General features: G+C 45.2%; 5 protein-coding genes and 1 long non-coding RNA gene across 6 annotated transcripts; 1 reads left to right on the top strand and 5 right to left on the bottom strand.

Annotated features, from left to right (window-relative positions):
• Positions 1-6762: 6762 nt before the first annotated feature.
• On the bottom strand, positions 6763-7904 carry LOC135367268 (uncharacterized). Its single transcript, XR_010414407.1, has 3 exons — positions 7551-7904; positions 6996-7061; positions 6763-6929 (listed from the first exon to the last, which is right to left on the bottom strand). It is a non-coding gene; the product is annotated as an uncharacterized LOC135367268 (long non-coding RNA).
• Positions 7905-20817: 12913 nt separating this feature from the next.
• Positions 20818-23208, bottom strand: LOC135381211 (uncharacterized). Its single transcript, XM_064612536.1, has one exon. The coding sequence runs from the start codon at positions 23206-23208 to the stop codon at positions 20818-20820; it is 2391 nt and encodes a 796-aa protein (XP_064468606.1).
• A 16735-nt stretch (positions 23209-39943) lies between these two features.
• On the bottom strand, positions 39944-99785 carry LOC135378530 (nucleoside hydrolase-like). The gene is made up of 6 exons (XM_064611579.1): positions 99653-99785; positions 83446-83513; positions 52667-52902; positions 52080-52383; positions 47446-47582; positions 39944-40333 (listed from the first exon to the last, which is right to left on the bottom strand). Exons 2-6 carry the CDS (start codon positions 83492-83494, stop codon positions 40004-40006), a joined length of 1056 nt encoding a protein of 351 aa, XP_064467649.1. The 5' UTR covers positions 83495-83513; positions 99653-99785; the 3' UTR covers positions 39944-40003.
• Positions 68806-72794, bottom strand: LOC135378689 (uncharacterized). Its single transcript, XM_064611782.1, has 8 exons — positions 72725-72794; positions 72518-72645; positions 72014-72103; positions 71413-71557; positions 71009-71086; positions 70710-70927; positions 69686-69845; positions 68806-69006 (listed from the first exon to the last, which is right to left on the bottom strand). The coding sequence occupies exons 1-8, from the start codon at positions 72792-72794 to the stop codon at positions 68855-68857; spliced, it is 1041 nt and encodes a 346-aa protein (XP_064467852.1). The 3' UTR covers positions 68806-68854.
• Positions 68855-75820, bottom strand: LOC135378678 (uncharacterized). The gene is made up of 13 exons (XM_064611758.1): positions 75388-75820; positions 72725-72922; positions 72430-72645; positions 72205-72300; positions 72014-72103; positions 71847-71954; positions 71674-71760; positions 71477-71581; positions 71269-71412; positions 71009-71086; positions 70710-70927; positions 69686-69860; positions 68855-69006 (listed from the first exon to the last, which is right to left on the bottom strand). The coding sequence occupies exons 1-13, from the start codon at positions 75398-75400 to the stop codon at positions 68855-68857; spliced, it is 1680 nt and encodes a 559-aa protein (XP_064467828.1). The 5' UTR covers positions 75401-75820.
• A 15165-nt stretch (positions 99786-114950) lies between the features above and the next one.
• Positions 114951-123307, top strand: LOC135381195 (uncharacterized). Its single transcript, XM_064612535.1, has 6 exons — positions 114951-114990; positions 115914-116041; positions 116094-116178; positions 116249-116361; positions 116450-116585; positions 117876-123307. The coding sequence occupies exons 1-6, from the start codon at positions 114951-114953 to the stop codon at positions 123305-123307; spliced, it is 5934 nt and encodes a 1977-aa protein (XP_064468605.1).
• The last annotated feature ends 20872 nt before the right edge of the window (positions 123308-144179 follow it).

The following is a 144179-nucleotide window of genomic DNA, read 5'->3' as shown; positions in this document are numbered from 1 at the left end:
CGCCTTTTTGCTCGCAGGTGTAGCCTCAGACAATGAGCATACGAGCATAGAAAGGGTCGTGTATTACATAAGCCTGGTGATGATGTTGAGTGGACTCACTTATTATTTTAAAAGAGCAGTGGTAGTTTACTGGTGTGCTTTTTTGTTGAATTTTAATGTAAGAGTGAATATCACTAAGAGTAGGACAAAGTAAACAATCTTGTGATTCAATAAATAATAGGAGTCTGTCTTTGCCGCTGTCTTCTTCAGGCAGGATGTGATGACGTCACGCAGTCTGTAGCAATGCATTGACCGTTACTGGAAAAAAGTGTAGCAATAGAAAAATGGTATGTATTGTCCTGGACGGATTTATGATGAGCACTGTTTTTTAATAAGAGGAGTGCGTGTGCTTAGAAATAGTTTGATGTTGGTTTTTTGCTTTGTTCAAGTGTTTCTCTTTGCTTTTTTCCCCCATGTTTCTGGGAAACATGCGCTGACATGCCCTGGCCTGTTCTGTCATGTTTTCCTTCTACATGTAGTTTTTTTCTTCTTTTTGACAAGGAACATTCTTGATGATAGTGCTGCCTTGAATGGGAGTAGTGCTATTCTTAATAATTTTGTAATTCATTTAGTTCAGAGAGTAACCGCAAGGGGGACAGGTGCATGGCTTTATCCAGTCGAGGAACAAAGCGACATTATTCAGTTAGCTGCCAGGCTCTCGGAAGGGATGGACATGTCTCGATTAGCTCGCTGTATGCAGGCATTGAAGGTGTTAGGATATTTTGTTCTTTTGAAAGTCTAATTTAGTAAGACTTTGGGAATGAAATGCTTAATTCCTACAATCTCCTCTCATGTATGGTGCTCTTCTGCAATAGTTCCCTATGCAATCATTATAGCAGAATAAAGGAAATAATCTTGGGAGAGTGATTCAATAAGTAACAGGTCCCCTGTCTAGAGCGTAAGCGTCCTTGAGCCACGCACCTGCATGATGACGTCATACCGCGATACTATTGTTTCAGGTTGACCTTGTCTAGAGGAGCATTAGTGGAAAAAACAGTGTAGCCCTGAGACAATAGGATGACGTCACAACCAATGAGAATGGCCTGCAGGGGGCGCAAGGATTCACTTCTCTCTTGGACACTGGCGGGTGTAGACACGTTAATTATGATCCTAGCAATTGCATTGATCGTCAGTGGAAGAGCGTAGCTTAGGTGGGGTTCTGTCTGCCTCTGATGGGGTGCGGATGCGTGGTTCGTCACTGGTGAATGGTGTTCGACGATGCAGGTGGTATTTGTGACGAGCGGATTTACAATGAGGGAATGTAGTGTACGTGTCCGATGATAGTGAGTGCTTTTTCACTCTGTTCAAGTGTTTGTTTTCCTCTGTTGCCCAACAGTCGTGCGACTTGTCCTGACGTGTCCTGACATGCCCCGATATGCATGCTTTCCTTTGTTAACGCTTTGTATTTTTCTTTTTTGACAAGGAACATTCTTGTCTTGACGAAGTCGATAGTTCTGCCCTGAATGGGAATAGTGCTATTCTTAATAATTTCGCGATTAAATTAGTTCAGAAATCAACCGCAAGAGGGACAGATGCATGACTTTATAGAGGCGAAAAAGCATTACGACTCAGTTCCGTGCCTGGCTGTCGGATAGAGTAGACGCAACGTTCTGCGCTCCTTGTTACCCGTACTCTGTGTTGATTTGTTGAGTGCCTAGTCCTCGTATTAGCCATAGATGGAGGTACGTGTTAGGATATTTTGTTCTTTTGCAAGTCTCATTTGGTAAGACTTTGGAATTCCTACGATCAGCTTTCATGCATGGTGCTCTTCTGCAATAGTTTCCTATTCAATCGTTATAGAAGAATAAAGGAAATAATCTTGGGATTGTGATTCAATAAATAATAAGTCCCCTGTCTAGAGCGTATGCGTCCTTGAGCCACGCAGGTGCATGATGACGTCATGCCATGGCTTCATTGCAGATTGACCTTGTCCAGTTGTGTCGACTGTGTGAAAAAAAAGCAGGGTAGCCTAGGGACAATGGGATGACGTCACGACCAATGAGCAATGCAAGAAGAGGGTGCAGGAATGCTCTTCTCTCTTAGCCTCTCGCAGGTGGGGGGGGGGACCAGCTCCGGTGGCGCAGCGGTAACGCGTGCGCTTGGAGACTGGGAGGTCCGCGGTTCGAATCCGCGGGCCGGCTGTGCCGTCTGGGGTTTTTCCTGGGTTTCCCTCAGATGTGTAATAGGCGTATGCCGGCACAGTTCCCCTGAAGTCGGCCCATGGACGCAGCTATCCTCCCCCCGAGCGGATTCCGCTCGGTCTTCCACTTCACCCTTTCCTCCTCTCCACCATCTTTCCCTTCCCGAGAAACATGCCGCCTAATCAGGCAGGCAGACCTCTCGGGTTCCTCCCAACGACACTCCTCCTCCTCCTCCTCCTCGCAGGTGGTCGCCGCAGGTGGCGGCAGGAACACGCAGAGGGCGCTAGGAGCGCGCGCGCATGCGTAGCACCCGTAGAGTGGCGCTTACGTCACTCCAGCTCTGGCTTTCGTGGGGAGAAGACGTGCGGTCGGTCGCTCCGTCGTCACTTGATCCCTGGCTGTCGACGAGAGCGGACGCTCCGTCACAGCGGGGAAAAAGGTGAGTGATTTACCAATGTTTGCGGGTTGTTTTACCGTGCTCGTGTTAAGCCTTTTCTCGCCGTACGCGAATGTTTAGACTTGTTTAGTGGTGTCCAAGCCTGTTGACGCACGTTTACCGTCGTGTGGCTAGTGGTTGGCTACCTTGTGTTAGCCGCGTAGTGTTGTGACGCTGTGGTTAGGCCTAGTCGATTGCCTTAAGCCTTTTCCCCCGATGTGTAGTGTTTTCTCCGTGCTGTTTAGCAGTAGCGCTTAGGCCTTTTCCCCACGCTCTGGCATGCTTAGACTTGTCGAGCAAATGTTGCCATTTTTACGTGTCGCTAGTACTTTCTTGTTCTCTGTCTTTCTCGTATAGAGCTACGATGCTGGCACCATCTGGTGTGATGCCTTGGAACTAGCTTGCCACCTGCCTCTGCAATCGTCGTGCTCCAGTCGCCCGCACCGGCGTGATTTCTTCAAGATGGCTTCATTGATTTTCAAATAAATTATTTCCCACTGTCTGCTTCCTTTCTATCTAGTTTTTTATTTCCTACAACCAGAGTTTTACATTGAAAATCCACGACAAGTATTGCACTGAGTCAGGTTTCCACAATTTAAAAATTAAAAAAATTAAAAAAATTAAAGTAATTTTAAAATAATTTAAAGTAAAAAGTGCAATACTTGCCGTGGATTTTCTGTGTAAAACTTGGGTTGAATGATTACTACTGACGTGTTTAACAATCTCTTCTGTATAGTACTTTTTCCACTACCAATTCCGTCCTCCCTGTTCTAGCTCCTGTAACTTTCCCCCAATGGATCCAATAACATTCAGTCCAGCTGGAATTGCCAGGGTCATAGAGAGGTTAAGGCTATCTTCTTGCACTTGGGTTGACAATATCAATGCCAAGTTTTTGAAAAACACCAAGCTGTACTCATCTCTGATTCTTGGCAAAATCTTTGGACAATCCTTGGAGACTGGGCATTTGCCAGACGCCTGGAAAATTGACAAAGTCGTGCCGGTGCACAAGTCCGGGACTAAGAATCTCGGCTACTAACCACCGACCCACATCTCTCACTTGCGTGCCATCTAAAATCTTAGAGCATATTATCTATACTCACTTAGTCAACCACCTTGAATCTAACTCACTCTTGAATTCCTATCAACATGGCTTCCATAAACAGTTCTCTTGCGAGTCCCAACTAGTATCTTTCATTCATGATCTCCACTCTTTTGCAGACAGAGGTATTGAGGCTGACTGTTTATTCCTCGATTTTAGTAAAGCGTTCTACAAGGTATCGCACAGACTTTTACTTCTCAAATTATGTGGACTTAATATCGATCCTAAAGTTCTCTCATGGATTCATTCGTTCTTGATAGGCCGCTTACAATGTGTCACTGCTAACAATATTAACTCCGCCCAGTCCCCAGTATGTTCCACCGTACCCGAAGGTTTTGTCCTAGGCTCCTTACTTTTTCTCATTTACATCAACGACCTCCCCGACAGCATCTCTTTCTCCATTCGACTCTACGCTGACGATTGTCTCATGTATCGAGCGATACATTCAAGCTCTGATACTAACTCTCTTCAGTCTGATCTCGCCTTACTTCATAGCTGGTGTTCGACGTGGTCCATGGAACTCAATATTAACAAATGCAAGCATTTAAGGATCTCCCTCAGCCGTAACGTAAATTCCCGTTTATACAATCAGCAACTCCACCTTGGAGTCCGTAACTTCATACAAATACCTTGGGGTTCATATGTAGTTCTCCCAACTCCTCACTTGGTTTCATTCGTCGCACTTTCTATATGAACCCCTCAAACGTTAAACTGCACCTGTACAGATCCTTCGTGTGTCCCAAACTCGAGTCCGCCGCTCCGGTTTGGGACCTCGGAAGCACACACACACACATAGAGATACGATGATGAGATGGGGCTGATGCTGGCCAGCAGGCTGGGTGCTGCCCCAGTGCCACTTGCACGTGATGAGACATGATGATGGAGATGATAAGGGAAGCAATAACCTTAATAACACGCTAGAATTCATTCAAAATCGCGCAGCACGCTTTATCATGGGAAACTACAACCGCACAGCAAGTGTTTCTCTACAACTACCCCTACTAGCCTGTCGTCGCAAAGTTGCTCGCTTATCACTTTTTCATAAAATATTCTATCATGACGATCTCATCCTCTCGTCTTACATATCATCGCCCACGTATACCTCCCACCGCTTGGATCACTTTCGAAAAGTTAAAATCCATCACGCCAATACTAATTGTTTCTCCGACTCCTTTTTCATTCGCACCGCACGTGATTGGAACAGGTTACCGTGTGACATTGCTACCATACAGAATCTACCCTCTTTTAGGGATTCCATGATAGAGTTGTTTCCTACATAACCCATTTTCGCACCCATGCTCTCCTGTTTTCCGGTTTCTATGTGCTATGTCTTATCATATGTTAGATATTATATGTTAATTGTTGCTACTTTATTTATTTTAGGCTTCAGACTATGGCTCTTTTGCAATATGTAATAATTTTCACCATGTACACTTACATGCTTACTGTCTGTGACCCTGCTGTGTGTGTATATTCCGCATTCTTTGAGCGCCCAGTGCGCCTTTTTGTAACTGTTTGTATGTGTTTTGTATTTATGTATTCAAGCCCCTCCTCTTTTTTGTGCCCTTGTGGCCATGAGGGTATTGAAAAAATAAAAATAATAAAAATGACGCCTTTATTTTTCTCTTCTTTCGGTTTGTCCTGCGCTCCTGAGCTCTCAAAAGTCATGTACGCCGTCATGTAAGTATCTTGTTTGTTCTTGTACCTAGTGCTTGCTCTCTCGACAATGCATAATTTCGGCAAATACGTTCGTCAGGTCTCTGCCGCTAGAGTTGTCATTCATGCCTTATTCTTACGCAGGTACCTACAGTGTGTATACTATACCATGTGGTTCCGAAGTACGACTGTTTCACAGGATTATTTATAATGCCCTTAAAGCAGCTTACTTATTGTTCCTGTAACGTCAAACGCCAGCCATTCGAGAGAGATATGTGCGTAGTGTGGGACTTCGCAAGCAGCAAGTGATACAGCGGTTACGATACGAGAGTGAAGTCTCGCAATTAAGCAGGCAATTGACTTACTTTATCGAAGATAACTACAATTCCGACGAAAATATATTTCGTATCTAGGCGTAGCACGGCTCGGTTTATAATGCGTAATGCAAATAGGAAAACACTGCAATCAAGGGACCTACATCGATCGAGCAGACGCTACCTGCCACCATCGCTTCTTTAAATTCCCGTATGCTCCGTAGAGAGGGAGGGATGACTTGAAGAACACTGATATCACTTACGTGAGCGGTATAGACCGCCTAAACCAATTGCGTCATAAAAATGGCGACCCCCATGTGTGTTTCGGGATGGTTAATTTACGATCATTTAAAATATGGGGCCATTTTCCGGAAATGAAAGGTGGTTTTAGACACAGTTCGATATGGGCTTCCAGAATATCGCTACAGTTTCAAAAAGTCAAGATACCCCCGGAGATGACCTATAACTTGACTTCCCTCGTGAGTGTTGTTTCATGGCAGTGATCAGGTCCCAAGGAACAAGGCGAAAAGTAACAGGTTTCCCTGACATCATTTTTAGGAGTCAGGTTTACAGTCAGTCCTGACATAGCAAGCAGTATAAGTGTCACCAGTCCTCGTACGCCCGGCCATGTAACTATACCCCGTATGCAAGACGACAATGAAATAAATGAAATAACAACGGCGCTGAAAATCAGACAATATCATTTATACATCAGTAAGCTATCACGTCTACTTGCTCGACATTTATTTATTATTATTTTTTCGCTTTAGGCATCATATCCAGAGCTAACAACATCAGGTATGCGCAAATGAGAATAACCGTAGACGCATGTCTATGCACGTAGGGCGCTTCTTGAAATGACAATACTTCTTCAGGTGCTCACCAGGCTGTATCATGACGAAACGGTAGACAGTTGTGCCGCCTGTGTGGTGTCGTCAGCGACAATTATTAAAACCAGACGTGTGAGCCTACCTCTTCGCCTACCCCCGCCCCGACCCCTTTCATCCCTTCACCGAGCAACATACCGCCAATCTAGCCAGGCAGTCGTCAAGAAAAATCATAACGAAAGAATGAAGCAAGAAGTCAGAGTGACTATTTAATGCGTGAGCTTTCGGGCAGAGCCTGCCCTTCTTCAGACAAAAGAAGCAGTTAAAACATTGCTTCTTTGCCCATGGCCACGGACTCACAGTTGATGTATATAGGGTCTTGAATCATGGGACCCTTGAGGGCTGCTGAGTTCATCACTGTAGAAGGCAGAGTTTGCAATGCAACTCTTTCCATTATCACAGCACTAAGAATATTCAACTCACTCTTCATCGTCAGAACTTTCCACCATGACCGACATATGCAGTATAGCATCATGTGGGTCGGGGATGCTGCATGTAAAATATTAAATCATGCCTGTGAATGACGTTTAGGGTAATTACACTAAGAAATTACAGTAAACTCTCAGTAACTTCACCCCCTCCCCCAGTATCAACCACAGCTTGCTTGAGGTAAGCAGTAATTTGAGCCATTGAATGTATTTTACAACACAGTAAGTATACCAGGGAAACCACTGTGTGTTTGAGTTAAGCATCAGTTTCAATTTATAGATTTTTGACTTAAAGGGAGTTCACTACATAAACGACTGAAAATTATTTTGTCTCACATCTTTTACCTGAAGTAGTGAAATGGCCTTCTGTAAGAGACCTAACGGTAACGGGCTGTGATCGCAAGGCAACACTTCATTTCTTCAGCAATAAATATAACGCAGTGAATTTCCAGGTGCTTCCATTACTCTGTCTAAACCCTCTGTATACCCGACGCTAAAGGTACCTACAGTACTACAGCTGTCTGTAAAACCGCACATCAGAGCCACGTACCTTGTCGATCCAAATGTGGTATCGAGTTCTTGCACTACATCTGGCGCTGTACCTGGCTCTGGAGTTGAGGCCCTTTGCACACCAGTATCAAAACATTGGTATGTAGACTACAATGCAGTTTCGCTGCCTCTCATGTCCCTGGAGGGCTGTGACACCTTCAGCCAGTGCCAAGGAAGTTTGTGGCGGAAGGCTAAGCTCAGTCTGCACAGTTGTGCTCGACGCAACGAACTCTGTCTGAGTGCCTGTGTACAAATACACGTTTCAACCATTACACAATGAGTGCTCTTTCTCAGTACCTAATGTACACGTCGAAAAGAGGAAAAAAATAAAACACTGTCAAGGAGCCCGCGAAGAGGGAATCACACACGTAACATGAAAAACGGTTAGGAGCAACTAATATTTATTCGAACAAGAACTTTCGTGCAAGAGACTGCACTTCTTCGGGTTACACAACTAAGTGCGACAAGAGTATATATACCAAGTGAACAGATACACTTGTTCACTTGGTATATATACTCGTGTCGCACTTAGTTGTGTAACCTGAAGAAGTGCAGTCTCTTGCACGAAAGTTCTTGTTCGAATAAATATTAGTTGCCCCTAACCGTTTTTCATGTTACGTGTGTGATTACCTAATGTACACAAAGGAACAGCTGTGTGTGTTCCTATGTGTCTCACATCCTTCTTTACGGCTTCCCCACTATCAACTGGAACTAAGGTACAGAGAAACCCGGACTGACTGACTGTTTGGTACGGCACCAGAGGTTCCAGGAGTAGTGCATGCAGTATAATGGCTGCAAGACATGGGCAACAGGGAGAAGATATGTATGCAGCTGTCAAAAATACCAATTTTTCTTTGTGCCGTATGCTCCCTTCTTACTCCCCCACATCCCGCAATGAAAAAAAAAAAGAATAAGCATGTTGTGTTTCTCTCCGGTGCAAAAACAGGAGAAAAGACGTGCAGCAATCTCCAATCTCCTAGTGGCATCCCCGTTACGGCACAGTGGACTGCAGTGATAGATGTTTACATACAGCCTTCTGGATAATCCCCTTGTGAGATGCGCCATGAAGTGGGAAGTGGGTCCCCAGCACTTGCTTCAGCCATGACCTCCGCATCTGAAATGTGGCCTGGAGTGTTAACACTCAAAACAATACATTGAGGGCCTAGCGGGTACAATAACAAACATAAAAATTACTATGCAAATAAATCTTCCCCTTTGCGGTCCCTGTTTCACTGGCACAGTTATTTTCCTGTCCACATTACGTTATAAACACTGGCAGCCGCATCACACAAGATTCCTTTCACAGAACTCGGCAATTTTCAGGGCTCCTACATATCCATTATTTTGTGGGACGTGCAAAAAGAATTGTAATTTTTTTCGTGGCTTGACAAAACATACCAAATCCAGTTGATTCCGTTGACGTGCTTGCTGCCACCTGAAATAGAGCCAGAAATTAGCAACAAGGCTGCAGTAGAATACCGATGCAACATGCAGTGTCTCGGACGTAGCCAAACACAGATTGCAATGTTTTCACATCCCTGAATGCTGCCATCAGGCTTACACTATGAATAGTAGAAACATCCACTAGCTGCAATAACATTAGAATAACGCTGTCATGTGGGCGTGTTACGTTACTCCTGCGTAATACAGGCGACCATTAGCACAGCAACAACACACCTATCTTTTTTCACGAGAGTACTGTTGCGTCAGGATGCTGCAATCATTGTAATAATGTGTGTACATTAGTAGCCGGTGGGACTGTGACGTTACAATCGGCGGCGAGGCCAGGTGTTCGCGATGATGTTTACTGTGACAACTGATATTTCTCATCGCAGCGTAGCTGTGACCACGCAGGATTGTCACTTACCTCCGTTACTGGTTCCTGCCCTCGTTCCTGATCGAATATGGTAGGCACGGCGTCCATCTTCAGCCGCTTCCGTTTCTGCCGTAGCCGGAGCTGAACTTGCAATACATCGTCATCAAAATAGGCGTCGTCGGCGAAATGATAGGAACAGACCTGTGAAACATTCAATCCTTGGGCCACACCATCGTAGTGGCTGGCGATCGCTGCCTCCCACTTTCGTTTCGTCTCGCCATTGCGAGGTCGGTGAAATGTAAGCTCGGGATTCGCGTTATAAGTCTTTGTGCACCCGGGCACGTAGCACCGGTTTCCTGGCTGTGACATCGCACGTCAACGGCGTGAAATCCTAGGGCACACGCTGTGGTTCAAAGTACTTCAAAGCAAACGTGACAAGACAAGAAGGAAAAGGGTCAGACGCACGCTCAGACACACACCGAACTCCGGCGGGAAGGAGCGCCTACTGATGGTTGGTCTGTCCTGTTGACGTCATCCAGTCATCCAAATCGTTTCTGAGTCAACCAAGTGGAGTTGTGCGGAGAAAATTTGCCGGCGTACAATATGAACGACAGGGAACATGACCATAACAGTTCCGGAACACGCATCCGGATGCGACTATCCCTTTAAGTACGTATTTTTATGTCATGGGGGGGGGATCTCTAGTCGAAATTTATGTAGTTACAACTCAGCACACGTTTGTGTGATATGTGATTGTTTGCATGTGGTATGCTGCTTTGCATATGTCCTGTTGAGAAATCCCACGGTTTCGGTCAAATGCCACAGAAACTTACGTCGTGCATCATCCAGTCTTGGTTATCTCTCCTCACCCACTGTACACATTAAGCTTTGGAGATAATGCGATCGATGAAATAAATAATCCTTTCTCTTCAGTTATATTTCTTTAGCATGTGCTAGTATTAGTATAATATGAGAAAGCTCATGCTGCTGCGTTTCCAGCCGCGCCTGCAAGGATCCGGGGGGGGGGGGGGGGGGGCTGACTCATTACCTGGCTCATGACTGGACCTCATGGAAGCTACAAGTCAGCCGCAGCCTAAGCCAGCCAAGCAGCTATCCAATGAGAATACTTGTGATTGGATGGTGGAGGGAACTAATGACACATTATGATTGGTCGCAGGCACAGTGTTGTGTGAATTATCCCCGACAATGGGCTATATGGGAAGCTGTTGGGGGCTGCTGATATCACCCGAAAGTTGGTTGCGGCTTGTTGCAGCAGAACAGGCGTTCCACGGCGCTCGCTGGGATGGCTCGGATGGAGAACAAAGGAAGATGTGATTTTGCGTAGTAAACTGCTCCTGCTAATTTCTGTCTCGATTTTGCTGGCTTCGCTTTGTGGAGGGGTAAGCTGGTGAACCAACTTACAGTTCGAACATGACTAATATGTGATTGAGCACCCCATTTCAGACTTGGCTTTCTTCATGCTGCAATTCAATTGGATCTCGGAATCTCCCGAGATTCATCGTACCTAATCACCTTAAGAAACGTGGACTCCGTCTAGTCATCTTGTCTGTCCATGCGATACCTTGTGATATTGAAACATGCGTATGAGTGAAACACTTCCCGACAGTGTCAGCGAGATTTGTTCCATTAGTGTGTCAACCTGGATGCCACTTTCAAGGTACGTATTTTCGTAATAAAATAGTGTGTTGCTCCGTGCCTCATTGTGTGTTGCGTTTTATGCACGTTGCGACTATGTGAAACTCTTCAATTTGGACTTCGCTGGCACCACTATTCCCTTGTCCACGTCTGGTTGGTCCACGTCCTTGTCCACGACCACCCCCTCCCTAGAATTTTATGTGAATTTCTTTAATGGCTCCTTCGGACTCCGAAAGCAACAAAACATTCTTGTTTTCCAACGAAATTGAACTTTGTGGGGTGCAGAGCCCCTCAAAGATGCAGTGCTTGCAAAAACACATTTCGTTTTTAGCAGGCATTACGGCTCACGTGAGGCATGGAGCATGTTAGAAACCATCCTATTTGACAGGGGACAGTTCATTTTACCGTGTGTATGCAATTTTCATCATCGCGCTCGACGGGCACGACGCTTGTGGCGTGCACGAAAGTTGCAAAGTTTGTGCAAGTTTACGAATTTTTTGCAATATAAAATACTGGAATTTCTTGCTCACAATCTTTTGTCGAGTATTCCCCGTTTTGTACTTTAAGCGCAGAAAACCAAGTCCCGCGGGTGCAATGTAAGCTGCAGTAAAAAATCGGGAAGTTGTAAAGATTCGACGAAACGCACATTTAAACGGAAAACTTCGATGTGAAGAGTTCGGGAAAGAAGGGTGATCAACGTGTCATTCGATGCACCGTTTTCTTAGCAAGACCTAGCAAAAAAATTCTCAAGGGTACTTTTTGTTATACTCAAATAATATTTTTTATTGTTATTTTTAAATTTTAATTGAAGGTGTCACTTCGCAAACGTGTAAGCGCGCTGCGGCGCAACGCAGCACTGAACAGCTGAGCGGTCACTCACAAAACACTGGATGGAAAGAAAACACTTGGCGCCCGCATTATTGAAGGGCAAATAACGACTGCACACACGTGTTTTTCTCCTTCGAGACCCGATGGTTGTTCAGTGAGCGCTCATCAAGCTAGCCATCATGTGCTCCAACTAGCCAGCTCGTGGTGCTGGTAAGTGAGAGATAAGGAAACACATGGAGATAGGCGTTCATTCAGGCTCTATGGTACCGTATGGTTGATTTTTGGCCGTATGGCATCCGGCAACCGCGAATCCTCGAATCCTAAGCAGGGATTCGAGGTTCGGGAATCTGAATCCCAGTGCCCGAAACGGCGAATCGAATCTTTCGAATCCACCAACCACGTTTGCCTGTTTCTTTTTTTTTTTTAATTGGCGCCTCCGGTGTCCGCCGAAAGCCTCATTGGCCGAATGGTGTTTTCCTGTTTGTTTGTTTGCATTGCTCAAAACTGAAAAAGTTGAGGGAGGAACTGTTACATTACAAGTTTAAAAGTAACATGGCTTTGTTTTTGATATGAGACAATTGATGTCCTGAGGCTGGAACACATAGAAAGGACAAATGCATACAAAGCCTCGTGTCTCTTAGAAGTCCCTGGGGGGGGGGGGGGATGTTAGCTTGGTAGAGCCCAGGACCGGTAATCCAGAAGATGTGGGTTCGAGTCCTAGAGCTGGCTAACATTTCCAGTGACTTCCATCTTTCAACATTGGTTTTGATAGTTGCTTAGTTTTATGGAGATAATTCAGACTCGAGAATTTATGTATTTCATGCAGTTGTTGAACAACACGTTAAATGAATTACGTTTAAGAAGAACTACACTGGTATATTTTCTCCTGAAACTGTACTATTATTTAATTTGTTTTTCATTAAACAATTGTATCATATTCTGTTTCAAAGCATCTATCATTTGAAGTTTATTTTCTGGGTTTATAAACTCTTTTTAAAGGAGGGATTCGAAAGATTCGAGATTCGTAAGATTGGTGGATTCGTAGACCCTCCCTTATTTTTGAATCCGGATTCGGATTCGTAAAATTCTAGATTCGTCCCATCTCAAAAGATCATTTCCCTTATGAAAATGGCCTGTAGACTGAGTACATAGCACCTATATATTCCTATATAATTCTATATGCTTGCTATGCCTATGGCCAAAAATGTATAAAAATTGTATACTGAAGTCTATACACATACACGGCTAAAAATGTACAAAAAATGTGTACAGAAATCTATATATATGTTGAATACAAAGTTGTATATATAGAATGCATAAGATAACTAAAGATATAGACATAAGATTGCACGGAGACATGTCTTTTTCACACCTCCCATGTGTTCACGTCTGAACAATACATTTTCAATATTGGTAGAATGCGCTACTCTGTCACAAGCACAACATTCTCGCATGGGCAAGGAACACGACGGCAACTAAAACAATACACAGAAACTGCCGTTAGTTTGACAATGTCGTCCTCACGTGCCTTTTGAATAATTTGTGTGTCTCATAAAATGTGTACTCGTGTGCTTGTTCAGCAGTTTGTGTGCCCGCTGAATATGTGTCCCTTTGTTGGAGCGCACTACATTGCCCCGCCGGTGAGGAGTGACATGGCACCGCGTATTCTTCCGCAGAGCTCTCCTTGCTTTCACGCCCGTTGTCTGCGTTGCACCTCGTCGTTGACAAGGACGACAACCGTGCTTTTCACTGGGTTTAATGTTTGATTAAATACAAGCAACGTAGGTCAACCTAGCTGTGATGCATCGTACGACACCGACGTTTTACTAGTATTTGAGCATGAAGTACGTTCATTTGCAGACATTCGTGGACGCATTGCAAATGGCGGCAGACGAGGATCGGATACATGGGTGAAGGGACGACGTACATAACAAGTGAGGCTAATTGTATCCTTTCATTCCAGATGACTGTGGGACTGTATCAGTTGCAAGGACGTAAGTTTCAAAATGGTGTACCGTACAAGCTTTGTGTGATACAAGCTTTGTACAATGTGAGACGGCCACGAGCTGGTATTAACTTCAGTTTCTTTGCAGATAGTTCCCCGTCTCAACGGTCACTCATGTGTGCAAAATTGCAACTGCTTCTTACGTCGAAGCGTGTCTGGTGACAATCGTTCGACGTCCATTTCGTCTGAGGAACTGTCGTGTTCGTCACTAAGGATGGTCTTGATGGAGCTTTGCGGTGACCGCCTGTTTGAACTTTCGGAGACTGCCTGGTGCACATTGGATGAGTTGTGTGTCCGTGCAACGTGTTCCATATGTTTCATATGTGTGCGTTGGCGTTAAGTGAACCGCGTATGAGTTCTATTAAGCAAATAGTGATGTACTGGATGCCAGATTAAAGGTATGTGCACGCCAATAAAATTTAGTGGGCATTGTTTTGGTACGCGTCACCATTCCCCAAGTCGGCTTCACCTACCGCACGAGTTAGGTGAAGCCCACCTTACAAAACTACCATTGTGGCCAGACTGTACGTAAGTTTACGCTGTAGCGGCCGGTGGACAGCGACGAAGATGGCCACGCGCCTGGAGCACCTCCCTCAGTTCCACCGGCGCGGCCATGGAGACAGGCCACCGCCATCGCCTCTTCGTGGCACACCATCATCGCCGGTCGGGCCTCATGTAGAGGAACTCCACCTCCTCTACACCGCCATGAATGGCGAAACCTAGCAATTTGATATCAGGTGAAGCCCACTTTACGGAGCCGCTTTTGTTGCTTCGTGTCGTTTTCTCCCCGTCTTATCCCTTGTAACATTATGTGCATTTTTATTTCGCACGATTTCTTTCTCTTTTTTGCTTTTGTCTTGGACCTTCCTTTTTGTCTTTTTCTTTTGCCTTTTTCTGTGCTACCACAAATAATTCCCTGGAGGGCGGAGGAATTACTTACAACTAATAGGCAAAAGACTAGCATGAGGGCAATCGAAAGCTCGGATATGCAGACGGTCCGCTGATGAGGTTTAAATCATTATGATGATAACTGGGGGGTGGGGGATAAATTTATTAAGAAAAGAAACAAAGACTGAAAGGTTAGCTCAACCGGGAAAAAGAAGGAAAGCTTAACCGGGTATAGTTCTTGACTACCTAGCTGCGAGTGAAGAGCCGGAACTACCCCCCGTACTCCCATGGTCTGTACTAACCTCTCCTTTACTTTTCCTTGTTTGTGTTGTGGGGTCGTGTACCCCATAACGGAGTGGCACGTTCAACTTGACAGTGATGAATTTATAGCGTGTAGTGTGGTGGAACTTGCGCATATGGTGTGGGTTATCAAAAAAAAGTATTTATGTACCTCGTGAACGCGACCTCGTCTCCGTGGGGTCAACGTCCACCAGGTATAGTCCACCGGTGACATCACGCTGTGGAGGTCGTCAAGGGAAGGAGCATGTGAGCGCTGATGGGTTCGGCTCCATGGAAGGTCGCAGCGATTAACAACAACAATAAAAAAGAAAAAGCAAACAACAGTGGGACATGCGCCTCTACATCATGATTGCTGGGCAGGTGCGATACTGGATCACGCGGGGCTGGTCGTTCTGTTTGTCCGTCTGTATGTTCCGGCCTCAGGACACACCTTACGCAGCAGCTTGTGTTGCTTCGTATCGTTGTCTCCCCTTCGTATTCGTCGTAAAATTATGTGCATTTTTGGCACAATTTCTCCGTCTGTACCATGGGCGTCCCTGTGACTTGTTTTCAGCGTAGTGCAAAGAATTCGCGAAGGGAGGGCGGGCGGGGGGGCAAAAACGCACAACCAATAGACCCAAGATAATAGCATGAGGACAATCGAATGCTCTAACATGCAGACGGTCCTCTGATGATGTCCAAATTATTAGACGATATCCGAGTATAATTCTTGACCACCTGCGAGCCTGTGATAAGCAGTGATGGGCAAAGTACCTCAAAATTATACTTAAAGTAAAGTACCAAGTACAGTACAAAGTACCCAATTCAAAGTGTACTTCAAGTAAAGTACAAAGTACCAGGCAAAGTACTTCAAGTACTGATCAAGTACATTGCCAATTTAGTTTGTATCACTTTGCATTTTACTGTTTAGCATCTGTGACTTGTTTTTTTTTTTTTGCAGAAGTTTAGCGAGTATTCTTGACAAATGCTTTGGAGCCATAAAGTCTTAGGTTAAGTGCTAACCCGTGAATATAAACTTAATCAGAGGTCATAATGTGCAGTTACATGTAGGAAGGTAATCAGCAGCTGTGCTGTGATTATGCAAAATAGTATTACACCCTGACTGATCCAGGATCACCTGCCTAGTGTGGTGTTCTGGTACTAATCTTCTGCTATAGCAGACTAGGAAATTTCAAGAAGAAAAAAGTACAAGGCAACAGAAATTACATATTTCTGGGAATTTCTTGCTGCTTTTTGTTTAGAAACAGAACATGATGAAAGTAAAAAAGATGAAGCACAGTATAAGCCTTCATTTTTATACGACTGTAATCTGCTGCAATGTAATTCATGTGACCAATTAAAAAAAACGTAAAATGTAAAAATTAAAGCCGGTGTGTCTTGCAGAGTGTTCATCATGTAATGCAATCACACATATAATGTGATATATAATGCATAAATGCTTATTAATTGCGAATGAAGGAGACATTATAAAAAAGCATAGAACTCTGCATTGCGAGAACTGAAATGAAAATGGACCAAGTCATTGTGCTGCCGGTTGCGATGTCATAATGTGTGCGTGTCTTTGTATTCCATTCGTTTTACATAATAATAGAAGTGTTGATACTTTTTACACATTTCAAGCCTCTCAACAATAGATGTGCTTCAACAAATGTGCTATTTAAAAACACAAAAATCCTTTTTGGTAAAATGTACCGCATCCCACTAAAAGCGCTGAAGTGACGGCACGAAGACAAAAACTCAGAGATAGCCCTATCTTTGTGTTTTCGTCTTCTTGTTGTCATTTTAGCGCTTTTAGTAGGATGTATTTTTGATACTCTTTTGTGACTTTTTGCCTGGAGTCCAAGTTTGGGTACTTGAGTACTTGATGGGAAAGTACTCGGAAAAAAGTACTTGAAGTACAGTACAAAGTACACGATTTAAGATGTACTTAAAGTAAAGTACAAGTACCCAGAAATGTACTTAAAGTACTACTTGAGTACTTGGTACTTCAAGTACTGCCCATCACTGGTGATAAGTCAGTTGTCACCAGCATCAAGGTCAACGCGGCGCAAAGAAAGGTAAAACAAGAGTCGGGAAGACTTCCTTCTCTCCCCACAAATACCGTGCGCTTTTCTTTGCGACAATGAAGTAGGCGGGGCTCAAGCCGAATTTTTACTATTTTTTTAGACTATTTCTGTTGCTATACAGAACATAGTTCCGGTTTGGTGTGTGGTTTTCAGTGGATGACTTCATATTTCTGTGGGAAAAAGAGTGAGGTTCGCTTAGCAGTTTTAAAAGTTGAATTGAAAAAATAAATTTCCCGCAATTAAAAATTGTCCAAAGCCTTCCTCAATCGTTGCAAAAGTTTCCAGAAGGTAATTGCCGAAAGTCCCACAATCCTCCGGCGAGTACGCAGCCATTTAGAATATTTTATTACCTTAGGTAAAACACCGTGTATATAGGTCTTGGGTGGTACGTTTGATGACTCCTGAGGCATACCTGGCTGTTTTGTCTGAGTCATTGCTAGAACTATCGACAAAGCCTGTAAAGTGCAGTTGCAATGATAATTTGCAATTTTCAAATCATTGTACTTTCGACAAGAACAAAAATAGAAAAATGAAGAAACATGCTACCGCTCACTTACTTCTATAAATTTATCTTACCACATTTATTGAAAGCATCAAGAAGTACTTCAGTATCTGGTGCTCTAATGTCATTTATGCCTTTTGTCTATTTTTGCCTATTGTCTTTTATGCCTCAAGGTAATCAAGAACGCGAGATTGCCTTCCCTATCCGCGCAACAACCTCCACCGTTCATCGGATTACTTGGACGACTCATTTTAATGAGCATGTCAATGGCTTCCATTTTTATATTTGTCGCACTGCTCAAGCTAGAACTCCATACACGGTAGTGCTCTCCTCTAGGTTAGGTTAGACGTTAGGGTACGTTAGTTATACACTGGGTGTTAGTGCCCGTCACGGGACACAGAAACTTAATATTGTGGTTAACTGATGACCTCATATCAGGTAATAGGGCGACTAAGCCAATAGGAGCCCATAGTGCCCGTTCGCATCATTTATGGGTCTCCCGGAGGAAAGGGCGTAAGGTTTTTTTCTTTTCTTTTAAAAACTTTTGTTGTGCTTTCTTGTTGTGGCCACCTTCCTTCAAGCAAGGGGAAATATTAAAATGACATTTACACTTGTCATTGATGACTTGTGGGCAGCTATGCCGCGACAGAGGTCCCTAAATCATCTATCCACTTTGGCAACAGCGTTACGGTAGCCGCATGGTCCAAATTAAGAAGAAAAAAAGAAAAACTAATGTATTTGCAGAGGATAAACTCACACCAGTGATACTGACTCAACTGCTGCCTTGAGGGCATTACTGCCACATCAGAGGGCCAAATCCTAAGAAATGATCATTTGCCGGCTTACGGGTCTCCAGACCACGCCAGAGGCCCAACATACATACAAGGACCGTTGGCTGCCAGTAGTTGCTATGTCGTTATTTACTATTTTGTTTTGCAGCTTTTCTGAGACGTCGTCTCTACTGCACCTTGAGTCACTCACTTGCGGGCGAAGGACCACGCCAGTGGTATTCACATTCATCCCACTCATATCCCCAAAGGAAAGAATTCGGCCATTATTCTTTTTTTTTTCATTTTGTGGTATATGGATGATTATGTAATGAATGGGTGATGAGGTAAGAGTGAAATACAGTTATATGAAGGGACAAACACAGTATAACGAAGTGTATAGCAAGAAGAACATAAGAAGTTAGAAACACATCTGTAGTTTATCCTCAGCGTCAACTTTAAAGATAATCGGCGGGGAGGCCCACTGTCTAGTGAAATCATTTCTTGAAAGCCTTTTCTTTTCTTTTCTCGGAATCCACAAACCTTCATTACTACAACGAGCGATAAAGGAACGGGAAGTTTGTGGTTTTTGGCCGTGCGCGGTATCGCACCTAAGTCTCCAGATTTGATAACTGACTTCGCTGATGACAGCGATAAACTGCCGTCGACGTGGCTTTCCCAGTGGAGCAGGGTTCAAAAATCGCACAGAGGAGTAGTGTAGCTGGTCTAATTGAAAAAGTTCTCTAATTTTTTCCTGCATTGGGGGTTAAAAAGGGACAGTCTGAAAAAAAAAAATGTTCCAAAGATTCGTTACCGCCGCATAAATCACATGTTGCGGATGTGGCCGATATTTCTATGGTGTTTCCGTATGGGCCGTAACCCATGCGCAAATCGCCACATAAAACTTTTCCTCGCAGCATGTAAAAAGTTTGCATTGATACTTCGCCAGTCAGGTTCGATACCACTAATCGGTTTCCGTACCACGTATTCCCTGTTTGTTCGAAGCAGTTCAACAATGTCACTTCCTTTCATTGTTATGATCTCAACCTCCTTATTTTTGAATTTCAATAATCGTTCATTACACTCTATAAAGCGCATTCGCGCCAGTTTTTCGTCGCGTATAGATTCGATGTATCATATATGCACAGTAAATTTTTTAACACCTGGATTAACCCTTATTAGGTGCTTTTCTGAGCAAACACCATTTTTCACTCCCAGGGGTGTATTTTAAGGTGCAAAAAGCAGCGCAAATGTGTAAAAAACAGTGCTGAAGGTGTAAAAAGTCAGTGTTGAATGAGGTGTTCCAAAAAAGTACACCATATATTGCACCATCATTGATAAAAAGTGGTGTTACTTAAGTGTTAAAAAAAGTGTGAATGTGTGAGACACCCCTTTTTACACCTTCTTTACACTGTTCAGGTGCACATAAGGGTGTTGAAAAACGTGTTGTCAAAATGTTTATTTTCAAATATATGAACATGGAACAATCATTGTTTGCAAACTGTGTGAATGATGCTGGATATATGCGTAAAACTTGGCTGGCTTGAATAAGTGCTATAGTGCAAGATAATGCAACAGACAATGCAAAATATCTACATATGGTCCCAAAGCTGTAACGGCAGTCTGGGAATTCTTGCCACAAAGAATATTTTCTGGATGAGCAATTCGGGAATGAATGATCATGAAAAGCAACATGATAGATCCATTTCAAGGCACGGGAAGTGTTCCTTAAAGGGGCACTAAAATGCAAAAGAACTTGCTCTCAAATGAAAGTCGGTGTTTCAATCAGCACAACCCAAGTAAAATTAGTTTGCACAGCTCTACTGTTTAGAAGAAACAGAGCAGTCTTTGGCGGCAACGAATGGGATACCCAGGAAGCAAAGATTGGCGGCACCCAATGAGACAGCAGGACAAGGGCGCGCTAACCTATCGTGGCCGTGTAAATTTGGAATGGGTCTGATCGTAGTGTTCACTGCTTCATTTTGTCAATACAGACTCACTGAATTGTAGCCTACAACAGTTCTCACAAATGTTCCACTGACTGCATTTATTTTCACATCTTCTGGACAGAGACGCCGGTTGGCTTCACAACGTGCACTATGTTTTTCACCGGGACTGCTGCGTGGTGTGGCATGTGAGTGCACACGCAGCATGGACTAAAAACACTGATGCAAGAGCTGAAACGATGTTCACTGCTTAGCGCTAAAGCAAGAAAGAGCTCGTATATTTTTTATTGTAGCCTCGTAATGGAATCAAAGTTCTGAATTATGATAACAGGTACGAAGTTAACATAGCGTGGAACATGATTTGAAGTCAACTTGTTTTTGCACGTTAGTGCCCCTTTAAGTAAATTTCCATATCAACCCTTTACAGTAAACGAAGAGCCGTAAAAAGAACAAAGAAAAGAAAAAGTATTTTCAAACTACTGCACGTTAGTCTGCTACACCAAGGCCCGACGAGGATTGATTATGCACTTGTCACCCTTTCGTGTGGGAAAGAGAGGCTCTGTTGAGAGTGTCCAAATGTTATTCAGTACAAAGCTTCTGTCATCACGTGTAATGACATAAAAATAGTAGTGCTCGTCGAATTCAATGGTCACCAGCTCACGCATTTGAAAAACTATCTGCTTATCGATAGAAAAGATGGCACATATCTCGTTGAACTTTGGCAAGTCAATATCACTGACTTCATGCAATAGGAACATCCCTGGTCCATACTCAATACTGTCAATCCGGACAGATTTCAACACTGAAACAGCTGGTGATACTATGTTTTTTCCTGTGATGTAGCCCTTCACCACATCCGGCACATGTTCAAAGAGCACAGGCTGACTACCTATCACAGAAACAAGACTGTCGTTCAAAGTCTGTGACAGGACATACGCTTGAAGGTATTGATGCCTGACAGATAACATTTGTATGACATTCTTAAAGTTCCGTAACTTCCTGACCATGTCTTTAAAGTACTGATGTTTACTTTCAAAACGCATGGCCCAGATATTTACCAGTGGTCCATATTTATATACGAAGGAGGGATAGTGTGCCAAATAATGCATTTTACATGGCACAGCTGCTTCAGGAAAGAGGGCCCGAAAGTCAAGGCAGAAAAAGTTAATGATCCTGTGGAGGTATGGCACGTAAGACGTCGGGAGTTTTCGACACATCACAATGTTAACGATTTCTCTTAGTTGAAGATACAGCTCCCAGGCACTGTGACCACATGGGACGCAGTCACCAACATACACAGCAAAGTGCCTGAAAAAACACCATATCTGCGATGCACTGCCTTTCAAAGCTGCTTTGCCTTGCAGGAAATCGCGCGACAGTTTCTCTGGTTTATTTTTCAGATCACATTGTTCATACTTGTAGCTTTGGATCTGCTGGTTCAGTTGATCGAGGGAGAAAAATCCGCTGGATACTAACTGTCTGATTATGTGCTTCATAGCAAATGGCACCACCCCTTCCAGGAAATCATGCATCACGTCCGATGGAAAATTATTAGTCGCATCAAAGCCACTGAAGTTTAACACACATGGCTCCCGGACACCATAAAGGGACACGGTAGAAATACCTTTCTTCAGCATGCTGAGATGGTGATTATGGCATTGTGGCGTTCGCATCACAAAGTCTGCTTCCTGGTGCTTGTAATTAATCTCATTACGTAGTGCTAAACAGAACCTGCAGATTCTTCCTCCGCTGAAACTACACTTAAACCCGCCGATCCTGTGGCTTGACAGATTATCTCCTGTCATTATGAACACGCTTCCCTTCAGCACCTCACCGTTCACTGTGATGCCTTCATTTTCTAAGTGGGCCACATCATTTAGGAGTGGGGCAAAAACTTTCTCTAGCCCATATGCTGTAGCTTGTTTGTCGTTCACAAGCAGCACCAAATGAATGTTCGACAGCGTTGATCTCTGTGGCAGATTGAGAATTGAAAAGTACACCCCCAAGAGCTTGTGTTTTCCTCTCTTGCTGCCCAGAGGGTCGCATATTTCAAGTTCATCTGCGTACAGTTGCAGGCAGATCTTCTTGACATCCCCTTGAAAATATGAATGACTGCGGAAGGCAGACCCATCAAACACTGACGACAAATAGCCAGCTTCGCTGTCACAACGGCGGAAATTACTGTACACATTTGGATTGTCTAGTATGTTCTTCAGGACTTCACATATGGGTACATAATGAAATACAATACTTTTGCCTCGTTCATCTGTTCCTAGGATAATGGTCGTGGGCTCGACAAACGGCAAGTATAATTTCCAATAGTCATTTCGGCCCACCCGTGTTTCTAATCGTTGCATTTGTTCGCTGACTGATGACATAAGTTCTGTTCGTTCTTCTTCCGTCTTTGTGAGCCAGTAATCTGTCAGTCCCTGGATGTAACAAATGATGTCATTTGCTATTTCATGGATAGTGGATTCTGGAATCCGCCCGCACTCCTTCCATTTCAGAAGTAGCAAGGCAAGCTGCCTTACAGGATCTTCACTCGCAGAATTGTTCTGATCAATGTTCGGACCTGCTTCGCCTTCTTGATGTTCGCTGTCGGTGTCCATTGTGTCCAAGTCAGATGCTGATGCCGCACCTGTTGGGCCGTCTGAGCTGTGTCCACTCTCGGTCCTGTTGGCATCTTCTCGAAGGAGCTCTTGATGTTTTCGGTGCACATGTTTCCGGTAAGAAGGGAAAGTGGCAAATGAACGCATACACCCGCTTAATCCACACAACCATTGCTTCTCGTGGCCATGTGTGGTGCGGAGATGGCGAAAAAGCGGCTTCAATGCAAACGTTCTCCACTGGCAGCGTGGGCACACGAAGTAGCGGCTTGCCGGCATCTCTAAAGAGAAAGAAACACCACCGGTTACATCGCTGCTATATCACCACCAGTACCACCGTAATGTAGCTGACACACGGTGTTAACCCCCATTATCCAGCGTAATTAAGGACGAAGGGGCGGGATCGAAATATCATGGTTATCTTGAGTGAAGTGACCGCGGCATGCCATCGCGGTGATTGCAATAAACACGGTAGAAAACTTTTTAATTTACGAAAGGGACACTTGTGCACAGTCCGGGACCCCACACATATTACGCTTCGTAAGCTTTCTGTGGCCACAGTGTCCCCGAGTCAATTCGTTGGTCCTTAGTGCAGTTACAAACCGGAACGATTAGGAATGCCTGTAACTGGATCCGTTCCTTCCCCCTAAACAATTCTACAAGCACTCGCAGTCGCAATAGATCGTTGATCAATTAATGACGTAGGTGTCAGAAGTTTGTGTTAGTAGGGACTTACCACGAGCCACTTGGCAGACTGTTCACGTCGCAAAGAACGTCAACGCTGCATGCCGAACAAGAACAGGGAGAAACGTTCCGTCATCAAAGGAAAGCTTCTCTGAATACAGGACTACAACTTGAACAATTCATCGGCACGTGAGCTGGCCTGAAAGCCTGAATTATGTCGAGACCAACATTCTTAGTTTGTCATCACTCAAACAAAAGCGGTGGGAACATGAAAAGCAGCGCCTAATCAGCTGATCCGGTCGTTGTTCTGAAAGCGAAACGATGGATTATCCGACCAAAAACCCTGTTAAAACTGGTAAGCTATAAATTCAGAAAAGCAGCAGAATGTAATTATAACTTAAATGATTAAATAAATTAAGCTTGTATTCCGCTTATTTATATTTATAATGTAAGGAGCGCAACTTCATCGAGAGAGCCTGAGGAGGCAGTTTCCAAGCCAATCCAAGCCGTCCCCCGCCCGTAGTCGTAGCCGTAGGCCGTAGTTCGTGTGATTGCTCTGTCGGTCGCGGCTAGGCAGGAGTTTCAACGGTGACGTTTGTTCATTTGTGTAGAAATGTCAGGTGTGACATGCCTGGTCACAGTAACTCGCGCAGACGTACGACGAAAATGCAATCTTGAAGAACCCTATTAAAAAAAAGAGGTATGTGGTTCAAAAAGATCCACTCGTATGTGATTATTGAAATGGGCCCAATTCATAGAAATCTTATTAGACCCCATTCAAGGGGTCTTATTGGGCCCTGGTACCTTACCTGGTACCTTACCTGTGTGATAACTTACCTCATTTGTTGAGGTCTCATAAAATGCAATTAGGTGTACTCAATGTGGCCTAATGTGGTCTCACATTTTCCCACTTGGCGCCAATATTTAATATATATATATATATATATATATATATATATATATATATTGGCGTGGAGCCAATGTTGCCTTCTGCCGGAACCTATACGTTCCAAGACCGAAGGCTACATCAGATCACGTTGAATCAGTTGCTTCAACAGTTGAAGCAACTGATTCAACGTAAATTGCTGCACGAAGAAGCACTGAAAGTTGAAATATGCCAGCAAATTAACAAGTGACAATGAGCAATAAATTGAAATATTTGTTGTATGAGCGTGAGACAGTCTGACTGCAAACGAAGACATTGTCTATGCAAACTCGCCTTACAGCAACGAAGGAAGATGTAGAAAGAAGGTATAGCTAAAACAATGAAAGTACCCCTCTGCTTCATTAATTTCTAATGCACACTAATACCCATAACAGGTATGATAACAGATGTATGCTACATATAGTTAGTTTACATGCGGTAATAGTGGCAACACTGTGAGAAAATAATGTGATATCACACAATTTAATGCAACGTCTGGTGATACATGCATGAGCGAAATGAGAAAAAAGTCACTTATCAGTCGCTCTTTCTCATTTGTCCGACAAAGTCAGTCCATGCAGTACAAGCGTGACGATGACACGTCATAAAAGCAGTTAAGGTAACTATAAATAAATATCGGGTCACTACTACATTTCTTGGTTCAGATTTGAGACTTGAGGATATTCAAAACCGTCCTACCCACGCCGCTTACCCTTTGTCGTAATAAAGCTTTTGCACGTATTCAGGAACAAAATGCATAACGGAGCACTTCACTACACAAATGCAAAGACATTCACATTTTTATACTGTCGGAGGAGATGAAAGACAGGAGGAAACAACTAATTTACCAAGGTGCGTCTCAGACGCCGACACGCCAACAGAAATTTCTAAGTTCAAAACAGATCCTGAGTTGATGTCGATGGCGCCTGGTCGCATATAACGACAGGAGCATTATAGCTCTAGTTTCGGTTTGGAAGACAGGGAAAGCCCACGTCTCGCAGGGTAAAGCCAGAAACAATCATATCGCATAATCATTTTTTTGCAACCTACTGAGGTAGGTGGAGTTGTGCGCATAACTTTGCACACTTTTGGATATTTATTTATTATTCTATTTATTTTAATTTATTTTGATATATTTATTTTATATTCAACCATATATGCACACATTTGTGCAACTAATTTCGGCATTGTTTGCTTTATATAAGCCCAGGTTAACTTCACAGCCAGGAATCTCGCCCAATCCAGCGTACTCGCTGGAGCATCCCATTTCCAGCTCTGCTCCAGCGAGGTACCATCCTGGTTTTCGAATGTAAGTTGGATGGTTCCAGAATGGAAATTAAAACTGCAGTAGACCCAGCATGGAAATAGCCTTGGCCAGCCCAGATCTAGCCTGGGATCGCTTTTCCAGGCTGGTTCCACAGTTGGTTCATGCTGTATTTTTTTTTATTAGGGATATCAAAATGCGTGTGTGCGAAAACTCATTACACTTGTCTTGTGTGTCCCGTGTGGCCGTCAACGGCCATAGCCAGTGCAAACTGTCATTTTTTTACACGTACGCATCACGCTTTTCGAGCAGTCAACCTGTGCTTGTACACGTGAAATGTGTTCTGTATATAATTACCTCCAATGACATTGGCAGTCGGCTGCTAGTTTGCTACCAATGTTCCACAGCACTTTTAAGCTGAAAAGTTAACGCACTGGATGGAAAGCACATTTTTAAGAGAAATTTTTCTTGTGTGTTTTCTGGAGGTAGAGCATCCGAGTTGAAAAAAAAAAAACAATTAGAGTGAGACACGAATGTCAGAAAGTGATAGTTAAACGAGTCGCCCTGTGAAAATTCTGCTAGCACTTACTACTTTTCTGGGGTCTGCTAAATATAGTTTTGAAGGTGCCTCACAGAACGTAATGTGATGCAATTGGCTTCTTTGATGTGACTCTTCAATGGGGTTCAGACTTGTGGGGTTCACCTATGGCACTTCAATGATACCCTATAAGCCTCCAAGATGCACGGCGTAGGGAGAAATTGGATCTACTTGAGGCCACATACAAACCCCTTGCCTTGCGCTAATGGGTTGCATAAAACACCTTTCGGGTCTTAGGTGGCCCACCAGAAACACATTAAGCCTTATTCGATGATCTAATGGGATTCTAAAAGATTTTTTGATAGGGAAGGTACTTTAACGGCACTCAAAAGGGCAATCTTGGCGTCCAGCGTTTTGTCGGGACACGTGAACGCAACTGACAGGTTTCAGGTAAGCCACTTGTTCTTTTTGGTCGCGTAAATTGTGGACATCCAAATCTTGGTGGGACAAGCAGTAACGTCATTGCCCCTTTCAGATACTGGACGCTGATTTCGACGAGTATGTAGATCTCGCTGATGAGGACGAAGTCCCTCACATGGCGACAGTACGCGTGGTGCCGTGCAACCAGGAACCGATACCGAAAGAACCAGAGGTACGCATTTTGTGATTAGTTGCAAGTGTAATGCACACTGTGCTGCTCAGGCATGATTTCGTACCTGTACTTTTTACAAAACCATCATTCAACTGCTGCAATCCAGTTTGAGATATTAGAAGAGTATCACGTAGTATGGCTATCACTCGAAGGAGAAAAATTTAAGCCGTTTTGGGGGACGACACGGATGGAGCGAAATGACAAAGTAATGCCTAGTACAGGACCTCGTCTCGTACGAGGTGTCACGCTCCTCCTCCATGTAAGCGCCTAAAGTAGAAAGTGGTGCGCCGTGTCTATTGTAGAGGTTGCAATTAAACCAGACGCAACGGGAAACATTTGATTGAAGAAGCTGAAGTAGGGAAAGGAAACGGGCTAGCTGGTGAAATTAAACATCCGTGACGAATACCTGAGACAGGGGAGAAAAAAACTGACATGACGTGTCTAAAACGCAACTGAAAATGTATTGCTCAGAGACAAGAAAATGTACAGTCAAGGAGGTGGAGAGGGAGACAGGAACAACTTCAACTGATCAGTGAATGAGATGGAAGGTCTACTGATGATCTTTCCGGAAACACGTATTTCTTCAGTTTCCAAAATAGAACTCTTTTGCTACTGTCAGGTTCTCTGGCCACAACCCTGACATCCCCACAATCTACTTCGCAGTTCCAACACAGTTTTAGGTGTTCGACTATTTCTGAGCAAAGGTCAGCTTTTTCAATGTACGTCTCATGCTCTCTGCGATGGTCATTCAAGCAGCATGTGTATATTAAAGCATGAGAGTGCTGTTAGGCAATTTGTTGATGGCGTTGTATCAACCGATGAGCCTACTTTGCATTCTGTCGTAGATTCTGTGAAAGTGACATTCCCCGAATTGTGTTTCACCCTTGGCTCCCACGTGATAATTATCTTAAATTTTTGGATTGAAAGTATTTTGCTGCTCTGGCAATATGCTGGCAGTATGGAAAGCGCTCCAGACCAATATTCTTGCTGACGGCTGTCACTCGAAGAATGCGAAATAGGGGATGATTCAGTTGCCTTTTCAAATGCTCTTAAAAAATCGTGAGGTCATTGTGTGGATGGTTCCTTGAAGTCTTGCAGTTTTAGGCATGTAGGACAGACAAGATGCTGGTTGAATGACCGGCTTTGCGTGAGACAGATGTTGGAAAGGATAACCTTTACTCAGAAATAGTCAAGCATCTAAAACTGTGTGGGAGCTGTGAAGTAGATTGGGGGGATGTCAGGGTTGTGGCCAGAGAACCTGACAGTATGAAAAGAGTTCTATTTTGGAAACTGAAGAAATACGTGGTTCCGGAAAGATAATCAGTAGACCTTCCATCTCATTCACTGATCAGTTGAAGTTGTTCCTTTCTCCCTTTTCACCTCCTTAATGAATATTTTCTCGTCTGTGAGTAATAAATTTTCAAGTGCATTTGAGATGTGCGTCGTGATCGTCTTTTTCTGCTCTCTCAGGGCTTTGTCGTGGGCGTTGAGGAACTTGCCCCATCTGGGATTCGAACCTTGGACCCTTTCGTTTAAACACCTGATGCTTTAGCCACTGTGGCATTTTGGCACTCACTAACCTCTAAGCTCTTTCTGCTGTGTCATCTGCTGTTTGTGCATGTGCCACTTAGGGATGAATTGGCTGGGACCAGAGGGTCGAACCGAAACGTTTCTCTGTTCAGGTTCGACAAATAAAGGTTCATTTCCGGTTCAGCTCCGGAAGACAAGTATAGTGGTTTGAAAAGTTTTTTTTTTCCCAAACGGTTAGGTTCATGAATCGGTTCTGTGGCCACAGGCGTGAATGAAGCACAACAGGCAGGTTAAAGCACACTTCTGTTTGTGAGGTACAGTGCTTGAAGTGAACAGGAAGGCATGAACGTCATTCAAAATATTGATATTAAAATCAAGATTACTAGTGGTTACGACAGGAGCATAACCATGAATTACAGATCTGGGTTTTGAAATAATAATTATCATAATTGAAATTATTGATTGCCTGTCAGTAGATGTGAATACGTTAAGCAGCGAACGACGCTTCATGCTGGTTGGATTGGCTTATTTTGGCTCGCAGGCATTGTGGGTTTTAAAGATTTTAGTTAAGTTAAATTAGGATGGTGCGGCTCTGAGCCTGGGGTCTTAATGTAAAAGGCACGTCATCTCGTTATCTGACTGCCGCCGTGCTGCCATGGGTGCGTTGCTGGCATTGCCCAAGAGTGAAGTCTCTGTGGACAAAAGACAGAGCAAGTGCAAACAGAGTACGGCCCATTTACGACCCATTGCCAATTCTTATATACTATGTCAGTATGCATGTTATTACCTATTTTCCTTCAAATGCACACAGATAATAGTCTGGATGTTTTCTTTTCATTCTGACCAACATGAGGGTGGCATGGCCTTTTTACTTTTGAAGGGGCTCACACACGCTATGTGTCAGCGATCAATTCTGCAGTTAGGGTGGATATCTTGTATAGCTGAGGCTGATTAGCATATTATTATAATATATGTCGCTTCATGAATGCTACCCAAAACTGTTGTTGACCCCTAACCCTTATACGGGGTGTTTCAGATAAATCCCCTGCCTAAATAATTTGCAAAACAGGTGGCCCAATCGAAGAACTTCGCTTTTTAAAATTCCAATACCACCTGCAATCTGCACACTGTGTGAATGAGTGGGAGGCACTCATTATTTAAATAAAAATTCAAATGAGTTTCATAAAAAACAAACCTATCTTCTAAAGCAGGGTGCAGTCGGCATTAAAATGGGGTCCCTTTTGGGACTCTCAGTGGACACCTTTTAGAGAAAAGTCTTCCACTGAAGTGGATCATTTGTTGCAGTAATTAATTGGTTGCGGTTTACACATTTTTGTCGCAGCGAAGTGCAAGAGGACGTAATTCACAGATGGATAAGGGAATAGGAGGGACTCCATTTGCGCTTAACCGTGACCAGGCTGGACAAAAATAGTAAACTGAAACCAGTTCATTACTGCAACAAATAACCAGCTTTGGTCGCAGATGTTTCTCTAAAATGTGTCCACTAAAGGTCCCAAAAGGGGTAGTACTCATTTTAGAATACAGTACCATTTGGGGCCTGTTCGTCACACATAATAAAATCGTGCAGTCCGCCCATCTTAAAAACAGTGCATCCATGCTGTGTCGTCTATATTGTTGTTAGCACTGTTTTAGTGAATTTACCCGTTTTAATGAAGACAGTGGCCTGCTTTAGAAGCTGTGTTTTCACGAAACTCATTTGAAATTTTATTTAACTAATGATCACCTCCCCCTCATTTGCATGGTGCGCAGCTTGTAGGTGGTATTCAACACATACTTGTAAAAAAGAACGTCCTTTGACTGCACCCGTTGACGAATTCTTTAGCATGGCAGTGTAACTGAAATACCCTGTATGTATTCACGCATATGTCGTAGCCATTAGTTGTCCTAACAGCGTTCAGTTACCATCTTTGTTGTTATTTTGCGACTCCAGGAAATCCGGAGCATTCCTGCAGACCACAACTTTTTTGGCAAGCAACAACAACGCTACGAGGCTAATAAAAGAAGAAAAAAAAAGACGAGAACGTTTTTTTATGTGCATGCAAAGTTCTGCCCGTAGTTCCATATGAACTGTTATTTGAACTGGTTACCGGCACTTTTTAACGGTTCAGTTTGGGTTCGTCCAAGATAACGGTTTTCGGTTCGGGTTTGGTTCGACTCTCTGTCTGGGACCATTCAGCAGTTTAGAGACTAATTGTACATCCCGGAATACAACATGGCAGCAAGGGGCCAAATGCAATGATTATACGCGCCCGTGGGGACAAAATGCTGCGACTCCTCCTTTTGTCTAAGTGCAATGCTGCTTCTAGCGCAATCTGTCGCGGAGCAGCTGTGATGTACAAAATGAGGTGTGTGAGCTGTCGTGCTTGTTTGACTGAATCAACCTTGTTGAGTAAACTGCACACATAGAAAAAAAAAGAAAAAATCAGACCAGTGTTGGGAGCACATGATGCATTTTTGCTTGTGCCTGTCTTTAAATCCAACATTTAAAGCATCGTCATTTCAGCCTTGTATGTCATGTTGTGTATAATGGGCACGCCACTGAACAGTGGATCACTGTGACCTGCATGCGTCATTTATGTGATGCGCCATTGTTATTTTCGTGTTCAGAAGCAACGTGAGGAGGAGGACGAACCGAGCATGTCTTCTGGCAAAGCATCCATCAGTGTTGGCGATGCATACCAGATTGTAGAGTAAGTAGACATATAATTAGTGCTACTTATGCTGCCTTATGTGGTATCTGGGCTTGGACTTTGCTTACGAATCCTTCTGTTCATGTTCTGTTTGCGGCTGGGCTTTCCTGTACTTCTTTCCCACTGAACAGGGATGATCCAGATGATGACCAGGGGGTCAATTATTCATTTCCAGACCTTGGTCCACTTGGTTCTTTGCTAAGGCCTGATGTTCCGCTAACAAAGAAAGTTCACTGCCAAATAGTGGAAACTCTTTGCCAGTCCATGCTCAAGTGTTCACTGTGAGTTGCATGCAAAAATCCCTGTGCATGCTTGATTGTGAGAGCAGCATGCTGCACATTGATACTGGGGTGGAGTATGTACATTGCATGTGACCATTTTCTTAGGGCCCGTTTGTCATTCTGACCCAATGCCACATGATCCATGCAACAGTGCCTTCCTGTTTGTTGCTGTTTCAAATCACTGTGTTTGTGAATGCCCTATAGACCATGTGTCCCACATGTTAAATGTGCCTTTTGTATTGCAAGTGCTTGCATCATTCTTTAATATTATTATTATTTTATTTTCCTTTGCTTTTTGTTGCATTATCAGATGTTGCTGTTACAGCATTTTTTGAGAACATGTTCTCTCGCAGATTTCCAAGTAGAGCATTCTATGCCAAGGTAGTGTCCATGCTTCTGGAGCGATACCCATTCTTAAGCGATGTAATGGGAACTGGCGATGTAAGTACATTGCTCAGGACTTGTTAAAAGCTTCTGAAGTGTAACTGCAGCCAGTGCAAGTGAGGAGGTTATGTGGGGTAGGCCAAGATTGTGACCTGAGAAGCGTGCATCGTAACTGGTGAGATAGAAGCCATGCCACACCTGTTCGCATGACCTGGCATGTTGTCAGATGGCTTGTTCGCATCACATTGTCAGGTGTTTTCAGGTGTCCACGAGATTCATTACCTGTGTGCTTTATTTTGTATTTTGCATGAGGGCTGCATGAGCACAGCTTTGTAATACCGGCTTCAGAGGGCTGCATGCTGTCAATAACTTTTGCTTTTATGAAGCGCTACAGCTTACCACAACTGAACTGGTGGGTGCAACCGTGGCATGAGTCAAGTATCCGCTTTCTAAATGCTGTACGTGTTACAAATATTCTGCTGGTGCTGAAATAGCTGACTTGCTTATTCATCGTCATCAAACAATTTTGCCTTTGCTCAGCCTAGGCCACATTGATGCTGTTGTCACCTTCCTTGTGCTATCTGTGCTAGTCTGTCACTTCCTGTATCTGCAGGAATCCTGGGTAACCTCCCTCACAACAAAGTTCAAAAATGTGCGGCGCAAAATACACAATAATAGGAGAGTTCACGAGAACAGAATCAAGTATGGGCAACAGAAGAGGAAGGCAGAAGATGGCGCCATTACCACCGAGGACAGCTCAAAAACTGACGAGGTGCTTAAAAGACGGAAACTACACACAAGCAACTTTGCAGTACGTAGCCATCTCTTCATATTACACCTACTTGTACCTTTCTGTATGGCTGTTGTTCTTAGAACAACAACGCAAGAGTGAATTGCGTACTGCTTCTTTTGGTAGCAAGCAAGTCCATCCTTCATAGATGGGGAAGACTGCAACAGTGCTGCAGCTCATGAAGAATGGCTCATAAAAGAAGCTAAAAAGTTCAATGCAGATGAAGAACTTATAGATATGCGGATGGCGGCTACAATGAAACAAAGAACGGCAGCTATTGTGAGACTCCCAGTGGCAACTAGCAAACAGACTTACCCATACCTGATGGACTCTGTGAGGGTATGTGAATTCTGTGCCTTTTAACTACTGCAGAGTTAACGTATGCGAATGCTGTGGGTAACAACACACCTATCAACAAGAAATGTCACTTTGTCATTGCCACGTCCAGGGTGTTGGAGCGAACCGAAAACCGAAAAAAAAACAACGCTATTTTGGTGCGAACCGGAACGGAATCGAAACCGTATACGTTTTTTTCGCTCAGGAGGGAAACCGAAAAATTTATTTAACAGTTTTCGTTCCAAGAAAAAGCTTCGCCGGTTTAGACTATTAGTGAGCGAATGAAACTGACGTCGTGTGTTCTGAAGTCGTGTTAGGATACTTTACGAGGGCTACGGTTACGGTGGAATGTATGTCGGTATACTATGACCCCTTGGTAACGTTTTATTGTTCGTGCACATAGGTACATGTGACTCTCTACCAATGTGCCATAGCGTTCGTTTTAATTTCATCCGCCCAAACCCTCCTGAACTAAACACGACCCAAGGGGGCCGCGTAACGGCTTCTCTATCGGTAATGTCGCGCAACACGTCCCTTGTTTGAGAACAGCGAAGTTCAGTTACGTATCCGCGAGGGCAAGCGCGTACGAAGTGGTGCTTCTTTTGTGGACAGGACACGAAGAACAGAAAACGGAGCCGTCGAGCGCGTTTGTAAGTGAAGGTGTTCCTCGATTTGCGTCGTACTCGTGCGGTGGTGCTTGCTGGCTAGGAAGCAGCAACAGACGTTCGGATGGGACGTGATCGCACCAATCCAGCAAGAAAGTACTTTGCGTATGACATCACGACAAATAAGTCCATCTGTATCATGGGCTTCAAGAAAGGGGAAAGCCTATTTGAAGAGACAGTCACCTACAGGAACCAGGAGGGTCATTCCAGACGAAATGATCCAATGGGTGCGCTCGACCCCCCACAATTTTCGTTCAAAAAATTACCACCCATTCCTTACGACAGGAAAAGGCATGTGTCCAAGATTTACTCGAAAATATTTGCCCGCTCAGAATTTACGCCGGGGCAAAGTTTGTAAGAATGACGTAAACCATACCGGGAAGTAAGTAGACTAGTGGGCAGAATATTGCAGCTGGACAGGTTTTTGTGGTGCAGAACGAGAGAGCAGGGTTCAAATAATGTGCCAAGGTTAAAATATTCCCGCTTGTTCCACATTTGACCAGTCAAACGGACCCCATTCGCGGGGCTATTTCGTCCTATTTTGGGCCTTGCTTTCCATTTCGAGCTATCATCTGCATACCTTTTTACTGTTGCGCGCCGACCGCTTCATTTTCAAAATTGGCATCGAAGTCACCGAACTTTGAGTAAAGTTCGAACTTTGAGATTAAATGTAGCAAAAACTACTGCAAATTTAATCTTCAAAATTATTCAAATTATTCAATTATTAAATCTTCAATTATTCAATCTTCAAACTTAATGTATTGGAAGTGGATAATATGCTAAATTTTTCCTGGATTTCCCACTCATCTGGAAAGTATCCTTAGCGAGGCCCAAAATAGGACGAAATAGCCCGGCGAATGGGGTCCGTTTGACTGGCCAAATGTGGAACAAGCGGGAATATTTTAACCTTGGCACATTATTTGAACCCTGCTCTCTCGTTCTGCACCACAAACACCTGTCCAGCTGCAATATTCTGCCCACTAGTCTACTTACTTCCCGGTATGGTTTACGTCATTCTTACAAACTTTGACCCGGCGTAAATTCTGAGCGGGCAAATATTTTCGAGTAAATCTCGGACACATGCCTTTTCCTGTCGTAAGGAATGGGTGGTAATTTTTTGAACCAAAATTATGGGGGGTCGAGCGCACACATTGAATCATTTCGCCTGGAATGACCCAGGAGCTACCAATTTCACAGCTGCCTATTCATATTAAATACCATGTGTGCGGAATAAACGGGTTTACATTTTGCAACATCGATTTTTTTTCTGGGAATGAATAAGCCCACCAGAAGCTTAACCTGTTCAAAACCGGTATGAACCGTAATTTTTTTGCTCCGGAGCAGAACTGGTACCGGACCGTTTATGAAAGGACCGGAATGAAAAACGTTTCGGTTCGACACCCTGGCCACGTCACTTTCGATAATCAAATTTGGCATTTCCTAGTGGCTGAAGTTGTTGATAGTCCTGAGGGTCGTATAGTATCAGGCCATATGCCTAGGGCCTCACTCTTGTTCTATTATTTATTTATTTATTTTTTTCGGTAAAATTAGGGGAGGGAGTGTAAATTTGTGGTTTTATTTTTCTTACATGTCGGGGTTTTTTTTGGGGGGCGATCAAGAAGCCATATGTTTTTCCCTAAAACTAAGTTCCACCCTCCAACACGGCACATTTACTCTCGTGTGCAGCAACTGGTATTTGCCTTATACGTGCTGCCAGAGGTCTATCATTTTGCTGTGGGCAGTGAACTTGGCTGTGGTTGTTACTGGAGGCAGTGGTATTTGTAACACAAGTGTCGCAGAAATAGCGTTCATTTTCCTTTTATCACCCTCTTTGGAAAGTGGTGCGTCCCCTTACTTAGGTCCCTTTCTTGTTTTTAGTTCTTCAATGAATTTGCGAGGCTCTATGGCCACCACCCACTACAAGGGATGGAAAACATCCTGGAGTGCATCCGAAAGCTTGCTCTAAAAGGCATAATCAAATGCAAGAACGAGCGTCGGGACCTGCTGCTCATTGATGAAGGACGGGAAGATATAGGAGACACGCGTAGGAAACGTAAGTACTTTTGCTAAGCTGAAGGATGACATAATCACAGTTGAGCAAGTTACTGCTCAACAGGAGTGATCAGGGTAGTGAGATACTGTGCTGGGGCCAAAGTACCAAGTCTTGTAATAAGTTAGCTAGCTATGGGTACCACCTAATCTTGTGCAATGCTTGGACTTTTTCAGATCTGCTGGCAGTCCATGCCTTCCAGATACTGAGCTCGGCTGTGAAGGAGCCCAATGCCACAAAAGATATGTTTGTGAAAGATGTAAGTAACTCATAAATTATGTCACACCAGATTGTTTTCTTATTCTACTAAATGTTATCTAGTATGTGCATGTCCACGCTGTTTGATGGTGGTCTCTCCTTTTTTTGCTATCACTCTGTATTTGTCACAAATCTGCACATTCACTGCAACGTTTGTCACCCATTACATTCAACTGCGTCACACCAACAGTGAGGGGAATATGAGGGCATTCAACAGCTGACTTCTTTTTCATTTTCCGTTTATGCTGTTATAATGTGGCTGTAAGACTACAGTTGTGCCAGATTTGCCATTTCTGTATCTGGAATCTAAAGCATAGAACTGTAGGTGAACTCAATGAACACACTTTTTTTGGTGCATTGTGGAGGCATTGTCAGTGTATGTAACCTGCATTCCGTGGCTTAAGAACTTAAACATATTATTTTTCCTTAACAGGGTACGGCCATCCCAATAACGCCGTGTGTGGTGTACACAGGGCCACGCCTTGAAGAGGCACAGCATATGCATCTTCACGTAGACAAGATCAGTTTGTTCAGAGTGATTGACCTAGAAGAGGGCTTGGCAGCCATCCTTGCTGCATATTGGCTGTTCCAAATCGTGTACTGCCGAAAGCCATACAACGTGCTTTGTACACTTGAACGACTCTGTCTTGGACTCTGTGACGCTCGCCCAAGGACCCCTGTCATAAAATTTTTCAATACCCACGGTAAACACTTTGGTAAAACTACAGAAAATTGAGCCACTGTCCCTCCCGCTGAGTTTATCTTGCACATAGGGCAGAGTGACTCCCCTGCAGTGATGCCCTGCTGCTGCATTACCTTGTCTACTGTTTTTGCTTGTTTTAGTTGGGACAGCTCAGTTCATGTTTAGGTGCCTGATGAGCACTTTACTTTTTATTTCACGTTACATGCGTCAAGTGTAGGTCCTCAGTTGGTAAAATCGATACAGTGCAAGGACGAGGACAAGAAGGATCAGACAGACACAGGCACTGACTAACAACTGAAGTTTAATTCTGCAACTGCAGGAAAATGACAGGGAGAAAGTAGAAGGAAGAAGAGAAACGACGCTACACAGGTCATACGTTTTCATGTGACCTGCGCAGCCTCGCTTCCCCTTCTCCCTTCTTCTTTCATTTTACTGCGGTTGCAGATTAAACTTAAGTTGTAAGTCAGTTCCTGTGTTTGTCTGATCATTCTAGTCCTCGTTGTTGCGCTGTATTGATTATGTACCAACTCACTCAACCCATCCCTATTTAGTGATTACTTTTTATTTTGGTTTGGGATTTTACTTGTGACAGTATGTGAACTACATGCTGGACAGCATGTATCTGCCAGGTCCCTAGTCATTTATAAATGTTGCATTTGTGATGGTGCTTTTTTGGCGTGTGCGTTCGTTCAGTTTTGTCTGTGCCGATAGTCGGTAACTTTTCATATCCATATGAATACATCTGCTGTGGTGTCCCACTGACATACCTCATTTGACATAGTATTCTGCATTTAGTAAGTGCGGACCACGGACATGTTTAGCTTTGCTCAATTTCATCGAAAAGTACATTGCATAACATTTGTACTTTCTTTTCACTTGATTCTCAAATAGGGTACAGTACCATACTGTACTGTACACATACGCAAATACTGTAGTTGTGGCTGATATTATTTCCTTTGCTAATTTGTATATCTACTACAGTGACTTGTCAAATTATCAAAAGTTGCTTTTTCTTATCTGTTTTTAGCAAATAGGAGAGCCTTGTCTGTCCATTAGTTTTGTTTGACTCTTTAAACCTGTGCCTTTCTCTCGTATAGTGTGGCAGCCCATCGCTCTTGATGTTAGTGCCAAGAAGCTACAACTTACTATTATATTGCATTGTGTAAGGTTTGCGGGACATTGAAGTTTTCGAGGTTTACTTTTTTTGTCTCTCCAGTGAACATTACTTGTCCTTTAGATAAATAATTGATACGTCAGGTTTTTTTGCATACCGGAGCTGTTGGTAACTTTCCTTGCCCTGGCAATAAACTTGACACTCATGAATTTTGTTCCATTTCCTTGTTCCAGATCTGTAAAACATATTGCTTGCGCTGAGGCCTGTCCAGTGCCGTATGGAACAGAGGTTCTCGATTGAGGTGTTTCAAAGGAAGCTACAATCCGCTGCACAAGTCCACTTGCTGGCACCAAGCTTGACTGCCACAACTTCCTTGGAATACAATCATATCAGAACCTCTGACCTGCACACACAGCATCCTGCAAGTGCATGCAACATCCTGCAGGCAGTATTCTGCATGTAGTAATACACCGTTTTTAGTTGGTGCTACTGTTCAAAAACACCTCGCTCAAACAGTGTTTTTGGCACAATACACCCTCTATATGTGGTGTTTACAGGATGTTACACCCTCTATATGTGGTGTTTACAGGGTGTTACACCCTGTAGAATGGGTGCTTTGCATACATTACACATATTTTTAAGGGTGTTCAAATTTACACCTTTTTTTAACGGTGTAAAGCGACACCAAAAAGGTGTTCGCCATGGGACAAGATTTTTACACTGAAAAGGTGTAAAAAAATTTACTGTGTGTCCAGTGCCGTATGGAACAGAGGTTCTCCATTGAGGTGTTTCAAAGGAAGCTACAATCTGCTGCACAAGTCCACTTGCTGGCACCAAGCTTGATTGCCACAACTTCCTTGGAATACCATCATATCAGAACCTCTGACCTGCACACACAGCATCCTGCAAGTGCATGCAACATCCTGCAGGCAGTATTCTGCATGTAGTAATACACCGTTTTTAGTTGGTGCTACTGTTCAAAAACACCTCGCTCAAACAGTGTTTTTGGCACAATAAACCCTCTATATGTGGTGTTTACAGGATGTTACACCCTCTATATGTGGTGTTTACAGGGTGTTACACCCTGTAGAATGGGTGCTTTGCATACATTACACATATTTTTAAGGGTGTTCAAATTTACACCGTTTTTTAACGGTGTAAAGCGACACCAAAAAGGTGTTCGCCATGGGACAAGATTTTTACACTGAAAGGGTGTAAAAAAATTTACTGTGTGGCTACAATCCGCTTTTATTCAGCACATTCAGTAATTATTCAGGATTCTATCTGGATGTAGTCATGTTTTATTCACAGATCGTTCAGATGATATGAACTGATTCAGACCGGAATCAGACCTGATTCGTTTCGGAATTTCCGTACGGTTGTGTCTGCGGCGCTGTCAGCGCGTTCATTCTCCACGGCACCACAATCGACTAGAACTCACCAGAGAACCAGCCCATATCTGCTTCGTACACATGCTGCATTAGCACATCCGTCATTATGGGTGTGAACAAGCCGCGTGTACCTGTGTTCTTAATAGCTTGTAGATTTTTAAATGTGTAGATTTTGAGTCGGTGAACACTGTCCACCCTGGTGCCGTAAAATCTAAACAACAACGATGTGCTGCAGGAAGAATTGAATGGCATAGACTAGTTCTGCAGCTGTTGATGAGGTTGGATGCAAAAGACGTCGTCCCAGCACTACGCGTTCGAATGGTATAACAAAAGTCGAGGCAGACTTGCCATTTCTGGAATCGCCATCCGTGTATACTACTGCGTCTACGAAAACGGTACGAATAGAGGAAGTTATGAAACCCAAGCTTAGCAATGTGATGCCACTCGCTTCACTGAAACAGTGCGATTCGCTTATCATATTTTTCAGAACCGTTATCGTGAAGAACTTCCGTTCTGCTAAAACTCGCTAATGACGCTATCGGCCTTCGCACGAGTCCGCAGTGCGTCGTTCGCGCCGTATATGTTTGCGATTGTGAGTTATCGTGGGCCAAAACGTCGAGCTCTTATTTCAAACTCACTTTCATGAATCAGGAACTGCTCCTTCTTAATGTCGTTGTTCTACGTCGCTATTTCAGGGTGCCAGTATTTTGTATGATATTTCATGTACACTCGAACATGTGGGCGCACGATGTATTTACTCGTAGTTACATCGGAGACGAAAATAACGTTGTTCACTGTTCAGCAAAGTGCTTTTTGTAGCGCAGTGTTTAAAACTGTCGTATTCAACGCGAGCACAACTGTGATATTCCTGGTGACATGCGGCAGCAGCCACGGTTCCCAAGCATGCACCAGCTGTCCTCTGGTGTAATTTCCCATTGTTTCCACGGCGACGCGGCTCTGCTTGCTTTTAGTGATGGACTCCGGAATCAGCGCTGCCAAAACTGCTAGTGTGTCGGCGAATTCTGCACCTCCTTCTCTTCTATCTGATTCTGTCGAATGCATAGCAGTTACATCTCTGAAGAATTGAGCGTTTGTAGAAGTGATGTTTGTCAAAGCTTCGTAATGCTCCTGTAAAAGAAAAGAAAAAAAAAACGTACTGAGAGAATACGTCATTGCCGTTACGTATAACGCTTGCATAGCGTGCAAACGGACGTAAACGAAAAGCACGAACACCGAAGGTACCTTGATTTCGTCGATCTCCTGCTTCCTAGCATTACGTTATCATTCTGGCCATGTAAATAGTCACTATCCGAGTTTCAGCGTTTCATACAGCATTCCTCAAGTCACAGCACACGCACCCCTACTTTTAATGGTTTCCACAGAAGCATCAGCTCTAACAGAGGACTGTTCACGGATGACTGTGGATTATAGAGAATAATCATATTCGCTAACTGCACCACCATGCTTCAACACAGAACTGTCTCCAACAACTACAATTTGCAACAATGGTGACAGAACAATGGTGAAACCAATGGTTAATATCCCTCAACATCGATAAATGCATACACATCGCATACAAGTAAAGGCAAGTGAGCGAAACCTAGAGACAGATGTATGTTAGCAAGAAGTTGTGTGATTTCGTATGTCTTCTCATTACTATTCACTATATCTGTGTGTTTACCTTACCTTCTGTGAAACTGTGCACGTATTCATAATAATGTAATCCGCACCTGAAGTACTGCCTTTGTGTTGTCGACTCATCACGCCAAATATTGCGAAAGAATTGGCATCAATCAATCTGGAACTGATATTTCTGCAGGCGTTTAGCCGACAAAAAGTACCAGCTCATGAAACGACGTACACGTGCCCGTCGCTTCGATCACAGGCGCTGGGACCATCACATTCACGTCACAGCACGTGACCTCTTTAGCCGATATTCTACCCGACCAGTAAAACATTCGGCGCACAAGTTCTGGAATTTTTGAAATCATGTGACATTCTCTTCATCATCTGAGGTCCGCGTGCTTTTGGAGCACTGTCCTAAACGCAGGGTTCATTGTGCAATGCGTTGAGTGCCACTTTAGTATTTAGTCCACAGTCATTTAAACTGTTGTCTCGTTAACTGAACTCATTGGTTGGTTGGACTAAACTTGTTCTTAGTCATGCCGCTTGTGGTTGCATTTGTTCTGTTTTTCTTTCTATTTTTTCCTTTCTACAGAAAATCTCATAGAAACATAGCATTCTCACAGAATTTCTTGCAGGAGCCGGCTTCATCTCTCAGAATTTCCTACAGAGGATACAGATTCGTATACATATTCTCACAGGCACATCAATGAGAAAATATCCTGTGGGATAATTCAGGGTCTGGCCCTGCGATTTCTATGAGAAAACAATTCAAACAGGACTGACTTTCTCACGAACCTCGCTTCAGTCTTAAGAGAAATTTTGAAGGATATTTCCCTGTCGGATGAACATGAAGCAAGAAATGACGGGCCGCAGAGAGTGATATGTCGTCCGTGTTGGAAAGTAGTTCGTGCGATTTCGTATGTTTGTGAATAATCCCGGTTAGGTAGAAATGCCATGGTTTCTCCGTTTTGTCGTTCCTAGTGAAACTATCAATTTTATAACCCATTATGATATTCCATCGTACATTAGTGGAGGCGTTTGTTCCAACCGCCAGCAAGCTAGTTAGTCTGCTTTGAAACGAGGAAGCGCATGAATGCAGCTATGCATGTCAAGCAAATACCGCCTGACATTCAGGATTTTCATCGCATTTGAGGTATGTAGCACGTGTGCGTGACGTATATAATCGTCGGTGCTGTGTATTCCCATTCTTTATGAGTCGTTACCCTTGTTTGCAGGTATTCTGTGGGTCGGAAGGTAGAATGCTGTGAGATCGTTATAGCAACTGTGCTTTGGGCAAACGGTATATGTTACATATTCCTATGCCTCACGCACACACATGTTGTTGTAACCGTGCTTTTTGAAATGCTTTTTCTTCTAGGTTAAACTGGTAAGAAGCGGCAAGCACGCATTGGATTCGAGTTCGTGGTCGTAACCCATTCTCGTCCCGAGCAAGTTGGACGGTGCTTTTACGCAAGAAATCCCGCACGCGTTCGAAACGCGCGCGAAACGCGTTCCCAAGGTGCAAAACATGAACTTGGCATAGTCACATGAAGAAATTTTTTGGTCGGCGCATTAGAGATTTCAAGTGTGTGTACAGTGCACTGAACGCTTTTACGGCAGTGTGCGTGGATGGCGCGCGGATGCCATTTCAAAAGTACATAAGAACTGAATCAATTTCCTTGGTTTATTATTTGTGTGATATTTAGCGATGGCTTCATTCATCTGTGTTTCGTATTGAAAGCTTCCCAAGTGATCTCCATAAAGAATGGAAAGCACGTGTGATGGATTCTGTGGCTCTTATTCTCCTGGTTTCCCCTGGTAAGAAGTCTAAAAGAAATCCTGTAAGATTTCTGTAAGAAACTGGGGGGGGGGGGGCAATTCTGAGAGAATGCTTTGTGAGAAACTCTGTAAGAAATTCTGTGAGAATGTCCAATTATCACATTTAAAATCTCTAAGAATAACGCAAGAGATATTTTGTGAGATTTTCTGTAGAGTTTTTCAATAGGGTGTCCTTGAGTAGCCTGTCCGGAGTTTGTCTGGACTCATATCTCTATATTTTTAGTTCTCAATCGATCAATCATGATCGTGCATTCAAAATATGTGAAAACGGGCATAGCTTCATTTTGCTTCTGGGCCGCCCTTATGGGAGTGAAAGTTTTCTGTTCGTAGAATTCGCAATACAATGATATCCACTAGTGGAATGGCCTCTGCGAAGTTGACTTCTGCTGTCGGTGGACGTACTTTTCGCGACATGTGCCGTGAGAAGGTGCAACGCAAGCCCCAAGAAGTACTGGGCTGGTTTTTGGTTTCGCTATAGCTTGTGGCTTAAAAATTGGCTGTACTCTTTGGCGCATTGCAAAGCGCGTATGAAATGTGATAGTATTACTAGCATTGCAGTAGATGAAGGAGGACAACTCCATTTTGGATGCCAAAAAAGCGTACTTTCTGGAGTTATAGCAGACCGGCACACCCCATGAAAACAGTACTGTGAAGGAAGCTGTCAGACCAGCAACATGATGTAAGCCGGCTGACTTACCATATTTTCCCAAACGTTATCGTTGAGAACTTCCGATCTGCTAAAATTCGTTATTCATTCCTAAGGCCATGCACCTGAACGCGCCACGATGCACTGTCACTCGTACGATTCTTCTTCGTCTTGGTGATCTTCAATTCTAGCGATGCACATAATGGGTTTGTGCATACTGTAGTAGCATATGTAGTCCACGTAGCGCGCACTGACATGCACCCCTAGCGAGCACAGTCTATCATTGTGCATGTCGAAATTTAACGTCTCCCTCATATAGTCGATAACGAACCCATTGTTGCCATCCCTGACGTTAAAAGAGCAGTCTAGAGGCACACAACCTTGTTTCTGTTTTTGGTCGGTATGGAATGTTAGTCGCACGAAAACATTTTCCCCACAATTAGTGCAACCGCAGCAAAATTGGGACGCCAGCAATAGGCCTCCTAATCTCCCGTGCGCGAAACACCCTCCTTCGCCTTCACGACAGACACGTGATGAGCGCCACCACGCGCGTCAGTATGTGACGTGTGTGGTAGGGACGCTCCTCATTTGACCTGGTATCACATGATCGAGGTGAGCAACACCCGGGCAGGCCAGAGCGTCTGCTACCGCTTCGGAGACGCTAGGTTCTCCGGCTGTGTTTTGTCCGAAACGGAGGATTCGAAGGCTGTCAATGACACGACCTCCACTTTCTGGGGCCGCTGACAGCACGGGAATAACGAGTGGTGCAGAACAAATCTAACTGTGCGTTATACAGTGATAGCCCAGTGCTTCCCGACAGTGTGCAGCCTGGCTGACCATTTTCACCGCACAGTTGGTTCAGTGGCTAACAGGTGGCGCCACAGGAGCGTCGTCATTGCTTGCTTTCTGCTACTGTGAGTTTCTGAGCAGCGAGTGCGTCCTGTGCCTATTCCCTGGTACGGTGCTGTCGCACAAGAAATGTCTTCAGCGAGGTCATCGGGACGTGACAACTGGTTGGGACGTGCGTGTGGGTGCGGCGGCTGCAGCGCCATGCCGACCGAGCGGGAATATATCTGCTGTTGTTCCTTCGTTGACGTACGACAAAAATGTTCGGCGGTGATTGATAATCGCTCTTGCTGAAGTATGGACTGAATATTCGGAGGTTTGTTGTTTGAATTAAAGCGCGCGTCTTGCTTCTTCCTGGCTCATTCGGCGGAACCTTGTGCAAGCGACAGTCAGGCGTTTCCTTTCTTATTCACACAACTCTGAGGTCCGCGCTAATGGGGTATATAGGCACATACTTAGCTGGTGTAGGCAGGTACACGACAGATCAGACTTTACCGTGACTAGGAATTAGCGAAGACGCAGGAGAGACGCCCTACAGCAAACGTCTTTGAAGTAGTCTCGCTTTCAACGGTACACTGCCACGTACGTCGCTCTCCAACTGTATACGTGCAACGAAAAATTGCACAGAAGCCACGGATATTACTCGTGTGCAGTGGCGTAGCCAGACCTCCAAGGTGGGGGGGGGGGGGGGGGGCTCGATGTGCAAAAAAAAAAAAGAAAGAAAAGGAACGAAAATAGTTGATTTGGACGTTCACAATCCGATTACATGTATAGGCTGTCATGACCATTGAGGTAGTGTCACGAGATTTGAAAAGCTCATACTTTGCAAACCATTCAAGAGTGCTGCTTGGATAGACGCCATGAACTGCAAGAACTTTCGCGATCGTCACTCTGGTCCCCCCTCCCACCCCCATATATTATGTTCTCCTCGGATTTGCACGATTTGCGTGGGTCGGTCCGTGGCAGGTAGGGGGGGAGGGCTTGAGCCCCCCCTAACCTACCGTGGCTACGCCACTGCTCTTGTGATAGCAATCTTATTTTGTCGGGCTGCATATTAACTTTGTTTTTCACAAAACGTGATATCAATCGATTAACAAATAGTAGTCAACAAGAAACAGCTCGCAGTGTTCGTAGCAGACATTTCTTTCTACCAACGAATGAGGGGGCTCTCTACCACAAACGTCACCCTAGAGTGGGTGTGGTCTGCAGTTGAAGCATTCCGGCCTGCCACAGCGGCAGCGATTTTGCAAATTAATTGCGCTGCGGTCAAACAACCTTAGGCAAAAATATTTTGTGGGAATGCTTTTCACATACTGCTTTACAAAATGACAGCAGTTTTTGGCGATGTTGGATACCACTTTAATGTTAAAGTCTCCACACACAAGGAGGGGCGCGTCGGTAAGTTGCGTTTCTGAGTTCACGGCAGGAGATTCCAAGTGAGGAAGAGTTTGATGTCGTCTCGTGGAACGTTTGGCGAGAGGTAGACAGCGCCAATTATGTTTCTTCGACCATTGATAGTGCTCTCGATTGCACACATTCTTGCGCTTCCCGCTTCGTTTTTATGAGCAGAGCGCATGCAGTGACCGCACTTTTCCCTTGCTTAGCGTAAAGTGCGACACCAACCTCTCTGCTCTCTTCGCGCATGCGGAACGACATGCACCCGCCTATCTCACACGGATCACCAGCCCACGCTTCCGTCAGTACCAGTACGCGCGCCTTTGTAAGAATTGCATCACCTTGAACGTCCATTCCGCGTAATGGCGAAATCTGAACGTTAGCTAGGGCCATGCTCAGAGTTACGATCGCGCCAGGAGCGCTTCTTTTTGCCATAATCGACCTACTCAAGAAACTTCTCTGCACGTCGCGGCGTAACGGTATCGAGCCTCTAGCGCTCGAGTCTTTGAAACACGTCGTGTACATGCTTGTCTGCGTTGCGCTTGATGTGATAGAACATCATGTCTCCGTCGACATTAGCGATGTACAGGCCTTCGAGGCCAGTCATTTGCGTCATGGTAACCTAGAACAGTGCCGGCGCCCTGTGGAGAAACGATGAACTACCGTAATGTGAATAGCTTCCTAGCGGCGTCTGCTTTTACACGTTTATTCCGCTGTCAGTGCAGTCATTGGAGCATTGGGGAACCGAACAGTATCGCACCATCGCGGCGCAAGTGATCTTCCGGTGTATATATACAATAATTACGGAAATGAACCATCAACTCCGAACATCGGCCGGCATGTAATCCACACTAGAAAGCTGACGGTCTCGCCCCCTATAGGTCGATCTCGCTGCGAATAGGAGTACATTACCTTGTTGCCAGTCACACCTTGCAATTTATGAATTGTCATGGCGATTGGCTTAGACGAGAGGGAGGCGAACGCGTTTGCACGCGATGCCCGTTCTTCCTTTTCTTTTTTTCTTTTTGGACATCATGGTGGTGACCGTTCTCAGATTGACGGGAACCCTGCCCGGACTGAGACAAGGGTTGGTGGCACGTAGCGAGGTCCTCTTGATTTTAGCGGTGCGACTCGATACGTAACCAACAACCGGTGCCATAGGTGGACGTGGCGACCTACTCCCTCTTCTCGGTGAATTTGAGAGTCCCTGTCGAACCGTTAACGATGCTCATCGACATTTGCCTTGATCACGTCGTTTACACCGTAACTCCATGGTGTCGCACGATACTGACGACATGACGAAGTCACGCAGTCGCTAGGGAGTTTCAGCAGGTCGCAACCGCTCTACAAAAAGGGTACAATAAAGGAAGCTGTCAAAACAAAGATCCATAACATGATACAAGCCACTTTTAGGAACCGCGACCATGAGGACCTTCCATATTGTTAACTCCCCGTCTGCCGAAACGTTTCTTATCAGCCGAGGCACGCAATTAAGAAACAAACGAGGAGGAGATAACACATCGCGAGAGTGAATGCGTCCTGCTCCACTGACGCTACACCTTCGAGGCCCAAATCATGTAATCATTTTGCTTTGTGGTTCTTTGGCCCCCTTGTCCCATTCATTTACTTAGCTTCAGTTATCGCATGTGTTGACGTTGCATACGTATAACGTGCATGCATATGTGTGAATACTGCACTTTCTCATGTCTGCCGTTTCCTTTAATTACCGGTCACTACTGGATGTATTCCGGATTGGAATATCTCGTCCTCGTCCAGTGTTCATGCAATGCATGCATGTCTTTCACAGGAATGGAACACCACCTAGTCTAAATCTTACCTAAATCTAGTAGAAATCTCTATCATATGCATATTACTGTTGTATACTTACCCATGGAAGAAGGGACTCCAAGACTGCTTCCCAGGGCACTATGGTAACAGGGCACTGGGCTTTAGTTAGGACAACATCCGCCGCTTCAGGGTCTACCCAGAAATTAAATTCGGCTCCAGGAAGCATGTTTCCCCTTCCTAACAATAAAACAGTAAATATTACAAACAGAGTAAGAACAACAGCAACTTTATCTTATGTTGAAGATTGGGGAGTTTGATCGCCAGGGGCGATACTCTACACCATTGCTGATGCTAATGCAGGATCACATGATGCGAAAAACTTGCATATTTTAACATATATGCTCCCAGAATCTGTATACCATCCATCCGGGATTGATCGCCCGATTTGTGCCAGAGAAGCCGCACTCCAGAGAACATGATGTGCAGTATTTGAAAGCGGGCTGCCGACGGCTGCCAAACGGGCTGCCGACGAACATACTTCTATTTTTATGTTATTGAGGTGCTTGCTTTAGACGGCCAAGCTCAAGGTTTATGCGTGCACGTCCTCCGAATCTTATGTATAAGGCCGACTGAGGTAGAGTACCCTACTCTCAAGAAACAAAGCCATCTGTCGTCTCAGGTTCAAACGGATGGGTACTCTTGTTTGCCATTGTTTCAGTGAAGAAACCGAGCTCGATCAGACGGGCATCAAAACTTCATATTTGCCGGCATGTGCTACACATAGTGTTACGTTGCTGGCTGTACGAACCAGGGGTCGAAACCGGAACAGAACCGTAACCGAAAACCGCAAAAAAAAGTTATTTTTTGCCGAACCGAACCCGAACTGAACCGTAAACAGTTCTTCTCTCCCATTGAACGAACCGGAACTGAACCGAAAAAATATGATGCGGTAACCGTTTCGCAGGACGGTGAAAACGCTTGTACCTTCCCACTCGACTGCCGCGCACCAGCTCCCCATCGATCGGAATCTTGCCGAATTCATAGAGCGGACAAATTGATCAACCAAGAAGTGGTGAGTCAATGCACCTCCTACAGCCTCACCTCCAAGAGGTTCACGACATCCCTGTACATTTTTGTAACACGAGGTGTAAAAAAAAATAATAATAAAGATGTGCCGACAGCTACACTTTGCATTGTTGGCTGGGCTGCTTCCTTTCATTCAGCGTCGCAGTGCGAAGGTGACGTAAATTTTAGTAGTTTACGGTGACATCCACAAGCAACGCAGACCTCTAACGACCACGGGAAAAATGTTTGTGTGTGGTCCAGAGCATGGAGGAAGCAAGCACAGGAGCGGCCTTTCGCCCTCTTTTCCACGAGGAGCATCGTGCCGGCCTGCGCATGGGACTCTGAGATTCTCCTATCTACCACGTGACCGCTTTCTTCTCTTTTTTTCTTTGGAAATTGACGATAGCCGTTTGCAATGGACTTCAGTGATATCCTGCACGCAATTTCCCAGCATTTTCGGTACAGCAAAGGATGATCTGCCTTGCCGTGAACTGCGTGGTTTTTTGCTCCTATGAAGTGTAGAGGCGAGGGAGTAAGAGGAAGGAAGAAGGAGCAACAACCTGATATTGCCTCTCACATGTGGAACACTGATTAGCACAGCACACGTAAACCGGTTCGAACCTATTAATATCGGTTCAAACCGCTATTTTGGTTGCGCTGAACCCGAATCAGAACCGAACCGATAACCTTGAACCAGAACTTGAACCGAACCCCAAAAAATAACGGTTCCGAGCCCTGGTAGGAACATGCCAGGCGCTAATCCAGAAGCGACCATGACATGATTACAGGCTATCCGCAACCTGCAGACGGCCGACCTCACGGCGCTCTCTGAGTGGACTTGCCGTGTGGCGTCAAACACGCAACGTCCGCCGTCTGTTCTTGCCATGCATTACATCAAGGTGTACAGAATCTACTCCACTAAAACGGCGCAATAGTTTCAGAACCATGCCAGCGCCAGTCCATTTAAATCGTATACCGGATAAAAACTAACACTCTGTAGACCACTATTAAAGTTATAGGAAAACTAAATTACTACTGAGAAGCTTCCGCTTCATTCTGTGCATTTTGTAGAAAGCATCAGATGGTATGTCTTTAGTAATTAATACGATTTCAGGTATCATCTCCACATCTCTGCTTTTTTACCTATCATGCAACTCTAAAGCGTTCGTTCCTCTGAGTGTTATATGTTTGTTACGCTGCCACTGTTACCTGAAATATTTCTAATGACTGCAGAACCCGATCAATTTTTCCACCCCGAAGCAATTCCTAGGCTTTCCAGTTAAGGTGCCTTGGGGACCCGGCCCTGGTGAAGGAGTTGACGAATCTGGATTTTCAAAACATATGCGATTTCAGGTGAAAAAAGAAAAATGCTGCTGCGAAATTATTTGATTTGGCGACACACATTTAAATTCCAGCTGGAACTGATTCCCCATTTCGAATTTGGATTCGATTTGAATTTGAATTTCTGTCCACAAATCCACATCACCAATACTTTAGCTTTTGTACTATGGGTCGCCTTATATTAGGTGTGTACCAGCTCCCGTGGCATAGTGGTTAGAGTGATCGCTTTCCACGCCGAGACTGGGAGGTGACACGGGTTCGAATCCTGTCACCGGCTGTGCTGTCTGAGGTTTTCCCTGGGTTTTCCGAAGACTTTCCAGACGAATGTCGGCACAGTTCCCCTTGAAGTCGGCCCAGGACGCATACTAACCCCCCTGTCCCCCACTCCTTCCTGCTGTCCTCTCTTCATCTGTCCACGTCTATACGCCGCTCATAGCCACAGTTGCTTCGCGGCGCTAACACGGAATTTAAAAAAAAAAATATTAGGTGTATTTGCTAGTAGGAATGAGATCCCAAGACTAAGACGGGAAGGACCGACAGCTATTCCTTTACGTGGTCCTGGGCCACGCTAGAAACTTTCCTGCGGCTGGGGCGGTGAACGAGGCCTTAGTTTACCCCACGGAGTAGATGGAAGAAGACTGAACCAGACGGGAAACATGGCCCCTGATTCGCCGCATAATTTCCGATCGCGCCGTATCGCACGGGCGACCACGGAGGCTGAATTTCGAAATCAGTAGCCGTGGCAGTGCAACATTAACAACGTCGTAGTGCTTTATTATTGTACACAAAAAATACAAAGTGCAAGCTATACGCTACGTGAGCGTACAAGCAAGAATACACGTACGTTGCTTTAGCGTCACTATCAGCGCTTTTTAGCTTAGAGCTCTCGAATTTCTGCAAGCTTTCGCAGTGTTCCACAATGTTTACCGATCTGAAAATGTAAAGTTCGCGTGACTTTGCTATCCCCTGACCACTACTGGTACAAGACGCTGCACAGCACTTTTCACATATAATTGAGTTTTCCAAGAATTAAGGCTGGTTTACAGTCCAACGGAGCGGGGCGTAACAACCACTACGGCTTGCTTGATTGCTTTGCTACGGAAGGCGAGTTAATGAACTACATTATAACCTTCAAGTATTCAGGATGCAAAGCGGCCTGTCCACTCCGTCTAGCTAATGACAAGTCAATCGTTCGACAATTCAAAGACAGTCGCCTTGAGGTCTACGTGCAATAAGTTTCGGCCGGGGAGGGTATGCTCGAATTCCTTCTCTGGAAAAAGAAGAAAACGTCACTCACTGAGACCCAATGAGGGCGCCAATTTGAGAAAAGGAATGCCGCGGCTGTGCGGGAGTCTGATAGAATTACGGGGCGTCGCACGGCGCATTTCCTCCTCTTAGCTACTCTCTGTGACTCCTCTGTTTAGAGAGTGATGCCGCCGGAGCTGCTGCGGCGTGTAAAAGTGACAAAGCCTTCAGCGCTAGGCAAAACATGACGGCATGGAAGCACGACCCAACACTTGCACTTAACTAAACCTACGCTTCTTATTTCACTTTACATAAACAAACTATCCGTGGGTAATAAAAAAAGGAATCGTAATTTTAGTGACTCAGGTAAAGACCAACACAGATGTACAGACAGGGCTTTCTCGAGGAAAGGAAAAGAACGAAGCTATTTAAGCCAAACTAAAGTCAAATAACAAGTCGTCGTTGTCTGCGTCATTCGTCGTCTTGGGTTATTACTGTGATGGGTTAAAGCTAATTGATGTCAAATAGAACGTCCTCATTGTCAGTGCGAGTGTTGTATCGTCTATAGTTAAACGTTTTATCACTAGTGACTACACCAATACACCCGTTATTACCGCGGATCATGTGCTAAGATGTCGTACATGCACTCCGGGCATAGACGATGCCCACGATACGGCTAGTGTGATCCACGAACGCACCTCTATCATCATGGGCACATGTCGTCGCCTCCTTTCCATACTACATAATCTTAGCCAACGGGAGCAGACCGAACGCTGCATATAATTCTTACTTGACAAGACATTGCAATGAACACTTTCATAAAAACGTATTCTTGTACGAAAATTTTGCAAGGTGACAAATAGGGGCTCAGCAGAGTACGCACTCAGTCATGCGGGATCTGAAGGAAGTGATACAGTTCTCCCATGGTAAAAAAGGGGGATATCGCAAAAGAGAGGAGCGGGACCATCAGGAGTCACAAATGAATTTAAGTCTGTATAACTGCGCAAGGATCGTTGCAGAAACAACAGTTAAGTTATACTCGAACTCATCGGGTCACATTTTTAGTTCACTATAAACGCTTACCGTAAACATTTCCACCAAGGATGAAAATATCCTTCAAGTAGCTCGTAAACCGTTGGTCTATCTTCAAAGCCACTGCGGCATTGGTCAGCGGTCCCAAGAGCACCAAGGTATATTTGTTTTGGTTTGCCTTAGCCATGTCCAGCATCTGCGAGGCTGCGTGTTTGTTCACTGATGTCTTTTCTTCATTTCGATCTGGTAGCTCGTACTTCCACGATGCATTGCCGAATGCGTCTTCACCAAAATAGTTTCCAGTATCTACGTATTGTCCCGTGAGAGGCTCATCACACCCCTCGTAGGTTGGTATCTAGAAAGAAGGCTACATGATAACTTCAAACGGACCGGGGTGCTTAAAATTGAGTTCCCAGTGATGGTTCGACTCATTAGGTGACTAGACTAGATGTAGAAATATGACTAGAAACGTGTAGTAATTTGATCAAATACATCAACATCGTTTTGGTGTTTCAAACCCTGCTTCAGATATACCTTTAGAGAGGAAGGTCTGAGGAAGATACGCCACCGGGAACAATGATGGTTTCATGCGTCTAGAACACTCAGAACACTACCTATAAGCAGGAAAGGGAACTTACCGATGTTTTGTTAAGTAGCTTTAGGACCCGTCGAACGTTGTCGCATGCTTTCTTAACGTTCGTGTTTCCATTCACACATGTGATCGCTTCAACGTTTGCTTCAATGCCTAAGGCCAGGACTATGGCAATGGCGTCATCGACGCCGGGGTCCACGTCTAATATTATGTGCAGTTCTTCGCGCAGGGCTAAAGGTTTCGGTTTCAGATCCCGACAAAGCTCACATTCAGCAAGGGCAACTGAAAAAGTAGTAAGAATGAGTGAATATACATTTAAGGGTACGAATGCTACAGAACGTGCTTTGACAAAACCAGGCATATATTTACAACAATGAAAAAACGGCTAGGAAGCAAGCGAGCTGGTGACGATGGTGCATAACGTAAAAACCCCGAGACTAGGGAACACGAAGGGACAGACACAACACGAAGTCTCAAACACAGCTGAAAATTTTACTTCACATACAAGAAATATATACAAACAGGAAGGAAGGGAACAACCAGTTGAGGACAAAATAGGATGTCATTTCGGGGGATCGAGCAGTCTGTTCAAGGCCGGACCGAGGATTACGGATGGGTTGCTGACAACTTCTTGTGGGAACTGTGTCAACAACCCATCCGTAAACCTCGGTCCGGCCTTGAATAGACTGCTCGATCCCCCGAAATGACCTCCTATTTTGTCCTCAACTGGTTGTTCCCTTCCCTTCTGTTTGTATATATTTCTTGTATGTGAAGTAGAGTTTTCAGCTGTGTTTGAGACTTCGTGTTGTGTCTGTCCCTTCGTGTTCCCTAGTCTCGGTGTTTTTACATAATGCATATATTTACGCTCTGGTTATTCCGACCACCCAACGCCTTTCTTTCTCAATTTGAAGGGGAACCCATCCCGTATAAATCTGTCTTGCGGAGGTAATCGTTCATGTAGGATGACATCTCCAATGAACAGCATTTTCCATGCTCTCATAAGGCCTTCTTTTAATGCCGGTGCAAGAAAATTTTCCCGCCATCCAACAAGCTTCAGACCTACCTAGCAAAGCAAACTAGACAGATAGGGACAAATTAACCTGCACGGAGAGCCAAATTTTACCCGATCTTCGGGGCAAAATTAGGCAACCTAGCAACGTGAGCCGTACTAGATGAATGGCACCGAGTGAATATGATATCGTATCTGATATCCTGTGATTGCAATAATATAAGAATTTGGACTGATTTAGGCGTAAGTGGGTTCAGCCTACGTCTTTGTGGAGACATGCTGTATATGTCGTTGGATAGCACCTCCAAGAAGTTCGATTTCGTGAGGTCCTTTAAACGAACTGTAATGCTGCAGAGCTGCAATCTTAGGAAATTAAAACTGATATTACTGGCAACTCTCTATCGAAGTTACCCTTGATGTTACTGAAAAGCTGTCTTTCGGACAGAGAGCAATATCCGTACAAATTGGACAGGACAAATCAGAACCAATGCAATCAATTAAAACATGGAGTTGATCAAGGTTCCATACTTGGACCCTTTCTTTTTTTGATATATGTAATCGATCTTGTTGATCACTTGCAGACAACTTGCATTATGTATGCAAATGACATTAACGTATTCGTAGAGGCGAACGATATTAGTTCCTTGTTCAGTCTAGCCAACATGGTCCTTGCGAAGTACTCGGATTGGTTAGTAACCAACAGACTTGTCCCCAATATACAAAAATTCAATTATATTATTTTCCATCCTCATCAAACGCATACTTTGTCCACTTATTACCATAGCCTTTACCTTGCTACAAACACTATACATAGGGTAACCTTAACAAAATTTCTTGGTGTTGTAATACACGAACAGCTTAACTGGGGACCTCGCCTACTGGATATTCATGCTAAGATTTGTTCCGGGCTCTTTGCACTTGCAAAGGTTAAAAACATTTCGCCGATACAGCCACTTCTATTATTTCATGCACTGATTCAAAGTCAGATCAGAAGTGTATGGTTTAACATACAAGTCAAACTTGAACAGTCCATGATCTCAGTTGTCTCGCGACGTAAACACCCAATTATTACTTGAACAGCCTATATATTGCACAAAAGACGCGTTAAGGCTCGTACTATCTCTACATCCGGTCACGTCGGTAACATTTGCGTTTTCTTTGCTGTCAGTTAACAGCATTTTAGAACTTTTAGAGATAAAACTTGCTGTTCTCACTTACAAATTTGTAAATAGGCTATGTCACTCTTCTATAACTACATTACCATTAAACTCCACTTCCTATTCGCTTAGAAAAGATTAGCTTACTATTAAATTCCCTGCCCCAAGAACAAATTTTGGACTGTTCACTCTTGCCTTCGCGGGTGCTAAGGTATGGAATAAATTACCGTTAGATGTGCGACAGGCTAACTCGACACAGTTTGAAACACAAGGTAACGCGGCATGTACGCTGTTCTAACCAGAGTTGACTTTGATTACCATTTCTTTTTCTCTTCTCTTTTCCTCTTTTTTTGAAATGTATGTGCCATATGTCCTTGTTTAGATAAAGTATAAATTTACATGTGTAAATTGGGATTATAGTGTCCCCACAATGAATAATGAACATTAGTTGATGTTTCATTATATGGAGGACAGCTTCGCAGGCTTGTCCTGATGTCCAGATTATAATAATGGAAATTATATTATATGTCAATAACGTGACCTTAACTTTGAGGTCTCTATCGTCCGTTGCACACAACACGGATTATGGAATAAGTTTTTGCGAAGTACTGCAAAACGTAGTCGCCAGTAATCCTGGGTACAGCTAAATTTTCGTCCTTAAGGTTCTCCCCTCTCCCTGCACAGGAAAGGGCGCTTATCGTGGGGGGAGTTGTAGGGGGAAGGTGCGGTCAGCCTGCTCTGAAGTGGCGGCTTGGAGCACCCAGGGGAGGGAGAAAAGGTAAAGGAGAAAGAGGAAGGGGAGAGACGACGGTTGCACCAAAGGGATGAAACTCGCGAGTTCCTTTGCGGACTAAAGTGAGGCGCTGCGAGCCTTTCGCGTTATCAAACGTCATGAAACGTCAAAATTTTTACGTCGAAGCGTGAGTTCTCTACCGAGAGCATCCCATTGGCTCCTGCGGCCGCTCCCCTGGTATGCGAGCGCTCATTGGTCGGTTTGAAAGTTTAACCTTTTCGTGGCGCGCGTAAGCCAGCACCGGCACCGCCGTGTCTGGGGTGCCGGAGAAGCTCGCCGTAAAGTTTCGAAATATGGTGCAGCGGGGACGCACGCAAAGCATCTTTGCCGGTACCGCTTTGGATGGTTTTTACTGCCCTTCGATACCGACTCTGCAAGACTGGAATCCTCTTGGATACTTCTGCAAGTAAATTCAGTGATAAATAAGTGGAAGGCAGGTCTGCTTCGCTTGCTTGGCGCGACAACGATTCAAGAAGGATCAATACTGTGTTTTTCCACTCGATGGCCGGTAAGTCAGTTCCTATTCCATTCTGCCGCTTAGCGTAGCATAGCATAGCACCGCACCTGTGGCGTATACGCAACATTTCGGCCGGTAGAATTTTTAGTTTTCACGTTTTCTGATCCTTGTTCTGGTCTTTCTTGCTCAGGTATCAACTAGGTACTGCTCAACTCATATCTGCTTCAGAAAAGCATCTGCATGGACGCAATAGAATGGATATACCACTCTGAGTGGTTGGAACATCATCTTTCGGCTTAGCAGCTGCACAGGTTCCTTTGTGACGGGCAGTGTTGTACGTAGCGCCGCTACTAGTAACGGCGCTACCGTATCCGTTACTTTTTTCGGTAGCGGAGTAGAGATCGCGCTACTTTTTTAAACTGGTAACGAAAGAAGTACTTCCGCTACAAATTTGCAGCAGCGCAATCTTTGAGCGCTACCGCTACTTTCCGAGCTGGGGTTCGCGACAACTCGACTTCGGCCTATCATCAAACCTCCACTCTGCCTGCCTTCGATCAAGCTGCCCGATATCACAACTCATTCTGGAAAGACCGGGCAAATAGCCGAAAGGAGGGCACAGAGGCCGTTATCTTACAAAGAGGATGTGTCCTCCACGTGTTCCCTATTTGGGATGAACCTTCTTGAAGATTTGGTGCATTGTCGGAGTTGTCTGCAAACTGACGTCACTCTATCCTGGAGCCGTCCTCGCTAGCTATGAGTCATGACATTCCACATGACGTTGCACCACGTACGCTCAGGTGCTTGACAGTTGCCATTTCTTGTCCGCTGCAATGGAGGGACTATGGCCTGCTACAGTACAAAACAGTAGCGTGGTGTTCAGATGTCTACTATGCGCCTGGGTGGGAAAGCTTTATCTGTGCGTCAAGTCAACGTCCAATTTGAAAAAGCACACCATGGTATGTTTACTAACTTCTCGTTCCGGGCAATCCGAGTTCTTTTTGTGACAAAGCTGCTGAGCCTTTTATCGGTAGACTTGCTTTGTGCTTTATTTGCTTTAGAGGAAGAGAAAAAGATATGCAGGATACCGAGTAGGCTTAGTAATCTGAGTAGGTAGTAAATCTGTAAAAAAACGGTTTTCAAAATTTTAGCCTTCAGGCAACCTACATGTAACCTCCACTGGACGTCGATTTATTATTTTGAGATATTGTTTTATTTTATTATTTTAAGACGTTTGAAGTACGTCATCAACGATACTGTTTGTTTCTTTCCTAAAAAGTAGCGCATGAAGTATCGCGTTACTTTTTACGGGTAACGGTAGCGGTATTCCGCTACTTTTAGGTACGTGTAACGATATCGGGATTTCGTTACTTTTTGCTCAGGTAGCGCGTATCGGTATTGCGCTACCTGTTTCGGGTAGCGGGTACAACACTGGTGACGGGTCAGCCTGGACATGTTTTCTGTCATGCTGGATTTGTGAATGTGTGTGCCTGTGCAGTGAATTTACTGATCTACTGTGAAATCTTCCACGTGAGACATATCAGCTAACAGTGAATGCGAAGTTGCTTTGGCGTATTACTCGAACTTCAGAAACAATGTTTATGTGAAGTTTGTGTTTGGCGCAGATACAGAAGACTGCATATGTGTGATTTGGAAATACCAATCCCGAAAAATAAAGCACCTTGTTCAACAGAAAGAGCCAACGCTTCCGCGTTTTATTTATTTCACTGGATGCGAACGAAAATCCAGAACCGCCAAAGCGGGGGAGAGAACAGAGGGGAAAGGGAAAAAGAACGCCTCGGCAGCGTCGCTTTACGTCACCCGTCACCCAGGGAGACAAAATAAAACAAAGCAAAAAACTACTCTACCGAGGCCCAACGATTGGTCAGAGGTCACGTGAGTTTTTCCCAACAATAGAAATATACTACACGTTCATTCCCCTGGTTGCACAGGGAGCAAGTGAGACGCGTGATAACCCTCTTGCTCTGGGATTTTGGTGCTTTAGGACAGAAAACATGCGAGTATCGCTCAGTAGTCTTCATTGCGATGCTCCCAGTACCCCGGTAACCGCCAAGATTATTGGCGTAGTTACCCATCTGGTAACCCCCCCTTCCACCACCGGCGGTTATCGTCTTGAGGCTCGACACACTACTGCCGACTGTGGTAGCCGCGAGCGGACACAGGTGCGTGCGTGCACGTACTTCTGTTTTTGATTTTCCTCGGAAGCGCTGCTTCTGTTCATATCTGTCTGCTGCTATGTTTCATTAAATCCTTTATCATTCTTGATATTGACAAGTCTTAGGTCATATCTCACCGACGAAGTTTCTCACTTCCTGAGTGATTCTCTTCAAAGCAGGCTAGTTCGTTTTATTAAGCCACAAACTTCGTCGTGTCCGTCGTGTGTTCGTGCTGTCCCTCTGTGTGCCCACACCCTGGCTTTTACATTATGGAGCTGAGTTAAAAGGAAGTAAAGCTTGTGGTTTTACATTTTAATTTTCTGTCAAGGTTTGTTAATGTATTTTCGCTCCTCTCTCAGCTGTTCTGTTTAACAGGTCTCTGAACTCGGGTGTGTATCCATCAATATCGCAGAATACTATTCTGGTGCCCATACACAAGTCGGGCACCTTTATGTCCGTTTCTTACTACAGGCCGATATACATATGGTCTGGCTTTTCGACGTTCTTTAAGAAGATAATACACCATCGCCTTTCCTCCTTTTTCATACCCCCGTTGACAAGTATTAGCATTGGTTTACCGGCAGTACTGGCTGATTCTAATCTAGCTACGTACGTCCTTTATATTGGGCAACACATACCACAAGCCTCACAGGTAGATTTCATCTATTTCGACTTCTCGAACGCCTTCGATTCAGTCTGTCATTCATTAATCTTTAAATATTTAGGGTGTCCCAGAAAACGTGTCATTGAATTAAAAAAAAAAAATTACGCCACCTAGAATCATGCGGTCAACGGCATTTGTTCTTACTAAGCTTTTGCCACCTCCTCATGTGCATGTTATGTAACCTAAGTATAATTATGTAAATTTTTGCGGACTGAACTCAGAAATTTGCCAAATAAAGGTCACTTTTTTACCCCCCAATGCGAAGAGCGTGCCGAATTTACTCAAATTCATGATAATTGACAGGAATATTGAGGAGCTATCGCAGCGGAAAAAATAGCCGAAAATCATGCTCTACGGAGCTCGCACAGGATAGCGCGCGACGAATTTTTTAGCGAAATCATTGTCAGTCCGACGAAAGGAGATTGGAAACCCAGCCCACACCGCCACGGCAGAGAGAGATAACATGGACATAGCTTATCGCATCCGGCCTCGGCTGGGACGAAAAAGCTTCACGAAAAGAGTTAATTGGATTAACTATGCGTATGTCCCCCAAGATACAATATTTCGACGCATAAATGTAGTCTGCGATCTTGGTGTTCATTTGGGTTTGCGCTTTTTCAGCCTGCTCGTCAACAAGATAGCTATAGAGATAGCTACAAGATAGCAACAAGATATCACTGCCATCAAGAACATCGATCTCATTGCGCGTATTAGCAAGCCCTTTTCGATTCTTTTCCGTTTTTTTTTCGTTTTTTTGGAATAGAAAGCCGGCTTTTTGCCTGGCTAACTTTTCCTTTCTTTTTTTTTTTATTAATAAACATACACCCCCTTTTTTTTCTCGAACTCGTCATCTTTACGAAATCTCTAGTTCTACCACATCTGGACTTTCCTTCTGCTTGTTGGAATTCGCGCACGTCAGCAAATGATTGAAATTGTTCAGCATCGTTTTGTTAGATCGCTTTGCGACAGGCACATTGGAATCACCACATCTTATACCTATCATCACTTACTTAAAAAACTTCGATTTAATGCGTTCTGTTCTCCTCGCCTACACCGTGACTTCATTTTGTTATTTAGGGTTACCTAAAATGGAATTACATTTTACATATGTGATACAATGATTCCCCCTGTCTTCAATCCCCCCTTTCTTTTACGTACTGTTATGTCAAACTTGTTGTTGGGAACGTTATCACGAGACACCTTTGCTGCGTGGCTACATTGTTGCGTGATTGTGCATAAATATGTTTCAAGATTAAAATCACCAGTTGTGAGTCTGCAGTTGGTGTCTTTGTCTTATAGCCCTCTAGTCTTGCGCTTCTGTGCTGCAGTGGTTGCGATGAATCATCGCAAACTCCCCCCTTTCATATACTTGTGAAAAAGAATACCTCAAGAACAAGCAAAATCGCTTTTCTAAAAGACACATTGTCGCTTGATGCGCCGTGCATAATCCTACCTAAATATTTTCTTCTTTTGCGGCCAGAACTAGCAAACACAGAAGGTCTATATTTTGTACAAGCGTGGGGCTAGGTACATAAATAAATAAATAGACTGCGAACTTATGTTGACCTAATATACCTGTATAGCGCCGCTGTACTAATGCAAAACAGAACTAGAGAAATCTGACGCCTCTTAGCGGGTTTTCGTTCTCCAGACAGAAATTTTGTTTGTTCAATTTTCGATTTTTCGGTTTTCTGTTCGATTTCTTTTTGTTTTCAACGGATGGAACCAATAACGAGTCAAAGTATTCAAGTCAAATTATTGTCAAGTCAAGTCAAGTATTCCCAAGTCAAATAAAGCGGACATTTATGGACACCTCTCAGTGAAATGTGAAGTTGGCAGCGCGTTTCTCAGAAGCTAAATATGTGTTTTGCCCCGCGTCTCATTATGTCCCGTCTTGCCCTATTGTTATAGAGTTGGCGTCTAATACAGTTGACGTCGTCTCATTGCTCTTGGTTTTCTCATGACATGAAGTGTGACGTCCAGTTGAATGCCAGTGGCGGTACAAGGGGGCAAAGGGGGGGGGGGGTTCTACATCGGGGGATATGCCAAAAGCTCTTGGCGCGATGATTATAAGGATAACTATGCTCTTTGAGGTCAAACAGTGATAAGATATTAGATAAGGACTTTTTATGAGCGGTACGGTAGTAACACAAATGTTTATATCTGTACAAGTTATGAATATTAATCAGCGAGTACCGTTCAAACAAACCAGTTGTGGCGTGGTTGTAGTATGGTAGACAATCCGAAATTCGAAAGAATTTCTTTTGCAACACAAGCAACTTATCTAGGTTGGACATCGTGGTTGGCCCCCATATCAAGAAGCAGTAGTTAAAATGTGAGTACATTAATGGGTTGTAAAGTAGCATCATACCTTGTTTGGTTAGATGCGCACGATATCTATACAGAAAACCAAGGATTCGCGATGCCTTGGAATGCACGTCATTAACGTGTAATTACCAAGAAAGTGTAGAAGAAAAAGATACGCCGATTGTTTTGGCATTTTCTACTATGTCGACAATTGTGTTATGTATTTCAAGATTTACTGAGGGCTCTCAGTTAACTTGTCTGTTCTTTGCGTTGAAGAAGACCGCCTTAGTTTTACTGGCATTAATGTTCAAACAGTTAAGATCAGCCCAATACTTTACCCGTTCCAGTACCCTATTTGCATGTGTGACTATCCCCTCAGGTATCTGGGCATTACCATCGACTGGGGCCTCAGCTGGTCCAAACATATCAAAGCTCTCTCCTCCCAGCTGTCTGTCCTCGTCAATGTCCTGCGACGGATCTCTGGAACGTCATGGGGCCCTACGTGCACCGACCTTAAGCTCGTCCACACCTCCCTGGTGACCGGAACGCTGAGGTACAGCCTCCCAGTCCTCCACGCCGTAAGCAAAGCCAATGACCGCGAACTCCTCAACATCCAGGCCCGCAGCCTGCACGTCTGCCTGGGTGTTCCCAAAACGACAGAGACATACCTGGTCCTAGCAGAGGGCAAGGAGTCTCCAGCACACATGCTGCGCGACCTGGAAACCCTTCGTGCCTACTCACGATACCTTACTCGTCATCCCGCTTACCACTTGCGGGAAATCGACTATGACTGCCCTGCGTCGGCATTCGGTGCCGCTGTCCGGCGACTGAAGGTGTCGGTCCCATCAACTGCGTCTACTTCTTCTTACGCCCCACCAATGTGGTCGATGGTCACACCCACCGTGTACACACATATCCCTGGCATCACGAGCAAAAACGACCATCCCCCGCCTGTCCTGCGGTACCTCGTGCTGGAGCACCTGGACGCCCTACACAGCCAGCGACTGCAAATATATACCGACGGCTCGGCCTCCGCGAGCGTCTCCACAGCAGCGCTGTTCCTCCCTTCCGAAAACATCGAACAGAGCGGAGCTTGTAGCCATCGAGCAAAGTACCATCGAGCAAAGCACCAAAAATCGAGCGGAGCTTGTAGCCATTCACGAAGCACTGAAGCTTGTATCCTCTCGTCCACCTGGAAGCTGGACAGTCCTCACAGACAGCAAGTCGGCGCTGGAGGCACTGTCCTCGCCTCGCAAGTTGTTTCTGACATCCGCTCACTGATCCTAAACACACGTGCCGACACAGCAGCGAGGCGCGCTCATGGCGCACCTGAGTGCAACACTGTCATCCCGTTATCACCATCCGTCTGCCGCATACACATCCGCCGGCGCCTTTCCTCCGACACCCACCTTTTCATGGAAAACACTGTCGCAGCCAACACCGTCCTCCACCGCAATGACCCGAAGATGGCCTTCACTGTGTTGCTACGGCTGTCTCGAAAGGAAGAGTCAGCTCTCCATCGTCTTCGCCTGAATGTTGCCCGTACTCCATCGTTTCTGTTCAAGATCAAGCAGCACCCTCTTCGGCGTGCCCCTCCTGCTCCACCGACGCCGACACCCACCATTTACTCTTGACCTGCCCAAGATATGCCGCTCCTGGGACCGCACTCACGCACCGCCTATCTGTCCTGGGGCACAGAGACCTCTCTTTGGCCACCCTACTGGGCCCCGTAGGGCAGGAGCAATGGGCTGTTACCAGAGCTCTAATATGCTTCCTGGGTGACTCTGGGCTCCTGGACTGCCTGTGAGTGATCGTGTACTCATGCCCCCTGCTGCCCATGTGCCGCTTGCGTCTTTCTCCTTTTCTGTTTCTGTTTTTGTTTTTTTCTTGTTATTTTTTTACAAGGAATAGCAAGTCGGCTTCTGCCTGGCTGACCTTTCTTTTTTACCTGCCTCATTTTTTTTTTCGTAATAAACATATCCCCCCCCCCCCGTCAGGGTCTGAACCGTGAAAAAACAAGCTCGTATCGTCGGCATATATGATAAACTTAGCGTTCTTGGTGATAATCACTATATCACTGATGTAGATACTAAAGAGCGAAGGACCAAGTACCTTCCTACCTTGCAGAACACCACGCTGCCTTGCTACCTTACAGAACACCACGGCTAATATTATTACCTTCTGATTACCTATTATCTAAATATGACGAAAACAGCGAAAGTGCCTGGCTTGATAACGAATCAAATGCTTTGCTGAAATCAATGAAAATTCCCAGAGTAATGAGTTTATTTTCAATGTTTCTTAGTATGGGTTCTCTCTGTACTAGGAGAGCCAGCTCAGTTGATCTGTTCTTTCGGAAACCGAACTGCCATTCTGGGAGACAGTTATATTTTTTCAGGTAAGAAGAGAGGCGGTTACTAATGATCCGCTCAAAGCCCTTCGACAGAACGGGTAAAATGGAAATTGGGTGATAGTTGGATGGGCAATTTATGTAATCTGATTTATGGATCATGATAGCTTTGGCTACTTGCATGCCTTCTGGAAAACACCCATCGAGCATGCAGAGATTAAAGGTATGGACTAAGCAAGGAGTTATGACATCGATTGCTGCCTTAATAGGGCTTATTTGCATATCGTATGCATCAAACACATTGCTATGTCTCATGCTAAGAAAGCTGTTAGAAACTTCTACATCGTAAGTAGGGAAAATAGACATGGAGTTTCTTCTGCCCTCAGATACATACAAGCTTCGTTGACTTCTGCATCGGTATTGTTACTCAGGTGAGGAAGCGAGACCAGATGGTTATTAAAAATTTGAGCCATTTCATTACCACAGTAAGTGACACCGTCGAGGCTTATCTGCTGCAGGGTTCGCAAGTTTTCCAATGGTTTAAAAGTTCGTTGATCTTGCGCCACACAGAAGATACATCACCTTTGCAGAAGAGAAAAGCATTTAAGTTATACTTTTGTTTGGCTTTTTTAACCAATGTATTTATATGGTTACGCATCTTTTGGATTTTAGTCCGGGTTTCAGGGTCCTTATTTTTTAAGAACTTACGAAATACCTTGTCACGCTTCCTCATGGTTTTCAAAATATCACGCGTTATCCAAGGCTTACCCGCATGTCTAGGCTTTTTCTTCTGCACGAAAGGAGAGCATTCAGTGTGAATTTTTGTTACAATTGCAAAGAAAACATTGTACGCGTCCTCTGATCTTCGACACAAGAAGACATGACTCCAGTCTGTAGATTGTAGTTTCCCTTTAAATGCAAGGGTCCTTGCATCATTAATCTCTTGTTTCACCACATATGGTACATGCCCGCGCCCCAAATTCACGGCAACTCAAGAATAGTGGCAAATGGTCACTTATATCGGTAAGTAATGTCTCGCTAGTTACATCATATGAAGGATAATTACATACGAACACATATATTGTTGTACACGAATTGGGCGTAACTCTTGTAGGAGAGCAAATGTTCTCAAAAGTCTCAAAACCGTTTGTTTGAAGTAGTTGTGTCAGAGTTACTTGCATGGCGGAGGTCTTTGACACGTCTATGTTAATGTGTCCACCAAGAAATAATGTCAGTTTGTTGTCTAATATATAAGACAATAGACCTTCCAAGAAGAGTAGGTGCACGAGCGTTTCCGTCTGGAACGCGATACATGACAGAAAACACATCATTTCCGGATAACAATGAAAGTACTTCGTAGTCTCTAGTGCAGAGGCTAAACTGACACTTCACAATATTTATTTTTAACGTGGAGTGAGATACCGCCTCCCTTTTTTAGTGCACGATTTAAAAAGTATGTTTGATAGCCAGATAAGTTAATAACATCTTGTTCGCTGCGACACCACGTTCTGTGAACATGAGGACGTCTAGACAGCTTTTACACTGTTCCAACAGGTACTCAATTTTCTCACTTTTGTTACCAGCAGATTGAAGGTTAATATGCAACAGACTTAATCCACGGTTCCGTACAATTTCCGGTAGTCCACCTGGCAATATTTGAATATTATGCATGTGAAACAATTTGTAAGGGAACATCTGACGTGACTACACAATCTTACACAAGTCAGCACTTGACTCAATACGAATGGCATTACAGCCTTGAGCTTTTCTGACAAATGTGATGCCATGGTTCGTCCACACAAAGGCGTAGGATTTTTCGCGAGCCCTAACTCGTGCCTGTCGATATAAGGTATTATTTATCTCAGTTAGGTTCTCCTGAATGTAAATTGCCTTGGTGGATTCGTTCGTTCTTAGTAAACTACGATTATTCAGCCACATATCCCTGTCATTCCGGTTTACAAAGCTGACGATTACTTTCGCAGTCTTATCCGATTTGCTGCGCAGGCGATGAGCTGCCTCTGTATTAGCTTTTGTCAGTGGAGGAACTTGCAGAAGAGTTCCGATTACATTTACTTTCTCATAAAGGTTCTCTTGAGCAGGGACGGCAATACCATGTAATTCCAGATTGTTCAAGCGACCATACTGTTCTAGTCTGTTTAGCTTACTCTGGACCACATCTGCATTACTACAGTCCTCTTCATTGGCACTGACCCGCTTTCTTAACTCTTTGATGTCGCTATCCTACTGTGCAATGACAGCATTTCCATGCTAGTTTCAATACTGTTTATTGTTTCTACCATGGGGATCATCCTACCAACATTTCCCTTGATTTCGGACAAGAATGCTAGCTGCACAGTTAACATGGGTAGCTGACTTTGAATTACAGATAGCTGATCATCCTGTTCTTTCGGAGTACTTTGCTTTGATTTCAGTTTTGTCGTTACGCATGTGGGGCAATGCCACGTGCTTTTATCGAAATACTTTTTTGCAGCATTCGCCTCGGAAATTCCAGAGCATTTCCCTATGTGATAGCAGTATGTGCAGTCGCAACAGATAATTGATGTCACGGTTGAGCAGTCCTTCATACAGGACAGACATGTCGTGTCTTTTGGCCTCGGGTTTAGTTCAATGTCTCCAGAGCATAACAAGCAAAAGGCACCGATGTTACTACATACAGATGCATAACAAAACCAAGATATCCAGCATGGTTGCACCGTGACGATTATCTGACATCGTCTACCAGTATATACATAATAATTTTTGCTCACCTGAAATGCGAGGAGAAGCGAATTAGGCCATAATTGGCCGTTTAATAGGCCAATCGTTTAATTGGCTGAATCGTTTCATAGGCCATAAAACGAATTAGGCAGAGTGCAGAAGCAACGTTCATATATCGTTCTTCCAACAACGTGAGTCAGAATTCAGTCAACGTGTCACAGGTGAAGGTAGCCTTTGTTGCCCGTGTGTGTGTCGTCTTTGTCCCTCCGCGTTCTCAATCATGTCCTCTAGTGATCGGATGCTTTGCGGCATTAAAGCCTTTTTGCGATCTCCATAAGGAAACTCCGCTGTTCAGGTCGATCTTTGGAATGTAACGTTTGCTGGTCTCGTTCACTCTATCTAACATCGTCACAAAACGCTGTATAAATTCCCTTTTCAAATCTTGACATTGTGTCAATGAAACCGACGGCTTTAAAGGGACAGTCTGGACCCCAGATGTGAAGTAAACAGGTCTTATCAGATGATTCCTTATATCTTTCCCAGCTACCACGCAAAACATTTCATTCGGCTTCGATAGTTTGTAATGTAATTTTAAAGTTGCACCTTCTGCCCCCGACTGAAAGCCCCACTTCGAACATTCATGGCGTCTGAACCGTTCTCTTCCGGCCTTTGCGGCGTCGTTCCTGGTTCCTGTACTTTCAACACGCATGTCATTCCTGCTTTTTATTAACAGCGACTGGTTACTGCATACGTGACGGTGTTGTTGAGCAACGAAGCATAGGTGTTCCTTAGTGCATCGTGAGAACAAGAAGGGAAACACAACGTGCGTGTCGATTTTAAGGTTTGCTTTGAGACCAATCACCTTAAAGTTTAAAACAGTTGCGAATACCCAGCATTCACCGTCCTGGATAAAAGCTCGGTGCCCTACCAATGCCTTTTGAAGCGACGAGTAACCCAGATAACACACACCAGTCCCGCGGACGCCCGTGGGACTGCCGCCTTCGGATCATGCGGCTGTCCCTGGGACTGCATGACTTCATCCCTTGGCCATCCCTACATGCTCCGAGTGAACCTCCGAAAATGTGCCTTTCGGAAGTCCAAGGGATGCTTCGTTGGGATACTCTCGGGATGAACGGTGGCTTTATTTCGGATGTTGCATACCTGGCTTGTTGCTTGCTAAATCAGCTGTTCTGTACTCCAGTTACTACTACGCATGGTTTAGACCTTGTACGCATGTAGATCATGATTATTAGCTTTTAACGAATCTTATATTTTCAATAGAAACTGAATACCTTGCATAGAAAGCAAGAAAATAATACCTGACGTTACCTTTAGAGTGTTTGCGTTAGAAACATGTGGTACCTTTATGTTGTATCTGTTTCTTCCATATACAACAAAAACAGCTTCGGGGTTCATTTTATCACTCTTCATGAAGAGCTTCGCAAACAGAGTGGTGAAACAATTGGTGCTATTTTTGTTATTTCTGTTTTCTGTACCACTGTATTTAACATAAAAGTACTGCATGCTTGGAACACAAACACTCTAAAGGTAATGTCAGCTATTATTTTGTTGTTTTGCTTGTGACGTATTCAGCTTACATTGAAAATACACTGTATGATTCCATAAAAGCAAGTGTTCATGATCGGCATGCTTACAAAACTGAAACCATGCGTAGCATACCCTGCAACTAATAAAGCGACACTGTACAATGAAGTGATCTACACATGGTGAGGCGGGCTATTTTTTGTTTACACAGGTACTTTAATAAACTGTTACGGAACGTTAAGTACTTTCGACAAATGTGTAGTGGCATTGCAATACTGGTGAATAAAACGTAGAATTCACTTGGCAGGACTTCTGAACTCAGAAAACTGAATTCAACTAGCTGTAATAAAAACCTCTCATTCGTTGCATAAGCTGGACAAAAAGCCTAACAGTGCATGCGTTTGTGTCACTTACATTGGTATCACAGTATGTGGTATTTAACCAATATAAATTGAGCATTTATTGTTGCTCAAAGACATACTTATTCAATGTTGTATGAATAGTAAATGAAGTACAGAGGACGGCATTCTAGTACATATTCCTCTAACATGAAGAACCGAAAGAACTGACTAGGTAAGAAAACACAACTGGGCGCACAGGGCACCTAAACTGCATCCCCAAGTTGTATCAATATAAAAAGTCGTTGTCTTGTGATGCATCTGCATAAAATGAACGAGTTCAAGGCACATATGGTGGCATGAAAGTGCAAATGTGACTAGTAAGAGTGAGCATAAAAAAGAAACATGACACTAACAAGACATTACAATATTTAGAAAGTACGGTAATTTTTGTTTGGTGTAGGAGCTCCCGTGTACCCACAAGCACCGCATTTTGTGTTAGGTAGATCAGTTGCATTTCTGTGCTGCAGAGGAAGTTCGCAGTTACACACAATGTTGTCAGCTATACACCTCACAAACAACAATGTAAAATAGGTCAACAGGTAAGAATACAGTTCAAACACACACAAACATACACTCAGCGTGAGTATATGTTAACGTCATGGAAGCACGGATGAGACTGGCTCAATGTCTGTATGCTGAATGTGGTGCCCGCAACATGTTTACTGCTGACTGGCACTTTCTCCACTTGCTTTGGCTTGTTGCTTTTTGTAGGTATCAGGGGCATGACGCAACCATGACTGTGCAGCTTTTTCTACGTTTTTCATAGTACCTTCCTTTTCAGCTTGCTGTTGGTTCACTGGCACCAAGCAACCTGATAATAAAACATGTCATATGCTAAAGGTCATGTATCACAGGTCATAAGTCATATAGGATACAGTTCATGTTCTTGAAGTATAAATAGTTTGCAACATTTAAAAGCTTGCAATCGAGCACCTGCTTCAGAAGAACTGTCATGGAAAGGTTATGGCCTTCCTTGCGCCTGCATGATACCAATGACCAGAGGTGAGCGCCCTCTGAGGGCAAATGAGCATGAGGATTCCATCACCCTCACCTTAAGGTATCTGAGGTGAAGGCCAACTTTTCTGGTGATGCTTGAGGTGAGGAAATTATTTTTTAAAACTGTTGAGATGAGATGAAGGAAATTTTCAAAAAGTTTTTGAGGTTATGTGAGGTGGGCAAAATTTAACAATTTCTTTTGCGGTGGGTGAGAAAATTTAGGCAGCTTATCTAGGGCCACATGTTTTGGTTCACAGTACTTGTTGTCACCTCGCCGCCACACTTATACATGGACATTGGTGTCGAAATCTGTACCCTCGTCACACCCACAGTAATTGGGTAATTGCTGGAATTCATGCAAGCGGTATATCGCCTTGGTTTAAGTTGAACAAAAAATGAAGTTTGCGTCTGATAGAAATGCAATACCAGAATTTGAATGACACATCAGCGAATTAAAGGCCACATTAAAAGAAAGCTGCTGAGATAGTACGTACCGCACATCAGCTTCCATATCTGGAGGTCGGTGAACTTTCGTTTCCCTTTCGTACCATGGAGGCTGAAATCCTTGCCCACGTTGATCGACAGCAATTTTGACAAGATCCTGCTTGTTTTCTCTCCTACATCAGAGCCTCCTATGAATTTCATAAAGAGCTTCTGCAAAGAAGCCCACTGTCAGAACATTTGGAAGAGAAGTAATGGAATCATGAAATGTAAATAAAAAGCATATCAGTGGCACTAACCAACGTAGATTAATGGTGTCCCACCTGACGTGTCAAGGGCATGGTTTCGCGACTTCGGGAGCAGGTTGCCAGTTAAGACGTACGGAACGCATTTGTTCGCGAGTACCATTTTTCACAATTTTTTTACTATCGCAAAATTTGCGAAAGTGAACACAACGTGAGCATTAGTGCATTTATAGCACTGCTTTTGAAACAAGCTTACGAAATACTGTGCTTGAGATATTCTCCACGATGGCAACGGCTTCCACAACAGCTGCACGACTCACAGTGCAACTGACCTGGTGACAACTCACTGTGTTGTGATTGTAAGCTTTGTGGCTCAAAAGCAACAAAGGTCAGGAAGTGCCACAACTACAGTTAGGATGATTTATGTTATGAATGATAACAACAGCAAAAATTATTTACTATGTTGTGTGAGCACACCGCTGGCATTGAAGAAAGCCTCCATTTTTTATATGCTGCTGCTTTAACCTGCCACAGAGACACTGAATTCAGTGTCCAAGTGCACATTTCTAGACATGGGAACTAGACATACTAAATCACTGCAAACTCAGAGAAAGCCTCAGTGGAGAGCCGCCAATATTTCGTACAGAGACTGTTCCTCTTCGGGGCCCAGAAGAACAGCCCCTGTCTGAAATATCGGCGGCTTTCCACTAAGGCTTTCTCTCATTTTGTGGTCTAGCGGATGGCTGGATTTCTCCTCGACCTAAATCACTTCAAATTGTACGAATGCCAATATCTGTTACGTAGACAAATTAACAAGACATGTCAAACTTACAAGTTGGTTTCTTTTCTCAGGGTTGTTCTTTAGCTCCTCTTCGAAGGCCATGAGCTCCTCTGTAGTTTTAATCTGCTCATCGAAGCAGCTTGCAGTCGACAGTTGATCAACAGTGGTGCTGCTGTTCAGCTTGCTGATAATGACCAGCAACTGCTCACTTTGCTTTTGCTGCACTAGCCTTATGGTGTGCAGAAGTGTTAGCGTTTCCTGACAGTATCCTACAAAATAGTAGATTCATGAAGCAAACGCAGAAAGATGGCAGCTCAATTGAGCAGTATAACAGGCAATGCCTACATTACCTGAGCTTAAGTTCTGGTACGCGTGGCTTGATGTGCGATCTGCTGCTCGTGGGTGCTTCGTGTTTTGGCCCCTGACACCTAGTGGAAAGCAGCGTAATTGCCAAAGCAGTCCAAGGGCCGCATTGACGTCAAACTAAAGTGAGGCTCTTTATGCCGTGCTGAGCTGTGATTGGTGACTTGGCAACGATTGGCCAATCACAACTCAACACGAGATAAGGAGTGCCACTTTAGTTTTATGAGAATACCCCAGGTCCAAATACCTTGGTCCTCAGAAGCCCCACGAGGAGAAGGGTCCCATGACTGAGCTTGCAACAATGTCTGCGGTGGCGTTTCACAACAGTGCAATGGTGGGCCACTTGTGGCACTTAGTGGCTGTCTTTCGCACCCACCATGGAAGCCATTACCTTGTTCCATATAAAAATAGCATTGTAACTGAAGAACAAGCTGCCCACTGCAGCCGTCATTTACCTTGATGCTGGGTTGTACCGCCAGTGTGCAGATGCCATGGCTCAGCTGACGAAGGTTCATGTTGCAGTGCTTCAGGTCCTTCTGAGGGCAAGGTCAGTATAGAGCCTGGTGGTTTAATATAGCGTGTGTCATGAAACCCAGTACCTTCTTGGATATCGACTTTCTATTGTTTTGGGCATGTTGTTGCCTGTACGCACCCTGATGCTGCAATGAAGGTGGGCGCGGCAACCATGGTTGCGATGACGAGAATTCATGCTGCTGTGTGGACGGACCTGATGTTGAGCCTGGTGGTTGCACATAGTATACACGTCATGAAATCCAGAAGCAATAATTTTGCACTGCATTGAGTATGCTGTCTACTGTTACCCACCGCGACGTGCCGGCAAACTGGTAGACGGCCATTGCTGGGATGTTGAGAGTTCGTGATGCGATGTTTCATGTGCGTGCGAGGTAGAGCTTGGTGGTTGTCCACTGCGTACTTTAGGGCACCTCGTGGCTTTTACACACCTTTGAAATTGCAGTCTATTTGTTACTCACCCTGGTGTTGCGAGGAGGCAGGCAGACGTGAAGGCTGTGGCTGAGATGAGGGCCTGGGACGTGCGGAACCGCCAACAAGCGATGGACAGGCTGAAACATAGCAAAAGCAAGGTGTGACACCATTGCAACTTTTTATGGGGCCCATAGGCGCAATACCATCTGTTTAAGTCGACCGACAGAAAGTCAACTACCTTGCAACTGCTCATAGGAGCCTCTGCCACAATTAGCGACCTGTACGTAGCTTTGAAGAACCGGTTCAGCTGTTGGTGTTGACATGGGGTATAAACCTATAATTTTGAATTTTGGGTTAGGAGATGTGAACATATAATCTACATTGGGAGATCTGACAGCCATCTTTAGAAAAGGTTTAAAAAAATAACTATATGTTGCAGGAAAATGTGCTCATCAGTGCGAACCAAGAAATGCTGTCTCAGGCGGTGTCGGTGGTCGCGGGAGAACGGATGTCTGGTAATTGCCATCGTCGTCATCTGAGAAACTGCTGACCTCGTGGGATTCATCAGACCATACTTTGCGCTTCTTCTTCCTTTTTCCTCGGCCGTACTCGCGGTCACTGCAGATATCAGATGTATCTTCAGCACACCGCAGCTTTATTCGTGCTTCCTTATAGGTGTCTTGAAAAAAAAAGAAAATTAATTAATTAGTTGTAACCCGAGACTGCAACATCACAAAGGCAGATTAGCAGTATCATACCAAATTTTGCAACTTCAATGCAGTCATGCAGCTGCCAGTCAGGCTGGGGTTCCGCACCTCTCAAGACCATCTGCTCGAGGCGCCTCGGGTTTTTCTCATTTGGCCATGCGCATTTCCCGTCACGTTTCCAACTGGCATGTACAAGTGCGATGGCACTGCCTTCTTCAGGAAACTTAATAATTCGAAATGGGAATGACCCTATGCAAAAATAAAAATCAACATACTCCGTACAAAGCAGTGGCTTCAAACACAGTTCACGTGAGCATGGATGAGGAGGAAACGATTCGGAACATGAGTGGTCCTGTACATATTAAATAAAAAGTCATTATTTACAAGCTTGAATCTTCAAACCTTAGCTCACATTGGTATGGATAAGAGGGAAGACAGCGAAGCGGTCCCTGAACGGCAATCGAATGCATTTTAGGGCAACACGGGATAATGGCCAGCAACCCAAGGATGACAATGTGCGGCAGGAGTGTATTCCAAACTTCGATGACCTACAGGGATAAACGTAGAGGTCACCAGGGTTCACGAACTTTCTTCCAATGACAAGGACCTCGCCTGAGTTATCAGTACACACGAGGTTCTCAATACGAACTATTGATCCGTCCTGCAGCACACATGTGTTGTCCCTCTTTTGTGTGCGCAGGGTGAACCTTCCTGGTACCACAACCTTTTTGTATTGGGACCCACTGCAGTTCAAAGGAAGTGGACCTCCTGTGTGGATGATGGAACATTTCACATCCAGACTGGTATGCTTGTGCTGTTTTGGCAGCTTTCGACGTTCCATTGTACGATTGTGAAGCTGTTCAAGCGGACGATCTGGTTTCCTGATGATAGATTTCAGCGTCTGCATATAGTTTTCAAATGGAAATGCACTCCACTTATCGAGAGGGCCATGCTCACGGACATCACTGGTTAGGTGAATGAGGTTGTGAACATTGTGGGAAACCATGTGCGGTCCATACAGTGTCGTGAACACCTGAACAAAAAGTACAAGAAGTTGGTGTGCATAGTTTGCATATTGCTCAGTAAGACTGCGGCTGCACAAAATGGTGACCGCAGTATGCAGCACCATGAAGTTTGCATAGAGGTGGCTTGGTATTCTGGACAACAACACAAGGGGCCCAGTGTAGAGCAACAGCGTTCTATATTCTGTGGCCTTCCACCTGTCTAATTCAGTGAGAGTACGAGGCTTCCTGGAGAAGTCCGAGCACACGTAAGGTTCCACTCTCAGAAGCTCGAGGGAGATCCGGTCCTTGGTGCTTCTCCCAAGTCGATACGATCTGTCACCCTTGAACCACAAAGTCAGGAGCTTGTGGACCACACCTAGACACACGAGATGCATGTAGTCTAAAGGCACCTGTCGTACCATATCTATAGGCAGTTCCTTTAAAATAGTCTCACTGACATGGTGCTGCTCAAAGGTGCCACAGCGAAAACGTTCGTCTGTCATTGCATCAGCATCCAGCTGCGGAAAACACACACGACCCTGCTGGTACTCCCCTTGTGTTACGCATTTTGTGCAGCTTGCATACGCGTTGTGACCCTTGATGCCAAGAATGTATGCTTTGGCAGGTGCATCGCACACTATTGCATCCAGCTTAACTGCCACTGTTTTTGCACTGACCGCCACTCCATTCGCGAGTATTTCACTAAGCTCTGAAACAAATGGCCTCAAAAACGTGTTTGCACATAGGTTCTTGGATTTTCCGAAGAAGACACCGACAGGGAAAGGCGTACTTTGTCCACAGTTTGTGACGAGGCACAAAATGGGCCAGAACTGATCTGTTGAACTTTTGGCGAGGGGCAGCCCATCAACGTTTATATTTATGCAAATGGTGTCTGGGACATTTTGTAGCCCTTCTAACTCGTACTGCAGGCCAGAAGCGAGTCCAAAGTGGCAGTATTTCCCATTCCCCATTTCCTGCACGCCGGTCGCACTTCGAGGAGTTCGGAGTAACGTTCTTGCGCAGGCGGGCAGGGAAGACAGAGAGGGATGAGTTCGCAATACCCTCAGTAACGAAGAAAGATCGGTATGAGTCACACTCGAATGCAAAGCCCACGCCCGAAGGATTTCATTAAATGCGTCCTCTGTACTGTCACTGTTGGAACCCTCAATAACAGTGCAAGGTTGTTCTGAAATGGGTGTATGGCTTTCAGATGATATAGTTCGTTCGTTGGCCTCCTCTACCGATTGAAGTTGATACGTGTAGAGGCGATTAGAAACCATCTCCGAAGGGAAATCGTGAGAAACCATCTCCGAAGATAAATCGTGAGCTGCCATCTCCGTAGGTAAATCATGAGTGGTGTTCGCCTCGACCATACGGAATGACTGTTGCGGAACATCACGAGGAGAGCCGGCAGTGGGAGCCGGTGGTGCTCCTGGGCTTTCGTTGGCTGCATTACACATCGACAAACTGTTCTCTACACACTGCCGCACATGTCTACGCAACGTAGATTTACTCCACTTTGACATACTAACCAGTCTGAACAGAATGCACCGAACTTAAAACTCTTCTTTCGCCAGTGAATGGCAACCGACAGTCTGTCTGCAGCCCGACAGAAATCTCAACAGGCATATATATAGGTCCCGTGGCGCCGATCTAAAACATACGGCATCAAATTGCGTGTGATCGTGACGTTTAAACCACAAAACTTACCTTTTTCGCTCATCCTCGCTAAAAATATCACCTTCAAGATGCCAACGACAACATGTGGACGCCATTCACGGCTGGTTTCCCGCCTCGACCGGTGGCTGGTTTTTGGTTGGTCGTTTTGGTCAGGGAATAGTTTCGTACCCAAATGTGCTGATGGTGCTTATGTCCATAAAGGTCTTTGTAACAACAAAAACATATGACAAATAACTCACATAATGGATGTTTGGCACCCAAATATTTTGAGAGGAAGCAATTCGCACGCTTTCTGCGCGTTCCCGCTCAACCAGATGGCGGTCTGTACGTGTCTCGTAGCCTGTCGTTTCGGTTTCACTTTTTGTGTCCCCCCCCGCTCCTCCGACGGCGGATCTCCGGCGAATTTTAGAAGCATATCTGACGAAAGCGTCCGCGGTTCCTCCCAGGGACTGGCATTGTGGGACGACGGTCCGTCAAATCATTTCGGTTTTACTTTTTGTGTCCCCCGCTCTTCCGACGGCGGATCTCCGGCGGTTTTTAGAAGCAAATCCGAGGAAAACGTCCGCGGTTCCTCCCAGGGACTGGCAATGTGGGACGACGGACGTTGGGCAACAATTCGGACGTCCCCGGGATCACTATGTGTTTTCTGGGAAGTGTTATAGGGTCTAGACCTCATTCTCGTGACAGATTTGGCCTACGCAGCATAAACATTTGTTAGGCGCCTCTCTGTGAGTTACAGCACCAACACCTGCATAACAAATGCCACACACTACATTGTTCGAAATAACAAGTTATTAAGGCGGACTCACTTCCCAAGAAATCTATGGGGAATTTTTGTTCACAGGGTTCCCGTAAACCTCGGTAAATTTCTACACGAAAGAGGTACAGGCGTGTTCCCCTCGCGCTTATCGAGGGAATGACATATTTTTGAAGGCCTGATGCGATCCACTAACTTTTGGCGAATTAAAGTTTGTCGAATTTTCAATACATGGGAGTCTATGGGAGACGCAACAAAATCGCTTCTCTCGACACCCCCGCCTGCGATATTTGGGCCAAAATGATGTCATTCCCTAGAGTAACAGTCGGGGAATTGATTGCAATAAACAAATTTGAAAAGCTTACTGCAGTTTTCTAGATCCCTGCGAATGAAAATAATGGCTTTGTGGTTTGCTAGCATGTCTTGCAAGCTGGTGCCGATTACATTACTTTCTTAAAACGCGGGGGGAAAGCAAAGCGAAGTAAAGAATTTTGCGACGGTGCGGCCAACTCTCTCCGGAAGCGAACGCTAACTGGACCGCATGAGTCCGCCTTAAGCCATATTGTCAATCCTTGCTGGGTCAAATATCACTTGCAAATGTTACTTTGCGCCTCAACCAAGCGCTGATTGCTGTTGTGTCGTCTTGAACAGTTGTGACGTCGGGAACAACAGTGACGTCACGGAGAAACCTAAACCAGATATCGATTAACTGTAGGATTTAATTGATTTTCTCTAAAACAGGGAAGCTTTCACCCTTTCTGTTTTACGTAGATAATACACGTGCGGAGCACAATCGAAGGCAGCCGCAATTCGAATACCCTCCCGAGGTCAGGACTGTCGCTTGAAAGCACACTTCAGTGATTTCATATTCATTGTTAGCAATGACTTCGAGCACTTATAAGAAAAAAAAACATTAGCCCCTGATTAAGGTCCCCAAGGATCCGCTGAGCAGGACCATCGCGTACAGGTGATTCTTTTCGGTACTGGTACGGCCTGTCTTTTTGTGAGCAGTCGTCGGCAACCATTGTGGTGAGGTCGTTCAAACATGTTGTGTTTCTGCGTGGTTGCTGTGAAGAACCCGTATATCTGCTAGAGGAAATCGAAACGAGCAACAGCAACGAGGCAGAGCTCAGTAGCTCATTTTGCCTATCTGATTCAGAGAGTGCGCTGAACAGGGAACCCATGTTGCCAGAGGATTTGTTCTGACGTACCAGTGCTTGAAGACCTTTGTACTTTTTACTCATGGACGCAGCATTTCCGCACGACTGCCTGCGACAGTCCTCGATGTTTATGCAAAACCTGAGTCGAGCAAAAAGCTTTGAGCATCTCCTCAGCCCTTCAGCTTTAAGCCCCTGACGATGTTTGAGCCGTACGAGTCCTTCAACTGGCGTAGTAGTTTCCACGGGCACCAAAGTTCCTACTACGTATGTGATTTTGGTGGGAACCTAAAGCCGTATTGTTCACAGAAGAAACAGTGACTCTTGCATTGGTGGAGGCCCCCTTTGGGTCGGGGCCTCGGGGGATACACCGCGTTTACCCCCCTTAAGTCCGGCAGTAGTGTGTACCGTTTATGTGTTTAATATTTGAGCACAGACTTTGTTTTCTAATAAATATTGTGTTGTGTATATACGTTATGCTATCCACTAAGCATAGCGGCGGAGCAGAGTGCTGCCGCGCCAACGCTGGCTGATTTAATATGGCGCTCCACTCGGCCCTACGTATCACTTTTTGAGGTTTGCTTCTAGCATACCCCTTAGTAGTAATGATACAACACAAGATTTACACAGAAAATCCACGGCAAGTATTGCACTTTTTACTTTAAATTAGAACGTGAAGAAAAACAATGTGCAAGTTTCCGGCGATACAGAATCAAAAATAACAAAGACGGTTAAGAGCATCAGTTGTTTACTATATACATTAAAAACAAGACTTTCGTGCAGTAGGCTGCACTAAACCTGAAGAAGTGCAGCCTACTGCACGAAAGTCTTGTTTTTAATGTATATAGTAAACAACTGATGCTCTTAACAGTCTTTGTTATTTTTGTATTCTACTTTAAATTATTTTAAAACTACTTTACTTTTTAAAAATTTAAATTTTAAAATTTTTTAAATTGTGCAAAATCTAACTCAATGCAATACTTGTCGTGAATTTTCTATGTACAACTCGGGTTGTAGAAAAAAAAACTAGATAGAAAGGAAGCAGACAGTGGGAAATAATTTATTTGAAAATCAACGATGCCATCTTGAAGAAATCATGCCGGTGCGGGCAACTGGGGCACGACGGTTGCAGAAGCAGGTGGCCACCTAGTTCCAAGGCATCACACCAGATGGCGTCAGCATCGTAGCTCTGTGCGAGAAAGACAGAGAACAACAAAGGATTAGCGACACGTAAAAAAGACAGCACAGCTCAACAAGTCGCGGCGTGCGAGAGAAAAGGCCTAAGCACAGCGTCACAACACTACGCGGCTAACACAAGGCGGGAACCACTAGCCACACGTCGGTAAACGTGCGTCAACAGGCTTGGTATGTGGCACCGCTAAACAAGTCTAAACATGCGCGTACGCCGAGAAAAGGCTTAACACGAGCATGGTAAAACAACGCACAAACATCGATAAATCACTCACCTTTTTCCCCTGCGGCAACGGTGCGACTGCTCCATCCGAGAGCCAGGCAGAAACTGAGCGGACACGGGGACTGTGGAGCAACCGAGTGCACGTCTGCTCTCCGTGACAGCCAGTGAGCAACTGACTGGGACGCCGTGCCGCGGCAGCTACGCATGCGCGCGCGAGCGCTCCTAGCGCCCTCTGCGCCACCCGACCGACCGCGGGTGGTTTTGGCTCTCTGCTCCTCCCGCTGCGCGCGCGCGCTCCTAGCGGTAACGGGTGGCTTCTTCGTTTCGGTTTCGCTCTCGTTTCTTTGCGCGCGTTTATCTGTATAAAGGCAGAGCGCACCGCGCTCGCGTCATCATTCTGACCGATACGTGGAAAACGCCATGTGTGGTTTATTCTCCTGCATTTCTCGTTGTCGCCAGGAAAACACAAAAAACGAAGAACTTCGCGAATTTATTCGCTGCATCGTGGAGGAAGCCTTTCAAGTCCACCGCCTGGAATGGTTGCAAGCACGTCAAGAAATGTTTCAGGACAAGATGAAAACGCTCGATCGCATCTTAGCGGCGGACAGACTGACGAAAAAGAAGTCCAACTTTAGCCTGGATAATCTGTATTGGGAACGCAGTTCCGATCTAGAGGATGACGACGTGTAAATAAAAGCGATGCATTTGGCTACGAGTCTCAGTCTCTTCTTTTTCTTTGCGCAACGTGTACGCACGCAACATGTGCTGAGGAACCTGAACGACGTGGTGGACAAGCCTCCGTCACAAATATTCTACGTGCAGAAATATGCTTCGCCGAGCATGCAGGACGAATTTGGGGACTCCGTAAAATTTACCAAGGAGCTACCGTGAGAGTGGGACACGTCGCGCGCTATGCTGATCGTCGTCGACGATCACATGACCGACGCCGGTTCCTTGAAGGAGGTGACCGATCTTTTCACTCGGGGTTCTCACCATGCCAACGCGTCGATCTTCTTACTCGTTCAAAACATCTTTTTCGACAGTAGCCATTTTAGAACTATATCCTACACGCCAGTTTCGTCGTCCTGGGGCGCACCGTGCGCACCATGCACCAGATGGAACATTTCGTGCAACAGCTATTTGTCAGAAAAAGATTGGAGTATTTTCTGGACGCATATAAACAAGCGATGTCGTCGCCCCACGCTTATTTACTCGTGAATCTTCACAACTATACGCACGAGGATCACAGGTTGCGTAGCAATATCTTTCAGGGAGAACGTCAGTATATCTACTCTCCGAAATGAATCTCTGCCCTCACCTCACTTTACTGAAACTACCCTCCACTCTACCCCCTCCGCGCCATTGCGACGTCTTGAGACGTTCTTCCTCGTAACACCTCTCAGAAATTTGCCTCAATGTATTGAATGGAAAGGTGGCTCTAGCTCCAGACACGTTCGCGCGTTTGAAGAAGCACAAACGCTTCTTACGACGGCTCGCCTACGAAAAGATTCACAAGAATCCGCAACGTTTGAAGCGCTATCTGTCTCAGCAGCGAGGACAGGGCGTTCTTTCGTTGGTGGTTCCTCTCCTACTTTCCGCCGTGTTGAATCTTTTCGCCAATGGCCAAGACAATTGAAGTGACCACCTCCTCCATCGGAAACATTCTTTCCTCGAAGGAGAGTGATGACGTCAAAGTGAAACTCATACTGCAAGCGCTGTATCGCATAGTCAAGCAGTACGGATTTCACCCCTACGACAATAAAAACAAGGCGCCCGACGCTACAAATGACTGACTATTCGCTCCTCTCTCCAGAGGTGGATGAAAAGGAAGCGAAAAGAGTCGTCTCGCAATTAAAGAAGGTTATTTCCTGGGATCGCGATTGTTGTGTCTCTGTGTCGGGCAAGCCCATCAGGCACTCCTCCGTTTACGAACTCGTCAATTATTTGTTGCAACGTAAGACGGGAATGAAACCTTCCTGGTTCCCCAAAGTCTCGAAACTATTGCGCCTGATTTCTCTGCCCAAATCTCGCGAGCCTCAACAGCAGCAGCAGCAGCAAGCCTCCATTGCGTGGACGACTTATGGATGGATATGAGAAACGAGAGGGTGGTTTGGGGGATGTGGACCGCTATAGAAAAGCGCGTCACATGAGCAAAAAGAAGGCTCTGGCCATTCTCAGAAAGCTGGACGCCTACACGCTACACCATCTGGTAAGAAGAAAGTTTAATAGAAGACGCATCATCGCGCTCAAGATCAACAACGTGTGGCAAATGGACCTCGCCGACTTTTGGCTACCGCTACATTCTCGTGGCGATCGATTCCCTCTCCAGCTTTCTGCGCACCCTCCCGCTAAAGACGAAGCGCCCTGCTGAAATGAAAAGGGCCATGATAAGACTTTTTCGGGGAGGTAACCCACCTACACGCATCCTTTACGACAGAGGAGGAGAATTCTACAACAAGACCGTCAAGGAGTACCTGTCACGAAAGAAGGTCCACATGTATTCCACCTTCTCTCCAGTAATCAAAGCATCGCAGGCAGAACAGGTGATACACACTTTACACGACAGAATATTCTGCTATTTTAGAGTAACCGGAAAATACCACTTCGTTTCCGCGCTTCCCAAGATCATGCGCGACTACAACAGCACCAAACACAGACGTTGGGCATCAGCCCGTCCGAAGTCACGCCCGAAAACGAATTTGAGCTGTTCAATAAGATAAATGGGAAGCCCGTCGTACCCTCCGTGAAAAAGAAGCTCAAAGTGGGGGATAAAGTGAGGGTCCTACTACACAGAAAAGGCTTTCCTAAGAGCTCGGAAGGGAGTTTGTCGCCTCAGATTTTCACCGTCTCCCGCCTGAGAGATACCTCCCCTCCCATCGTGCACCTGGAAGATTACAGGGGCTCTTTCTACCTGGAGGAGGTACTCGCCGTAACCCGAGGCACAAATCAGCCTTGGCCAGTGACAAAAGTGCTGAGAAAGAAGAAAGTGAACGGTCAGAGCGTCTCCTTGGTTCGCTGGTTCGGTTACGACAAAGAACACGACAGTTAGGTTCCGAGCAGCGACGTGGTCTAGATTGGAAAATGACGTCATCTACGTCCACCTGCTCTCGAACGCCAGCATGGATAAGTTTCCCTCGAATAAACTCAACGCCTTCACGGTAGCTTTCGATAGTCCGCTTCAGTTCTCGAATCGCTACAAAGTCGGTCTGATGGATCTCAGCATAAGCAACGATTTTTTAAATATCGGGTACGAAAGGCAAGGTGCGAAAATCGAGGTCTCTTTCGAGGACACGGTCAAAGCCGGGATAACTTTTCGTGTCACCTCGAATCTCGAGAGGGATTTGGGAAAAGCCCTTTCGGAATTTAACGTTTCTTTCGTGTACAATAAATCGCGATACGACTTCGTCTTAGCCGTGGACGTGAAGGCCGTGGAATTAGACCCTCGGCTCGCACAGGCGCTCGACGTCTCGCTAGCGTCCCGCGAAGCAGGTCGTGCGGTGAAACCTCCCAAATTGAGCGAACGCGAAGCCGTCGCCCGCACCGGCGTGATTTCTTCAAGATGGCGTCGTTGATTTTCAAATAAATTATTTCCCACTGTCTGCTTCCTTTCTATCTAGTTTTTTTTATACAACCCGAGTTTTACATAGAAAATCCACGACAAGTATTGCATTGAGTTAGATATTGCACAATTTAAAATTTTAAAAATTTAAATTAAAAAAATTTAAGTAATTTTAAAATAATTTAAAGTAAAAAGTGCAATACTTGCCGTGAATTTTGTGTGTAAATCTTCGGTTGTATCATTACTACTCTCCTTAAGATTTCTATGAGCTCCTTGGACCTTGGGATCACATATACTGTAAATTCACTCCTGCCAGGACCGCACGGGGTCTCCCGTATCATATAAATAAGTAAATCCTCTTTACGGCTGCAGATTTTATTAGGCCCGCAGCCCTCCACATACACTAAAGACGGAACTTCAGTGGGCCTCACATTTTTTTGTCCCCTGTATTTGTGCACGATTATTTATTTTTAAATAAGACGACAAAAGTATTGCACTGTATCTGTTGTGTGCTGAAGCTTGGTATCGAGTGGACAAACTGCTAATTGCTGTTTCTTTATGGAGGCACACTTCATTTGCCAAAAGGACCCCGATCTTCAACTTACACATAGCACTTTCACATCAACCCATCGTCATTCATGTAGTTGTTGTTGTTCACATAGCAATCATTATCGTTATATTTAACATTCTCGTGCGCCATTAAAAACCAATCATCATCATCATCATATTCAGCTTTCGTATGCTTCAAAGCCGCTTTGATAGGCTCACGCGTGAGCTGCAACGAGCCCGTGTGGCGAAACCCGGGCAGAAGTTTCCTGGGTTTTCCTCAGGCACTTTCAGACATATGTCGGCACAGTTCCCTTAGAAGTAGGCCCAGGACGCACATTCCCCCAGTGCGTCAGTCGTGACGTTCTACCTGTGTGAGGCGGACAACAGCGACCCCTTTCACCACTATCAGCACCTCCACCACCACCCGGGCAGAAGGGATGTATTTTACGCGCGTTATGGGGATAATGACATGTTCAAGATCGGGTTCAAGATCAGACTCAAGGTCTCCAACAGAAGCAAGGGCACTAACTTACGTCAGCCATTCCAAGAGTCCAGATTAAAGTAAGTTTGAGACAAACGCGTGAGGGCTCTTCACTTTCAGAAGCTTCTAGGGCCCCTAGTTCACAGCATTCTAAACGTTCAAAATGCGTACCATGGTGGAGTAGCATCAGAACCGTGACGGTGGGACTGAGCTGCTTCATGATGCAGACGGTAGCAAGACTGCAAAATGAGGACGAGATTCAGAACTTCAAGACACATTCCAACCACCTGTATTTTAAGTACACAAGCAACAGACCTTGCACTTTGCAGGCATGGCAGCTCATATATCATAATACAACTCGAATCTTAAACATATGTGTTAACACTATGTGCTTTGAAAAAGTCAGGAAGAAAACAATAGGAAATCAATCCCCTTGGAAACGTTAAGCAAAGGTCATGTAACACAAAAACATCTGCACCCATTTTCTAAGGCTTTTAACTGTCGTAACCTAGAATCTGTGGCATCACAACAGAACGAAAATCACACATCATTTTCGATGCAGACCATGGGCTTAAACTGCTACGAAACCTTCTGAGGGACAAATTATCATTTTACAGCGAGTACTACGGAGTGAGTACTTCGTTGTGTGCGGCAATATATTTTGTATGCTGAGTACTACTTGTGAACAGATTTGAATGTGCACAGATCTAAAGGATGATAGCAAATTATGAAGAGGCCACCACAGGGAAATCAAGAGTTCACAGGCTCAACAAAAAATGCTCTTATGTAGCTGGATAGAAATTCTTTGAACATTAGTAGTGCAGCTCTGCATGATATTTAGGTGTTTCTACATCTAAATGTTGGTTCATGAATGCCAATACAGGATGTCAACTGGGGCTTCACTAAGAAGCTCCACGAGCTCCAGGACAATGAAGGACTTCGTGCTGCAAACAAAGTCCGGAAGGGACACGTTGAATATTATCGACAAGCAATGCAGGTGCGACTAGCAGCACAAACGTTCAGCGCTTCTGTCAGCAAGGCACTACAATTTGCTCAATAACTGGGACTCGAACAGTTCCAAGGCTGCGACGGACAGGTGATGCGATGGATTGCTGATGTGGACATGTGTGGAAGTGCTCCATGAAAGCAGGTGTATATAACACAGTGTCTTTTGCAGAGCATTTGATTTGCTGAACGCCCGCAGCCCGAGGGCATTTAACTTTAAGGCACACCTGCGTATGGGTTCTTTTTAATCTCTGAAACCTAGGATGCTGGCCTTATCTGAGAGACTTATGACCCTCGTGCTGCCCTCAGGGAAGCTCGCAGTTCTAGATGCCAGACGTACATCTGTCCTAAGCCTGGCGTTCTCCCTGAAGAGTATTGCTGAGATTGCAGAGACGCTTTTTCAGAAAAAGAGGTCTGCTACTCGACAGCTACACTTTGCATTGTTGGCTCGGCTGCTTTCTTTAATTCAGCGTCGCAGTGTGAAGGCGACATAAACTTTAATACCCGTATTCACCAGTCGACTTAAACCATTGGTTTAGTGACGTCGGGTTTAAAGCGATCACGTGATCTCTCCGGCTATGAAGCGCCATCCAAACAGTTGACCACAACGCATGCGCATTATTCACATTGTCACGTGACGGTTGAGGGGAGGAAGAAAGTAGCAGACGACAGGACTGCGAAGGAGGGAAGGCTCCTGTTTATTTTTTAATTGTTATTTATGAGGTTGTTACGGAAGAAAAGTTGAGATGGCGCTGCTGCAGGTGGTTGCGGATCAGGGTATCGGTAATCGGTGGTTAGATCTACCTCTGTATCTGTTAATAACAAGCTCCGCGAGATATGGTTGTTATGGTCACTAAAAAGGTGTACATAGTGAGCGTTTGCAATGTTATTTGAAACACAGAAGTAGGTATCCTCGCGGAGGTGATCGTTGTGCTATTGTCAGTGTTTCGTCATCGATTGTGGTTGCGTGTAATAATTTCATCCGCATCGACCATCGCTTATTTATCGTCTGTTGTGCGATATGTGTCGTGAACTGCAACGATCAAGATTGCCTCTCGATTGCTGGGGCATTCCAGCAGCGTCCTTTATACGCTTTCGAGCCTGGTGTCATGAGCGCAACGTGTGTGCAAGTGTTTGATCACTGTGGGCTATGTAAACAGAAAGAAAGTTGATGCAAGGGTGGCCTTATGCTGCATGGGACTCCCACACGCACAACTTTTATGGTGTTATCGTTTTAAGAAATGGACGTGATACTTTCAACGTGTCACAAACCTGCAACGCGTTAGAGATATCTCTTTGTTGGCTGTGTTTCTTTGGAGCGCGACTGATACGGAAGACGTACTCAGGGTGCTGCCTTGTTTGCGTCGTCGTCCTGTGTGTGTGTGTATCTCGTTTGTTTGTTTAGCTCTGTTTTCGTCATGTTACCCAGGGCGTCCTTGCTTGTGAGCGTGGAAGTGTTGTGACACCCTGTCAGTGCGGTGCGTTGCTGTGCTTAACTCTGACCTATTTTATTTCTGCATATCAGATTATTGTAGAAATCACTAAGCACTAAATTGATTGTTCTATTCAGCCCGCAAAGATTCATCGTTACGTTGTGACTGTCTCTTGCTCTGATGAAATTTCATGAAATAGGAACATACCTAATGTATATATTTGTCATTACAGTTACTGAGCATATTTGTCATTTGATATGATGCATTCGACATTGTTAAAATAAATGGCCACACTTTAGTGCCAGCACACTACGTCTGAACCATTCAGGATTTGTAGTTTAATGAGACCATGTACACAAAATACAGATGTTAAAGTGAACCAAATATCTCATAAAGAAGGAGGTGTTATACCAGTTTCATGAGTGGTGTTCAAAGGATAGAGCAAACAGGAATGGACCAAAGAAAACACATACAACAGCTACAACATCAGCTACAAATAAGCCTGTGCTGTTATTTTGTTCAATAATTGCATTGTGCTTATTTCTTTAACTTCATATATTATTAATGAAACACTTTTATGCAACTGGTTCGGGACTTACACATTTTCCATGCTCATTCTTTACAAGCTTCTCTCTCAACATCATACTGGCATTGTAAATTGCACTAGCATTATCATCGCACCATTACATGCCAAACCATCACGGCCACCAATGCTTAAAAACTCCCCACAGCTCATGCCATGCCATGCTAAAATACGCTGCCAACAGCACATCATGCACTAAACAAGTGTAGCAAGGCAGGGTAGGTCATACGAATTATGGTGTGTAGACAGCCAAAACACGCGGACAGAAGAACAATGACACGGACGACTGCATCATGCACTACGCTCTGTGAAATCACTCCTTATTTAAGCTTTTAATTTAGGATTCTTGTTCAGAAAGAATTTGCGTTAGTGATGCAGTTAGTTATCACTCCACCCTAACACACATCACTCAACTTTGACTGTGAAATGACATAAGAGGCCTGTGTGATGCCATGAGAATGATAACTGCCACTGTATAATTATGTACACTTAGTTTGTTAATTTTTATTTCAGCAGCTCTTCACCGCTTCCTTGGCATTTTTTTAGTTTTCCAGTCATGTAATAGTTCTCGGACTATTTTCCCATTTTTCCATGCTCTACTGGATTGCAGACATCCTGCCTTAGCTACACACTGTAATTCGAGCAACTGGGCATTCTAGGATTACATGTTTGTGACCTGCCTCGACTATTTCTCGTTCTTTACACCGATGATAAAGCTCTGAAAAATTATTGCGCAGGCTGCATTTCTGCACTGAGTGGTTATGCAGTTTGACTGTACAGCTTTGTATTGAAAGATTGTGCTATTTCTTGAGAAACAACACAGTGGAATATCAAAGCAAGGCACACCTAGAGGTACTCATTCTAGCATGAAATCTCTGTAGTAGCACTGATCATTGACTGCTTGCTTTCTGTATTGATCTATAGCAGACAGTGAGATGAAATTTGCAATGGACAAATATGCGCAATGCAAATAAGCTCACACAAAGAAAGGAATGCAACTTGAAATCACGTGCATCTTAGCTACAATGTGCTGTATTACTTTTATTAAAATTTACATGTTTGTATATCTTTCTTCCACAATTTCACTTATTTTTTGAACCACTTTGGTAGTCACTTTGTAGAGGCAGACATATTCATCCAGTTGTGTCAACACAAATCTATGCAACTGAACAGTTTAATGTAGTGAGCATGGTGTACTGCATCATGAAGGACAAAGTTTGGGAGCAGATATATGGGACATAACACTAAATATGTAGTAAAATAATACTGATGCCTCTGCGTGACTAACCACCTAACTTCAGTAACGAGTGATGAACATGAAGCCTTCAGGCAACTTCAGGAAATTAATACATGATGTATGGGGAAATGGTTCAGAAGATTTACCAGCACCCAAAGCAACAGTTTCACAAGTTCCGGCCAAATGCATTATGTTGGCGCACCCCCCCCCCCCCCCCCCCAAGATAAGCATGTAATTATTTCGTTCCACTTTACTGAACTTTATGCACCCCTAAGAAAATGAAAATGTGGGAGGAGAGGGGGGTTCTGAAAAGAAACAGAAGTAGTGTGAATTTCCTGTTAAAAAGAAACGAAAAATTCCACACACATAACCACAAGATTTATGAACCTAGCAAGTGAAGCAAGCTCTTACACAGATATGTTGTTCGTGTGTTACATGAGGGTCAGTTGTGTTGGGGATGGCATGGTATGCGATAAGCCTAAGCTAATGCCAGCCACATATTTGTATACCAGTAAATTTTCTTCGCATGTGGCTTTGAAGAACTGCTTACTTGAAAAAAAATAAATAACCAGGTGTGACACATATACAATCTAATGTCACAGGCATTTGGTGCCAGCCATTCAGTGAAAGTAGTTTGCATGAGATGCCACATTTCCTCCTGGTGACGATGAGGGGGAAGGAAGCTTTCCAGCGATAAATGTATGTCATGGTGTCGTGTATTGCAACAGCATTCAGGCACTGTTTCGAGTGACAGATCCATAGATGTTAAAACCATTTGTCATGATGCTGATGACACACTCTTCGTTATATCCGAATTTTGTTACCGTAGTATTCCCATATTGTGTATACCCTCCACTCACTGCTTTAGGGGTGGAGTGCGAGTCAAGGCAGAGGAGAGCCGGTGTGATATGGGAGTACCCATTCTGCGTAGATATTGTGCAGGACATGTCATACGGGAAAAACTGTGGACACTTAGCATTCACCTGAGCTGGTGTAAAGGGAACAAGTTGTAACATAACTGAATGTACAGTGAGGTACTACACATATGCATATTAGAAGTGGATATTGGTTTGGTTCGCTATTTTTGAACTCAGCTATTCAGAACACGTTGAAGACAGGCACAACATAAATTAGAGGCATTGTGGCATTCGCGATAAATAGAAGCATGATTGCAATGTGCATAAGGAGTATATTATAAATCATGTAGCATGATTCCATAGGAATGTGTTTTCCCATTCTTAAGATTTACCTCTACAGGATATGAGACTACACAACAAGAGTGCACTGATCACACTAGTGTAAAGCTGCAGTGTCGTCAAGCAATTTTTAACAGTCCTGCTCACAGAAATGATGCAGAACAGCATGCATACATTTTAGCTTGAAAGAAAAGCCTTGAGCTTCAGGAGACACAAAAGGGACTCTGTTTTTCTGTTTAGTACTATATTCACACTCAACACCTGAGTACATGGATAAACTCTGTGGCCACATGACAGCTATCAACAACACAAAAGGAGATGTATAATGTAAAAACCCCGAAAACCAGGGAACACGAAGGGACAGACACAACAGACTTCGTGTTGTGTCTGTCCCTTCGTGTTCCCTAGCCTCGGGGTTTTTACATTATGCATCATCTTCACCAGCTCGCTTGCTTCCTAGCCATTTTTTCATTATAAAAGGAGAGATAGTGCAACATGGGTGCATGTTTACCCTGCTTTACTACTGTCATCAATATCCACACTGAACATGTGCACACAGAAATTAACTATGCAGCATTACGGCAGCTGTCTATAACGCAAAAGAACGATAGCTACTGTTAACATGGGACCGTGATCTTTCACGTTCTCGTGTGCTCAGTGTACATACAAACAGCTGCACTGGCAGGACAAATCTGTACCCATGCTAACAGAAGCTAACTTTCTTTTAAATAGTTGACAACAGTCACGTGGCCATGTACAATATTTCCATGCACTCATGCTACAGTTATGACACAACCACATTTCCATTTTGATGTTGCGTGTACCAGCTGGCTACTATTATAATTGTCAATATCATCTATTGATAAGTCTGTACCCTATGTTTTGTTAAATCTATCTGGAAGGTGTTATATGCAGTAATTGCAGTTGATCTAATTTTCAACTTCAAGTGCAATGCAATAATGAGCAATAGAGCTTAAAGTTTCTGTACATATTGCCCTTGATTCCTATGCAATTCAGCTCTTTTGCAGTACACCTCAGACATATTAGTGGAGTCAGCATGTGGAATGTAGCAAGGAGTTTTTTTTCTTGTGCACCGTTGCTTACTTATGCTTTCACGTGACCTCACCATCTAATTGAGCAGGGTATCGAGAGTGCATGCCTCTATGAAAAAAGTCATCCTTGTGGAACTACGTAATAGCCTTTATTGTCTGAATATCAACAAAAATCTCACGAATACAAAGTTGTTGTGGCGAATGAGCCCACAACAGAGATTTTTTAAGAAATGATCTCCAGAATATCTGTGCTTATACAATGCACAAAAACTGTCATTGATTGGTTATGGTTATGTACCTGCAATAGTTAACCTAAAAAAGTAATGATGCATCCAGAAGGTCTCCAGCCTCCTTTAGCACACTGCTGTGTAGTGTCTTTTGCAGAAACAGCCCTACAAAAGCAGATCTACTGTTACCATACAATAAATCAAAATAGAAGTAAGCAGATGTCTTTTTGAATGTTTTCCAATGTAGCAGTAGTAACACAATACCTGAATAACTGTTTTTCATAGGTCTCCTCTGCTGTGGCATGCTGAAATAAGTAAAACACACATTTCAGTTTCATCTATATGAATTACAAATCTATTACATGTGAATCCAGGGAAAATGGGGACCTCGTTCGGTTTTGCTCCGGTATTTTCATAACCTGGGAAAGCAAAATCTGCTCAAATTCCGTGTTCAGTGTAGTGCAACAACATGCATATTTCCATGCCTAGATAATATCCACACAACAGCCGCAAGACGCTAATGCACTTTATGATCAGTCCTATTGCACGGTTAAAGGTCTCTGGAGATAAGACACGCTGCAAAGAGATGATAGATACTGGGACGGTTAATAAACATGTGAGTGGATAACGCCCCTCAACATCTCCATTGGGCCTCGCAACAACCATCTAGCACGTTATTACTCTTACTGTACAATGACGGGGTGCCTACAGTGTGTATCACAGGAGATGACATCATAATAAGCGCCAGCACTATGCTTTGTTTTTGATGATGCACATTGACGTTCGGCCATCCGCACGCTCTATCGGTTCATTGGATTGGTATCTGGATTTTGTCCAGCGGCACATGTCGATGTCACTCTCTTTGACCACACTTTGACGGTGCTTTTTACGTTTGTCATGCAAAAGTTCGCGATAGCACCTTCTAAAAACAACAGCCGCATTTCGTGCTCCCGGTCAAGCGTTACGCCGTTTTCGTTTACTAACCGTGCATTTAAAACGATTCTGCTTAATTTTTACCAGTTAGATTTCGAATTAGTGAAACATCACCTACCACAACCACTCTACAATAGTTTTTCAGCACACGTTCACAGTTGCAACGTACTTATGTTAGGCTACGTTAAACTAGCCTCTCCCCTAGTTTAAAATACGTCCCATTCAAATACATGGGTCTTAAACCACCGGTTTAAGTAGCTTGAGTGGATGGTCGAAATGGAATATTTGAATCGAATATTCGTCCCATTGCGATAAAATCCACCTCCTGGGCGCTTCTAGTAACTATATCAATCAAAACTTACCCAAGATTTGATGAAACATTCTGCGTGAACCGGGGATTAGGCCTACCGGCCTCCATCGCTTCTGGCAGACTCTGGCGAAATGCGCATGCGCCGTGCAGGAAGCTCGCTATGTGCGGTGCCATTGGCTTCACAGCAGCAGGTTGTAGAGCATGGGATGGTGATCCAGGATTGGCGAACGAAAGTCTCACGTGATCGATTTAAACCCGACGTCACTAAACCAATGGTTTAAGTAAGTTGGTGAATACGGGTATAATAGTTTACAGCGACATCCACAAGCAACGCAGACATCTAACGACCACGGGGAAAAGGTTTGCGTGTGGTCCAGAGCATCGAGGAAGGAATCACAGGAGCGGCCTTTCACCCTCTTTTCAACGGGGAGCAGCGTACCGGCCTGCGCATGGAACTCTGACATTCTCCTATCTATCACGTGACCGCTGTCTTCTGTTTTTTTTCTTTTGAAATTGGCGATAGCCTTTTGCAGTGGACTTCAGTGATATGCTGTACGCCATATCCCAGCATTTTCGGTACAGTCAAGGGTGATCTGTCCTGCTGTGAACTGCATGTTTTTTTTTTTTTTTGTTCCTATGAAGTGCAGAGGCGAGGGAGTAAGAGGAAGGAAGGAGGAGCAACCTTATATTACCTCTCACATGTGGTACACTGATTAGCACAGCACACGTAAAACGGTTCGAACTGATTAATATCGATTCAAACCGTTATTTTGGTTGCGCTCCACCCGAACCTGAACCGAACCGATAACCTTGAACCGGAACTTGAATCGAACCCCCAAAAATAACGTTTCCGAGCCCTGCTTGTAGCAGGCCGTTGATCCAACTTTGTCGTTTTCCCTCCCCTCCCGTTTGCCCAGCTGTCTGACCTCCCTTCTGCATCGACTTCGCCTCAATGTGGCCTTCACCCCGCAGTTCAGGCACAGACTAGGGTATGCTTCAACCAGCTCGTGTTCCAACTGCGGCATGGTGGCAAGCATTCAACACGTCGTCATCGTCTGCCCTCTATACAGTTCGGAGAGAGCAGTGCTCCAGTCCCAACAGACCCGTATCAACAGCAAGCCGCTCAACCGTGCCGCATTCTTGGGTCCTTGTTCGGGCCCTGTGCAGCACCGTCTTAGCCTGCACTCATTCTATCTGTTCTTCACGTCTACTAGCCTTCTTGAACTCCTCTGACCTCAGAGCTTTTGCCGTGAATGTGGATATGTTATTTTCACAGCATATCTCCGATGGCCGACCGGATGAACTACTATCCCCATCGGGTACGACGCACCCGCGTGTGTGATATCTCATATGCGTGTGTCATGTGTGTGTGCGAGTGTGTATGGCTCATCCTTTTCATCGTCATCCCACTCAGGTATTAAACCGCATGCACTGAGGTATGGTACCGCAATTGTTGCGGTGAATGACCTTATGCCATCGTCATTCATGTAGTTGTTGTTGTTGCTCTACGGTGCAAATCGCTACTCAGTGGAAGTTGTGTATGCTGTACCACATCCATTAAAAGAAAGTGCAAGTCACATGTTTACCATTGTAAGCAATCATATTTTGCTACGTGCATTAGTTAGAAATGCTAATACACGAGGGTACGTCACGTAAATCAATGAAATCAAACAAGTCAGGAAAAAAGTGCTGACACCAGGATTCGAACCTGGGCCTTCTGGGCAGGGTAAGGCCAGGGCCTTCGGCTTACATGCTCTATTTGTCGTTAAGTGTAGCTATAGCCTCGACTAATTCCTATTATTTACGCAACTGCATCAATCACAGGGCACAGGAACATGCCAACAAAGCTGCATAAATAAGCTGCAATAATAAGCATGCTTATTTTCAGCTTTGTTGGCATGTTCCTGTGTTGATATCTTCGGTTATGATCTTCGGTTTACATATTTCTTGCGCGGAGCAGTGCACCAATGCGCTCTTTGGATCAGCTATCCGGCTGTCAATTTCGCGTTCATCCACCTCGTTCATGCACGGGGGCGACGGAAGATTCGAAACAGCCGCAAGAGATGATTTATCAAAGCGACTGGTGAGCAGCGCTGGCGGTTATGTGGTTCCGTAGGTGAGATAGCGTGCTCTTATCAGGGATGATGACGAATGCGCCGCGAGTGCTGTGAGCTAGTGGAATACACTCTTAACAATTAACTACATCGTATAGCACGCTCCTAGCCAACCATCATCCCAAATGACAAAGTTCTCGCCCAATTTGTTGAAAACGGGAGGCGAAGCCTGCAGAGAAGAAGGAACACCAAAGCGTCTCCTGCGGTCTTGCAGCTGTTCGTTAGCTTCCGTCGCCCCCGTGCATGAACCAGGTGGATAAAACACGAAATTGACAGCGGAACAGCTGATCCAAAGAGCGCACTGGTGCACTGCTCCGCGCAAAGAAATATGTAAACCGAAACCGGTTAATTACTCGGCAAAATCCCCAAGTGTCGACGTTCTTTTTTTTTTTTTCTTGCAATGTTCTTAGCTGAAGGTCCCGAAGGTCGAAACAGAGGTTCCGTAAGCGTGCGAATTTAAAAGTTAATATGTTTATTTAATTTGTGAGCGTATGCAAATGAGCTGCTCACTACTCAGTTCATAGACGATGTCCCAAGGATCTTTACCGAAAATAAATTTATTCGATGGCGCCACCTGTTGACGAATTATTCAGCAGGACGATTTTCATGAAACACCCTGTATAATATTTTTACAGCTTTAAATAACTGATGTTGCATTCATTTTTGGAACATACATACAAGTTCATTATTGGTCGACCAAGCGTGAAACATGCAACGATGCGTGCGTTCCTCGATATGCACACATTTGGCATATTACAGTACTTGGCGTTTTTCAACCGTCCAGTGGTGGTTGAACCCCATCGAGTGACATTGCGGTGTCGTTCGATGGGTTTCCGGGTCTAATATATCGGCCTGCAGCGGTCATATCGGTACGCGGTTTGTTGTGACGAATTTCCGTTTCCTCCCCCTTCGCCTGCATGCTCGCGGCTTGTGAGAAATCCTGAGAGTTGTCGAGATATTTGGAAATTCAAGGCCCCCGTCAGTAGTTCCGACACCTTCAAAGTCCTGTAACTCTCGCCCCGTTTGTCGGATGGACACTAAAATTTAGGTCCGTACGGGTCTAGAAGAGTTCTACGATCGCTCAAATCTTATCATATCTGATAGTGGTTTGGAAGTTGTAGGCGGAGTCGCGTTAGTAACGCAGTTTTTTTTAGAACTTCGGGGCCCTTCTTCGGAAAGAAGTTCGCATCGGACAGGGTTCATCTTTGGAGAGCATACTGTTTCTGACGCTGTGCACGTGGTAAAACTGACCATATCTTTCCAACTTTAGCGGTTCTCGAGTTACAGGTTTCCGCGTTTACTCTCCTCCCAATACATGGGACCGGCGGCTTTTCCCCCTAAAAGCCTTCCCCTTGCTGCTAGATGGTCGTGTTTGCCTTCATTGTGACGGTCTGGATGTGCTCTTTCCAACGGCATTGATCGTGTAGGCGCGCGAGGTTCTGTTCTCCCGATATTGGCTTAAGACTATGACGGACTGACCCGTCTGGCTAGAGCAACCCTGAAACGCTTCCCACTGTTCGGTGTCTCAACTCGCTTACCCTACGTCTGATTCAGTCGAAATTTTGTGTGCTCTACAACTTTCCCATTCAGAATACCCGTCTATTTCCAGCGGTTAAGGTGTCATTCTCGAAATTCCTGATACCGAGTTCATTCCTCGACTTTTGTCCCCGTTTTCAAGGTTCGAAGCTCGCGGCGAATGCGAACTTCCTTTTAATTGGTAAACGCGCTCGACATAGACAACGCGTAGAAACTTGCGGCACATGTTTATCCCTCTCCGTTCACGAGTTAGGACACCGTGGCAACAGCGGCTCTCTTATACATAGGGGGGTAGTTTCATTTATAATCGAATGATGCCCACCGGTCACATTTTTTATTTCTCTCGAAAAAAATATATGTTATCCCACCCACAAAGAGATGCAAAAGGTGCCTGACCGCAGGTCTGCGATGTTTTCTGCTCCGTCCACGGCGCTTCGAAGCAACCGGAGCGATTTCGAGGCTTAAATTTTTTCCGACTTTGTGGCCTTGTATCTCTTGAACGAGACGTCCCATTTGAACGAACTTTTTTTTGCTGACAGAGTGGATGGTGCACGTTCCACCATGGGCTATTAAATTTATATGGTCAAGAGAAAAGTATACAAAAAAAAAAACGAAAACGCAACAGAGAGCCTTTTTACCGCACGTTTGGAAGGTCATGACCGAGGCCCTAGATCTCCGACTGTCATGTTCTTCGCACGAGCCGAAAGATCATTGCTCTTTCGTTTGATATAAATACATTGCTTTATCTTCAGCCATTATGCCGTAACAATGCCGTGAACACGGAAGTGTAGGGAAAATTCTCGGCAGTTCTTACCCAAAAAGGACTAACTGTTGTACTAACATAGCTGAGACATAGCTCTTTCAGGATATGCAATGAAATGTTTGCTTATTTTGGTCCCAGAGGGCGCGCAATTTTTCTTTTTTCGCACCCCTATTGGGCAGCGCTCGCAAGGGTCAAACACACGTACAAACAGTGGACTTTTACCCCACCCCCTGTCTTTTTCTCTTTTTTGCTTTCGGTGAGGGTGCCGTTATGCCGAAAGCCGACTATAGTAATATGCACAGATCACTGTGATGTCCGCAGACAAGCAAAACTTCGTTGCTCAGGCTTTCGCACCCGGTTAATCCCTTCAAGGTTACGTGCTTGAAGGAAATCGGACGTGGGAACATGGCATTTGTAAATACCCGGCTTTGCCGAACCAAAGCGCGAGACGTCTATTCTCTTGTGAACAAAGACGGAATTTCAAACACTCAGGTGATGTGCCACGATGCTGACAGATCGCCCAAGGACTGGTCGCCTGGTCTTCCTGTGAATGATAGGGCATATCCGGTCCCTTATTTCTTCAAGGTAAACTCCTTTTAGAAATATTATTTGAAGTAGTTAGCCTTCCAATGGGTGAGAAAGTGGGGGCGCTGCGTGGGAAAAGACGGTCTTTAAGCGTCTACGGGGTTTCCGCCGCTGTCCACATTTTAAGATATGCTTTGCTTTTCTCGATGTTACGTATGGATTTCGTTTTGTCGTCGGCGTAGCGTGTACTTCTGCGCTCCCCATGGCCAGCCGTAGCCACACCAGAAGTCGACTATACTGCCCGGATACACTCAACGACACAAGGAAAAAACACCCTGGAACAAGAACTTTAGGCCGGTATCGTTGATATACGATAAGGGCTTTTGAGGGCCATCTTGAGGACCTCGGAGGCAGTCCATGTCCACGACACCGACGAAATATATGTGAACTGCTACAACACGTTTCGACTGAGGTTGCTGAGGCAGGGCCTTCAGGTGAACAAGATCCTCCGGCTTCAAGCCCTGATGACGCTGACTTCACTGACCCCACCGAAATTGTGCAGACTGTGAACAGGAGCATATCAGAGCAAGATATTGGTGTGAGCCCACTGAGGCACCCGTAGTAGACAAAGTGGAAGAAACAGAAGCAGAAGAAACCAGCAAATAACAAAACAAAATTACAAGAGAATAGACGTCTCGCCCTTCGGCTCGGCAAAGCCGGAGTATTTACAAATGCCATGTTCCCACGTCCGATTTCCTTCAAGCACGTAAACTTGAAGGGATTAACCTGGTGGGAGAGCCTAAGCAACGAACTTTTGCTTGTCTGCGGACATCACAGTGATTTGTGCATATTAGTAGAGTCGGCCTTCGGCATGACGGCACCCTCACCGAAAGTCAAAAAAAAAAAAAAAGAAAGAAGACATGGGGTGGGGTAGAAGTCCAATCTTTGTACGTGTGTTGGACCCCTGCGAGCGCTGCCCAATAGGGGTGCGAAAAAAATTGCGCGCCCTGTTGGACCAAAATAAGCAAACATTTTATTGCATATCCTGAAAGAGCTATGTCTCAGCTATGTTACTACAAAATGTTGGAAAATTTGAAGATGTCCTTTTTAGGTAAAAACTGCCGCGAAAATGTGAATTTTCCCCTACCCTTACGTGCTCACGGCATTGTTGCGGGATAATTGCTGAAGATAAAGCAATGTATTTAACGTCAAACGAAAGAGCAAAGAATGATTTTTCTGCTCATGCGAAGAACATCACAGTCGGAGATCCACGGCCTCGGCCATGACCTTCCAAACGTGCGGTAAAAAGGCTCTCTGTTGCATATTTTTTTTCGTAGACTTTTCTCTTGACCATATAAATTTAATAGCCCACGGTGGAACGTGCACCATCCACTCTATCAGCAAAAACAATTTCGTTCAAATGGGACATCTCGTTCAAGAGATACAAGGTCACAAAGTTAGAAAAAATTTAAGCCGCGAAATCGCGCCGTGAACGGAGAAGAAAATATCGCAGAGACCTGCGCTGTGGATGCAAAAGAAAATATCGCAGAGACCTGCGGCCAGGCACCTTTTGCATCTCTTTGTGGGTGGGATAACATATATTTTTTCGAGTAAAATAAAAAATGTGACCGGCGGGCATCATTCGATTATAAATGAAACTACCCAGGGCCGGGGGCATTTTTTTCGATATCAGGTGTTTTTTTTTTTTTTTTTTTTTTGCGTAGAAAGGCGATTCAGGCCTCTTTTTGACGGGGAAAGCGTCCTCTTTCCGATAGCATTGGTCCTGTCTTCGCACGACTTTGCGTTCTCTTGTCAGTGTGCGAAGTGCGCCTGAACAGGTGACTCCATCCGTCCTTCCACCGCCACTGCTATGGGGCTCTGGAGTCCACTTCGCTTGCAAACTTCGTCGAGTTTGGGCGCGTTTGCTCTTGCTCCCGTTGTTTGGCGTTTCGTTGTGGCTCTGGTCTCTGGTGCACCGGACTGCTGTGCATGTGTTTTTGTGCTCTACAGGTGATGCCTAGACGTGCTTTCGTGTGTGCGCCTGTAGTGCCATGTTTCATGCTTTTTGTTCAGTGTCCTTTCTAGAATGTGGGTTCCTATTACTTGTGTACAGTACCGTACACTCTGAAAGACTAAGAAAAAAAGAAGAAAGAGTCGTGCCGGTGCCTTTGCCACCTGGGCGCACATATTTGTGGTGCGCACATATTTTCTTTGGCGTGCTACGTAGTACGCCAAAGAAAATATGTGCGCCCCGGCGGAATCATCTCAATGTTCCACAGAATCGCCCGAGTCAGAGTTGTCCACAGCAAGAGCAAACCGTGTTGGAACACGGGCTGGTGAGCGATATTAACATGTATTAAGGAGGAGGGGGTAATGCTTGGCGAAGGTGGGGTTGGCCTGCTTTGAAGTAGCGGCTCGGTGCACATAGGGGAGGGAGAAGAGGGGAGTGTGAAAGAGGGAGGGGAAAGATGATGGTGGCACAGGAGATCGAGGGGTGTGCTAACCCTCTTTCTCTGCGATTTGGGTAGTTTAAGAGGACTACCCACCACAGAAAACATGCCAGCTCCCCTCAGTAGTCTTCATTGGGATGCTCCCTGTACCATGGTAACCGTCAGTATTATTGGCGATGTTGGCTCATCCGGCTATTACGGAGAAGCACTTGTGCGAGACGAAACAAACGCGATATCTTTTCGTCGTGCTAGTGTTCTTGGGGGGGGGGGGGGGGTGCACACCAACTGGTACTGTGGAGGACCTGTCTTTGTGCTGTCGTGAAGTAGAGAACGTATGGAAACGGAAGGCGAACTACTTAATCGCCAACAAAGAATAGTTTTAAATACTGTGCCTTGACATCGTGGTCATGCAAGTATCGTGTACCTACGTCCAAAAAATCGAGGTGTATGAGGAACACACATGGTAGCGACATGAACAAGTGAATTTTTACAAATTCGTCTTTGCTTTTATTTTGATGTTACTCCTATTACATGATATTACTCCTGTTACATGCCATGTAAACGGGACCTATTAGAGGTCACCCGAAATGAAGAACAGCAAAGCACATTTGTTTTTACTCTGTGTCACATTTCTAGCCAAAATGTCACATTTCTCCAAAAATATCCGGGTTTTATCCAAAAAAGCCCACTGGAGAGGACCTTTTTAAAAATATCCGGAATTTTTTCAACCTTGGTGTCTGGCGACAAATATCAACAGGGAGTAGATGCACGATTTTGTAGCCGCGACTTAGCTTTTTTGTCGCTAGAGCCCGAGTGCCACCGCCGAATTTGTCCCTTGTAGCGTGTTATCGGATCCAGCCTTTACGCGTACGTCAAAGTAGTGCAGAGTGACCGAGTTTCCGCACCCTGCTGCTCTCCGGATGCTGCGTATGCGCAACTGCTCACGGTTGTTCCGCATGGACTGCTTCGCATTTTTTAGGGCAATTATATAGCCCATGCGTACGCATTACATACCTCAAAAACGACGAAGATCCTCAAGGCGAGGCGAGATTTGCTTGAGATCCGCGTCACTGTCCACGTTCTTCCACGTTTCAAAGCAGACTGACTGATCTGCTGGCGGTTGGCAAAAACGCTCAACAGGTGTACGATATAATATCACAAAGGATTGCAAAACAAAAGCTTCAAGCTGAACGACGTGATAAATGACACTTCTGCCTTAGAGGGATTGTTCTCAAACATTCACAATCACACGAACTATTTTGCAACACGCACGAGATATCACTCTGTGCGGCCCATCTACTTTTGCTTCATGTTCATGCGCCAGGGAAACATCCATCAAACTTTCTCTTAAGACAGAATGGAGGTTCGCGAGAAATTCCGTCCTCTATGAATAACATCGTTTTCTCATCGAAACCACAATGTCATACCTCTTAAGATATTTTCCAATTGGTGTGCCTCTGAGAATAAGTATGGGAGTCTCTCATGACCAGAATTCAGGGACACCTCCTCTGATGCCGGTTTTGCCACATAGCAGAAAGAAAGCCAACTTAAAAGATAAGCACGACGTGAGGAAGAAAGAACATGGAAAGAGGTACAGGAAGACGAGAAAGGAAATTTGTACATCAGATATCGATAGATATCGACTACAGGGCAGCCTACAGCAGAAGAACAAAGCCCGAGGACGCTGCACAAGCGCAGACGCCGAACGCCAGAGTGAAAATGTGATAAATCAGCTCTGAAAACTTTCACCAAACTTTTCTGTTGTTGTGCTGCTGTTCAGACCAACTCATAGCTTGTGAAACGCGGTCACTTGCACATGTAAATCAGGGCCTGATCCACAATGACAAAGTGTGGCTCGGTTTCATTAAAGGTCCCCGAAATTTAGGACAGTAGTCCGCGAAGTTTTGTATCGTCTGTTACCGACGTAACGTGAATGTTCTTCTATAATGTTATTGAGCGTTGGCAAAGAAAAGTTGAGAATGACAGGCGTCCAACGACGTTTGTTCTCAGTTCAGATATTAGTCACTTTTAGTAAATCGTGCGCTGTCGCTTTTGCGTACAGTATACTAAAACTTAATATTAATGTGCGTTAGTGAGACTGCGCCGACGTTGCACTGTAAAAGCGTAGTTTGGGTTCACTGTGTAAGGAATTTGTATGTGAAAAGAAAAATAATAAAAATAGTGACGAAGGACACATGTCTCCACAATTTTCTCCTCCACTGTGTATTCCAGAAATTACGCCACATTATAATAGCGAGTGTCAGTAGACGGGTGATAACGTCACCGTTAACTTACAGGAACCAATCGAGAGTTTTAGTATACCGCTACCGGTGCCCGGTAGGCTACCGCGGCTATACCGGTGGACTTGCTTACCGCAGTCCCCAGCTCCGGTATAACAGGCTCGTTTAGTATAGCTCGACTCTACCGCGACATTTCACCGGTAGCGATCACAACAGCAGCGCACGGAGACGGGAAGGAGTGCGGCGGCGCTGCTGTCGATCTCGCCGGGAAAGCGAGCGGTACGCTGGCGGTAGGCTGCGCGGCATTTCGCCCCTCCGACCGGCGGCCGGTATTCCCGGGAGGCCGGTATTCCGCTCGCGCTTGCGCAGAGAAGGCATGACGTCAATAGCGGCCCCACCGGTAGCCTATGGCCGGTATACTAAAACTCTCTATTGACTAATATAGCGTGACTCATAATCTTACCTGCTGATGGGGTGCGGTAGACGCTGTAGCCTACCGTGCTATCGGTAGCTGTCTCCTAACTCATACTAATAGAGAGCTTTAGTGCATGTACGTTATAACCCTTGCGTACGGAAGTGGTAGCGTTGATGATTCTGCGCAAGCCCACAAGAGAAAGACAGCTTCGCGCAGTACACAGAACCACCAGCGCTATCCCTTCGGTACGCAAAGGCGATAGCGTACGATGTACTAAAACTCTGTATTGAAAAGAAGCTATACCCTATGAGCAACGAAAACGAATCCCGTCAACGGCACTTCGCACTTCTTACTCTGTTTTCACCGTATTATGTAACTTCAGCTTGTTCTTGGCATCATCATAAGTACATTGCAATGCTCTATTCCAAATTGTGCCTGCTGCGGTCCCTTCACGCCACCGCAAAGAAACTTTTCCGAATGCCCCTCCCCCCCCCAAAAAAAAAGCAAGAAAAACAAGCAGAAAGCAGAAGAATGCTCAATTTCGGAACATTTGGAAGAGGCAACAAGTGAGCTTCACGCGACTTTGGACCAAGTGCATGTGACGTATGATATGATAAGAAAGGCGAAAAAAGTCATAAAAAAACGTGCTGTTTGGTAGTGCATGTTAAGAGCGATAAGATACTCCAGGTTTTGGGATTGTGATACGGAAGGTCGGACTTGTTTTGTTGAAAACCTTGTCTTCCAACGCTACGAGGGTAGGTATCTTCGATTTGGCCTGCACCTCCTGCACTAGTTCAGGGGAGTGCCGATGTGGTGCAAGCGCGTGCGCCGCCGTACAAGTGTAGCTTCAGCACTACCCAGACAACATGTACTATCCTGTGGATGCCCCCACAGTCAATATCCGAAATCGCAAAACGTCCCGTTGAAACTTTGTGTGTACTTACATGGGATATCTTGACAGCATGATTTTGGGAACGTCCGGTTGTGAGCAGCTTGGGATATATTTTGGAGAAACGAGGCATGTGTAGCCTTGCAACCATTGCTTGCAACACTATTATCTCGGCTGTCTCCCTTGCCCGTTCGTATTCGGGATTCATAATATGCCTAGTCTGCGTACTATAAGTGCTGAGATGATTACACAACGTTAATTGGCACTATTAGAAGCAAGTAAAGCAAGCAAATACCACGATAGCTTTTAGAGAACAAGCAAACGACTTCACAAAATTGTTGAAATATACCCGACAAGCAGAGTCTATTCAACTAAACCTCTTCCCAGCGGCGTTCTGATGAGAGTTTGGGGAAGTCCTTTTCCGCCGCGTTCAACTGGCTTCAACAACGGCACACTGGCAACATTGGAAAAGGGCTGCCACCGCAGTCGGAATTGTAGACAAGCCAATCCAGAACGGTTGTGTGTGCGTGGAATGGCGGCAGTTACGCTACTTGCGTCGCCAAGTATTTCAAGCACCACAGCCGCTTTTGCCAGCAAAGTTGGGTGTGTCACCGCCGTGTTTACTGATATTTGGATCTGGGACTCCTTAAAAAGCAGGAACGCCGTAATGGGTGAGTTGCGAGCGTAAATGACATGTCGCATTCTGTGTTTCAAAACTAGTGACTTACATGTGCAACTTTGAACAAAGGTAAACACCTCACAAACACCTTCCAGTGGTCGTTGCAGTGGTCGTGGCCTGTATAGCTTGTAGGATTCCCCCAGGGCGCGAGAGTGACGTTGCCCACATACGTGAGGCCGACAACGGCAAGCCCTTTCACCACCACCACCACCACCACCACCTTGTAGGAACACGCGCCGAAAGGTTATCTTTGGCCTTGTTTAAATGACTCTCGTAAAGCTTTGTGATAGTCGTGCACTGTGTTTTTTTAGAGAAGAAAGGTCCCATGCAGCACAATGTACTGAAAGTCGAGCGCAATAGGGGTGGACGGGTAGGTGGAAGACCTAGAACGCACTCGTGAAGCTAAAGAACATTGATAAGACACATACCGTCCACCCCTATTGCTCTCGACTTTCAGTACATTGGCTGCTTGGGGTGTGAGCTTTTCTGAAGTGTAGTGATCTCTTTCATCTGTCTACGTTTTTAATCGCACTTCTGCTCGTGCACTAAATCCCTGATGTTCTTTTCATAATCCAAATTATACTAGCGTTGCTTGGGCCATAATATCCTGACTGTTCAGCGGCTGTATTTGCAATTCTACCAAGTGTGCTTTCAATTTGACGTGGTGTCATAATGAGGGGAAAATATGAGTGGTTGGATTTTCGAATTTCTTGCTCGTTGGTGCTTGCTTGTATGTCCGTAATAGAAAAGGTAGTTGAGAACATGCGACTTCATGTTATAGCTACATTTAGTAGTTGCGGTATATGCATATTTGGCTTGACATTGCTCGTATTGGAATCTTCCAGGGCTTCCTGTAGCTGCCAGTCAGTTATTCTGGTAATTATTGTCATTTCATATCAGAAACAGGAGAAACATACAGGGGTCATGTTAAAAAGGAAAGGTCTTCACTGAAAACTAATTATGCCACAGGGATGCCACACGTAGAATCGTAAGAGCGTTGATGTCAGACGAAGTCGCAACGGCATTCAGCTGGGGGGGGGGGGAACAAAGGGAAAAAGCGTTTTGCGACCTTCTCTGCTGCGAGGCTATATTTCCTAAGTTTATTTATTTATTCTTATTATTTCAGCATGAAAAATAAGTTCACGTACTCTATGGTTCAGGCTGTGGAAGCAGGTTACACAGCCTACTTTCTGACTGTGGTTGAAAAATGCCCGGCATACATGGATGACAAACATGTGCTGATATCCAGCGAACGAGTACCTGTCCCAGCGTGTGCCAGTTTGTGACCACTAAGTTAACCAAGTGTAATTTACGCCACCGATCTTGAAGGGTCTCACATTTCAACAGCTTTTATGTGTATATTTTTTTCTAAAATTGATCCCGTACTTTTCTTCGACAAAAGGAGACACTGAGTTCTGTACTGTCTGATCTCGTGCTATCCTGGTGGTGTTATTATTGGTTATAACACTGACTTCACATTAGTCTTATACAGCAATTCTCTAGCAGGTAAATGGAAATTTTTGCACTGCAGCGAAGGAACCCTGCTTCGTCTGGCTGAGATGTAACCGACAAGCCTTTGCCAGTTTAACCTCACTACTAGCTCTACAGGAAATTGTTTTGTTTAAATTTACATTGTGTCAGTTTTTACACCATGCATTAATTCAACGAGGATAGTGTATTGAGATACTCTAGCTCCTTTCGTCCGCACTTTTGCTGCACTTTAGTTCCGTTCTAGGTTATGACTTGTATACAGCATTCTCTGAATAAAGATGACTGACACTCCACTTTTGTTGGGCTGTAATACTGGTGAACATATACTTACACTCCTCTTGATATGCCTGCTGTCCTGAAGTTCCACTTACGAGCCAAATGAAACTGTTTTTAGGCTGCATCAGGGGAAACAATCTTTTGAAGAAACCTACAGACAGCGAAATCGAATGGCACGTCAAGTCTTGGCTATGTCATGCCAAGGAGCGTAACGACAGAAAGACATCGTGAGACATGGTTGTGGTATTTCTTTCGAACTATGCAGAGTGTCCGGTGAGAAAGTGTCATTGAATTTCTAAAAATAGGTTTTACTTAAGAACATTAGGAAACTACTTGGAATACACACAGAGAGACTTTTGCCAATTGAGGCAGTTTGCATTCGCGTCAAGCATTCATTAGGCTAATTTTGCTAATTGAACCAACCTTTGCTTGGCAATCAACCAATTGCCAAGCAAAGGTAACCTTTTTCTTGACGAATTCGGGAGCCGATGGCCATAGCACACTATTCCAATCAAAATCACTGTTTTTTTTTTCTGAAGATTAAAAAAAAATGATAGCTGCAATGCCGTCAGTTGGCGAGGCGTGCTCGATGAAATTTGTGTTTGCGTAAGTGCCGGCTCTGCCTTATTCGAGACAAAGTGGAAACAGCCACGCCCGATCGAGGGCATTACCGCGGTAACAGAAGTTAACAGTGGCTGGGAATTGAATGAGGCTGGGAATGGGGCAGCATGCACGTTGATAAGGGCGGAAGGTGTGATTATGTCCTTGCTCGCATAAAAGGAAAGGTATTTTGATGGAGCAAAAGTTCCACAAACATAAATGTCAGCGAGCGCGCCTCGCACGGGGACGGTGTTGCGACTGTCAATTTTTTTAGAAACCTTCTGAAAAAAAAACGAAAAAAAAAACGTGATTTCAATTGCTAAAGCCGTGCTATGGCCATTGGCTTCCGAATTCATCCAGAAAAAAGTTACCTTTGCTTGGCTATTCTTCGAGTTCAATTAGAAAAATTAGCTTAATTAACCCGTGGCACGAAATGAAACGGCCTCAATGTGTGGCAAAAGCCTCTCTGTGAGTATTCCAAGTAATTTCATATTTTTTTTAAGGAAAACCTATTGTTAGAAATCTAATTGCACTTTCTCACCGGACACCATGTATATTGTGGATGTTTTGCGTTCGTGGAAAATTTGGCACAAATAGTGCACTCACAGCAAACAGCTATGTACAAGATGCAGTGGAAAAGTGAGGCTGACATAACTGACAGAAAACCAGGCGTCTGTCAGTATTTCGTAGAAAGACTACTTCAGGAAGGCAGTAACTGATATTTTTGTGGTATTTAGCGTATTTGGTGCTCTGTTTTTTGTGATTACTCATATTTTGCGTTTCAAAATACCCCTAATCCGAGGTAAGAGATGAGTTCATCCATCGTTCTGTGGACACCATGGTCATTTTTTCGTGCCCTAACCATTAAGATGTTTTATTTCCAGTTTTCATTTTTTTTTAAATAATGGCTGCCAACTCCCATGTAATCCCAGGTAGGAAATGTGTGTATCAGTGTGCAGACACTACAGTCTAAGAAAAAGGAGTGTGAAAAGGTGGTATACTTCTATATAGTTACCACCGGCCTCGGTGGCTCAGTCGGTAGCGTGTTCGCTTTCTGATCCCGAGATCGCGGGTTCGAACCCGGCCGAGGACGCCAGCAACTTGGTGGCAGGGTACAAGTTGCTTAGACACGCCGTCTTCCGCGAGGGACGTTAAATACGGGGTGCCGTGTGATGAGCTTTCATCGCACGTTAAAGAACCCTCAGGTGGGCAAAAACAATCCACAGACCGACCGCTGTGGCGTCGCTCATGATCTCAGTTGTCTCGCGACGTAAACACCGAAAAAAAAAAATATATAGTTACCATCTATCATCTGTCGCGATCACCCTATGAAAGTACAGCTGTATGTCGCCCACACGTCATACTTCCAGGAATCTTTCTTCCCCCGCAGCAGCAAAGATTGGAATGACTTTCCAAAAGCCTTGGCCATCATCGATAATACAGACACATTTCGAAATCATCTACGTACATTTATGTTCTCCTGATGTTTGCTGTGCATCACTTCATTTTTTCCGTATGCCAACTATGTACCCTCATGTAATGCCCGCAAGGGCCCTTGAGGTATTATCAATAAATAAATAAATAAATCTAGGTCAACATAGCGTCTGATAAAGTGTGTAACAGCAATTACCATATACCCAAATTGCCACAAAAAGGTGTACGCCCCCCCTCAGTCACCGGATCCCAATCGGTAACACTATCATTCATCGCAGAGAGTGAGGTATCAGGTAGAAGTTTGCAACCTTTTAGGCACAACATATGCGACAACTATTACTTCCTAAAAGGCGTAACTGCTCCACCCTTTTTTCTGAGACTGTAGTGTCATTTTTTTTCGTGCCCTAACTAGGAAATTTTTTTAATCTTTTTTCTTTTTAAATATTGGCAGCCACCTGCTGCCCTTTCTCTGATTATTTTAGTCCACCGTGTGATATTAACAGGCGGTGCCGCTTTTTTGGTGTTTAGAATGTTCAGTTTATTTGTTATGATGATTCTTATTTTGCAGTTCAAATTACCCTCTAATTCGAGGATGGAAAGAAGTTTATCCATCAGAGTGCAGCCAGTGTCATTTTTATTTCGTGCCCTAACTAGGAAGATGTTTTATCTTTATTTTTTAAATACTGGCAGCCAACTGCTGCCCTTTTTCTGATCAACACTGATCTGGCAACACTTCTGAGGCACTGACAAGCAACTGGCAACACACAGGCAACACAACAGGCACTGACGTTTTTATAATGTGCTCAATTTTTGTTTTATGAGGACTCATATTTTGCATTTTAACAGCGAGAGACTGTGCATACTTTTATGCTACTTTACTACTTTTATTTTTGTTCTACTTAGTTCTGCTACTTTAACATATATGAAAACAAAGGCACAATACGTTGTAGTCAAAGCTAATTGCTAAGCGCATCTTGTAATTTGATTGAGAGTGACTTTAAAACGCTCTGCCTTCACTGAATCTTGTGGGACACATAGTTCACATGCTGTTTACTTAATTCTAGGTCTTTCTCGTTACATTCGTGCTGTGCGCTACTTATTTTTTTTCTGCAAAAAAGTTGTGTCATAGTGGTGCCACCTAAGATGTGTATGCTGTCGAAATTTTGTACGACTGTTTGGTATATGACTAATGTCCGGTACTTGCCAGTCGGAATAAATGTTTAGTGCCAATTTGTGTCTCTAGGTTATTTCCAAATGTCAGTCACCTGCATAGTCTGAGTTTTGCAAAAAACACTACAATTTCGGAGCAGGACTCATTTTCACGCAGGTGTTCCAGAGGGCTTCATACCTACAAGAATTCTCTTCACGAAATGCGATACATAGTGGATATGTTGCAGCAACAATAAACAGTCTGGTGTCAGCATATTTATGAATATAAGCATCCACAGCCACCACAGTTGTAAAATCCCCTTTTTTCCCGGACTCATCCATGCCAAGTCCAATAGGATCTCCCTGGGAAAAGCTTTGGGATGTCAATCGGTGGACAACGGGCGTCCCTGAAACGCCTCGCGGCGATAGTGGGATATCCCATGGATCTCCCGCACGTCCCGCTGCGATCTCCTTGGGACGATCAGAGGATGTCAATCTGTTGTCTGGGTAGCGCTTCCAAAACGAACGAGCGAGTGCAGGTGCAGGCTAGTGGTCTGCTGCCAGCACCGCGGCCACTGTCATGTTCTTTAAGCTTGCCTTTCATGTACACGGTTGGTGTGATTTATGTTTCATTCGCTTTACTGGTCATTGGTATAAGTGTTTGTTATGGCTCCGTACAAGTGTACGGAATGTACAAGTGTAAGCAGAATTGAAGCTGCTGGATCCTGATAGTAACGACGAGTTGACGACGTATGCATTCTTTTTGCTTGCGCCGAAGGGAAGGAAGATCGCAGTCGTGTTCCTGCCATCACGGGAACATTGTAGGAAGATACTACGAATAGGTGTCTTGTTTTTCCTATTCGGTCCTTCGTCTCTGTATATTTTCATGAAAAAGAAAAAAGAAAAACGATTCTCGGCCGCTCCAAAGCTTGCGCCTTTTTCCAACACTGTAAAGACAGGCGTAATATGCTTCCCATGCAGGCAAAAATTTGAATCATCTGTTCGGTAGGTCTCAGATATGACCGCATTATCGCTACCCACGTGTTTATCGCGACAAAGCAAATGGTATTGCAGACATATCAGGGAACCGTCAGCGTTACAGACGTGTCGTCTGCACCGCGTGCAGACGCGCGCACTTTCTATCCAGCAAGTGCAGCCTGCCCGTGAACTCGTGCAGATCTAGGGCTGCACCGTTACAAAACGAATACCAGAGTGCAGAGGGCAAGAGCGGCACTGACAAATCGAATACAGAAGGGCTGCCCCGTATGAACTAGTTCAACTAGTGCAGCCAAATCGAAGATACCTAGTATGTCTCTGCGCATGGGAGAAAGAAAAGATTGGTGAAAGCATGTGACAAAGCGTCTGTCCACTCAGAAAGCAGCAATAAGGTGGTATTCGCAGACGGGCTACAACATTATATGAAAATGCGAAGCCATGTCGACTTACCGTGTGGTTGTTGTACTTTATTTCAGAGCAACTCTTTATTTTTTGCAGTTTAATTAAGAGCAAGATCGTTCTACGTGCACGACAAGAAAGGGAAAAGCTGGGGGCTGAGCGAACGGCTGACCCACCTGCATAGGTCGGGGAATAATATCAGTTCTAAGTTGAAATGTGCTGCTGCAGAGTGAAGGAGTGAAACGATAAAGTGATGCAAGACTGATTGATGATAAAAATTTAAATACTCACTCAGTGGCACCAGAAACCATGCAAAAGAGATGCGCCATCCTGGGTCTTCTTTCAGCAAGTGATCCAAGGCCAAGCGTGTCCTGGATGCCTTTCCACGCGACTTGGCCAGGGAGCATACGTCTGCGAATTCATTCATGATGGCCTTCACCAACTTCATTCACCATCACCTCATAGAGAATGATGTGATGCTGAATGAACGGCGTGATGTGAGGTGAAGTTGAATGAAAGGCTAAGATGGGATTTGAAATTGAAGTCCTCGTGATGGGTTTTGAAGTTGACGTACGCGTGATGGGATTTGAAGTTGAAGTCAGTGTGGTGGGATATGAAGTTGAAGTCAGCGTGTGTGGGTTTGGAAGTCGAAGTCCGTGTGTTGGGTTCTGAAGTCAGCGCGATGGTTTTGAAGATGACGGATAGGTATCAGGGTCCTCATAATAGGTTATGAAGCCAACAATGTTTAGTCGATGTCTGGCGTCCACGTGTCGTGACTGTTAGTTGTGCGAACGCGTGCGGACTGGATGGCAAATGTGTATTGGAGTGCACCAAGCGACCATTCGCTTCGCGTTTCGTGTCTGGTGTGGGCAGACACTGCAGATGCCTGGCGGACTTCCTCACCCTCTCGTTGGGTATCGGCGGACGCAGAGAGGGAAAGTGTTTGGAACGCGTTACTCTGTAGCGTAGTGGGGCGCGGAGGGCAATCTCATGTAGCCGGAGGCAACTTATGTTGCAAATCTAAGCGGTGGATTAGATCGACAGGAGATTTGGCGTTCTGCGGTGGCGCGGTCTGCACGTTGCGGTTGTTCTATTTGACTCATTTGATCGCCTACAGCTATAATGTGCGTATATGTGTATATTAGATGGGTTTGGATTTGAGCCTTCGCCTTCGGTCGCGTATGCGCGTTTTATAAGACGACAGTATATTGCTGTCGTGCTGACCACTTGTGTTTTACTATACTTATTTTGTGTATTCTTAGATTGATTTTTTTTCTTTGTGTGATTGGGATTCAAATAGGACATCGGGCTGACATTGTTTTTGTGGACGTCTTTTATTTAAATGTAACACACACACTTAGATTTCTTATCTATCTGAGGTGCATAGGTCATGTTTTGGGGAATCATCTGTTCCGCATGCGTGTACCATCCATAGGACACAAGTGTTCCATCAGAGCACGCAACTGCTATTTCTTAGGTATCCATCATCAATAACGTACATTTCAGCAGAGATGGGGAAGCTAATTACCACCCAAAAATTGCTAGTTACGAGTTACGTCATTGAGCTAAATATGTAACGAAGTTACAACCTTCAAGTTCTGAAAATAAAATTAAGTGAGAAATGAACGTTCTTGCAACCATGCCAAAATTAAGTTGGGAGCGGAGGTCCGAATATACCTTGTCAATTGGGCACACATTGGAATTTAAAATTCTGCGGGTCCCATTTTTCGCGCACATTTCACAGAACCTTGCCAAGCGTGGTCTTATCACCCTCCCCGTTAAAACATGCACTCCACGAACTCCAAACGAACGCTCTACTGCGACGTAACTCAGACGCACGTCCGAATTGTGGTAACGTACATCCAGTACATCGCGCTGCAGCAAGGCGGAGCATACAGGCTGCTGGCGCCACGCACGTGCGAGGGGCGGGGTCACGTCGTAGGATTTTTCAGCAGCAAAATAAAAGGAAATAAAAAGAAAGAAGGAAGAAGAATAAAAAGAAGGAGACCGCGGTTGTGCGTTCTGCCTGCTTGGACGTGAAGCGAAATAGAAATTTCTATCTTTGCTCATAATACTTCGGCAAAGTTACCCCAAAAATTGACTAACAGTACAGCCAAGTGATTATGATGAGGGGTTTGTTTCAAACATCAAATAGAAACAGCCAAGAGTGGGAATTGTTGTAAACTGTGTCGACACATATATATTCACAGATTGTGAGAGAGGAAAAGGAACTGCTTCACGGACTGTAAATTGGTGGTCTTCCGCTCTCCTTGCAGTCCTCACTTCAATTTGCGCCTCACATTCTCTATGTACTACATGTGTCCAAATGTCTCGGTCGTTAAGGATTCACTTAGTGTTCGTCCGTATATACCCCCCTCGGAGGAAAAAGAATAGGTCACACTTTTCCGAGGGCAGATTCTCAGTTTTTGGTGTCTGTGATTTATCCAGACCCTCCTACATTCCTGTGACACCCCCATCACAAAGAAAAAAAGTTTGGCTTGCTATTTCAGCTGTAATGACATGCGCTAATTATACGTGTAAAGCTGTTATCACGTAGCTGTAATAATGACCACGCCCCCTGCTTGGGATTCCGGATAAACCACTGCAGTGGTGTATTGCATGAACGAGAGAACGAGAGTAAAAACAATGTCCAGGGAAGGGGATCATTCACAGGTCGCTGAATTCGTTCATGATGGCTATTTTCAGTGTGAGTAAGCATCATGTCACAAGAACTCATGTAATACTGAGTGACAGGCTACGAAGTATTGCGATACTGAAGCTGATACCCCCGCATCACGAGTGACAAATGGCATGGCGGAAAAGACAGTCGCACGAAGCCACATAACCGTGCAAATGTACCGGCAGACACGGCGGTTGTACGAAGTCACATGAACGTGCAACGTGGTGCCGGCAGGCAAGGATGTCGTACGAAGACATGAACGTGCAATGTGCTATGCGCTTGCTTAGCTGTCAAGAACGGGCGCAGCATTGTGCAACAACCCTACCGCGTAAGTAACATACCTCCTGCCGCCGTTCACGTGCGACAGCGGAGGTCAAACGTGACATCCCTCCCTTTCCTCCTTGATTGGTACACCCTGCTTCCAAGTCCAACCGAGTGCAGGCTGACCACACCCTCCAAACAGAATACCCCTCCTTCGCTTACGCTTTTGCAGCCACTACCAGGAAACCCACACAAACACAGGCGAACATGACGCTAGCGTCGTAATCCTGCAGCCGGGCACACCCAACGTAGGCCTTTGTTGGAGTTCAACTTCAAAACCCTATCACCGACTTCGGAACCCATTATCGGAATTCAACTTAAAAGCCCCATCACAAACTTCAACTTCAACATCCATCACAGACTTCAGAACCCATCATAGGAATTCAACTTCAAAACCCCATCACAAACTTCAACTTCAATATCCATCACTAATTTCAGAACCCATCCTAGGAATTCAACTTCAAAGCCCCATCACAAACTTCAACTTCAACATCCATCACAGACTTCAGAACCCATCATAGGAATTCAACTTCAAAACCATGATGGGATCTGAAGTTGAATTCTGATGATGGGCTCTGAAGTCGGTGATGGTTTCTGAAGTTGGAAGTCGATGATGGGTTCTGAAGTTGAAGTTGAATGATGGGTTATGATGTGATGAATTCTGAAGTTGAAGTTGAATGATGGGGTATGACGTGATGAGTTCTGACGTTGAAGTTGAGTGATGGGCTCGTGATGTGATGGTTTATGACGGTGATGTGATGGGCTTTGCAGAAAACTGACCATGATGTCATGTTGAATGAACTCTTAGGAAAATGCCGACATATGCCCACCTGCATAGCGTTATAAGCGTGTTTCTTTGTCAAATAAAATTTCCGTTTTTCAATCAGTGCACTCCGTGTTCGTTTCTTCTTTGTGTCCCTTGCACTGGGGTATGTTTAACACAAAAGATGGTTGATAAACTCTGTTCAAATATAGGCACCAGAATCAAAGACAAAGGGAAGAGGCATGTTATGGCAACCGGTGGTGATAAGATGGTAGGGATCAACGGACGTCATACCAAAGTTTCGTTTCATCGCGCCAAGAGTGAAGTCACGTAAACGCCCATGAAGTTTCTCGCAGATTGCAATTTAATCTGGGGGTACGACAACTAAGGATAGTCTATATAGGCCTCCACATCATGCAAAATAAGATAATTCGTATCGCGGTCATTATTGGTTATTGTGACTCTGTGAAAGCGTATTTTAAAAAGTTTAATCTTGTAAGTGTGTTAAGTCTATATAACTATCGCTTAATGTGTATGCACAGAGAAATGCATAAGGTTTCTTACATTACGGGCAAATGATTTTCCTTGAAATGTTTGGCAAAACAAAAATGGAAGCTTCCGCGTTAACGTACAAATTATGGTCTATACAGTCTGGTTTTTACCTTAAATAGATTCTTTGAACATGGCATTGAAGTTGAGCCACCTCATTTTCTGGGGTTGCAGTCACCTCTGGAACCGTCATTGTGTGTTTTATATGTGTAGTGTGTATGATTACTGGGCATTGTTTTCTTGTTATTGCACTAGTTTGAAGGCTAAACTTTGGCATTGCTTCTTATCGTGCTGGTTCCAAGTGCAAACTTTGGGGATGGGAAACTTTCAAGCTGTCCTACAGCTTTTTCTCCATCTCCACATCCTAATTGAATTGAATTGAATCATTCTGTTCGTCTTGAAATGCCCTTTCTTCGCGTATCGAGTACACCGTATTGCAAATTAGGGCAACGCCCCCAACAGTCTTTTTGTGAAGGGTGTCTACGGAAAACGCGTAAATCCCACAGCACGCATCTCATATATTCCCACTCGTGACATCGTTCATTTTACTCACAAACGTTCATCATGACGACTCAAAACAGCACCAAAAAAAAAAAAAAAGAAAAGGCTTCAGAGATGGTCGAAGTTACGTTGCTAACGATGTTGAGTTAAGCAAGAGTTAAGCTCTGAAGCAATTTTTTTTTGTGCTGTTTTGAGTCGTCATGATGACCGTTTGTGAGTAAAATGAACGATGTTACGAGCATAGGAATATATGTGATGCGCGCTGTTGAATTTTTATGAATTTTCCGTAGATATCCCTCACAAAAAGACTGTTGGGGGCGTTACCCCAATTCACAATACGACGTACTCTTTATGCGAAGAAAGGGCATTTCGAGACAAACACAATTATGTAGATTACTTTCGGGTATCACAACTGGTGGAAGAGTTATGAGGTTCCCAAAACGTACCATATTTTTCAAATGAGGCAAATTTGCGATTTTTCGTCTCCTGGAAGGCAAATCTTAGGATCTTCACAAATTAGGATGCAATGCTGCCCACCCCAGACAGTACCTGAAAAAAAAAAGAAAGAAAAAGTAATAAGCTGAATTATCAAATGGTTATGAAGATGCGTGGTGTCAAGCTGCGTAGGAAGCTCACATCTGAATGATAATTTGTAGTGTCCACCGATAACAACGACGATGTGCCCCTGCTGCCACGCGCTGCTGCGCTCTGGGGCGCGTTCTTGGCCATGATCGCTTAGCGCAGCTCGTCACCGTTGCCACGGCAACGGCGCGCGCACGTGACCCCTATCGTCACCTGCACGTGAAACGCCGTTCTTGGCCATCCTCCACCGCAGCTGCGCATCTCGGAAACCGTCATTTGGGCGAGGGTGACAAACGACGGAAATCTTTGCGTCGTTCGTCCTCAGTGAGCGTCATCTGCGAAGAAAACATGGCGGAGCTCTACGCATTTTTCGAGGATGTTGGCGTGCGTGAGGACGAAATAACACACGTATTTCGTTTTAACAGTGACGCATTCACTGTCCTGTCGGACGATGCGTTCATCAGGCACTTCCGGCTTTCTAAAGAAGCAGTTCGAGAAGTCTGTGATGCCGGGATGTAGTTCCGTATCGGGACCACTGGCTTTTTTTAAAGAAAAACGAATAAAAACAAAAATCTAACGCTTTTACGTGAAAGAGGAAGTAATTAGTAACGAAATTCAACAGGGAATGTCCCTCGTATATTGCGTAAAACGTATAAAAATTAAATTTTATCGCCGGTTTCTTGATGGCGATTCGCCATCTTGGCTGAGGACCTTACTGACCCGAGGCACAGTCTCGACGCCCGCACCGCCTAGTGCGTGCCTGGGGGGGGGGGGGGGGGCGCCCCCAGACCCCCCCAATCTGTAGAACCTAACTTAACCTAACCTCACTGAAGTGAGGTGATTTAGCCCATTTCGACGACCCTACCTTTCGCAAGACGGCAAGTTTCGAATCCGTTAGGCTTAGCATTCCCGTGTTTCTCCTGCGCTAAAAGTGAATCAGATGGGGTTGTTTAAATGCATATAAAAAACTTCTAGTCCACAGAATTTTATAATTCTTACATTTTTAGATTCAGTATATGACCTTCTTCCACTTCTATGCAATATTGACTTTCCTAACCGTTTCAGTAATTTTTAAAAACGAGTGGTCCCGATACGGAACTACACCCGCGATGCCGTCAGGGAAGACTTGAAACGACGTATGTATTGCTTTTCGTTTATTCATGGCGAGGTGCTGTTATTATATTCCCTCTACGCGGTCTTCAACATGTTAAATATCGCTAGAGCGAGTAGAGTAAGAGTAACGTATAGTAAAGTAAGGTGGGATAACTTCACTGTGGATAGTATCTATACTCACAATCGCAACACTTGCAGCGCAGCGGTGGCGATCCACCACGCTTACCGTCGAACAAAGGGTGCTCATGGCACTGCGTTTCTACGGGACCGGGGCCTTTCTTGGTAATATAGCTCATGAAGAATATTTCACCACGACCAAGGGTCCTGTCTCGGAGTCTCTACACGCCGTCAGCTGGCTGTGATAAACTGGCACCCAAGTATCTGCGCTTCCCACAAACACCGGAGGAGAAGCTGGCCGTGAAACGTGGCTTCTACGACGTTGCAGGCCTGCCTGGGTGCCTTGGTATGTTGTAAAAAAACGCTCAGGGCTCAGGTAAATGTTATTACGACCTATGGGGTCCCTATTCACGCAGGTGCAGTCGACGGCACAGCGGTCGCAATCATAGCACCCAGCACCAAGGATCCACGTTTCACTGATGGTAATTATTACAGCCACAAGGGATACCATGCACTGAACGTGCTGGGGGTACGTGATGGGAAGCATGCTTTTTAAAATAGATGATTCGTAGCAATTTTGCTATGGAAAAATTATCAGCGTTACTGTTCATGCACAGATTTGCGATGCTAATCGCAGAATCCTCAACCTAAATGCACGCTATCCGGGGAGCTGTCACGACGCTGCTGTCTGGTCAATGTGCAGGATACGGCAGAGGACTTCAGTCCTGTTCGACGATGGGGAGTGGCTGCTGGGTAAGTTACATGCTTGTAGACCAAATAAACTCACAATCTATATACACAAATATGGGACATTTATTGCTAAAAGAAAGGATAGTAGTAGAGACAGTAAAGAAATACAGTCAAACCTCGCTTTACGAACACCCTTCGTTTCTCAGAAAATCGTTCGTAAATCGATGTATTCGTAAATCGAGGTCCGAGGTGTGCAGTGCACAAATACCTCACCAAACCACGGGAAATTGATTTGAATAAGTTTTATTTTTGAAAATACTGCGTGATTGTGCTTTGCACCATACTTTCTGTAGGGTCTATCCTGTTTAGAAGAGATGACAGAAGTCTGACACTTGACTCATCCACCCGGTCCTCAAAGTACCGTATCGTGCGCGGATGACACTGCTTCCAACGGCAAATATCACCATTGTCCCCGGCTGTCAGGACTGAACGCCTTCTCTTGGAACGGCAAGATGTTTCCATCTCGGAGACCTGGTCCAAACTCACAACCGTTCGGCTGTAAACGCCGGAATTATACTTTCAGGAAATGGTGAATCATGTTTGTGGAACGTGGTGGCGTTGGGACATTGTATGCTGGACCTTGACAGCATGTACTGAGGGACTTTCATTATCCTCCGGTCCATTGGCCTGTCCTCTGTACGTTCATGACGCCCGTTCGTATATCGAGGTCAGAATGGCTTGGCTACTTTGGGTCCGTTCCCTAATAATCCGTTCATAGTTCGGATATCGAGGGTTCATAAAACGAGGTCCGACTGTATACGCCATTTAGAAAGACATAGCTGGAAGATTTGAGCCTTACTATTTGTACCCAATGATGGATGTTAGCATTAATGTAGTGAACGTGTCAGATAAGACAAGGTACAAATGCTAGTTATGGAATAACTATAGTGAACAGTGTAACAAGTGAAATAGATACATGTACACTATACATGTACAATATGTAGTAGGAAAAGTCAGAGGATGACAAAGCTTTCAGGGAAGCGCAAAGGGGAGTTTAGTAACACCGATGTGGGTGAGGTGTTGGCAGACAGTGCTGCAGTCCAGGAGGACTGATCGAAGGCAGCGGTAAACATTGACCCCAACCTCTATCAGGGTTAATAAATTCCTCTGTGTTTTCGTGTAAGCTCTGTTATGGTTTAGCGCAACGAAGAGGAAGAGAACAGTTGCCATCACGAGGTTTTTTGGGGGTTCTTCATGCCTTTTTTAGGAACGTTCTAATTAGTCTTCATTTGTCCTCGGAATAACGAGGTTCGATTATACAGAGCGGAGTAGTCGCGGTCATTACAATCACAGAGTGGAAGTTCCACAACATATACTTTGGTGCCGAAACCCGGGACCCGACTTCACCGCAAGAACGAACGTTGCAGCGAGTCATCATGGACCGACTGAAGGCTAAAAGAGGAGCACGACGTGCCCAGGTAACCAAGCTGGTGGATGAGGTCAACGAGCGTCGACAGGACCTAAGCACAAGCAAGGCGATCTTGAACGGACTTCTTGCACGGCTGGAATCGAGTGATAGAGACCTTCGCAAAGTGAACGAAGAGATTGAGCCGCTGATCAGGGAGGACGATCTTCTGTTGGAATATGAGGCTGTCTTCAGGTATGAAGAGTCAGCAGCAAATGCAATTGCAGAACTCCGAACCCGGATTGCTGACATAGAACTAAATGACCGACGTACAAATGCAACTCCTACGGTGGAGCCATCGGCAGCGCAGACCACTCATCAGGCCCAAGTAGGAATAAAGCTCCCGAAACTGCAGCTGATGACCTTTGCAGGTGAGCTTACGCAGTGGCAAACGTTTTGGGAGCAGTTTAGAACGGCCGTGCATGAAAATCGTCGTCTTAACAAGACAGAGAAATTCCAGTATTTGAGCACATCGCTGAAAGGCCGAGCAGCAGCAGCCATCCGCGGTTTACAGGCCACGGAATCCTGTTACGACGACGCGATCGAGATTCTGTCGCAGCGATTTGGGGATACGACGCAGATCGAGCGAGAGTACCTGTCAAGATTGCGTAGTCTACCAGCAGTGAGGTCTTCAAAGGATGTTGCAGGCCTACGTTCTTCGTACGACTATGTTCAAGCCAACGTAAGAGGCCTGAAGTCACTCGGAGTTTCCACCAACAGCTTCGCCTCCATGATGGTGGATATTCTCCTTTCGGCTATTCCACCCGAGATGGTAGTGGAGTACCATCGAACGGCAAAATACGGAGCGCTTCGGACCGCCAGCAATGATACAGATGACCACGGGTCGTTTTCGCCTTCGACAGAGGCAAGGGCTGCCACTGGCCCAGGAACGACCGATGAGCTTTCAAAGGTGCTCAACTTCATTCGCATTGAATTGGAAAGTTTGGAGCGAGCAGGATTGAAAGACAGCAGGATGACCCATGTGGCCCAAAGCACAAATAGGACGCGGAAGACAAGCGTTCCGACAGGAGCAGTCCTACAAGCTGCTGTAAAAGCAGTACCTAACTGTTTCTTCTGCGCATCAAGCGATCACAGCACAGCGGAATGCGACGCCAGCCTACCCCTGAGAGAGAAGCTAAAAATACTGTCGAAGGCAAGTCGATGCTTCCGATGCACAAAGAGGGGTCATCGCTCGAAAGAATGTCGTGCCAATGTGACTTGTAGTCATTGCAAGAAGAGACACGCATCCGTTGTGTGCGATCCCTCGAAACTACAAACTAAGGGCATCGACTCCGTTCCACTGACCAATCTGATGGCAGTCAGCACCCACCGGACACAGCATCAAGAACCCGACATACTGCTCCAAACTGTCAGGATTTGGGTGTCATCGGGTACAGCCTGCACGCAACTTCGAGGCATCATAGATGGCGGCAGTCAGAGGACTTTCGTCAGAGATGACGTCGCCAAGAAACTGAACTTGAAAGTGGTGGGGGAGAGCAAGCTGCACTTGAACACGTTCGCAAGTGATACTTCTACCAGGAAGACACACCAGGGCAAGGTCGTCGAGCTACGGTTAAGGAGCCAGTACCACCCGGCAGAACATGTAATTCACGCAACGACGATTCCTTTTATCTGTAAGGACCTAGCCGAGATTCCGTCCAATGAAGAGTTCGTAGCATCCTTACGTCGCCAACGAGAGTATATAGCGGACGACATGTTGTTCCCAAACTTGCAATGCGAAAATGGCATTGCCTTACTGATTGGGAGCGACGAAATGTGGAAGTTGCTCACAGGACAAGTGAAAAGGTACCCAGGCGACGAAAGGTTGGTCGCGATTGGAACGGTTTTCGGCTGGACCTTTCAAGGGCCGTCGCCTTCCGTAAGAAGCTACACGGACAATTCAACCACAGCCGTCTGCGTCTTGAAGATCGGAGTAGCAACGGAGCAAGAACCGGATATCCTAGAGAAGTTCTGGAAATTGGAGTTCATAGGTATCTCGGAAGAGACGATGTCCAACAAAGGGTACGACGCAGGGGTACTACAGGATTTTCAACAGAACCTTCGTTTCGTAGACGGCCGTTATGAGGTAGCGTTGCCATGGAAGCCAGACGCCGAGTTTGAAGATAATTTTGAAACGGCTCGCAAGCGACTGCAGAGCCTCACCCGGCGACTGCTACGAGACGATAGCATGCAGGAGTACGACGAAGTTATAAGAGCATACCTGCAAAACGGCCATGCTGAAAAGGTCACGACTGAGACACCGAGCTCTGGTAGGGTCTTCTACATGCCACACAGGGCAGTGTTCAGAAGCGAGTCGACCACGACAAAGGTTCGAGTGATTTTTGATGCTTCCTCACACGCGGTAGGAGCGACCCCTCTCAACGACCACTTAGAAAAGGGGCCGAAGTTAACATCTGACCTTGTACACATCTTACTGCGTTTTCGGATGTACGGAGTGGCAATCACTGCGGACATTCAGAAGGCGTTCCTTCAAATTGGAATTCGCGAGGCCGACCGGGACGCACTTCGGTTCTTGTGGTTGGCGGAGTCACCCACGCCAAGCTCCATGCTGCCCGACTTCGAGTGCTGGCGAATGACGCGAGTTCCGTTCGGGACTAGTGCGAGTCCTTTCCTGCTGAATGCCACCCTGCGGCATCACCTAACATCAGTAGGGGGTCCGGACAAGGACCTTGCCTATGACTTGAGCAACTCGTTTTACGTCGACGACCTGCTGATCGGAACAGACACAGTAAACGAAGGAAAGCAGTTAATCACTAAGGCTCAAGAAATCCTGCAGAAGGCGGGTATGAAATTAAGCAAATGGGCGTCGAACTCTGAAGAACTACAGGATATGTTTGTGGAAGCCGTGGTTAGCCGGATTGACGAGGAGAAGTCCCTGAGCGAGCCTGCTCAGACGAAAGTCCTTGGAGTGGTCTGGGACAGAAAGATGGACAGATTCCGGTTTTCAGTTGAGCATCTCATAGAAGTCATCGCGGGAATGATGGACAACAAGCGGTCCATATTAAAAGCTTCAACTAGATTGTTTGATCCCCTGGGATTCCTGTCACCATATATAATTCGAGTGAAGATTCTTTTCCAAGAGCTTTGGAAGGCGAAGCTGGACTGGGACACGAAGCTGCCTGAGGAACTGGCCAAGACATGGCACGCGTGGTGTGCCGAGTTAACAGATCTGCGTAAGGTCTCTGTAGAGCGATATCTACTTCCATGCAGTGGAGTAACGCATACTATACAACTCCATGTATTTACAGATGCCAGCCCACTCGCCTATGGAGCATGTGCCTTCATCCGAATCACCAGCGAGACTGGCGAAACTAAAGTCCGTCTACAGTTTGCAAAATCACGCGTACCACCACTGAAGAAGATAACACTACCACGGCTCGAATTGATGGGGGCCTTAATTGGTGTACGCATTGCAAGGTTTTTGAATCAGGCTTTAGGTGGACTAATCACTGAGACTATCTTCTGGACCGATTCAAAGATCACACTGAGCTGGATTCAGGGCGACGCAAGCAGGTGGAAGCCGTTTGTGCGGAACAGAGTTGTAGAAAATCAAGAGTACAGCCATCATCAACAATGGAAGCATTGTCCCGGTTCTGAGAATCCTGCAGACGCAGTGACCAGAGGACTCACAGTAAGAGCATTGACGAAAAACAAGCAATGGTTTGAGGGCCCCGACTGGCTTTCCAAATCCAGCGCAGACTGGCCACAGCACGACGTAAATGACGGTACTGAGTTAGGGAGTGTAGAAGAAGAAAAGTGTAAAACGGCGGTTCTGATAGCAGATAACACAGAAGACCTCCGTAATTTGTTGGAGCTCTCAAGATACTCGAACTACAATCTCGTATTGCGCATTACTGCTTGGATCAAGCGATTCGTGCGAAACTGTCGCCACAGGGAATGGTGCATTGGACCCCTCACAGCGATTGAAGTGGAGGACTCCGAACGGTTCTGGGTTAAACACGCCCAGCGTGAAGCCTATGGAGAAGAAGTTTTGGCTTTGAGCCAAAACAGGGACGTCACTGAATCGTCAAAAATACGGCAATTGCATCCCTTTCTGGATGAAAATGGCGTGATGCGTTTGACAGGGCGACTGCAGTTCTCCGACAGCTCAGAAGAAGTCAAGCACCCAATCATTCTGCCGAAGGCACACGCTTTATCCAGGCTCCTAGCTGCAAATGCTCATCGACGGACATTACATGGAGGGGTACAAGTAACCCTGACCACTTTACGAGACAAGTTTTGGATTCCACAAGCCAGACAGCTGGTGAAGTCTGTTATACATAGTTGCAGTACATGCGTACGTTTCCGTGCAAGTCCAGCAACCGCACCGACGGCACCTTTACCAGCAGACAGAGTGAGTGCTACACACCCCTTTGAAACGACAGGAGTAGACTTCGCCGGCCCGGTGTACGTCAAACGTTCTCGGGACTCGTATCAAACGTCAAAGTCTTTCATTGCGCTGTTTACGTGCGCCACCACAAGGGCGATACACCTGGAGCTGGTGACTGACCTGACAGCTAGGGCCTTCATCCTGGCATTTCGCCGGTTCACATCCAGAAGAGGAACTCCCTCCGTCATGTACAGCGACAACGCCCTCACATTTAAGAAAGCGGCGAAAGATCTGGGAGACTTGTTCAAAGTAATTCGGAGCACAGAGTCTCAGGACTACTTATCGACGAGACGAATCAGCTGGAAATTCATCGTAGAGAGGGGGGCTTGGTGGGGCGGCATGTGGGAGCGCATGGTGAGGACAGTTAAGAATTGTCTACGGCGCACGTTGGGCAAACAGAGCCTAACGTTCGAAGAATTGGCAACACTCCTGCACGAGGTGGAGGCCACCGTCAACTCCAGACCTCTCACGTATCTACATGCATCCCCTGAAGAGCCAGCTGCTCTGACACCAGCGCACTTGCTAGTGGGCAGAACTTTAACGGCGTTACCGGAACAACCAGCAACGGAGGTAACGACTTCAACAGCCGACGGCACAGTTAAAAGGTGGAGACACCGACAGAGAATGTTGGACAGCTTCTGGAACAGGTGGAGAAGAGAATATTTACTTCAGTTGAGGTCGGCTCACGAGTACCGGACCTCAAACAAATCAACTGCCCTTCGAGAAGGCGATGTTGTCCTTCTGCACGAAGAAAAGCTCCCCAGACAAATGTGGAGACTCGTAAGGATCGTTGAGTTGTACAAGGGGCGCGACGGCAACGTGCGGTCGTGCCAAGTGAAGCTTCCCAGTGGGGCGGTTACTCGTCGGCCCGTACAGCTATTGTATCCTCTCGAGATGATTGAACAATGACTTGTGTTTGCGTGGCATGTTGTTGAACTTGCGTGGCATGTTGTGTTTGCACATTTCGGGCGGGGGAGGATGTTATGGTTTAGCGCAACGAAGAGGAAGAGAACAGTTGCCATCACGAGGTTTTTTGGGGGTTCTTCATCCTTTTTTTAGGAACGTTCTCGTTAGTCTTCATTTGTCCTCGGAATAACGAGGTTCGATTATACAGAGCGGAGTAGTCGCGGTCATTACAATCACAGAGTGGAAGTTCCACAACAAGCTCTTTGGCCTCTTTTGACTTTTCGTACTTGTATGTGTATATATTGTCGGGGATTAAGAGGGAGCAACTAAGCGGGACAATCGAGAGGTTTATTCTGACCAGCAAGAAGAAGCAGGCACGCGCGATCATTCAGATGCGAGCACGATCAGGGCATCGTCTTCATTATCTTTTTCAATTTCAATTCAATTCATCTTTATTGCAATGCAATGCAATGCAAGGTTACATAGGGGTGGCCAAAAAACAGCATCATGCTGTTTGACGAGGGCGCATCCCCCTGATTTAGTGCAGCAGCAGCAAGCGGAATATACTAATTGTGAACATCAATCTTAATCGTGAAAACTACTACAGTGAAGCAAGGAAACGGAATAAATATACATATATACATCATAGAAAATTAGACATCATCATAGAAAAAAATAAAAATAAAAATAAGCGACATCATTAACTAGAACATAAACATAACACTAGAACATAAACATGGCCCGTAGTGCAACAGCCGACATGGATTTAAGATCAATTCCCTTCTTTAAATAAGAATTCAACAGCTTTGCGATGTTATGGGGTAGCGACTGATCTCCGCATATTGTTCGCGTCCTTGGGACTTTTCAAAATAGATCCTGACGTGTTTTGCTAGCTATTCGACGTTGTAGATTGCATATTGACAAGATTAACGTATTATTATATTTTACAGCCCTAAGGTATGTTTTTAGCAGGAGGAAATCGTAAATATTTTGTACCTTCATAATTTTTAGGCCATCAAAAAGATTTGCTGTGTGATGATCGAAAGGAACGCCTGCAATCAACCTTACTGCCCTTTTATGTAATAGATAAAGTTTAGTAATGTTAGTCTTAGATGTCGTACCCGATACGAGGTGACAATAGGTAAGGTGAGACCGTATTAATGTATTGCAAATAATAACCTTTACGAAGTTCGGGAATGCGTAACGGTAAGTAGACAGGATGCCAATGGCTTTCGCAATTTTGTTTTGAAGATACGCCAAGTGATAATCCCAAGTCAGATTATCTGAAAATAGTACCCCTAGGATTTTAATTGACCTTACAATTTCAATGGACTGGTTACCTAACATGATGTTAAAGGGAATGGATACAGGTTTATTACGTGTCCTATATAGCACTGCCTTAGTTTTGTTTATGTTAATAAATATCCTATTATGCTCTGACCATGTCCCGATCGCAGAAAGAGCCATGTTTGCATGCGTTACAGTGTCACTAATCGTGCTATCAGAAACAAATACACTAGTATCATCAGCGTAGATGAAAAATTTAGCTACTAGAGTTGTGTTTACAATGTCATTTATGCAAATGTTGAAAAGTAATGGACCTAAGATGCTCCCTTGGGGTACACCGGAAATAGTGGGAAGTAGACCTGATCGGAAATTATTATTCCATACATATTGGTACCTATTACATAGGTAAGATTCCAAGAGTGGTAATGGTACTCCACGAATACCACAGTAATGTAGTTTGTGAAGCAATATTGAACGATCAAGGAGGTCAAAGGCCTTTGTGAAGTCTATATATATTCCTAGTGTGTATAGTTTGTCTTCCAGGTTACCGATGATTAGTTCCTTTTGGGAAAGCAGAGCTGTTTCTGTGGAATGGTTTTTACGAAAACCAAACTGTGAACTTGTTATCACTGTGTGCAGTGAGAAAAAATTTGTTAATCGGGCATGTATAATTTTTTCGAGTCCTTTCGAAAAAGTGGGAAGAATAGATATGGGCCTGTAGTTGCCAAAGTCGTTAGTGTTTCCGGATTTCCGCAAAACAATAACCTTGGCAACTTTCATTTTATCTGGATAGATTCCAGATATCAACGAAAGATTATATATGTGCGTCAATACTGGGGTCAACAGGTCGATAACGTACTTGACAGGTCTTATTTGTATATTATCACAGTCGCATGCTTTACTATTTTTAATGTTCATAAAAATTGTATGCACTTCGTTTTCGGTAACCGGTGCAAAAAAAATCGAATCAGAGACGAAAGTAGACAATGTTCTACAAGCGTCCGTGATATCGCCAGGTTGAATCGCGCTTCGGCTAGCAATGTTTACAAAATGGGTGTTGAATTTTTCGCACAGATCGTTACCGGTTATCACTACATCATTGATCTTCATGTCAGTAATCTCGCGCTGATCAGTTTTTGTGACGTTTCTCAGCGCCTTCCATGTTGCCGCAGAACTTCTAACATCACCGAAAAGTTTACTGAAATAAGCAACCTTTGCGCATTTGACCTGCTTGGATACATAGTTGCGGTTATATTTTATATTGTTTAAGGTCGCGAGATTTGATAAACGAGTGGTATAGATTGTTCTTCTCCGATATCAGTTTTAGAAGCACATCGGTGACCCACGGCTTGCGAATGCGCCGTTTCACTTCGTAAGTTTTAAGAGGAAAATGTGCGTCATAGATACATTTGAATTTATAAAGAAACTCATCATAAGCAGCGTTTATGCACTGCTTCGTAAGTACAGGACTCCAGTCAGCATGCTGGACATCATTTCTAAAACTATCGAGAGCAGCTTTGGTAATGGACTGGAGACTGTAGAGTACTGGAGGCTGTTTGATTGGACGATGTGTGTTTACAAAGGCATAAATGGGCAAATGGTCACTGATGTCATGAGATAACACGCCTGACGTAACAGCATTTTCGTTTATGTTTGTGACAAAGACATCAATCAATGATGAAGAAGATTCAGTATGTCTAGTAGGTATCTTTATGACATTAACTAAACCAAATGTATCAAATAACAAGTTCAGATCGGTGGCTGTAGGTGAATGGCTGAGTAAGTTTATATTAACGTCACCAGCCATGTACAATGTGTATTTGTTTTCGGATATAAAACAAAAAAGGTTTTCAATGTAAGTAAAAAATGCACGTGTGGATCCTGATGGTGGGCGATACATCACTACAAACAAGCTATTTGCGCTTCTAGTACACAACACTTCGAAATCTTCACATACACATGAATATTCTGTTATGATCTCATAGGCGCTGTCATTCGACACTAGAAGAGCTACACCGCCTCCCCTTTTGTTTTTACGGTTCAGACAGATTTCGCGATACTCTAGTAGGAGTGTTTCGTTATTGGTAAGCCATGTTTCTGTTAACATGATGATGTCAAATTTGAATTTAAAGGATTGAAAAAGGAGCATCAGCTCATCATTTTTATTGCACACAGAACGAGCATTGATGTGCAGAAATGATAGCGTATTGGGTGGCTTCACAACAGTATCCGGGAGAACCAACGTGACAAAAAGTCAGACCTTCTCATTCAATGACAAATGTTTACATACATGTCAACCGGCAATGCTGATTACATCCTCTGTATGAAACACACATACTGCCAGGCCTGTTTCACTCTTACGGACATAGACCTTACCGTTTTTAACCCAAACAAATGCTAGTGTTGATTGTTTCTTTTTTGATATAGCAAAGCCTAGTACACGTTTTAGGGCAGGGCACAGATGCTCATTGACAAAAACAGCGGTACACATTGAACATCCAAGGTCACTGGTCGTGATACGCTTTTTCTTGCATTTTTCAAGCACTCACGTACCTGGCGGTGCTTAAACTGCACGACAATATTCTTTGCGATAGAATTTGGAACAGGAACGGAGTTCATAATATCGACACTCTGATCTAGGTCTGGTTCATCGATCACTCTGCTGAGGTTAGACAGTAGTGTCTTTACATCCGTTTGCTCCGTTGGTGGAACGCCTTTAATTTCAAGGTTGCGGTTACGCATGTATTGCTCCGCCTCTGTTACGCGAGCGTCTATAGCCTTCAAATCTGACTTCATTACTGCGTTTTCTCTTTTGAGCTCTTCCTTTTCAGACTTGAGCTTGTTTTGTTCATCAAGAAGTTTGGTGAATTTTTCATGCATGTCATCAAATGTATTGCTCATATGTTCCATAGCAGCTTTCATATCTCTCATCTCATTGCGATAGTCTCTCTCTAATGCGTCCTGCATTTCTTTGAATCTAGACTTCATTTCCCTCTTCAGTTCCTCACTGAATTTTGCTATTTCTTTAGCAATTTCCTTTGCGGCCATGACAGAAAAATGCAGCAACAATGTGGTGTCAGCAGCAGCAGCAGCAGTAAATAGCAATTACCAGTACACTAATAAGTCAAAATTGGCTCACCTGTAATACAAGTGATATCAGACACGTTGCTGTCAGAAATGCACTATGCTGCTGCCGACACCAAAAGAAGCAGTTTCAAGAACGTCGTTGGCTTTTATGCTCAAGAATCTGTGACGTATCTAGGTAAGGACGATTGTGACGCCAGCTGCCGAAAGTGAAGGGAAAACCACTCTCACGACTGTTCGGCACGTGTTGGTACTTTTCTGTTCACGGGTACTGTAATACAAGTGACATCAGGCACGTTGCTGTCAGAAATGCACCATGCTGCTGCCGACACCAACATCTTCACGACATTACCCCCCCCCCTCCTTCGGAAGGCTGGGCTGGGGGTTCGGCCGGCCGGCCGGACGAAAGGCTTCATACGCAATACGTGAACAACTTCTGTTCCACGTGAGCGGCGGTCAGGCGGCGGTACCAGGGGTGTGACCTCGTATTTGAGAGAGGAGAGCTGCCTAGTCACGCGATACGGGCCAACGTAGCGCTTCAAGAGTTTCTTAGAACGGCCAGGCAGACGAGTTGGTGTCCACAGGAGAACTTCATCTCCGACGCTGTATTCCACAGCGCGGTGGCGGGGGTCATACCGGGAACGGTCTTCGTCTTGCGAAGCGAATGTGCGTAGGCGAGCCAACTGACGAGCTTCTTCAGCGTTAGCGACGGCGTCGGCCACCAGGACAGGCGGAACGGCCTCGGGAGGAGAAGGCAGCAGGGTATCTAAAAGAGTTGTAGGTTGCCTGGAGTAGAGAAGATAGTAGGGGCTATAGCCGGTAGTGCGCTGTCGTGCGGTGTTTAGGCATAAGTGACGTAGGGTAACACCATGTCCCAGTTGGCGTGGTCGCAGGAGACGTACATCGAGACCATATCGGCGAGTGTGTGGTTGAAGCGCTCAGTTAAACCATTCGTTTGTGGGCGGTAGGACGTCGTGAGGGCATGGACCGTGCTGCAGGCGTCAAGGAGGGAACGAACGACAGCGGACAAGAAAGGGGTACCGCGGTCACTGAGAAGGGTACGAGGCGCACCGAGTCGTTGGGTTGACTACAGACGTGAGGGCGAACAGGAAGTGCAGGAGAAGCGTACATGATGGATTGAAGTTCTTCGGCGACCACACGGCGTATTAGTTCAAGTAGCGACTGAGTGTCGCACGGTGAAGACGTGGCGAGCGTTTGTGGTAACCGCTGAAAACTGGATGATACGCGGCGATTTCGCAATTCTTCAAACTTCCCGCACTCCTCGACGACTTCCGCTACGGTTTTAGGAGATTTTGGTGCCAAAAAGTTGAACAGGTCGTCAGCAATACCCTTCATAATATGGTTGACTTTGTCCACCTCAGGCATTGCAGCATCAATGCGGCGACAAAGTAAGAGCACGTCCTCTACATAGCCCGTACAAGTCTCGCCAGGTAGTTGCGCTCGTGTGGAGAGGTGCTGGAGAGCATAATGCTTACGTTGAGAGGGCCGTCCAAACACCTTTGTTACTTCGTGTTTGTGTCTGTCCCTTCGTGTTCCCTAGTCTCGGGTTTTTTACATTATGCACCTTTGTTATGCCATCGGAAAATGCTGACCAGGACGTAAGTGTGGCCTCATGATTTTCGAACCACTGTAAAGCGGTGACTTTCAAAAAGAAAACCAGATTGGCAAGCTTTGCTGTTTCGTCCCAGCCGTTGTGCGAGCTCACCCGATGGTACTGAGCGAGCCAGACGCTGATGTCTTCGTCAGCCGTGCCGCTGAAAGGCGGGGGGTCTCGCTGCCGCATTTGGCAGGTACGAGCCGTAGGAAGGGGAGCCGAGCGGTCGGGAGGGGCACCTTCGTCCCCGGAGGACGACAGCATCGGGTCTTCGGGGTGGTCTTTCGTCCGCTCCGAAGCTCCAGGAAGGAACGTAAAGCGTCGGAGATGGGAAAAGGTCCGCACCTCCACCAGTTATGTCGGGGATTAAGAGGGAGCAACTCAGCGGGACAATCGAGAGGTTTATTCTGACTAGCAAGAAGAAGCAGGCACGCGCGATCATTCAGATGCGAGCACCATCAGGGCACCGTCTTCATTATCTTCACGACAATATATATATATATATATATAGATATATATATAGATATATACACACATATGTAACATATTTTCTTCAAAGGAGATCTTGGCTACCCCCTTGAGCCATGGTTGATGACTCCATTCCGGGCTTCGGCGTCAGACAAAGAAGTGGCATATAATGCAGCTCACAGCAGGACTAGGGTTCGAATCGAGCAATGCTTCGGAGTGCTGAAAATGCGATTCCGGTGCCTGCAAAGGTACCGCACCCTTCACTTTGCACAAGACAGGGCCTCCAATATCATCATTGCTTGTGCTGTGCTACACAATATGTGCATTTCATACAATTTACCTGAGCCTGCAGAGGAGCCTGAACCGGCAGCTACAGAACATGACAGCGCCACAGTTACAGTGACTGAGGACGAACCCAGCGAGGAGGGTGAACCCATCAGTCAAAATGACTCCTTGATATCACAGGCAATGCGCGTACGTGAGACAATTGTCAGCAGGTACTTCTAGCAGCCTGTCAAGAAATGTATATACATCATCACAACTGCTTTGTCGTTTGTGCATCACCTGTAATTGTTAGTGTGAACTTTGAGAGCAGTAAGTCTTTTTTCACACTTTACAGCCTCTCCATTTTCGTTTGATTTTCGCAACTATGGTTGTCACAAAAAGTTAGAAAGCCTTCTGTTTGTTTCGCTAACATGCCGTTCAGCTGTGTTCATGGTTGTCGCGCCACCTTGTGTTTTGTTTTTGCACCTACTGTTATGTATGTCAATATGTTATGCCATTACTTTGTTGCGTTGGGTCCATCTTTAACTTTGCAGTTGTACACTTTAGCTATCAGTATGCATTGTGAATTTTGTTGCATCATGTCAGCCACGGTAGCACCTCATCTCAGTTCGAGTTGGATAGCCTTGCATACCAAACTACTCAGTTTTGACTTCAGTTCACAGCTATATACATTGCATGTTTATTTACATTAAATTAATGTATTATGTCATTGGACAGATCAGGGTGTGAGTAACTGTGCACAACAAGCCAGGACCCAGGAAAAGGTCTATGTTAAAGAAATATGCTGTAATTGTGTGGAGGTCAATCAGTGAAATAGCAAAAGCAGAATGGTATTGATAAATATGTTTACTTCTCAAAGCTGTGCCACCTCATTGATGAGCATGCAAACGATTTGGTCCACAACAAGGACTGGCACCCTCCTGCAGCTGGGGCGACATTCTCGTGGTTTCAGCGCCTGAGGATCCTTGTGCAGGGGTTTGCGGTCTACTAACATATGTCACTGATGCGTTGGCCCAGCAGATTCCTGGAACCTATATTTTATCAATTTCGTCTTGGTCTTCATATGTCGCTTTCTCTGCACCGTGGTTTCAGGGAGATCTTCACCTAGGATGTCCTGTGTGGGCCGAGGATAGGTCTGCAAAACAGCACTGTGTTACGTAATTTGACATGGTTTATGTAAATCTGTTGTAAATGGGTAGCACATGTATAGCATCACATGTGCGTGTCAACATTGTCGATTCTTGTTCAGTTCCTCTATTTAAATACAAATAAAAATGTACAATGAGCACTGAGTTGGTACCACGTACAAGTGCCTCTACTCCTTGTCCACATACTATTCGATCACATCAGTACACATACCTTTTGTGTGGGGTGCGTGAATAGTATGTCCCTCTCAGTTATTTCACAGGTCCGGGAATTCTTCCATATAGGCTAGGAGCTGCATTTTCTGCGCTTCGCACTTCGGATATCACCATTTCGCTTCAGCTGCAAGTACGTTGATAACACATTTTTCTCGTATTTAGCCGGTGTAGCAGCCGATATACCACGGCTGGATACTTACTGTCGCATGTAATTAGTAAATTTACCAGGGTGTAAAAGAACTAGCATGTTTTTGTTTCAACAAAGGGTATCCGGCGAGAACGGCTTCACAGAGATAGCAGACTATTCTTGGAAAGTTCTCATTGGCTGAGGTGAGGTTGCGGATTTATTGTTACCAAATTACGGTGCCAGCTCTTTGTCGGTGGGTAAAATGCAGCTACATTTGACAACAGAAGAAATGACATCCAATTCAGGCAGAAACAACCATCATATCGATAAGTGTTTCTAATTTTTCTAGCTAAAAACAGGCGTCGGGTAGCGAGAGTAGCGTCATGAAAGCGTCCCGGATATGGAGAGCGGAAGCGCAGCAGACGACGACGTGTTTGAAGGGCGTTCTTGGCTACTTCGTGCATATCGTCATCTTCCCAGCGTCGCGGTGACGAACAGCGCTGACGGCTGCGCTGCGATGAGATGGCCAAGAACGCGCCCTTGGCTACTCCGTGCATATCGTCATCTTCCCAGCGTCGCAGTGACGGTGACGAACAGCGCTCACGGCTGCGCTGCGATGAGATGGCCAAGAACGCGCCCCTGGCTTGTCAGTTCTACCGGCACCGTCCTAGCGTGAGGCCACAACCATCTGCCCGCAGGGACATTCCATCATCGCCGGTCAGGACTCATGTAGAGGAAGACCATCGTCCCCTACAAATTCATTAAAAAATAACCACCAATTATTTTCAACTACGTTCAGCGGCAATATGCCTGCTCGGGACAAGGCTTTAACATACGTTGAAAGAAAAACAATTGAGGAGGTCGACCGGACCACCCTGCCTGATCTGGCGTGGAATCGCCCTATAGATAATTAGTTTATGACCTGTCTGCTATGGATTGCTTTTTGTATATGTCTGATATTCTGCGTACCTCGATGCCTCATCCTGTCATATAACGCTCATTAAATGTTTTTTCCATTATAAACGTAATTTAATTCAATTACTGGCTCATATAGCTAGTCTACAATTTATATTTTGTTGTGTTGAAGTGTTGTGAAGATGCACAAATGTCATTTCATAATTCTCTAAAATATTGCAGGTGTTGTAATCTGTTGGTTTATGGCTAGTATGCTGTTCCCATTTTTTTTAATGTTTCGCCACGCGCGCCTTATGCCACATCATTTTCAGGCATAGGTGCAATATTCTATAAACACATGCATGTATCTATTATTCTGGGCTCTTTCCTGCAATAAAGTGGAATTATTTGGCGAATTTTTGTTGCATTACGGTTTAGATGCGTGCTACTAACGCTGTGGGACATACTTCCATGCATTCAGATGTTTTGATTTACATGAGATAGCGGCGTACGCGGGCTATAGTGAGACGATGAACCCGGTTCAAGTGATGCACTCGTGCTTCTTATTTTTCTTTTGACTGTCGCGAGAACTCTTGTATATTGCTTGCCTTGCGCAAGAACGTGCCTTTTATATCTGTTATTCACGTGATGGATGCGTTTGTCTGTGTCATACGATTTTGCAGTGCAGTGGGCCTAGCTATTGTGGCGTACTGTCAATTGCCAAGTCTTTCCGATGAGCAAAAAGCTATGCCTATACCATGGATATCTTTTAAGCGATAGCATATAAAAGTGAACGGGCTTCCGTCCGTATACATGCTTCGAGCACCTATGTGGTACTGCTGACGTGTCTCGGATGATACGAACTGTTTTTCATGCCCTGTGAAATTCGTATCATCGAGATCCTGTTGTAGCAGCTGTTCTTTTTTTCCTATGAAACGATTTCGCATAATATGCCGTCTTTGCACAGAGAATTGCACCCCCAGAATGCTTCACAGTACTCATCATATCTGGGAACCTTAGACGCGGCGTGATGTCGGCGTACCTTGGGCAGGCAGTAGCTGCAATGCAAAATTGACAGGCAATCCGATTTTTCGGCTACTGCTCTGGAAACTTCTTTCTGATGCTTTTGGCAATCAGGAACCACATACCCTTTTCCAGAACAGCCGCCGGAAAACGGTATCGCGGGTCATTTCAGAATTGCAGCCGTTGCCTGTACAAGGACCGTGAGGTCACGTGACGTCTACGGTGCTCAGGTTTGACGCATACTATGTGGTATTTTTAGGTGCAGTAAGCGGTTTCATAAGGGTAGCCAAACAGCCCATAGAATAACCGGCATCGAACACCACTTAAAATAGGGGTCCAAAATTTGACGATTTTTTACGCTTACTATCCGTCATCCTTGTATGGGTAAGGTGTTGACCCTTAGAATATGGGTAAAAAAAAATACGATTTTTGACCCTTACTATTCGGTCTCTTTGTGAGAGTGTGCTGCATATTATGTGTGTGTCTATTGCTTCTATTAGCCATTGCTTTCTGTGGTACCGAATAAGGCTATACGTATTCAGCGTTCCAATTCTAATTGTCTTTACCCGCATTATCTAATGTTTTATATGTGCCCTGCTTCCGCCTCGTTAAGGTCATCCAGTTGCGATGCGCCAATCTCTTCCAAAGACACCGCGGATCTCAACAACTCAGTCTTTTTCCATCGACTTTCAAACCTTGCGTCGCGTCTTTGTTCCTTCATGTAATCTTTCCCTTTGAACGCTACTAAAAACTCTGTGTGTTGCTTATCAAGCCGTTTATGTTTGCTAAGTTCTTCCCACCCGTCCTCCGAGTCCATATCTTATTTTTCCGTCAACCGGCTGTCAGAATCATCTGCTACTGGAGCTGCCTGGTTATTATCGCCTCCCTCGAGCCTGCCCCTCCCTGGTTATTTTTCCCTCATCTATATGTTGTATCTTATCATCCTCACTTTGTTTCTGCCTTGTCTTGGTCCATCATAATTTCCGCGATTATTTCGGGCGCCTGTTCTTTTGTTCTGCTCGGATAAGATTGTACGCAATCTTCTTCGTCGCGGCGCACCAGTTCTGGATTGTCTGAAACACGTCGCCTTGCGTTGTCTGCGAATGTGGCCTACCTCTTTGACCGCAGGTAGATCGGAGGTTTACCGGGCACAGACACGAGGACAGGATCATCCCAAATGTGAACCATATAGGGGATCCGGTCAGCATTACAATTCTCGGACAGTGTAATTCGGACTATTATTGTCGTTGTGTCAATACCGGCAAATTAGGCTCAATAACGGCTCAGTTTGTTTCGTGGTTTCGTTGGGCAAGTGAGGAGACACCCAGTGCAACTTCACCGTAATTTCTTTTGCGTGGTCGTCAACTGGCACGCACCGACGGTTTCCCTTTGACGACTTGACCTTGACCATGACGACTTGGCCAAAAGCTTGACCTCCTGTACTTTGTTGCAGAAAATTATAGCCCAAACATGGTTGTGCCGGTATGCACCCAAAGCGCATATTTCTTTCCGTTCGACGAATCCTTTCAAAGACGTCAAAATCAATCACCTTCTAAGGCTTAGCTGGTGGGTCTGCATGCATAATGACTGTGTTTGGATACGATCTCAGTTGTCTCGCGACGTAAACACCCAATTATAAATATATAATATGTGTTTGGATACCCGGTGTTATTGTCGAAATAGTAGTCTTGTAGTCCATCTGGGATTCCATAGGCCTATTTTCAGCCCGGCTTGATGCTGTTGTTGCCGCTCTCACGGAGCTCATTCTATGTCCCCACAGCTCCGTGGTCGGTACCAGAATGAGCGGTGTACCACTGAGCTATGGCGACTTTGTTGCCGCCGACATGCTTTCTAAAGGACACTTTGCCCTTGAGGAAATAACACTATGGAATCATTGTGGAAAACCAACGCGCAAAAAGGACACCCAGACACCAGGAGAGTAGTCCATACTTCAAAAATATTCAATGTTTCAATTATGCTACTTTTTTCTGGAGACTCCTTCAGACATGAACAATGCCTACTTTGCCGTCACTTTACAACTGCATGCAAGGAGATTGTCTTATATTTGTTTCAGCCATGTGAGGGCCCCCATAGCGCACTTTTTTCCTCCCACAGCACTGTACAGTCTGTCATATTGTACACATTGGAAAACCCATTGCGTCACGTGTCACTACATGGGAATAGTCCCACTACGCAGGCACATAAATGTTGCTTCCGTCCTGTCGTTGCCCGAGCTTCTTTCCTGCAGGGAACCGCTTTTCACTAGAAGCTTTCCTATGAGTTCAAGGAGACCCTCAACGTCATAGCGCTCAGTAGATGTCAGAACGCGAGAAGTCCACCACAGGGCACCAGCAAAACACGACGCTCGGGTGCGTACTCTTTCTCGGCAGTTGGTGAAATCCTGTCAATGTATCCAGACTGCATAGATTCCCACGGCTGCGACGACCTCGAGAATTTCCCGCCTTGGTGCGTCGCCGAACTCAAGGACCTTGAGGTGCTCCCTCTCCAACAGGTCGCAGGCGTCCGCTGTGTTTCTTACTTCCACCCCAAAATTCAACCATTTTCCTGCAGCTGAGGAACACGTGCTTTAGTGCTACTTCCTCGTGGAAGCAGCTGTGGCAGCTTAGTGTAGAAGGGACGTAGAATCCTTTTTTCTCATCCACGGCTTCACCGGCAGGGTTTCCGTGTGGAAACAGAGAAAACAGTCTTTTACGCCCGTAGGAACTGGCAGGTACTTTTTCAAGACTGGTGACTCTTTCCTCTCCGTGAAGTTTGCTCTGTAGAAAGGGGACGGAAAAGTGGCGATCACATCCTAGTACAGTTTCTTCCTTTTCAAGCTGAAATATAATCCCAGGCCAACCTGTCACTGAGAAACTTTACTGCCTCTGCAATGTCCTTGCAGAACCGTCGGGCTAGGTAGACGGGTAGAAACCCAGATAACCGGTAATGAATTATGTAGGAAATTGCCTGGGAACGAGTGCCGCCAGTATTTTGAACGGAGACTGTTTCTCTGGGCTAGGTGTTTGTTCGCTGCCCCAGCCGTTTTTACAATACTTGGTGTAAGATAAGGTGCTCCCATGGTCTGCATTGCTTCCCTTGTGCTGGCGTTCTTGTCGTCTAGGAACAGCAGGATGCGCGGGACGACGAGCTTTACCTCAACATATCACACCTTTTTGAGTGTAAAGTTGGAGTTTGATAACTCACACCAAATTCCGTGTAAAGTCAGTTGGGTGTAAGATTATACACCCTTTAGAAGTGTGTAAATTGAAATGTTTCTTACACCCCTTGTGGCATAAAGTTGGTGTTTGATAACTTACACCAGTTCTGGTGCAAAAGCAGTGAGGTGTAAGAAATTACATGCCTTAGATGCAAGGCCGATGGTGATCTGTGCTTCAACTGCAAGGATGGGTACAGTCAAGAGCCATCAGGGGAAGCTGTGTTGCATAGCAGGCTACCATTATGCGTGCATCCACCACCCACAACCATGCATCTGGTGGAAGTAAAATGCTAGCATGCATTTTGAATATGTTAATTTATTTCTGACTATCCAGGCATGGAGACGAAGTTTAAACATAGACTTTCTGACTAGACATCACACTGAGTTTGTCTGACTAGACACAGCGTGTACAGGAACCATGGGTAATTTTCTCATCAAAAAGCACTTTGCATGAGCTAAAAGTTAAACGCAGCAGTCAGCTGGGATATGATAAAGAAATCCACTTGATAAAAGGAAAACAGCAAGTGCAGTTACGCATATGCTAAACACTGTTCGGTTGATTGCAGGTTCGGCAGCATTGCAGGTTGCATATGTAGCCTTATCGCAAGTGATACCAGCCACTGGCCCCCCCTTTGATCAAGTGGACGTCCCTGTTTCGCAGGATGTCGCTCCCTAGAGGGTTGACGCCGCTCGTGCGTTTCCCAAACGTTTGTCTCAGCCGGTACACCATTTTTACACAAAGATAGGTGTTGCTATTTTGACTGTGGGGTGTAAACTGTACGGTACACCATCTTTGCACCTGGATAGGTGTTCTGCTTTTGGCTGTAGGGTGTAAATTGCAAAATACACCCCTTCAACGCCTAAATGGGCGTAAATATTGTTAGTGTGTACCAGTTTGAATTCTCCTCGAACCCTGGAGTGAAACAGGTTGCTTCGTCGCGTTTACTCAATTCGGAAGCGCCAGATAAATGTTGCACATAGGCGATGAATTCTATGGGCGGCGTCTCGATAGCAAACGGTTGCAATTGTGCATAGTATAGCACTGCGGGGTAAATTGAAGTGTTGCAGATAAAACTTCTGTTTAGAATCGACACGTAGCGGCCTTCCCACAGTGTAAGCGTTCCCCTCAGCCCGATCAGTCTCGAATTCCATTCTTCCGTTAGCCCCCTTCCAAGGCGAAAACTTGCTCCAAAGTGGCTACTTATCCCGTTGACCACTTTGCCTTTAGGAAGTGCGCGGGTGTTTCTTCCAAAGGACCAAGCCAGGTTTCAGTTGTCTTCTTTAAACTCGAAACTGCACCTGACAAAACTTTTTAATTTCTGTCGCCTCTTCTTCTATGCCTTCAGTAGACGTATAGACCTAGGTTACGTCGTCAGCGTAAGCTTGGAGCTTGATCTCGCTTTCGCCGCATTTCGAACCATGCATACCCCCGCCCCACTCATCCTGCAAAGTGGTATAATATAGAGGACAAACAGTACTGGCGACAAGGGGCACCCCTGTCGCATTGATCGTCTTACCGGTACAATTTCGCTCTCTCATTCACTATGAGACTGGTCGCGAGTTCCCCGTAGGAGATTCGAATACACTCCGTAATAAAGTTGGCTGCTTCCGTCGACTGTGGTGTTGGCCGAGGTGACCAAGTTCGCAGTAGCTGACAATCACTTCAATGCACGGCAGCTAGAGTCAATGACCAGTTTGCACACAAAGGCACACAATGGCAGTTCAACAAGACCACACGTATACACCAGACATTTTCTTTCTTTCTGTCTTTTTTTGCAAATGGTTTACATAACCAGGGAGATGCAACACGATTACGAAATTGCCTTCTCCGCAAGGCGAAACGAACGTCACTCACGCCATTGTGTCCATGTGGGACACTCGTCAAGTAAAGTAAACAGAATTGGAATGAATTTAGTAAGCGCGACTCTGACCATGGGCATTGCCGTGAGAACGCCCTTTCTTGTAACGTACTTCGAACGAATATCGCTAAAGTGTTAGACACAACCGAAGAAACCTGTCGTTTTTCCCTGACACACGATGTAGCCATTGCAACGGTGACTGGTCGGTTTCCACAGTGAATTTGGTACCAGAAATGTAGCATTTCAGTTTTTGAATGGCCCAAACCAGGCAAGCGCACTCGAAAGCTCCGTATATCTCTTGTTTGGCTCACAGTTTACGACTGATAAATAGAACTGGGTGTTATTTTCCCTCATTGTCTTCCTGTGACAACACAGCACCCATACCTCGGTTGCAGGCGTCGCATTGAATCACCGCCTAGAGTAGTCTGGCGACTTTAGTACCGGCTCGCTGACAAGTGCTGCTTTTAACGCTTCGAAGGCCCGTGATTTCTTTCGATCCCAGACAACTACGTTTGGATCATTTTTGCGAAGCGCGTCTGTGAAGGGGCTGACTATGTCCGGATAGTAAAATGCGGACTAGTCCGGATTCTTGACCGCTATTTTACGTGTCATCACCTTACGCTTGGGGCGATGACGGATAGTAAGGGTCAAGAATCGTTCGTTTTCATACTCTTATTTTAAGTGGCAACGGCTGATGGTTACGCCATCCGTCACTTACTCTTATATTACCGCCTATTGCAGCACGTATACTGCATAGCGTGAGTAAACGAAAAAGCTCTGTAGCCGTCAACGGTGCAAGGTGCCTCCCTTCGTGCCCCAAAGGCAACATCGTGCTCCTCTCGCATCGGCTGCAGCGCCAACAAAGAAGGATGACCTCCGAAGAAGGAACCTTTGTTGCCGCCTCATGCATTCCATCTTGGTTCTGAAATCGGCAATTGCATCAGGGCAATTAGACGAACCGATGCAACAGCTACACCTATATCTTTGATAATGAAAAGCATCATTAGTGAAATTGAAGACAATGGCATAGGAACCTGCCAGGGCCTCTGATGGGCCCCTGACACCAGCGAAATGCTGGAAAGCCTTTAGGTGGAGTCACCCCAATGTATTCCCTATGGACCACGCTTTGTGCAGTTCATCTCTGAAACCGCTGCACTCACGATGCAATACGCTGAGCTCATGATAGTAGGACGAATACTGCACATCATGACATCTTTTTTATTTGAGTATGATATATGGGTGAATTTATACGATTTTTTGTGCCTGCAAATGCAAATACATGGAGCTCTAAGGGAGCAACGCAAAAGGCATCCTAAGGAGCATCTGCGACAATTTCAGCGCTTAAAAAAATGGTGTCAAGACATGCATTTATGGTCTCTGATTACCGTACAAGTTTGATTGGAACCTTAGATGCCGTCATATTGGAGATGAACTGGACAAAAGTATGGATATCTGTGCAATGGGTTACGATAAATCTGGGTAAAGGTGCTGGACATGGACAAAAAAAATGGCATCTGACTCAGTGAAGTAACGAATGAGAGAGAGTAGACGGCACCGCGACACGCGACAACAGAAGTAATCACAGTGTACGCCAATGTGTGGGTAACTCACCTACAAGACCGTGGTCTGCTGGCGGGTGGCCACACATCAAACACCAGCCAGGGGGGCATTTAACATGGGCAAACGCGTTAACAGCCCGCAGGTATCCCGAAGAGTCGCAGTTTTGACAGCGTCCCCGCAGCTGACCGACTAAATACGTTGATGTTGTTTGTGTCAGAGTTCGAGGTAACTCGTTACTGTAACTAAGTTCCTTTTTTTTTTGATAACCTGTAACTTAACTCGGTACTTTTGCGCCGTTGTAACTTTCAGAGGAACTCGTTCCTTTTTCAGGCAACTTTGCCAAAGTAACTTAAGTTAAGTTCCAAGTTACTTTTAACTCGCTTTTCACTCACGTCCACATATTTTCTTGCTTTCGCTCTGGTTCCTTCATGGCATTTTTTGCAATAAAAGGTGATATTCAATCAACGGCAGTATTTCTTTCAGGAAGTACGAATCGCTGCGATTGAAATGAAGCTGAACCATTGTGCGCCCACAGGGAGTAAGATGCAAAGCGTTCGAATAGACCTCTACCAGAGAAAGGTCATCATGACATTGGTAGACAGACTGAAACCGAAACAAATCGGAAGGAGAGGGCTGGGTTCCACGAACGGGTACTTGTTCGCTGCCTCCCACTGAAAGAAAAGTAGGACCGAGGGTCGCGTCCCTTTAAGGGACCATATATTAATCCCATCAAGACCGTGGCTTTCGGGCGCGACCTTGTTCACCTCTAGCTTCACCTCTAGCTTCACCTCTAGCCACTAGTTCACCTCTAGCCACTACCGGTACCGCCAACTTTTGTACGCCTTCCTAACCTTCTGGAAAGAAGATATCATGTCCCCCCTCAAGTCCTCCGAGCCCATTTTCATGCTCTTGTAGACGAGAAGTTTTCTACGTTTACGGCAGCATATACCGATGGCGCATCCCGAAACAACAGGTCCGCCTCAGCATTCGTCATACCATCCGAAGGCGTAGTGCACGGAAGACGCCTTTCACATCCAACCTCCTCCACAGCTGCGGAACTCTATGTCATCCTTTTCTTTCTATAACACATCGCTGATTTTACACCGCGGGAATGGGCAGTCTTCACAGACTCCAAATCTGCACTTCAAGCAATTGAAAATTCCGGTACACGAGGCCCATCCGCACCCCTAGTCACAGGTGTGTTAATGGCTTACCACACTATCTACGCAGCAGGTCACAGGCTAGTTCTCCAGTGGGTTTCAGCCCATTGTGGTGTCGTGGGGAACGAGCAGGCCGACAGCGCCGCAGAAGCAGCACTCTCATATCGGAAACGGACCAGTATAGTTCTGCTGAGAGGAGACCGCCGTTCAATTCTCCGACGCCTAGTGACACCCCTGGCTTCCCGCCAACGGACAACCGACATTCTTCCCCCCTCTATGCTGAGCAGAGTTGATCCAGTGCTCGCTTTCCGCATGCCACGAAACACCTCTCGTCAAGATGCTCTATTAATCCACCGAATGCGTCTCGATGTGCCATTTACAGCTCAGTGGCGTTACCGCTTGAGACAAGTTGACTCTCCCACCTGCTGCCACTGTGGTGTGCTTGAGGATCTGGAGCATATTTTTCTTCATTGCTCCCACTACCAACCTTCCCGAACCACACTCTCCGAGTCTCTTTGTCAGCTGGACTCTCGCCCCTTCTCCCTATCGAAATTGCTTGGTCCCTGGCTTAATCCAGCGCAGCGACGCTCTGCGCTCAAAGTTCTTCTGACATTTCTGGACACCATCGGACTTCGATTGTTATTGTGACGGGGCTCGTTATTCTATTCCCGACATTCCCACCAGCAATGGGGTAGAGTATCGCCTGTGGCGATGAACATCCCCACTCTCCAAAGCCAAAATAAAGTTGTTGTTGTTGTCTAGCTTAGAACGTAGTTCAATTCTACCAAATTTTGGCGCTGTCGAACACTAAGACGTCATTTGTTTACAAACAGGCAGAGGTCTTTTGTTGGACATAAACGAGAACGATCTAAGCGTGTTGCACTCCTCCGCAGGCAACTGAAGATCTAACTCAACTGCTCACGCGCACTGCACCTGCGTAATGCGAAATAACTTGGAAATAACTTGTTCTTTTTTTAAGTAATTCAGTAACTGCGAGTTACATTTCAGGCTGAAGAACTTCGTTATTAACTTAGTTACATTTTGCACACGGTAACTTAACTTGTAACGAGTTCTTTTTGACGGGTAACTTCTCAATCTATGGTTTGTGCCATCTTTCCACTGGCGCTTGTACAACCATCACCTGTGCTCTGTATAACAACGAGGGGCATTCACACCTAATAAAACAAGAAATCGCCAGGGCTCACCCACGTGGTCCTGAGAAAAGTCTGCAGCACTCACCTCCTCAACGCGCTCTACTTCACGATAGACGCACGTGCTTCCCGCCGCTCTTGAAGTCCAGCCTCGGCAGTCTAAACGTTAAACGGTACGACACGACGGAGTGGCGCTAGTGTCCATTTGATAAACAGCGTCGTGCAGCCGCGAGCAGAGTACACACCTGAGGGACCGCAGCCGAAAACTTTGGGTTGCTCGAAACGCCGAAGATCCAATCGAGAAAGCCTTGGTTGGTAGAAAGGTTGGTTTATCCGTCAAGGAGAAATTCTATGCGTCAATTTCTAAGCATAAATACACAAAGTGAAAACAAGTTCCTTAACGCATACAGTGCGGGGTTTAACGGATATTACAAGCAAAATACATGATAACGGATAGGGAAGTTGGCGTCGTCGTCGCATATTACGGTTACTAAGAGTAAAACAAGGAGTAAGAGTTATTTTAAGAGTTGCTTTTCCGATAGTGTAATAGCCGACGAGACGTAGAAAACTGCGAATTCCCCTTTTAGTGGTCGGCCGCGGGAACTCCTTTATGGCTGCCACCTTAGCTTCTACGGGACGTCGTCTCGTTGTCTGCCCAATTTCGTGACCCAGATACGCCACGGTTGATTTTCCCCGATGACACTTCTCGGCTTTGACGACCAAGCCGGCTTCCCGAAAACGGCGCAGTATTTCGCTCAGGTGTTCTGAATGAGCGTTCCAGTCGTCGGAAAACACTGCAACGTCATCGAGGTAAGGAACAACGAAATTTTCTGTTTCCTGTAGTACCTGATCCATTAACTCGGAGAAACACTAAGGTGCATTCTTCAGACCGATGCTTAACACCTGTGGGAGAAAAGTACCCATTAGCGTGATAAACACGGCCAGTTCCTTTGCCCTTTCAGTAAGCGGGACCTGCCAATATCCCCGAATTAGATCGAACGTGGATATGTACTTGGCGCGGCTTACGCTTTCAACCCGTTCCTCTATATTCGGTTGACCTTCCGTTATGTCATTAAGTTTGCGGTAGTCTATGCACGGTCGAGGTTGTTTTCCATGCACTTCAACCAGAAACATTGCCGAAGCGTAAGTACTCTGTCCTGGCTTTGTCACTCCCATCTCGAGCATCTTCTTTTCTAAAATCTCGCGCTGTCGCGGAGACATGCGGTACGGTTTCGAACGAACCGGGGTGCCTGCGGCTAACTCGATGTCGTGAGTCATTAGAGTAGTTCTCCCGGGCCGTTCTGCAAAACAGTCTTGATAATTTCTGATCAGGTTCTGCAGATCGTGGCGTTGTTCGGCTGTGAGCTCAGTTGGCGTTGTTATGATTTCAAATATTTCGTGCGCCTAACGAGCGTTGGCATCTCCCCACGCGGGCAACTCAATCACCGCTTCTTGCGGACAGTTCAACGTCATGCTCACTTGGCCGGCGCGTTCTACATAAAGCTTAGGCAGATTCGTGGCATGTCTTTACTTCCTTTCTGCGACCGGACATCCGAATCAAGTATTTAGTGTCTGAGAGCACTTGATCAACCACTCCGGGGCCTTCCCACTGCACATCTAGGCGGTTGTCCTTAGCTACTTTCAGGTACAAGACCCTATCGCCTACTTCGTATTTCTTCCTCCGAGCATTTCGGTCATGATAAGCCTTTGCTTTAGCCTGCGCTCGCAACATGTTCGTACGGACAAGTTCCTGTGTGCTGTTCGGACGCTCCAACAGTGTGGGC

Source organism: Ornithodoros turicata, chromosome 1 (genome assembly GCF_037126465.1).
Source record: "Ornithodoros turicata isolate Travis chromosome 1, ASM3712646v1, whole genome shotgun sequence".
NCBI lineage: Eukaryota > Metazoa > Arthropoda > Arachnida > Ixodida > Argasidae > Ornithodoros > Ornithodoros turicata.
Note: the sequence above shows the minus strand (reverse complement) of the source record. Positions and strands in the feature narration are given on the sequence as shown.

What these genes read in the sequence shown, in the direction of transcription:
- LOC135381211 (XM_064612536.1), bottom strand. Translation starts at nt 23,208, where the DNA reads ATGCCGGCAAGCCGCTACTTCGTGTGCCCACGCTGCCAGTGGAGAACG.
- LOC135378689 (XM_064611782.1), bottom strand. Translation starts at nt 72,794, where the DNA reads ATGGTCTTGAGAGGTGCGGAACCCCAGCCTGACTGGCAGCTGCATGAC. An exon ending in CTATTTTTATATGGAACAAG is followed by an intron (nt 71,087 to 71,412) that starts GTAATGGCTTCC and finishes GCTTTCCACTAG; the next exon opens with GTGTCAGGGGCCAAAACACG. An exon ending in GATATGGAAGCTGATGTGCG is followed by an intron (nt 69,007 to 69,685) that starts GTACGTACTATC and finishes TTTTATTATCAG; the next exon opens with GTTGCTTGGTGCCAGTGAAC.
- LOC135378678 (XM_064611758.1), bottom strand. An exon ending in ACCTTCATTGCAGCATCAGG is followed by an intron (nt 71,582 to 71,673) that starts GTGCGTACAGGC and finishes TTAAACCACCAG; the next exon opens with GCTCTATACTGACCTTGCCC. An exon ending in CTGAGAAAAGAAACCAACTT is followed by an intron (nt 69,861 to 70,709) that starts GTAAGTTTGACA and finishes ATGTTCTGACAG; the next exon opens with TGGGCTTCTTTGCAGAAGCT.
- LOC135378530 (XM_064611579.1), bottom strand. Translation starts at nt 83,494, where the DNA reads ATGAAGCAGCTCAGTCCCACCGTCACGGTTCTGATGCTACTCCACCAT. An exon ending in AGCTACTTAACAAAACATCG is followed by an intron (nt 52,384 to 52,666) that starts GTAAGTTCCCTT and finishes CCTTCTTTCTAG; the next exon opens with ATACCAACCTACGAGGGGTG. An exon ending in CCTTGGTGGAAATGTTTACG is followed by an intron (nt 47,583 to 52,079) that starts GTAAGCGTTTAT and finishes TTTTATTGTTAG; the next exon opens with GAAGGGGAAACATGCTTCCT.
- LOC135381195 (XM_064612535.1), top strand. Translation starts at nt 114,951, where the DNA reads ATGGCGGAGCTCTACGCATTTTTCGAGGATGTTGGCGTGC. An exon ending in TTTCGAGGATGTTGGCGTGC is followed by an intron (nt 114,991 to 115,913) that starts GTGAGGACGAAA and finishes CAACACTTGCAG; the next exon opens with CGCAGCGGTGGCGATCCACC. An exon ending in ATGCACTGAACGTGCTGGGG is followed by an intron (nt 116,362 to 116,449) that starts GTACGTGATGGG and finishes GTTCATGCACAG; the next exon opens with ATTTGCGATGCTAATCGCAG.